Source organism: Strongylocentrotus purpuratus, unplaced genomic scaffold (assembly GCF_000002235.5).
Source record: "Strongylocentrotus purpuratus isolate Spur 01 unplaced genomic scaffold, Spur_5.0 spur5_scaffold_21, whole genome shotgun sequence".
Taxonomy (NCBI): Eukaryota; Metazoa; Echinodermata; class Echinoidea; order Camarodonta; family Strongylocentrotidae; genus Strongylocentrotus; species Strongylocentrotus purpuratus.
Genome location: NW_022145607.1, coordinates 14,204,441 through 14,348,619, shown reverse-complemented (window position 1 = coordinate 14,348,619; position 144,179 = coordinate 14,204,441). Strand labels below are relative to the sequence as shown.

General features: G+C 37.5%; 4 protein-coding genes across 7 annotated transcripts; 2 read left to right on the top strand and 2 right to left on the bottom strand.

Annotated features, from left to right (window-relative positions):
* Window positions 1-8,086: 8,086 nt before the first annotated feature.
* Window positions 8,087-14,202, bottom strand: LOC579097 (ankyrin repeat, PH and SEC7 domain containing protein secG-like). The gene is made up of 9 exons (XM_030994168.1): window positions 14,077-14,202; window positions 13,306-13,515; window positions 12,698-12,791; window positions 11,751-11,982; window positions 10,291-10,492; window positions 9,618-9,709; window positions 9,125-9,274; window positions 8,618-8,738; window positions 8,087-8,230 (listed from the first exon to the last, which is right to left on the bottom strand). The coding sequence occupies exons 1-9, from the start codon at window positions 14,200-14,202 to the stop codon at window positions 8,087-8,089; spliced, it is 1,371 nt and encodes a 456-aa protein (XP_030850028.1).
* Window positions 14,203-27,021: 12,819 nt separating this feature from the next.
* Window positions 27,022-48,684, bottom strand: LOC100892041 (transient receptor potential cation channel subfamily A member 1 homolog). The gene is made up of 23 exons (XM_030995244.1): window positions 48,321-48,684; window positions 43,754-43,925; window positions 42,634-42,707; window positions 42,119-42,301; window positions 40,801-41,010; window positions 40,516-40,609; window positions 39,465-39,726; window positions 38,596-38,797; window positions 37,935-38,026; window positions 37,322-37,471; window positions 36,731-36,851; window positions 36,151-36,290; window positions 35,416-35,537; window positions 34,570-34,710; window positions 33,632-33,972; window positions 32,481-32,801; window positions 32,041-32,178; window positions 31,203-31,311; window positions 30,846-30,937; window positions 29,988-30,215; window positions 29,286-29,354; window positions 28,380-28,568; window positions 27,022-27,777 (listed from the first exon to the last, which is right to left on the bottom strand). Exons 1-23 carry the CDS (start codon window positions 48,555-48,557, stop codon window positions 27,508-27,510), a joined length of 3,957 nt encoding a protein of 1,318 aa, XP_030851104.1. The 5' UTR covers window positions 48,558-48,684; the 3' UTR covers window positions 27,022-27,507.
* An 8,266-nt stretch (window positions 48,685-56,950) lies between these two features.
* On the top strand, window positions 56,951-110,723 carry LOC589923 (afadin). Of its 4 annotated transcripts, XM_011672737.2 has the most exons (28): window positions 56,951-57,277; window positions 66,127-66,322; window positions 72,029-72,138; window positions 76,621-76,737; window positions 77,131-77,266; window positions 77,766-77,923; window positions 78,707-78,824; window positions 79,545-79,691; window positions 80,565-80,671; window positions 81,234-81,437; window positions 82,055-82,141; window positions 84,194-84,280; window positions 85,573-85,627; window positions 86,074-86,279; window positions 86,902-87,047; window positions 87,677-87,774; window positions 90,010-90,090; window positions 94,268-94,536; window positions 95,248-95,406; window positions 95,869-96,052; window positions 96,569-96,726; window positions 97,475-97,585; window positions 97,921-97,986; window positions 98,232-98,305; window positions 98,880-98,998; window positions 99,567-99,761; window positions 102,571-102,679; window positions 103,610-110,723. In XM_011672737.2, the coding sequence occupies exons 1-28, from the start codon at window positions 57,173-57,175 to the stop codon at window positions 106,812-106,814; spliced, it is 6,807 nt and encodes a 2,268-aa protein (XP_011671039.2). In that variant the 5' UTR covers window positions 56,951-57,172; the 3' UTR covers window positions 106,815-110,723. The 4 variants fall into 4 exon arrangements, with proteins under 4 accessions (XP_011671039.2, XP_011671041.2, XP_011671040.2 ...); XM_011672739.2 differs by lacking the exon at window positions 84,194-84,280 and having other exon boundaries at window positions 56,952-57,277; XM_011672738.2 differs by lacking the exon at window positions 90,010-90,090 and having other exon boundaries at window positions 56,952-57,277.
* A 5,008-nt stretch (window positions 110,724-115,731) lies between these two features.
* LOC593583 (aqualysin-1) lies at window positions 115,732-124,563 on the top strand. The gene is made up of 9 exons (XM_793053.5): window positions 115,732-115,918; window positions 116,585-116,687; window positions 117,563-117,697; window positions 118,657-118,783; window positions 119,590-119,702; window positions 120,603-120,753; window positions 121,199-121,410; window positions 122,328-122,514; window positions 123,157-124,563. The coding sequence occupies exons 1-9, from the start codon at window positions 115,869-115,871 to the stop codon at window positions 123,318-123,320; spliced, it is 1,242 nt and encodes a 413-aa protein (XP_798146.3). The 5' UTR covers window positions 115,732-115,868; the 3' UTR covers window positions 123,321-124,563.
* The last annotated feature ends 19,616 nt before the right edge of the window (window positions 124,564-144,179 follow it).

The window sequence follows — 144,179 nt, the reverse complement described above, 5'->3', positions numbered from 1 at the left end:
TGCAAGCACTACTTTAAACAAACAGAACTTTGTCATTCCTTGCTCATTTTTCCTGATTGATGTGTCATATGAAAGGGCAGAAACTCAACTTTCTAGAAATGTGATTTTCTCTTCGAAATTCAGATACCGTCCGCCAAATGACTTTTGGGTTTCCTCTCTTCAAATTCATTTCAATCACTCATGCGTGAAATATGCATCATTATGAGTTGCATCAAATGAAAGAAGAGGATCTAAGCTTTCCAAATATGTGTCATTTATCAATTATAATTGTGGTTAAGTTATGATAAAACATCGATAATTCTCGGTTTCGTTTTTTCTGGGACGCACTGTATACTTCATTTTAACGCAAAGTGTTACAGGCTTTGTAACTCATGGAAAATGCACTATACCAAATACTACATGTATGTGGTTTGGATTGCACGGACCGGATTTGAAAGAATATCTCAAAGCTGCAAACACATTACACGTACGTAGAGCCATAATACATGAACTTTGAATATCGATACCTACACTAACATATGTGCCTAGTTAAGATGTCATGTTAGTTCGGAATTTAAAAAATCAAAACAAAATTGGTGTGTAGGTTCGGACCTGGACCTCAACATTCTAAATCTTGACCATGGTCTTACCAGTCGTATGGTAGTCCCCATGCGGTACTGGACCTCGCTAAGTGGCAAGACAAAGAGAATGGTTAGGATGTACCCCAACCACTCGATTAGGTTCCCGCAGTCGAGGTAAGATCTCCTCTGAAGAAGCAATTGAAATACCTACAAATTGAAAAGAAAGCAATAATTAATTACCTTTAGAACTTAAATAATGTTTTTTGGACGAAGTCATCAAGAGTGTATCGAAAGAGATATATGCAATTCAAGTTTCAGCGGTTATATACCTCTTTTCATAATGTGATCAAACTTGACGTCGGTATCATTAGGAAGCCTATTTATTCTCCTTTACAACGATGTCCCATTTATAATGATTATGTAATCATAGAATGCACAGTACACCTGAATATATGGCCAAGTCAAAAGTGAATCGTTGCAAAATGCAATGTTATTGTCAATATTGAATTCTTCATTTGTTTAGAGGATGGATTGTATTTTATGTGCGCCATCTAATAATATGACTATCCTCGTTTTCAACACACACCAAATTCCATAATCTTTCTCTTTTTTCTTCTTCAAGATGATACGTCTGCCTCTGGCGATCACATGATTAAGCCAAATTCGGCATAAAACAAAGGCGAATATTGAGAAAATGGACTGTACCTCCCGAAGCAGGTTGATCAAGGATAAAACCAGTATAATGCTACCACCGATATGACCGAAGAAGAAGATCGTAGTTTCATGGAACCCTGCAGTCCATCGTTGTTCGCCGTTGACGAACCAATATATTCCCGCACTCTGGTTGGCGTATCGCACATAGTAACTGGGCGGGATTACGATGACGTAACCAGTCAGCATAGCAACATAGAAGAGGTAAAGACCGAAGGAAGGCCAGAAGAAGTACTGTCCGACTCGGCTCCACTTGTGATTGAGCAGGCTGGAGACAAGGGGATGGCCCAAGAGATCTGCGCGCTCCGAGGTCACCTGAAATCCAAAGAGTTCGTTTGATTTGTCATTGATACTTAAGAGATAGAAATGTCATATTTCATCAATTTTATAAGTTTTTATTAAATATTGAACTAAAGATCGGGCACCAAATAGAGATAATCCATCTCAGATTAAGTGCTTGAATACAGTGTACTTGTAGATACGGTTACTTCTAAAGTTATTTTCACTTTAATAATTTTTAAATAATAACAAAAGGACACTTCTTCATCACTCTTTGTCCTCAAAGATTTACAAGGCAAAATGATTTTTTTTTTCTTTCTTCTTCAAACTTCTACCATTCCAATTGCTTAAACGCCAATGTTATTTGGGATTAACGTTCAACTTTTGCACACAAGCTCAAGGGTGATTACTTTATACCCTAGGATCGAGAGAGTCGATCAACGGATGTTGGTGAACACCTGGTTGTTATGATAACATTTCACAAAGTATCGAAAATAATATCGCTAGTGATATTCGTTTGTCTCGATATGTATGGTCAACAAGGGAACTAAATATAAGACGTTTATCACTAGCGATATTATTTTTGATACTACATCCGCAATGAGTAATATAGTTAGCATTATTTCACAAAGCGTGTGATGATTTGAAAGGAGGGACCTACGAAACTGTACCCACATACTTAATGGAGGACAGAAAATAGCCTTGATCATTACTTCAGAACACCTTTAGTTTGCTGTCGAGAATCCTCTGGGTAAATGCTATTCGATCTGAATTCGATCTGTGGGTTGTACTGGCTCATCTGGGTCATGTTTCATACAAATTGTTATCAATAACCAATGCTAAATTTCTATTACAAAGTGTGTGCATTGGGTTTTACAGACGTGTATCAATCGGATATGATTATTAACGTCTGGGGACCGACCTTTAAACGTCACCATCCGAAAGACGTGACTCAGTTTCGAACCTGCGTCCTCGGCTGAATCAGTTTGTCACTTCCATTGTTAGCTGAATTACACTTGACTAATTTACTCTCAGCTAATTGAATGCCACGATTTCGATAGCTTATAACAGTTATTGTAAGTTATTGGTGACAAGTTTTTATGAAACAGGGCCCTGTGTCTTTTTAGCGATCTGTTATTGGTTAAGCTGTAATTGGTGTGGCTCAAACATGCGACGCAATGTCTGCATTGATATGTAACTCCACGAAAATGACGCTATATCAAATGTCAATTTATTCATTTGAGTTCAAGAAGATAATTATGACATTTACCATAATATTAAGAGGGTGGTTAGTAGCAATGTCCTTCAAACTGGTCGTATACGGCCTCGCGCTCGTCATCAAATGCCCATGATCATCGTACTGGTCTCCCGTAGGCGGGGCCGGAGTTTTAGGGATCTTCTTGGACTTGGGTCGACTCATTTTGTCGGCCTTGTCCTTGACTCTGACATGTATCTCGTATCCGTTAGGTTTGGTGGTGAATTTAGTCTCTTTGGTCTTATCCTCGTCATCATCGTCGTCATCTTCATCCAAGGAAGGACAATGATAATCATAATGTCTCTTAGATTAATTCCCAACAAAAAAGTCAAACCTAGTTTGAAATAAAGTCTGATCACATCTCAAAAGAATTTAAAAAAAGGGAACTTGGCAGGCAGGTGGTCTTTAAGAGTAGAAAAAGGCTCTAAATGAGATTTCATCTTTTACACCAGTGCACCTTGAGCTTTTGATTTCAAGTGGATTTGGCGCCTCATAAACATTGTATTATTCATATTATTAATATTATCTTTACCATTACTACAGTATTATAATTATCATTGTTCTGGTGCTACTGCTATAATTTATACTACTACCACCACTAAGACCACCACCACTGCTACTTCTACTGTATTTTTTTTTTTTTTTAAATTTATTACACATCTTTAAAAAGAAGGGTAGCCCAATCAGCAAATAAATACTGGTTTTCGTTGAGGCCCTTCATGACATAGAATGTATTACTACGACTACCAACACTACTACTACTTCTACCACCACCACCACCACTACTACTACTACTACTACTACTACTACTACTACCACTACTACCACTATAGCTACTAATTTGAATACTTATAATACTACAACTATAACTACTGCTATAACTACTACTACCACTAATACTACTACAAATATTAATACTTCTACTATCCCCTCCGCTCCTATTAATACTACTACTACTACTACCACCTACCATCGGAATCCTGCGGCCTATCCCAATGGGAGAAGGAATCCGCGAGGAACTCGTAGTCAAACTCAACCCAAAAGTTACTGTTCTTTGGCCCTGCGTCTGGCGATACTTTGACACACTTATCCATGACTCGCTCAGCAACATCTGAAGAAGGAAGGGGAAGTTTTATCATTTTCATGAAGTGGCAAGAAAGCGTATCAGGACGACCACCCCCGAAGACAATCATCCCGGACAATTAACCCCAAGGACAATACCCCAAAGATATTTCCCCTAACCCCCAAGGGGAGGGGATAATTTTCCATGTGGGATGTCCGGGGGGGGGGATTGTCCTAGCGCCGCAAAAAAGTAATATAAAGCTTTGAAGTGCTGAGAAATTACCAAAGTCGAAACAATGAAATGTGATAAAAATCGATGATCTTTGCTTGCAGCGTGTTCATTAATTGTTCATTTACCTGGCATGTTTTTGATGAGTTTTCTCATGGGTGTAGTCCTCTCATATGTATCGTCATCCAGACTGGATACAGACATCACTTCTCGCCATTTATCATGACTTAAAATCAAATTGGCAATGCTCCTAAAGATGAGAAGTAGGTAAAAAGAGAGTGATTAAGAGGGAGAAAGAAATATTAACAGTGCGAATCATGGATAGATCGATAAAGAAGTTGAAACAAGTCGAAACAAAAGTTTAGAGTGTATAGACTGTGTGCATCTGATACCCCGCTTAGATCTATGTGACTCGGTTTCACACCAGACGACTTGCTAAGGTATACGCGGGGTGACATTCCTTCTCAAACACTAGGTAACGAGCGGGCGCCTTTTAAATAACAATGCACGAGCAAGGGCGCGCGCTTTAGAGCGAGAAGACTTCCGGTTTGCGTCTTATTTGTTCGTACCATAGCGAGCCCATCGGTTTCTACCCCGCGAGCGTTTATACAATTGCTACGTTTACACTATGTTCCCGGCAGCCACGGCAACCACATTTCAGGCCACCGTGGACAAAACGGGATGGACGCGAGACAACGCAGGGGACGGAATGGGCAAACGTGACAGGCCGTGATTGCCGTGGATGCCGGGCCAGAATTTTAAAGTGACAACATTTATCCACGGGACTCACGGTGCGGATGAGAAACCTAGTAGGCCGTAGTAAACGGAGGAAGTAGGACGGGAAGCCTGTGTATTCCCCGGCATCTCACGATTATTTAAAGTGTTGTCACGTTCTGCCGCGTTAAGCGCGCGTTTGTTCACAGTTGCTCCACGGCTGCTGTGCGTTTTTTCTGTTTTGCCAATTTTGTTTTTCTTCATCGTTCTTACGGAAAGAAGGGTTTATGGTAGTCGTTTCGTTGCGTTCAATCACGGCGCGTCCCAGCGAGTGACCGTTTACGGCCCGGCGCGCTACAGCACGTTGCGTTCTATTACGGTCTGACACGGCGCGCCGTGTCTGAGCAATCGACGACACATTAGCGCCTCTACATACGGAGAGAGAAGACCAAGTTTTGCAAAAAGAAGGCCAAGCTACGCCACCGAAGAAGCCAAGACGTATGAAGCCCCCCCCCCCCCGGCCCTGCACCACCATCACCAGTAGAGGGGCAGGAGAGCCTGAAGATCGATCCTCGTCGTTCGCCGCCGCCTGATGAAGAGGAGTCCTACTGCTGCTGCTGATTCGGTCCCTGAACTGGAGTCTGAACCTGAGGCTAAGGAGGAAGGGCGCAGAGCGGAACTTTGTATTTTGTCTCTCGATTGCTGGTGTTATTCTTCTATGATCTCATCGAAGAGGTCTGGAGGCATCCTTAGATAGTTCTGGAAGGCGTTGACATTTCCAGCGGGGAGCTTTCTAGTGAGTAATGATGAGTAGTGGCCCAACTGCTGCCTTCTGTCTTCCGATAACCATTTGACCGCACCCACATTGATCTTGGCCTTCTCGTACGACTTTTTCCTGCCTGCTTCGCTCTGGCCTTGCCTCTCTGCATCTGCTGTTGGTCTTCTTCTTGCTGACGCAAAGACTGGATGTATGCACCCAGCAAACATGCAAACAATAATTCTTCTTCATCTTGGGCATTTATGATGATGTTTCGTCGAAATCTCAGAATAAAACGATTACTGTTGCTTGGGAGGCCTTCTTTTTATAACATAGGCACAAACGTGCTCCAAATCTGCCCGGCGTCGACGTTTCATTCGTAAAAAGCCTTGACAGAACGTGAAAAACGTGAGGGACCCCATCAGAACGCGACGGGGCGAGAGGGAACGCAAGCACAGACCCTAATTTCACACTTTATCAACAAAATCATTGTGCCTTGAGAGAAGCCTAGCCCAGCTACATACTGGTTGTGTCAATACAGGAGCAGCTATAGTACATTTGGCCTACGGTAGTATTATAGTGCAGACTCTCTTTTACGACTGACCAGGGTTTGTGCCTGCAAACAAGGGCCGGACCATAGTGCGCCTTGGAGCCTCCGGGACTCGGATTCCCCTCCCCCTCACGGCCCCTCAAGGATACCGTGATAGACCGTGAGAAAAGTTGGCAAGACCTAACAAAACTTGAACAAAAAGAAAAATTGCCAAAATCACACGGCGCGCTCCGTTTCGGGCAAACTGGGCTAACGTGGCCGCCGGGAACTTAGTGTAAACGTAGCATTACCTCGCGTTTACCTATTTTTCGTGCTTTGTCTTTTGTGCTGCGAGCGTTTAGATCTACATTGGACAAAGGATGACACGAGAACTGATAACCTCCAAGGATCACCTAGCAGTTTTCATGTTTCGTGACAAGGATTGTGAAGGGAGGGAGGGGGAGAAGCGAAAGAAGGTCAGAGAAAACTAGACACTAAATTTCGTTTCGATCGGGTAATAGTATGCTGCCTGTCACTGAATGTTGTTACTTGCCTATATAGCCACCCTCTAGAATTGTGTTCCTCATGTGATCCCAAAGTACAGGGTGATAACTTTCATTGTGTCTTGTATGTCCAGCCTTTGATAACATTCGTAAGCTTTATGTTAAGAAATGTTATTACGATAGACCTAACATTATCAAATTTCGTCAGATACTCGATTATATTCTGTTAAGCAGTAAAAGAACCTTTCTGACTTTGTTTTTTCAATCATTACGTTGAAGTTTTGATAACTGGTTTGTTTTTTCTTCAAAGCTTTAGACCCTTGGAATCTACATGAACATGTATTTATAACATGTTATTACTTAATTGTGTGTAATTTATGATTTGTTTGTTGCCAAAGAACCTTTCTTTGATTAAGGATTGTGTTACCTGACTGATAAAAATACATGTATATGTATATGCTTGTACGTAAAAGTCCAGGGGATCGACGTCTTTCCCCGTGTCCACACACACAAAGTTCACCGTACGATGATATTGTGTGTGTGTATGTGTGTACGCTTACCAACGATACGTCGTATTAAGAAACGTCGTATAACGAAACGCGGGTCTGGGCATCGTTTAGATCTAGAACTCGATAAAGAATCACGGAATGTTTTGTGTGTGGACGTATGGTCGAACTAGAACGGTATAACTTGGCGAGGCTTAACGTGACCGCACGCGAAAGGAGATTTGACCTCTTATTTCCGTTTCCGTTTCTTGACCGCAGTAGCAAACTGCGCACATATACGACGTTTCGCTGTAGAGTTTCGGATATTTGTTCTGGTGTGTGAGGACGCCCGGTCCGCTATACGAATTACGATGATTCTCTATACGACGTTTCTTGTGTGTTGACGCCCTGTTCGCTATACGATGATTCGTTATACGACGTTTCTTTATAGAGTTTCGGGATAATTCTGTTTGTGTGTTGGCACGCTGTTACAGTCATCTCTGAGGGACCTGGTAATGAGAATTAATGCCTTAGCAATGGGCACGAGCGCATTGACTTTGTTTCGAAACCGTGACCCCCTGGTTACGAGACCGCTGCTCTACCACTGAGTTATCGTGCCTCCTCTTTTGAATGATTTTTTTGGTTACTGTCTTGGTTGTAAACTATCTTCGTACCATTTATCTGTATCTCTTCCATTCCAACGCCGTTTAAGAAATAAAAACGAACCTTCCTAACCTTTCAAACCCTTTAAAGTTTCAACATCATCACCTGAATTTATGTAGATGAGTGTAAAGAGGGCGAGGGATAGTTAAAAAGGGAGGAGGTTTCTGAAGAGGTTAAAGAGAAAGTCTAAAAGGTATATTTATATATTGGTGGACAGATAGAGAGAGAGTTAGAGAGAGAGAGAGAGAGATAGAGAGAGAGAGTGAGAGAGAGAGAGAGAGAGAGAGAGGGGAAGGATGAAGGGCAATCGGGTCAGCTGATTGATATAGCTTTGTGTTCTTACTCGTGCCCGTTGTCGATAGCATAGTCGAGGCAGTTGAGTCCCTGCTTGTCACGGAGTACGATGTCGGCTTTCGCCTCGCAGACAAGAAGTTTCACCATATCGATGTGACCATTCTTGCAGGCTAGATGCAAAGGTGTAACCTGGAAAATAAAGCAGAAAATGATATGCCTGCATGTGAGCATTGAATTCGTAATTACCGGCTTTAATTACTGTAGTGATACTGCAATGTTGAGGTAACATGATGAGATTCCCATTATTCAAATTGTTTATACAAAGACATGTCATGTCACAGAAATAAACGTTGACTTCAAGTTGATATTTGATTATAAATGAATCCCAAAGACCTGCTTTGGTTTTCTTGTATCTCCTTCTCTCCTTGCAGCAGGAATTGATCCAGGCTCAGATCAAAGTGTCTGGCATTCGTCTCGATGTTCAGAGGCTCAATAAGGATTTGAATCGATTTGAACGCCCAACATTATTTTCTATAAGTTTTTGATCATTGCAAGAATTGTGGTTGAATTACCTACCTCATACAAGTCTGTTTTATCAACCCGTGCATTAGCTTTGAGTAGCTGCTTGACTGTCCTTATCCAGCCATTGGCTGCTGCAAGGTGCAATGGAGTTTGCTCGTGTGCTTCATAAAAGTTGCTTTAAGAAGAATTAAAATAACCATTGATCAAAAAAAATGATACAATTCTACATTGAAACACTGAATTGTTTTCATTTCGCCGTGCAACAAAATAATAGGGGGATGAAATATTTTCCTCTATGTGATTCTCAGATAATTCCAAAATAATTATATAGGAGAAATATAAGTTCGATGCAGCAAAGCCGGACAGGTTTTCTTTTAAAGATGATGTTCGGTGTAATAGTTTATCTAATTATCTCATAGAACAGAACTCAGTGAATGCGCGAAAGATCTTTGTTGCGCGCAGTTACCGTTCATTTTAATCCACGTTTAAACAAAACGCGGTTTTTTCGCGGTGACAAACCGCGTCTTTTCTGAACGAGACTATAGATTTCAGAGTTCTTACGTATCATTTACGTCAGCCAACGCCTTGATGAGCTCCTGAACGGTCAGGTCATGTCCAGCCTCAGAGGCATAGTGGAGCGGTGCGTTACCCATGTCGTCGCATGTATTGACGACGTCGCTTCGCTTCCATCGAATCAATGCCGCTACCGTTCTGCACAATGAAACATCATGAATATAAATGTTATATACCATCGTATTTTCTGAAAAACACAGAAGTTCTGGACTTTAAACAAAGAAAAAACCTCATCTGTAAAAACTGTCACATCGGCTGTGGCTATTTTTCTTGCGGGCAGGGTGGGAGATCATATAACAGCTCATGTTAAAATGCCGAAAATATGTATGATAAATACCATCTCAATGAAAAAACACCATCTAACAAAGGCCTTGTAGCAAATTATGCATATTTTCATTGATCAAAATGTGTTCAAATAATCATTACTAAGAAATGTTATGACATTAATATTCTTTCAATTTCAAGAAGTGTAATGATTTACTCTGTGTGTCCTTTCTTGGCGGCATCGAGAACGAATTCGGCGATTTCGTCATCACTGAGGCCATGGAGCTTAGTACCGTGATGCAGAAGAAGCTAAATGTAAAGAAGAGACGACGTTATTATCATTATTCTTCTAATCATCCTTGTTGAAACAGTGATCGTTATCCTCATCCTCATCCCAATCCTTGTCATCATCAACATCATCCTTGTCAACAATAACATCATCATAACCACCACAACGATCAAACCTTATCATTGAATCAACTCAACGATAATTTCGTACCCTATGCATATGCCATAGAAATAATTTGTTTGGGCTTATGTCATATTCATGTTCACACGTAAAGGTGATGGCGTGGTTAAGGCTATTGGAACTGCCTCGGGTTTTAATTATCTTCAGTCTATGCATCCGTGCTATCATCGACGTCGTCGTAGTCGTCATTATCAAGAACATCACCATTATTGCCGGTACCACCACTGACGTTATCACAACCAATATCAGCAAAATAAAAAAGAATTATCTCAAAAATCAACACGGTAACCTTCACCTTCTTGTTCTATTTACATGTATTTTTTCTTCTTTCACCTTTTTCTTATTCTTCCTCTTTTTCGTCTCTTATTCGTCATGTCCATTATCATCACTCGTGTGAACGTATCCCTTTTTATTTGCTTACCTGTAGTGTATTTGCTTTGTTCTCCGTAGCCGCCCACTTGAGGAGCTCCGAGGCTGTGTCCTGATTATCACTCGTAGTCAAGCTCGTATTCAAGTTACGATGACGGTCGAGGAGACCGATGATGGTTTCGAAGCTTCCGGAGTTGGTCGCGACCTGGAGCGGCGTGAGCTCTTCATCGTTCTTGGCACGAATGTCAGCACCGCTGTAGGAGTTAAATTTGTCGTTTTAAATCATAATGGAAAAATATGAAAGCTAATAAGAATTACATATGGCAGGGCTTAAACAAAATATCCTGATCATTATAAATGGTTAAAGAAAAACATGCGAAATTGAGTGATTTATTGGAAGGAAAACAATAAGACATGGAGTGGAATGACATTACAAGAGTGTACTAGAATGGCAGAAGGCAGAGATGTGTAGAAAAGTGTTACAATCAACCGTCCCAGCTAGGAGAAGTTACGTTGATAGACTAATCTCTTTTTCTTTCCTTTTTCTCAATTCTTTACCATTAATATGCCCTGAACGTCGATGTCTTATGGTATGTTTTATCCTCCCCATGCACTCATCGTCTTAAATATTTTCATTCTCTCCCTCGACTCTTCATTTGTTTTATTTTCCCCTTTTATTGAATTTTATTTTGTCCCTTTATCCTCCTCCTTTTTCTGTACCTAAAGCAGGGCTCCCACTTAGCCGAGTTGTATTATCGAGTTATGGCGAGTTGTGGTGAGTTGCCTCAAAGATGCACTCGCAATAACTCGCGAATAATTCGGTATGGCTTAGCGTAACTCTTTACAACATTCCACGACTCTCCTCGAAGTCGCGAGCAGTTCCAAAATTTGGAACATGTTAAAAAAAAAATCCCCGATTCGTTGCAATTCGAGGTGAACTCTCCTACACTCGCAATATACACGCATTACTTGTGACAAGCTCACTCTACACTTTTCATAAGGTGGCGAGTTGCTACGAGTATATTACGAGTGTTAAGCAAGTTCACCTCGAGCTACAACGAATCAGCGAAAATTTTGAACATGTTCAAAATTGTCACTGATTCGTTGTTGCTCGAGGTGAATTCGTTGTTACTCGAGGTGAACTCGCGACTTCGAGGAGAGTCGTGGAATGTTGTAAAGAGTTACGCTAAGCCATACCGAATTATTCGCGAGTTATTGCGAGTGCCTCTTTGAGGCAACTCACCACAACTCGTCATAACTCGCTAATACAACTCGGCTAAGTGGGAGCCCTGCTTTAGTCTTTATCTTTTCTGTTTATTCTTTTCAATCAACTGCTTTAATCCTATTGTGATCGTAGTTTTCTATCTGATAATTTTGCTTTCCCCTTGTATCTTAGCATTGAATCGTGTTTCGGCACCACTCATTCAAACCACTTTTTAAATCGATGATACTAAATGCATAGTGGGTGTTTGAGCTACATAAATCGCTTTTAAATGTGAGACTATTTCTCACTTTTCGCTCAAAAACTCCGCCACTATTTGATGGTTCTGTTTGCAGGCATGATGGAGAGCGGTTTCGCTATCCCTATTTGTGACGTTGATTTTGGCGCCCTTTTCCAACAGCATCTTCACCATTTCCAGATGGCCAGCAGAGCAAGCTTCGTGCAGGGGTGTGTCGTCATTCTCTCCTCCCCCGTAGTTAACCACACATTCGTCATCATCGTCGCTGTCGTCGTCCTTTAACACTGTGAAATACATTATTTTTTTCAAAAGGAAAACCCATATGTTATTGTGTGTAATTTTCAGCGAAATTATAGTAATGTAGTGAGATTTATATAAGCACAGCGTACACACAGCTTAATCATGAAAAGATGTATTTACACTTTATATTACTTTATGTAACATGTTTAAATGATCATGTTTCATTGAGAAATATGTAGGTTACAGGAAAATTATAACTAACAATATTTAAGATAAAATAAATACGAAAGAATGCGCCTACTTGCTCCATCAGCTTATACGAAAGAGGAGGGGCAAGTGTAGGCATTCTCAATCCCGCCCCCTCCGACAGAAATATGAGGATTTATATGTTGAATGATTATGTTGAGTTGAAATATATACACAATATTTGGTAAAGCAAAACTCCTCTACCTTTTCTAAATTATGAAATTATGAAGTCGATTAAACTTACCAAAATTTTGCACGATTTCAAATATCAAATTACAAAAAGCTTTCACCACCCCCCTTAGCTTGATCCCTTACTAGCCCCCCCCCCCCCACCACACACACACACACACACACACACACACACACACACACACACAAACACACACACTAAATACCATTTACTGCACTGGCTTGCGCACTCTAAATAAAAACAATAATAAAACAGTGTGTACATGTGTCACTGTCTATTGTATTATTTTATTATATCAGTCTATAATAGAAATCAGTTCATACCGTGTTCAAGGGAAAGTTGGACTAATTCTTTGTGCCCTCCTCTCACGGCTAGATGGATTGGTGCAACGCCGTCTCTGTTTTTCTCGATTAGAATCTAGAGAAAGATAGTAGATGCGTTGAACATGTATGTCACAATGAAATATGGTATGGAAACTTTTGTGTCCATGTTCAGTGGATTTACGAGCTTCGACTTATGCAAAACTGTAACCCAGCTAAAGCACATATCGTGGTGACATTAGCATGATTAGTGTAGCTATGGTCTTACTCTTACCATAGGCGGGGCACATGTGAATAGAAGGGATACTTTCTGGTCCCTCTCTCTCCCTTTCTCTCTCTCTCTCTCAGTCCATTTCTTTCTTTCCCTTTTCCCTTTAACGTTTTCATTGTTTTCACATTTCGATTGGGAGAGATGCATTTGTATTTTGATAGTACTTTTTTACCGTGCAACGATTTCCTATTAACGTGCAGAAATGTCCTACTTAAACTCTAATTTCAATAAAGTAAAAAGGAAGTGAGATGGGTAATAAAGAGAGAAGGAAAGACAAAAAGAAAAAGAAATAGTAATATGATAATCATAATCATGAGAATGTGTAAAAGTTTAAACGTACTTCTTTTAATTTACCGGTCTCCTTTGCTTTTTCGATGATCTTCCTCGCGATCTTTTTGTAGCCCTCGTTGAAGGCGATGTGGAGCGTGGTGTCGTAGTTATCATCGTACACCGTCAGGTCGGCTCCCTTGTTGATGAGAAGGATGGCGATGTCGATCTTCCCGTAAAGGCATGCCAGCAACAGCGGGGTCGTATTGCGTTTATCCGCTTTCTATAAATGAAAAGGACATTGATCCACGGACATTGTTTATATAGGTCTGTCTGAAGTATAATTAATAATAATTATATTTGCTTATATAGCGCCTAATACTTATGTATGTAGGGTTGTGGTCTATTGGACGAGTCTCTGGACTGTGAACAACAGGCTGCGGGGTTCGAATTCCTTCAGTAGCATTCATGTCCTTTGCCAAGAGTCCCGAGCAACCTGTCAATCTACGTTTGCGAGCGTCGGAACTACTACAATGGCAGCCGTGGTAAAGCCGGGAGTAATAATAATAGAGTGTCAGAAGTGACATTTTGCCATACTATAAGTGCTTAACAAGAACCACTGTGAGACCTTTTACTTCATTTGATTTGTGCAGGGCATATCATTATCGTTAATATCCTATAAACAAATATTTCGTCGACTTGAGATTACGACTTAATATTGCAAATATCTTTTTATTTGTCACCTCTACACTTGGAGGCAGATGCCCCGTTTCTCAAACTCCAATTATTTTCACGACATAAAATAGAAGCAAAGCAAGTTCCATAGTCTTAGCTTGTTATTTACGTTTAGTTCAGTATCACTCTTAGAAAGAAGTTGAACCACAGCTTCAGTGTTGCCTTGTAAAGTGGCGATGTGAAGTGGAGTGCGCCCTCTGCTGTCCTCGGCATTCACATCGGCATTTTTCGACATCAAAAATATCACGACGCCTCCATCAGAAAGTCTCGATATCCTTTTGGCCGACTCAACCTCATACAAAAAGTGATAGAAACTTAATTTTCACTACCTTTTAGTATTAACATCACAAATGCTGATATACATTTTTCTTTTCATTTGTCTCCATCAATGAATAATAATATAAATCAAATTCTATTTTCACACAGATCGGCTTTCGTAAAATGGAGTCGTGTAAAATGAACAAAGGCTATATAACTCTTTTTTTAAATTTTGTTTATTGAAAATAAAACTTAACGACATAATTTAATAATGTTTTGATTTGTTAAATTTTCTTTAATTGTAATATATATATTTTTAATTGCCTACATGGTGCAAAAACGCAGTATACCGGGAACAGGTTAGTCCAGAATCTGGCCTGTTTAATTTTGATCTCCACCACACCACCGCTACCTCCTCCTACTTACTTGCTACCAGCCGATGATGGCGTGATCATTAAAAATGAGTTTGTTGATAACGCCATCTTCGACGGCTTGAATCAAGTGTGTAGGGAATTATAAAGGACCGGGCAGATTCTGGACTAGGAACAGGTATACTTATGAAATAACATTAAATAATAATGAATTTATGAATGTCCCTTACTTTTGCTGGGTCTTTCTTTGCACCAGCCGCTAAATGAAGAGGACGACGATCAGCTTCACCCACATCGTCGACGTCTAGATAGCATGTGACGACAGATGATTGGTTGCCAGATATATCACCAGTCAGCAGTGCATGACAGCGACACATAAATAGACGATAGTGGAAGAGAGCATATGTGGAGGGATAAAGAAATAAAGGAGGAGATAGAGCGTGGCGATGGATGGAGCGAGGGAGGAGGGAGGGAGAGAGAGAAAGAGAGAGAGAGAGAGAGAAAGAAAACAACGATGTTTATTTATTTTGTTATTCCTTGAGGTGTCGTCATTAACCTCTAAAACCATTAACCCATCGCCACCTTACCGTAGGACCCTTTACGTACACACCATCTCCAGAGCAATTCACCATCAATACCTCATCTCTAGCACAGCAAATTCCTCATCGACATCTTACTACGACCACCAGTCACCACCAGCCCCATGCTCGCATTTCATCTCTCCACCACTAATTCCAATAAGGACACCGTCCTACCACTATCTGCACCACCCCTCGATGACCAATCGCCATCGACATTCTGCACTCATACATCCGACATCACCAGCCACCTTTGATCCCCAAACAACACGTTTCCTCCATCATCTCCTACACACCTCCACTATAACAGTCGCCATCGTCTCGATCGATATCACCCCTCCACCACCGATGCCCCTAAAGACATATTTCCTCCATTCACCTGCAACACCCCTCGATCAACAATCCCCATCAGCTTCCCTGCATCCATTCCTCCAACGTCAACCCTACCTGCCCCATGTTGAACCAGGAGCTTCACCATGTCTAGGTTGTCAATTCCGGCCGCGTAGTGAAGCGCACTGTAGTTCTTGGTGTCGTGTTCCAACACCGAGTCGGGTCTGTCGGCCGGGTCCATTTCATTCAGAAGCTGCCGAAGTTCCGCAAGTTGGCCCGCCCTGGCAACCTGAGATGTGAAAAATATAAAACTAGCGTCATCTTTAACAAGACCACAAAATATCTTAACCCTCAGATAAAATATTATTTCAAAATCCTGACTAGTTTTGCTTTTTTTATGAACAAGTTTGCGTGAATATTGAGTAAGATAGTATTGAGTTATATAAAACAAACCGGATTCATATTTGAATATAGATATCATGAAGAGAGAAAAATCGATGGTTTCCTGACGTAGGAGCAGAATTGGTGTAGGCCTACTGTAGCAGCAGTACTACGTACTTTGAGAAGTATCAGCGGTAGTAGTTGTCGTGGTGTTCGTAGGAGTAGTAGTAGCAAATGGTGGTGGTACTACTGTAGTAGTAGTAGTAGTGGTGGTGGTACTACCGTAGCAGTAGTAGTAGTAGTAGTGGTGGTGGTGGTGGTGGTGGTAGGGGTATAGGGTTCTAGGACAATTACCCTCTAAACAATCACCCCCTTAACAACCACCCTCCCCTAAAGGACAACCACCCCAATGACGTAGATAACTAACTCCCCTGAAACTAACCCCCTTGGACAATCACCCCCCCCCCCCCCCCGAAAAATCTGCTTTAATTAAAACAGTAACAATACAAGAGGATTTGACCCCACAAAATACAAATCTGTACAGTCATGGACACATGATGGACAAATCATCGCTTTGGTGAAAGCTAGCGGTGGAAAAAAAAGGTAACTAAACTCATCGGAAGTGAACTTGATCTCTGATCTCTATGAATAAACCAATTCTCATCATGAGAGGAGTTAACCCCTCTGCTATATATATGTTATGACTATGAAGAAAAAAATATATTTATATTGTCTCTGGATGCAATTTCCATTGTCCAATTTTGTTCCTCATTGTATTTTTTCTTTCTTTCTAAATTATATTATTTTGTATTATTGATATATTTTGTGTTTAAGTGTAATGATTTGCATGTGTAGTATGTAAAAGACAAAAATCTGATACCAAAAATCTTACATGTCATGTTTGTAAAGATCACTTAGTTTCTTTTCGGGCTCTGGAAGATGATTTTGGTCTAAATACTTATAACTATACAACATCAGACTATAATATGAAAATTCATGATTCAAATTCCAAAGAGAAATTGTTAACCGTTGCTCTGTTTAATTGTTAGAAGTTTAAAGAAGAATATTGACAGTCTTGAATGTGTTTTATCAGGGACTGGCTGGAAATTTAGGAGACGTTCAGATCTTGATATTTGTAATGACTTCATTTTTATTCAAATATATTGTGAATATTAAAATGAAATTCGTGCCATCTTTTATAGACCACCTGCTCAATCAATTCCCTTTTTTCTAAATGCATTAGAATTACCACTGTATCAAGTAACAAAAGAGGAAAAAGAATGTATTTTAATTGGCGAATTTAATTTAGACTTATTAAAGGTTACTTCGTGCAACAATGTAAATAGTTGTATTGATATTTTAAAGTCTTATTCTTTTGTACCTTGATTCTTAAACCTACAAGAATAACTACACAATCTGTCACCCTCATAGACAATACATTTACGAACAGAACTGAAAATAATATAAATGCTGGGATACTCCTCACTATAATGTGAGTGATCATCTCTCTATTTTTTGTCAATTGCAATTTCTCTTTGATGATGATGATCCTGGTGCAATAAAGACTCAAATATTTCTATGTTCTGTGAAAGGCTTCTTATGACAAACCGGGGTGAGATTTTAAAATTTGATTATGTTAACAGTGTTTTTGATGTTTTTATGAAATATTTTCTTGAAACTTACAACAAATGCTTTCAATTTCAAAAAATGAAAATAAAACAGAGATATCAAAAGCCTTGGTTTAATGCTGAACTTAAAAAAATGTGCAAAAAGAATTTATTTCGGAAATACATCAAAAATCCAACTTCTTATCGGGAAAAATGTTTACTCGTGTTATAGAAATGTAGTAAACAGTGAAATACGAAAATGCAAACGAGAATATAATTTTCTAGATTTAAACGTGTCAAAAGTAATATTAAGGCAACTTGGAAAACCATAAATGATATTTTAATGAAAGTTCGGGACAAAATACAATGCGAATTTATTGAACAAAATGGTAAACAGATACAAGATAAAAACAGGCCATTGTCCAAGCATTTAATAACTTGTTAGCACTATCGGTAGGGACACTGTAAATAGTCAACCTCTGTTGATTTTTGCATTTTTTAAACATCAAAGTGACTTCTCAAAGTCTATATTTATGAGACCAGTTGAGATTTCTGAAATATTTGAAATTGGTAAAATAAAACTTGAAACATGTAAAACCCCTGGATATCATGATGTTAATATTGCCGTTTAAAAGAAATTTATTGTTACATTTGTTATACCGCTTTGTAATTTATTCAATATGTCTTTACAAGTTGGTGTCTTTCCTACTACTCTCAAGAAGGCTAAGGTGATTCCTGTGTACAAAAAAGGAGATCAACATATTTTAAATAATTACAGGCCGATATCAATTTTATTTAATTTCTCAAAAAAATCTTTGAAAAACTAGTTTATAGTGGTCTATTTTCCTTCTTGTGTAAAAGAGATATATTATACCATAAACAGTATGGGTTTAGACAAAATTACAGTACGTATATGGCTCTTTTGGATTTTACGAATATTATTGCTAAATCATTTGAAGATAACAAAAAAGTTGTTATTGGTATATTTTTAGATCTTACCAAGGCATTCGATTGTATACTATAAGTCATCAGTTTTCAATATTGTTACAAAAATTTTATGGTATTCGGGGTACTGTACTTAAGTGGTTTTCCAGTTTTTTAAAGATAAAGTTGAGTTATGGTCATGTGATTGCATTGTGAAAGAAACGGTGTGGAATCTATCAGAAAAGGTTGATCATCTAGTATATAAGTATTCATGTGTATTGCAAGGTTTTAGAATCATCAAAATGATGTGAAATGTGGCCAAATCTTGGCAAAGTTACAAGCACTGTACACAGAATGATGTATATGGGACTACACGAGCACATGGCGAAAAAAACCTACCCTCGATTTTTACGATGTTCATGTCATATTTAGAATATGAAGGCATTTGAAGAGCCATGCTTTTCAGGGAACATGTTTAATCTGATGTTCTTCCACCATTGCAAAATAACAATGACAACGCTCACAAATTATTTGTTACCTCTTCCCGGAACTCAACCTTCTCTTTAAGTAATAGGGTGCAATATGTATGTGTAAATAATCTATCTTCTGAAATTGCACAAAACCCATTCGGTGTCTCTCAGGGATCAGTATTGGGTCTGCAATCATACGCTGTCGCTCATAAAGATGGAATATTTTTTTAACCCAAATTTATGGAATTATTTTGACAATGATTGATCCATAGTATACATTCTCAGATATTATTAAATAATAATTTGCCAGTGTTTGTTTTGCGTGACTTCTAAAACATGTGTATGATTATATGCTTATCAACTAGGGAACCTACGCCCTTAAGTCATAAATGACAGTAATGAGGATTAATGCCCCACAAAAGGGCACTAATATAGCACATCGACACGGTTTTGATCCTGGGGTCTCACAGTTACGAGGCCATTGCTTTGCCACTGAACATGACTGTACGCAGCGGGGGCTAGGGTAGGGAGCAGTTCCCACAAATAAAACAAAACAAAGAAAATGCAATAAATTATCAATAATTCATTGAATTTTACCCCGGTCCCCAACATGAAAAAAAATCCTATGTACGGCCATGCATTGTGGCTCAAGGTATGGGCACACAGAAGATTTGTTTCTGTTTTCTTGAATAAAGATTGGTTAAAACATCACAGAAAATCTTTGACACTGTCTGTTAATCTAAGCTGGGAAGTTGCCGGAATGTTATGATCATTCGGGAATCGCACACACACTGAACTTATATGGTATCCGCGCTCGCACAAAGAAACTTTTTTCACGTAAACCAATATGGATTTCAGCAAAATCAAACAATGCCACCCGATTCCCATGACAACGGGCATCTTTCTCATAAACTATTGACCGTAAGGTGGGCATGGCTAAAATCACGACTCCAATTTTGACCAATCAGATGACTAGGTCTATTCAACATACTAAAGAGAGGTATATAATTTATAATAATATACCTATAGTCTTGAGTTGTCACCGGTCAATCAATCAATGTAGGCCTCTTTTTTTCTCTCTTTCTTTTTTTGGAATGTCATGCATGACTCTCGTGTGAATTTATGTAAAGTATGTGACGTATACACCTAAGTGTTTATCAATTATTGTGTAACTACGTTGTATTTTGTATATGTGCTGCCAGTGGAGGCCAATTTTCCATGTTTTAAATAGGGATCAATAAAAGGATCTATCTATCTATCTTATATTGATATTTATTATAATATTATAATCTCGTAGTCTAGGCCTATTTGAAAATTTTAATATAGATTAGAGCTTCACCCGCAAAAGATGGGTGAAAAATGTTCCTCAAAAACAGTCACAACAATGATCTCGTATTGTCCGATGTCATACCTGTACTACAGATTTTTTCTGCTTCTTGAGTGACTTCGCCCTGCTGGGCGTCGAAGTCTCCTCGTCGTTTTCCAGAATACAATCATCATCCCAATCGTTTAGGTCATCCAAGTCACTATCACCCCAGCTGTCATCACGGCTATCTAAGTCCAGGTAGACGACGGCGGCGACCACGGGTGCAGCCTCCTTCTTCGACGGGGATCGCGACTTCGAAAACGATGCCATGGTCTAGGACGATTTAAAGAATCTCTCGATTTTTAATCAAACCAATAACTAAAATATGTTGATGTATAGTTAATACACTTAACGTCCATTTCTGTGAATTTGGGCAACTGAGACTGCCTGTTCTTCTTATATTGTGATTGTAACCCGGAAATCACAAATACAACATCAAAAATATTCTCCCCTTTGTTGACTGTGATATCTACCTATTGTTTATTTGTTCAACGCATCAAAAATTGGACATTAATCGTAATAGGGTTTTAAAGTCCAACATGGTGTTAAAGTGTAACAAGGAAAAAGTAAAAAGCTGCGTACGGACCACAGCGCGTTGGCATTAAATCTAGCTATATACTGTACAATTATGCTGCTCGCTCGAGCTAACTATCTAGCTGAAGCAATGTTTCGCCGAAATTTATATTACTAATCAATATATTCGGGGGGGGGGGGGTGGCTGAGCGTCTTTCACATTGTGGGGGGGCGCCCACAAAGAGAAACCTCAAAGCAAAAATATGCAATTTTTAGCGTTGGAAACTTGGAGAGACACTTGATATAGAATTTTGAATGGGTCACTGAACCTGTCATAAACTGACAGATCACTATTGATGATGATATACCTTACACTGTGATAACATTATCAGGGATGATTTCATGATTTATTTTCATCATTACATGGTCCAAGATACTCTCTCTCTCCCTCTCTGTCTTTCTTCCTCGCTCTCTCTCTCTATGTTTGTTGATACTTTGATGAAGGAGAATAGTATCAAAGAGATTAGTTATATATATTTGTATTCATCTTGATCCTGTTATAAATAGGCTATGTCATTTGATGTACCATTGTCATTTTTGTTAATGTTTATTTGATGTATTTACATAGTTTCACGCGGCCCCAATAAAAATCAGTCTTGTATTAAACTGTTTGGGCTTGTTTAACCTTGTATAATAACAAAAAGATATCAATATTATGTCCACAGTCCTCTGAAGGAGGACTAGAGGAACGAATACAAATTGTGACGCATTAGTGGAGTCATTATGGGAGTTTTTCCGATTTGAACGACGATTTTGGAGAGTCATTGTTTTTCCATTAGCAATGTTGTCAACAATTTGTAAGTAATAGGGGTCGGTCGCAAAGAGCAATACAACATCTTGTTTGTATACGCCTAACGACGGTACGTTATGGTACTACCATATCCCTGGTACTACCCGATGAGCGGGGACAACGCGCTGTGTTTTGGATCAATATGTGCGATAGAGGAATACAAATAATAACGGACAGAATCAGGACTTTCTTGCGCCGTGATTTTCTTAACGAAAACTGAACACAGCTTTAAAACAAGGTACGTTCGTTCGTTGTCCTTGTTGACCTACATATTATAAATAAATTACTTGTTTGTTGTTGAGTGTGTACTATTGATTTTCAGATTTGATTAAAGGGTTAAGGTATTTAATTTTATTTACATTTTTAATGTACGGTCACAAACTGATAATTTCATGTAAGGGGGAGTCGACCAGACATGTCTAAAAAGATAATCACTAAATCAGTCAGACTTTAATAAATGTTGTACAAAGAACAAGTCCGTACAAGCTTTTTTGAGGGGGGGGGTTCTTAGAGTTGCCAACTTTGAGCCAGAGGTGATAGTGATACATTGTGAGCTGGGGCGTCGCTAGACCATTCGATTAACGACAAAACTAGCCACAAGTACCGACGAATGTCCCAAATGTCTACAAATTTAACATTATAAACCTGGGGTCGAAGGCTAAAATATTTGTCCTATGAACTACATGTATCTATAATACTCGCGTATTCGCAGACGGTCATTTCCCCTGGACGACATAAATATACGATTTATTTTGTCAACTTAGTCAGTATCGTAGGGGGGCGGTAGTGAGCACGCGAACCCTGTGTGAGGGGAGGTCTGATACTATATTAGTGACTGATTGACATTTGAAAGAAGAAAAAAAAAAAAACATTTATTGCATAAAATTAATGTCAACATTTGTTTTCTGTTGTGCCGACCAATTTTGAAGATTGTAACATAAACCTTAGTTTTGCTGTTTCTATACCCCCCCCCCCTTTTTTTTTGCCTTGATACACCCTTTGCAAAGGGTAATTGTAGTTTAAATTCACCGAAATATGACCTGAAAGAATCGATCAAGAAAACATTTTGGTTGTATACACCATAGATATGATTAAAAAAGTGTAATGTCTTATTTATTGGACGTTAAGTTGTAAACAAAATCCAACTTTATGAGCAACAACTATATATGTATGTTTTAAATCTAAGATTGCAAAATAATGGGCTGTGGATCAATATGTACTGTTAATTCATGGCATCTGGACTTTCATCCTTAAGGTTGTCCACCTGTCTATCTATTCAAGTCAATATAAAGTTAAGTACTAAAGGTTGACATAATTGATCTTATCAGTATATTATATTTCTGTCATTATTGCGATGCCCATACAGCAATCATTAACTTGCTTAAGTAAACACAGTTTTCATAATTCTTGTAAAAGGTCTTAATACCCATCTTACCGAACCTGTCGTATAAAACATACACAAATTATTATAAAATGATTTTTGTTCTTCTCCAAAACAAACAAATGTAATATTTATCTTTTTTTCTAATTAAAACTGCTTCTGTTTCAATATCTTAAAGCTCCACTGCACTAATTATAGCTACTTGCGCCCTCTTTATAGCAAACAATGGCTTATCGGTGCCTGTTGGTCCCCCATGATCCCCTTTTTCTTATGTTAATTGAGGGCTGATTTGATGAGATAACCACCTGCCAGTGACCTTGTAGGGAGGTCTACCCCCCCCCCGGCCAAAATAGTGCAGACGGGATTTAAAAGAATATTTATATTCTATAATACTTTATTTATTTTTCAATCCGATTTAAATTCTGATTCTAGACCGCGGAGGCTGAATCACTTGCAACATTATGCTTGATAAGGAACATCAGCCAGTGTACAGATACAAATTCCCTTTTACAGCTCCAATCAAGAGGGACCATAATGCTAAACATATATGACGGTATCATGGACTGGTTGCTTCCTTTTCAACTTCCTCTTCTAGTAGAAAACAGATTTTCAAATTAAATCCTCTGAAGCTATTAAAAATGCTCCTGTAAAGGCACTCAAATTTTGCCATCGAGTATGAGACATTTGGTTTGATAAGATATATAATATTTTAATGGGAGTAAAATTGTCAAGGACACTTCCAAAATGTCCTGTCTTTTAAACAGAAGTGTAGAATCTTGCAGAAGAAAAAAAAGAAGAACTAGTTACAGTTGTTATAATTCAAAGTCATAATTCATGATACTTAGCTCTTCAAATTAGTCCTGCAATTCCAAGAAATATTATTTTACGTGTTGTTACTGATCTGAAAAGCTATGATTTTGCAACGAAGGATATTGTTTTCAAAGTTACATTACATAGATAATCATGTTCATGGTAAACCGAAAAAATATATGAAATTGACAATTTCAAAGTAGCAATTCATCTGAGCAGCAGTGAACGAATTTAATGGCGTGTTTGAAACATTCCTAGAGGCACTGCTGGCATGACCATGTGTCAATAAAAAATGTTGATGCCTGAAGCGCTATTGTAGCAATTGCACAATAACAAATACAAAAGAAACAACAGAGCATTATGATGGCAATGAAAACAGATTTGTCCTGCAGGGAAAATATTATCTTTGACTAATGATGTCTTTAGAAAAAAAATCAAAGCTAATAGAAAATAATTAATGATTAATTTCATATAAACACACTATAGTGCCAGAACAACACATTCCCACAAACTGCATGACCTTACATGACAATGTATATCACCTTTAGATTAACGACCATATGAGTAAGAGCAATCCTTGTGACACATATTACTCTTTTAATCTCCACAAAGGTACCTCGACGTTACAGTGGCAGATATCAGCTGCAATAATTTTAAATTGGAATTTATTTTTATGAAGAAGGAAAAAAAAAGGACTAATTTTTCTTTTGTAATGATTGCAGTAGGGGCGTGGCACAGAATATACTGAATATACTGATAAGATCAAATATATGTATATATATATATATATATATATATATATATATATATATATATATATATATTTGTAAATTTATATTGTAGTCTATCGCATTTAAAGCAACATTGTGTAATTTTAAACATTTTAAACAATTTTTTAGAAACTATTATTTCCTTAGTATGGCACATCAAAAATGTTTATACACAAATTCAAATTCAATAATTTCCAAAAATTTCTGTTACCATTCGTTGAAATATGCGCTATAAATAGTTGCGGGTCTGTTTTCATTGAATGGCTAACGTCTTTTGAAGAGAAAAAGAAATCATCGTAATATTACTACAAGAAGGTTCTACATTATATAAGGATCACCGTCTCACCTCGCACAAACACACGAATGCTCAAAGGTATGTGTAATTACGAAAATCAAGCCAACAACTGTGGTGGTTTATTGAATCTCCCAATCACCAATACACCACCAATGCGCATGAGCATACATCAGCATACGTATGAATATTTATATGATTAACCATAGTTAAGATTCGATAACGATATGATCTACAACTTTTGTATTTCAGAATATGTCAATAATTTGATTGCAAAATATATAAGATAGAAGAATAGAAAATATTATTATAAAAACATATTGATACAAAAACAAGTTTAGTTAAAATATTGTAGGAAACTTAGGAAATTTATTTTACCTTTAAATGATTTAGTAATAATCTACACAGGTTATATACGACCAGTATTAGAAAATTGCGCCCCAGTGTTTCATAGTGGTCTCACATCTGAACAAAAATACAGTCTTGAACGAATACACGGAGGGTTTCCAAAATTATTTTAGGCTCTAATTGTATGTCATATTCACATGCATGTCAAGTATGCAATTTAAGTACACTTGAAGAAAGTAGACTTGTACTGTGTAGAAAATTTGCAAAATCTTTAGCAATTCATCAAGCATGCCAGAACTGGCTACCTCCCCCCAAAAAATTCAGGCTTCTACATATCATAATTTCAAATGCAAAACCCACCGCTTCAAAAACAGCCCTTAACCATATTTGATCAATATAATTAACCATAATTAAATGCTTTTTTTAACTACATGTTAAATTTCAAACACAGTACTGGTCTTCACCTAAGTCGTCTCTAGTCTTAAAATCCAATGTATTCATGTTTAAGCATAAAACTTCCTTTTGTCATTTTTAATGTGTAATGTAATTTTAAATGTATTTTTAACAATCTTTAACTCACTGATCAATGTGGCATGATACTAATAATATTAATAATATAGTAGGTTCTTGTATAACGCTGGTGTCTGTCAGACTCGACACTGGTGCTCCACTATTATTCCCCCCACTTTTAGCATGCCTGTCATTATGGCGCTCTAGTATTTCAGGGATTTAGTTCCTGCCACATACCCATTTACCTCACCCGAATGCATCGGATGTGACGTATTTTTATTAATGTTCTGCCAATTGACAATCTATGTATTTATCTATTCAGTCATGATTTCTTTCAACAGGGTAGTTTCATTCAGTTCCACCTAGAGCCAGTGGACCTGTTTTTCAAGAAAGCCCTGCATAATACAATAACAATATAAAAACATAAGTATAGTAAATGCAATAGTGCCGGGGCGAGACTCGAACCGATCCACAGTACGGTGACGTAACCCAGGACGTAACCACTAGACAGTTCATATGTATCACTTGTCTATTCGCCTTATTAACGACCGTGATTGCTGACTGACACGAATGACAAATAAAAGTGTTCAATTTCCTAGTATAGGTAATTGTTTAAGAATTGTATACACATTTTTTTTCTCTCTAAAAGTACATCTAATTGGAATTTATCGGAGTCAAGTTGATATTTTAATGCACTTTAGTTAAGACAATATACTGACAATAATCGTAAAGTTAAATTGAGTATGCACAAGTTGAAATTTGATAATTTGCATAGATATATATTAGAACTTGATGTTATGTGCATCATGTAAAACGTCCTTACCAACGGTGCGATTTTTAAACAACATAAATGTGCAAGTCTATGCCTTATTTCCTCATACATGTATGTCATCAAATATAAAACCTAATGCATCAAATACGCTAACCGATTCTAATATGTGGTATAATAGCATGCATCATACACCATTTAATTAATATGATATGTACATATTTCATACTTAAGCTATTTTCACAAAAGTTTTCATCGAGTAAATAGAAATTATTTATACAACACCTACGTGTATCCTTGTCATTTGATTGGAGGATTGTTGGTCACATGATATTCAATAGATGTTCTATTGCACGGGCGTGCATTTTTGGTTATATTCGCCGTGCATGTTTGGTTATATATGCAGACTGCGACCTCTCTGCAGTGCGCGTATCCCTGCGTGTATCTGACGCGAAGGCAATCTGAATGTAATCGAGAAGGCTTGACTCCCAACTTTAATTTATCTTTAATATAAGGAGTAAAGCATAATTTGTTGATTAACGTTCTATTAGATCTTCTTCGATGTTGTATAAAACAATTAATGAATGTTTTTCATTTGTTCAATATTGCGAATATCGCACTACTGAACTCATAACCATTCATTATTTGTATAATACTTTATGATAACAATTATATGCAATCTCGTGATCATGTTGTGCATGGTTGAATTACAGTAAGTAGTACCTGGTAAAATTCCGATGTAGATTGTCTACTTCCGGGATAATACTAAATGAAATATATTACACTTTTAAACGTAGTGTTAATTCGATATACAATTGTGACTATTATCAAAATCCATGGATCATACAACCTCAAATTCTCAAAATGTAAAAATGACATTTTTCATACAACCCAATCGCTGATCAAGAAAGTCAAACTAAACGGCATTTCACAGACTGAGATCATGAGTATATATATTTCTTGAATGGCCGTTGTCAATAATTAAAGAACAATGGAAATCGCTCATTGTCATTTATTTCGAATCCATCTTTGACTCGTCCCATTTCACTTTGTTGTGGTTCAAGAGAGCATCAATTTTGTTCTCGAGACGGTCAAAGCGATCCTTCATCTGTTTCTGCTCGACGCGGATTTGGGTCATGTCGCCTCCGATTTGGACAATCTTCGGCCCCTCTTCTTCGACCCTCTCGCTCACTGTCTCCACTTTGGTATCAATGCGCTTCAGGCGATACTTGAGGCTGGTGAACAGTTGTTCGGTGGTGACTTCCTCGTGCAAGAATCCACCCTGGTATTATCCAAAATAAAAACAACTGATAAGTAAGTGAGGCGGGTGGGCTAATTGAAAGAGCAGTGGTCTCGTAACCGGGAGGTCCGGGTTCGAAACCAATTCGATTCGCTCGTACCCTTTGGTAAGCAGTCATCCCCATTACCAAGTCCTTCGGGCCTCTGGTTGCTTACTTACAAGCATATACATGCGCAGTCTTAGCAGCCAAATAAAACAAACAACGCAACCAACCAATAAAGAAAGTACTTTTTTGTCCTGCTTTAAAAGTCATGAAACAGTATTTCAGACCTGCATACGCTAAAAACATCCATAGGACAAGTAGCTTTGCTTCCTTTGGACAGGTAACGTCGAACATATCGCAGTTTTCTTTTATTAGACAATAATGGTTTAAAACAATTTTACGAGCGTTTTAAAACAGATCTAAGCACAATCATTCATATTAGCAAACCACTTTAAAAAGATTTTGTCCAATGACTATAATTTACTCTGGAACTATCCCAATATTCCATTAGTTTCTGGGGAGGGTTGTTAACCTTCTTCTTTATATCGTATGAGGAGGTTGCACAATACAACATCGCACTCATATGGATTAGTATTCTTACCTGTGCCGTAGTCTTGTTGCAAACCTGAATGGCCTGTCGTAGGAGGTTCTGGTCTCCAGTCAGCGTACGGTACCACTTCTGCAGTCCCTTGCAGCACGACCGATTAAGATTGAAGCGTTTAAACCTGATGACAGCCGAACGCCAAATGAAGATTGGGAGGGCACGTTGCACCTCCATCACCAGTTCCACCTGTCATTTAGCATATATAGTACGTTGTGTTATTACCTAAAGAAATTATGTTGGGATTTCGAAATATTGAATTTTTTTGTGGCTTTTCAAGTTGCCATTCGTTGATATTTTTTTGTCTTTGCAATGGTGATAGACAAGATATTAAGGTCGGTGATGTATATCCCAAGATTTGCCGTAGGTTACCTTTTCCCCGCTGTCGACATAAAAAGGTACCGACAAGTAAAATGTTAGAGTAACGGTAAATCTGAAGGAACACCTGAGAAGTCTTTGGTGCGCATGGTCTGCAGAAAATGCAAGAGATTAACGTGGTAGGCTTTCACTTCCACGTTCATCTTCATTACCAAGTTCAGGTCAGTTTAGGTGCTTCGTATTCTCGGGCAGATTGCTTACTTACAAAGTGATATCACTAAAACATTAAAGGTAGGGCTTATAGTAGGTTGGCCCATTAGCCTGCTTTCACGCATAGTAATGAACAGCACATTGCCACTTGCTCCTGCACACAGCTGCACAAGGAATTCTTTCAGTCACAAGCACTTACAACAACAACAACAACAACAGTAACAAGCTGCTCTGCACCGTCCACTCTTGGACAGCGTCGTTGTACTTCATTGAGGGAGTACTTACTCAAGGGACGAGATGTAATGCCTGTCATGTTAAAAGAAACTGTACAGTGAAAGACACAATGGCCGATGGCAAGGAAAATAATATCTTACTCACCTGCATTGCTAGACGATGAAGCTTTGCTTTTTCTTGAATTGCATGGATGTCATCAACAGCCAGACCAACCTAGTCAATAAAAGGAAACATTATTAGCTGGCAACGGGTTTAATTCGACGGAATTTATCTTACAATGTAACTTTGAACCCAATGACAGCTGATTTCTTCCTCAGAGTTTCATATTCATCCGTTGTATCATTATATGTGTTCTTCTACTTCTATATGACAGTTGAAATGGTAGTTTCTACTGCCGCAGCTATAAACAAAAAACATTCATGGGGGTATTTCACAAAGACTAAGATCGACTTTACTATGGCAGGCCATTCATGCTAATTTTTGTTCTCACCGTTTACTGGCATCGGTCTCTCAATGGACGTACAAATCATGGTCACAAATCTAAAGATAAAAATGGTGAGAGCAACAAGTGGCCTGCCATAGTAACGTCCATTTAAATTCGATCTTAGTCTTTGTGAAACACCCCCTGTTCCTTTGAAGTCTTGGATTGTCAATAATAAAACTCTATTTGTGATTCCTAGAGTGACTTGAAGTCATACCACAACCGATATTACGTGTACTACACTAGCCATGCTAGCGCAACTCCCTTCTCTCTACTTCTTTTTCCGTGCCTTTTCTCCATTTTCGTCTAGTTTGCTTCTTCTTTCGTACCCTCCACATTTGTTTTCTGATTATCTCTAGACGTACCAGGAGGTTCATGATGAGGATGGACATGATGATGAGGAACAGAAGGAAGATGGTATACGTGACGCCTTCGTAAAAGACAGAAGTGAGGAAGAAGTCTTCTTCACCATCAGCTAAAGTGTTCTCCGTAGCGAGGTAGTTCTGACTGTGGAAGATGTCCCCAAAGTCTAGCTCTCCGATCATCATCACAAAAGTCTTGGCGAAAGAGTACTGCACGCTGTGAAAGGGTTGCTATGTCAGGAAGGAAAGGAAAACGATGAAAGTGTTCATATCTGACAAGGAGTCCGCCGTAAATGTTTGTATTTTAGCACTTATCATGCTGATGTTCATTTCGTATGGATGATAATGATTAATCACATTAAGTACACCGCCTCTACTTCTAATTGTACACCATGCGTAGGGATAAGATGATTCAGCAGTAAAATCATTTTTGTAGACCTATTTGGGACTCTTCCTACGGGTAACGATAGCGTAACCAAATTTAAACACCATGATATGACTTTTATTCGCAATGGCTAAGGCATACCCCCCCCCCTTCCTACTCCTCTTCCTCTCTTCCCACGGTCCAATAAAGAAAGATCGCAAGAAGGATTGACCATGATGTATGCCATCAATGGTGAATTGATAAGCTATGTAGGAAGTCGTAAAAACGATGCAATGTAAAGAACATTTAAGACACTCATTTCATTTAAAAAAAAATGATTTTCGAACAATAAAACTGCCATGAAATTTTCCTTTTCGTTTATTTATTCGAAAGAAGTATTGGATTTGGTTCTAAAGGTGACTTATGAATGCCTTCTCTTTACAATTAAGGCCCAACCTGTAGATGTAAGACGCACCATATAAACGACCTGATATTACCTGGTTCATGAGGAGTGTGTAAAAAGCCAACGCAAAGGCGACGACAAAGAGGATGAGAATGAGGACGAACTTCATGAATGTCCGTAGAATATCTGAAACGTAACGAAATTTGATATTGTTTGTGGGGTCGTAGACAATATTCTGTTTTCAATTTCACACTGATAATTACAGCTCAACTAGCAACATGAGTTTAGTGTATCCACTAAATCACATGATAGTAACAGAGGAGGAAGTATCTATTCCAAAAACCAAGAAATTCTTTCGATTGTTCACACTCATACACATGATACCCCAAGGGGGGATTCAATAATTGGTGGATAAATATCTACACCCCCTCCCCTGATAGATAGATCTTACCGATGAACATGATGACGTAAATCCCCAGCCCCGAGAAGCGACGGATGAAGAGAATGAGATTGATCCATGCCAGGAAGACAGCCACTGCACCGCACTGCCATTGCCAACCCTATCATGAACAGTTAAGAAGTGACGACATTTTATTTCAAATTACATATTTCTTGAGAGCTCTTTCAATTGCTGCGTCGATCTCGGTATAGATATAAATCAATCGTTTCGTTTTAGCTATTTTTCTCTCGCTTGCTCTTAAATGACGCAGCCCCTCTCCAAGAAATATGATGAAGACAATTGTCTTTTCCGTCAATTGCTGCAAGGTTGTGGAACCAGTAACCTCCACTCTGAAGACTGCTTTATCTGTCGACCACCTCAAGAAGATTTTGAACGCCAGAATCTGTTGTTAGAAATCATTGGCTTCTATACGTCTGTATTGTCTCAGCTGTTTCACTTAAAGTCTTCGATTATTGTGTGTACTACTTTTTGATGCGTTTTGTGAAGGTCTTTGTAACTCGGGGAAAAGGCACTATATATCAAGTAATGTGTAGATTGAATTGGGTTGGCCAGATTTGAAAGAATATCTCAAAGCAGAAAAGACCAATCATACACGTAATGCCATAATACATGGACTGTAATAATCATACTTGTATAGCTAATTTCAGATGCGCCTATATGATTTCATAATTATAAGCTCGTAGTCTTTAAACAAAAATCATAAGAGATTCTCCTGTATGCGCGATTGACGCTTAACAGTTTCATTTCCAACCCGGCCTTAGACCAAGTTTTTGAAGTCTCGGACCTGGACCTGAAAAGGTATCATTCTCGGTCTTGACCATGGTCTTACCAGTCGTAGGCTAACCCCCATGAAGTACTGGACCCCGCTAAGTGGCAAGACAAGGAGAATGGCCAGGACGTACAGAGACCACTCGATTAGGTTCCCGAAGCAGAAGTAAGACCTCCTCTGAACAAGCAACTGGGATAACTACAAATTGAAAAGAAAACGATCAGTGATTCTTTTTCAAACTTACAAAATGTTCTTGGACGGAGTCATCAAGAGTGTTAAAAGAAATGTATACCCCTTTTGAAAATTATGCAATTCAAGTTTTAGCGGTAACCTCTCGTTAGTATATTATCGTACTTATCGTTGGTATCATTAAAAGCCTGTTTATTCCAAGCCTGTATTTTATGTATGTCATCTAATAACATGCCTATCCTCGTTATTACCACCCACCAAAATGCGATTCTACACAAAACAAAGGAAAATCTTGAAAAATTGAAATGTACCTCCCGAAGCAGGTTGATCAACGAAAGAACCAGTATGATCCAATCACCGATGCGACCAAAGAAGAAGATCGTAGCTTCATGGAACCCTGCAGTCCATTTTTGTTCGCCGTTGGCGAACCAAGATACCCCCGCACTCTGGTTGGCTTGTCGCACATAGTAACTAGGCGGGACTACGATGACGTAACCAGTCAGCATAGCAACAAAGAGAAGGTACGAACCGAGGGAGGCCAAGAAGAAGTACTGTCCGACTCGGCTCCACTTGTGACTGAGCAGGCTGGAAACAAGGGGATGGCCCAAGAGATCTGCACGCTCTGAGGTCACCTGAAATTCAAAGAGTTATTGATACTTAAGAAATGGGAACGTCATATTTTATCAATTTTATGAGTTTTATTGGATACTGAACTAAAGATCGGGCACCAAACAGAGATACAATAATCCATCTCAGACGAGGTGCTTGAATACAGTGTACTTGTAGATACGGATACTTCTACAGTTATTTTTCTCTCTAGTAAGTAATAATGCTTTCAAAATAATACCAAAAGGACACATCTGCATCACTCTTTTTCCTAACAGATTTACAAGGCAAAATGAAATTGTCATTTGTTTTCTTCACGATTCTACCGTTCCAATTGCTCATAGGCCTTTATGCCACCCATGATCCATGACCAATTTGATTTGGATTAACATTAAACTCTTGCACACTAGTTTATGGGTAATTACTTTCTACCCTTGGATCGAGAGAAACGAATAACAATGTTTATCAACACCTGGCAAAGGAGGAAAAAGGCCTTAGCCACACGAGAACATTTCACAAAGGGTTTGTTCGTTTGAGAGAGAGGGGCCATGCAAATTGTACCCACATACGGAGGACAGGAAATAGCCTTGATCATTACTTCAGAACCTCTTTAGCTTATTCTCGAAAATCCTCGTGGCAAATATATTGGACATTGGATTTTACTGGCTAATATTTCTGGGCCATGTTTCATAAAACTTGTTATCAATGTGTCTTTTTGGAAGTGATATGTTATTGGTTAAGCTATTAAGTGGCCCTAATATGTAGAACAATGTGTGCAGCGCTTTGTAACTGCGCGGAAAAGACGCTATATCAAATAACATTTTATTTATTATAAGAAGATAACTATGGCATTTACCATAATATTAAGAGGATGGTTAGCAGCAATGTCTTTTGAACTGGTCGTATACGGCCTTGCGCTCTTCATCAAATGCCCATGATCGTCGTACTGGTCTCCCGTCGGCGCCGCCGGAGTTTCAGGGATCTTCTTGGACTTCGGGTTAATCATTTTGTCGGCTTTATCTTTGACTGTGATATGTATCTCGCTGTCAGATGCAGATTGCCCGTTGGGTTTAGTGGTGAATGAAGTCTCTTTAGTTTTATCCTCGTCATCGTTGTCGTCATCATCGTCATCGTTTTTCTCTTCTTCCTCTTCCTCCTCGTCATCATCGTCGTCGTCATCATCATCTTCATCTTCATCTAGGGAAGGGCAATGATAATCATAATGTCTCCAATTATTAATAATCAATATTAAGTTGTAAACGTAAAGGGATCAAGAACATTTAGTGATGCACAACCTACTTCAGCACGAAAAGATCTCCTCACATAGGGCATAATTCAAAAGTCTAGCATTGGTGCTTTGTGATCATTACAAAACAATACCATTAGTTCTCTGTGTGTTTTAGTTTAGTATCGTGTTGCTTTCATTGACAATTATTATGCAATGGATGGAATGAAAAGAAGAGTAGCTCTTTTTTGTTTAATTATTATTTTCTAGACATCTGATCCTTCTTGAAGACTCCAGTAAGCGGGACGGCCTTAACAGCTCTCTCGTTCTCCACTGCTCTGTTTGTGGTGGAGCTTGAAAAACAAGAACGCAAAGCTGGATGGCATAAAGGTAGGGCTGGGGTGCTGGCAGATTTCTCTGCACTACTCGGCACACCACCAACTGTAACATTAAAGAGCTACGTTAAACATGTATCATCCTTGTCAGCTTCAATTACTACTTCTAATATCACCACCACCAATACCACCATCACTGTTACTAATACTGAAGCTGCTGATACTTCTACTGACCATCGGAATCCTTTGGCCTATCCCAATGGGAGAAGGAATCCTCGAGGAACTCGTAGTCAAACTCAACCCAAAAGTTACTGTCCTTTGGCCCTGCGTCTGGCGATACTTTGACACACTTATCCATGACTCGTTCAGCAACATCTGAAGAAGAAAGGGGAAGTTGTATCATTTTCACGAAGTGGCAAGAGAGTAATACAGGTGTTCAACGCTTCTCAAGTGCTGTAAAATTACCAATGTATCAAAATATGCTTTGTGAAGTTGCAATGTGGTATTACAGGGACATCTATTAGGGATGGTATACTTTGGTATGACATACAGTAATACAGGTGTTCAACGCTTCTCAAGTGCTGTAAAATTACCAATGTATCAAAATATGCTTTGTGAAGTTGCAATGTGGTATTACAGGGACGTCTATTAGGGATGTTATACTTTGGTATGACATACAGTACGCGCATGAAGCTTCAGGTACTGAAAGTACTCAACTCTAGGGGATATATAATTATGTAGGCCGGAATAGTCTATTCTTACATGTAGTTAGTTGTAACTCTGATTTACGACACACATGGAAGAATGCAATTACTTCAGCCTACATTTATGTAGAACATGGTATATAAGAATAATGTTGTCTAAAATGTTATGTATATTGTGATAAGGAATGTTGAGGAAAGGAACAGCAGACGGATAAAACGGTTTCACTTTATCGATATCTGGGCAAATTTCCAAAGTGATCTATATATTGAAAACAAAATCATCTGAAAGCACAAGCTCAAGGACAAACATAATTTGTTAGTCCATTTACGACTCGAAGATTTTTACTTGCAGTGCGTTCATTTATTGTTCATTTACCTGGCATGTTTTTGATGAGTTTTCTCATGGGTGTAGTCCTCTCATATGTATCATCATCCAGACTGGATACAGACATCACTTCTCGCCATTTGTCGTGACTTAAAATCAAATTGGCAATGTTCCTAAAGATGAGAAGTAGGTAAAACGAGATTGATCAAGGGGAGAGAGAAATTCCAATGGTGCGAATCATGGAAAGATCAATAGAGAAGTCGAAACGAAAGTTTGGAGCGTGTAGGGGGTTTGGGTTTGAGATATCGTGAGAGAGAGGGGGGAGGAGGTTAGAGAAAGCTAGACATTACATTTCGTTTCGATCTGGTAATAGTAAGCTGTCCGTCACTGGATGTCGTTATTTGCTTAGTCAGCCTCTAGAATAGTGTTCATCATGTGATCTTAAAGTAAAGAATGTCATTGTGTTCTCGTTGCCCGGCCTTTGACAACTACCACCTAGGATAGTTGTCAGGGGGAAGTTGTCCGGGGGTAGTTGTCCGGGATTTAGTTGTCCTAGGGGGTAGTTTTTCTAATGGGTAGTTGTCTTGGGTAGTTTTCCGGGGGTAGTTGTCCCGAGGGGTAGTCGTCCTAGAGGGCAGTTGACTGAGGGGGAGGGGGGGTATTCTGGGGTGGATGTCCAGGGGTATGTGTCCGGATACGAAGATATACATGTATTTATGGACATAGAGACATGGGGAGGAGGAAGGGGAACCAGGTAATCTGATTCGTGTCGTTTTGTGATCTTACTCGTGCCCGTTGTCGATGGCATAGTCGAGGCAGTTGAGTCCCTGCTTGTCACGCAGTACGATGTCGGCTTTCTCCTCATAGACGAGGAGCTTCACCATATCGATGTGACCTTTCTTGCAGGCTAGATGCAAAGGTGTTATCTGGAAAATGAAGCAGAATATTATATACCTGTTAGCCATGAACTCGTAATAACCTGCCCTAATTATTGTAGATTGTAGTGATACTGCAATGTTGAGGTAACGTAAGATTCACATTATCTAAATTGTTTATACAATGACACTCGTTGATATCATGCCATAAAAATGAACGTTGACTTCATGTTGTTATTTCTAATTTTCAGTCACACCATGGGAAGCTCTTAAATGAATCCCAGAGACCTGCGTTGGTGTTGTGATATCTCCTCTCATTGCAGCAGAAATTGAACCAGGATCAGATTAAAGTACCTGGCATTCGTCTCGATTATCAGAGGCTCATTGAGGATTTGAATTGTTTCAGAATCGTCTTTTACCGCTCCATAATTATATACAGATGATCTGCACCACGTGCAAGAAGATAACTATATCAGATCTGAGTTACCTACCTCGTACAGGTCTGTTTCATCAACTCGTGCCTTAGCTTTGAGTAGTTGCTTGACTGTCCTTATCCAGCCATTGGCTGCTGCAAGGTGCAAAGGAGTACGCTCTTGTGCATCGTCATAGTTTCTTTTAGAAGAATTGAAAGAACAATTATTGATCAAAACCATATACATGGAGATAGATAATGTAAACCTACATTGAAACAGTAATTTTTCATTTCGCCTTGCAACAACAAGTAGGGGAAATCTTTCCCTCTTTGTGATTCTCAAATAATTTCAAAATAATTATATTAGGGAAAATATTAGTCATTGCCGCCCTCCCCCACCTAAAATCGACACCCCTTTGCTGTTGTGACCAAAATGAGATTACCTGTATATCTACTCGTTCAGTTATGAGGCTATGACGCAACAAAAGCAGGTCGGTTTTCTTTTTATGGTGACGTAAAGTGTAAGTCTCTCATAACACAGAACTTAGTGAATCCACATAAGATGACACACCGTCACCGTAAATTACACGTTAACAAAAACGCGGCGACTTTTTTCGCGGTGGTTTACCGCGTCATTATTTAACAAGACTTTAGATTTCAGTTTTCTTACGTATCATTGACGTTAGCCTTCGCCTTGATGAGCTCCTGAACGGTCAGGTCATGTCCAGCCTCGGAGGCATAGTGGAGCGGTGCGTTACCCACGTCATCGCACTTATCAACGACTTCGCTTCTCTTCCATCGGATCAATGCCGCTACCGTTCTGCACAATGAAACATCATGAATATAAATGTATACAATCGTATTTCCTCAAAAACACAAAAGTTCTGGGCTTTGTTTGAAAAATTGTCACATTTTTGGTGGTGGTTATTTTTCTCGTGGGCAGGGTAGAAGACAGATATGTGAACTTTGAAATAATCATGACTATAACAGCCAATGTAAAAATGCATAAAAAGTATATATGATTAAAAAGAAAAAAACCATCATGAACTTGTTTTAATTGACTTTCTTCATTCATAGGTGCAGCAAAATATAGGGTTTATGTAAACCATTTAAAGATACTGTATGTGATGGTATTGGAGTGCATAAATACCATCTCAATGGGCAAACACATCTTACAAAGGCCTAGTAGCAACGAATGTATATTTTCATTCATGTGTTCAACTAATCATTTCTTAGAAAGATTATGCTATAAATATTCTTTCGATTTCAGTGTTATGAGTTACTCTGTGTGTCCTTTCTTGGCGGCATCGAGAATGAATTCGGCGATTGTGTCATCATTGGCGCCATGGAGCTTAGCCCCGTGGTGAAGAAGAAGCTGAGAGAAAAGAAGAGAGTCGACATCATCATCATTATTCCCCTTAATCATCCTTGTTACCACAGTCATCTTTATCCTCACCCTCATCTTCATCAACATCATCATCACCATCATCATCGCCATCGACAACCTGAATAACATTATTATCATCACCATAACCACCATAAAGATCAATCACTATCGAGAAATTTCATACCCTATGCATATCCCATTGAAATAATTTATTTTCGGATTTATGTTATTGTCTTGTTCATAAAGTGATGGACAAGGCTATTGAAATTACCTCGGGTTTGATTTTGTTTTAGTATTTGCGTTCGTGCTTTCATCATCGTTATTGTCATCATCAAGAACAACATCGTTATCATCGGCACAACCAACGACGTTATCACAACCATCATTAGCAAAATAAACAAATTATCTTAACAATCATCATCGTAACCTTCACCTTCGTGTTCTTCTATATACATGTATTTCTCCTTTCACTTTTTAATATTCTTCCTCTGCTTCGTCTCTGCTACGTCATGTCCTTCACCATCTCTACTGTTAACAAATCTCTTTTATTTGCTTACCTGTAGTGTATTTGCTTTGTTCTCCGTAGCCACCCACTTGAGGAGCTCCGAGGCCGCGTCTTGATTATCACTCGTAGTCGTGCTCGTGTTCAAGTTACGATTACGATCGAGCAGACCGATGATAGTGTCGAAGCTACCGGAGTTGGTCGCGACCTGGAGGGGCGTGAGCTGTTCATCGTTCTTGGCACTCATGTCAGCACCGCTGTAGCAGTTAAAATTGTCGTATTAAACCATAGTGGAAAGATAAGAGCACCTTTAAGAACTATTGCATATGACAGGGGTTAAACAAAATATTTTGATAATTATGAATGGTTAAAGAAAAACATGCGAAATACATTATAAACGCATCAGAGTTTCTTAAAAGATGAAGGTCAAGGAACAACTAGGGAAACTAGAAGGCAGAGATATGTAGAAGAGTGTTACAATAAACCTCCGAGCTGGGAGAAGTTACGTTGATACTAATCTTCTTTGCTTCCCTTTTTCTCAATTCTTTTCCTTTAGTATTCCTTGTTCGTTGATGTCTTATGGTATGTTTTATCATCAGTTCTTCATCCATACATCGCCTTAAACATTTTCATTCTGTCCCTCGACTCTTCGTTAGTTTTATTTTGTCCCTTCATCTTCCTTCCCTTGTTTAAACCTTACTCTCATTCTTTACTGTTCATTCTTGTCAATCTTCTTCGTTAATATTATTTTGATCGTCTCTTCATATTCGTTAATTTTCTTTCCCCTTGATATGAAGCTTCTAAACATCAATTTTCGTCACCTCTCGTTAAATCCATTTTCTTACATCTATATGACTTAATATAACTACACATTGGGGTTTTGAGCTACAGAAATGTATTTTAAGTGTTCAGAATATTTCTCACTTTTCTACCAAAAACTCCGCCACTAGTTGATGGTTCTCTTTGCAAGCATGATGGAGCGCGGTTTCGTTATCCCAATTTGTGACGTTGATGTTGGCGCCCTTTTCCAACAGCATCTTCACGATGTCGAGATGGCCAGCAGAGCAAGCCTCATGCAGGGGTGTGTCGTCGTTCTCTCCTCCCCCGTAGTTGACCACATCTTCATCATAATCATCGCTGTCGTCGTCCGCCTCGTCTTTACTGTCCGTTTGGTTTGCCATTAACACTGTGGCATACATTGTATTTTTACAATAGGAAAACCCACATGTAATGATATTCAGCTAAACGACTATAGCAATGTAGTGAGGGGACAGGAGTCTATATTTGAAATATTTTTCATAAACGGACAGGGAAACACAAATGTAATATTGGAAAACGGGAGATATCCATATTGGTTGTGATTATTTATGTGTCGTTGTTGCTGTTATTGACAGTATTGGTTGTGGTTTTGTTTTACTTGTTTATAAGTTGTTTCTATTTGACTGCCTGGCACCATTATCCCAGGGCAATTATCAGAATCATTATCGGAAATTACAACTAATTTTAAGTGCAGTATTCAATAGCCAATCCGAGGTGCTCTCACTTTATGGTTTTAATTTATTCAAGGCCAGTCAAATATTTCGCAAAAATTAGCCGATGGTTTGTCCTAAAATATGCTACTTTTTCAAATAAGAGATGAGAATTTTACTGTTGAATAATTATATTGAGTTAAAATATCTACATATTATATTTGGTAGAGCAAAACCCCTACCTTTTCTAAATCATGAAGACCTTTGCAAGTCAATAAAACTTACCATAATAGGCCTATGCACAACATTTCACAATTTCAAACATCAACGTGCAAAAGGGCTTTCACCCTCCCCCTTCGCTCGCTTCCTTACTAGCCCCACCCGACAGCGAATGCCATTTACATCACTGGCTTGCTTATTCCAAATTATTATTTTTTTAAAACTGTGTGTACATATGTTGTATTATTTCATTAAATCAGTCGATAATAATAATGATCATTTCTTACCATGTTCGAGGGAGAGCTGTACCAATTCTTTGTGCCCTCCCCTCACCGCTAGATGGATTGGTGCAACGCCGTCACTGTTTGTCTCGATTAGAACCTAGGGAAAGATAGCAGATGAGTTATACATGCATGTCATATTAATGAGATAGCGTGCAGAAATGTCCTCCTCTTTATAAAACTCAAATTAAGATATTGTTTTTTTTTTTTTATAATGAGAGCGAAGAAAGAAAGGGAAATAGTAATATGATAATTATAATCATAAGAAAGTGTCAAAGTTTAGTAACTTACTTCTTTTAATTTATCGGTCTCCTTTGCCTTTTCGATGATCTTCCTCGCGATCTTTTTGTTGCCCTCGTTGAAGGCTATGTGGAGCGGAGTGTCGAGATTGTCATCGTACACCATCAGGTCAGCTCCCTTGTTGATGAGGAGGGTGGCGATGTCGATCTTCCCGTAAAGACATGCCAGCAATAACGGGGTCGTATGGCGATTATCCGCTTTCTATAAATCAAAAAGACATTTATCCATGGACTTTGTTTTTAGAAATCTGTCTGTAATCTGTGGTGTTCTGGTCTATTGGATAGGTTTCTGGACTGTGAACAACAGGGTGCGGGGTTCGAATTCCTTCAGCGGCATTAATGTCCTTTGCCAAGATATGGCCCGGGCAACCTTTAATCTACATTTGCGACGCTCGACTCTGACGAGGTTGATGGGTACCTGACACATTCTACAATGACAGCAGTGGTAAAGCCGGAGTAATAATAATGGAGCGCTAGGAATGGCGTTTTTTATACTATGAGCGCTATACAAGAATGTCAAGAAATACTGTAAAACTTATTATTTAAATCGATTTGTGCAGGGCTTGTTATTATCATTATTGTTGTTATTATTATTCTAGAAATATATCATTCGTCGACTTATGATTACGAGGTAACATTAATTCAACCGGTGTGTTGGCTCAGTCAGTAGAGCGTCCGCCTCACTACCGGGAGGTCGTGGGTTCGAACCCCGGCCGCGTCATACCAAAAGACGTTAAAAGACGGGAGTTGCTGCTACCTTGTTTGGCGTTCAACATTAAAGGGATATAGCAACGTCGATCTGGCGCTGCTCATTGGCTGCCGGGCTCACGATCAATTGGGCAAAAAGAATTTCCATTTTCGGTTTAATAAAATTTGGAGTGGACTTTAAAAAGATTATTTTTATTATTATTATTATTAATAATATATGACAAGTGGAGTAGCGTGAGTCTACCGATTGAAGGTGGGTGGCGTTGGGACGACGGGTGGGACTGTTTTGCATGGGAAATAAAATGCGAATTTACAAGGTTACTGATTCTGAGAACGGTGCGAGAGATAGTCAACAGGCATCTCATTTTTTTCGTTATTTTCACCCTTTACCCCTTCACTTTCTCTTGTTCTCGATTCTTCTTTCTTTTTATATTTTCACCTCTTGACTTGGAGGTAGATGCCCCGTACGTGCCCCCTAAAACTAGGCCACTGGCAATGATCGTTATTTTTGAACTCATTGAATCTATTTCTCAAAACTCCGATTATATTCCGGACATACCATAGGAGCAAAGCATTTTCCAAAGTCTCAACTTGTTATTTACATTTAGTTCGTTATCACTCTTAGAAAGAAGGTGAAACACAGCTTCAGTGTTGCCTTGTAAAGTGGCGATGTGAAGTGGAGTGCGCCCTCTGCTGTCCTCAGCATTCACATCGGCATTTTTCGACAACAAGAATTTCACGACGCCTTCATCGGGAAGTTTCGACATCCTTGTGGCCGCTTCAACCTGATAAATAAAAGTGATAGAAACATAATTTTTACTAAATTTTAGTATTTCATTCACAAGTGATGATATCGGTAAGATTTGTTTTTCTTTCCATTTTTTAATTTAAAAAAATGTTAAACACTGATCGGCTTTCGTAAAATGGAATCGTTTTAAATTGACAAAGGCTATATATCCCTTTTAAAAATGGCCTACTTAATGCAAAAACACAGTGTACTGGAAAATTGAAACATTCGCCATTTTATATCCTGGAAACTCTTGCTCTGGGTGTACCTGTTTATCATTTACTTACGAAAAAAACATTCAATAATAATGAATTTATGAATGTCCCTTACTTTTGCTAGGTCTTTCTTTGCACCAGCCGCTAAATGAAGAGGACGACGATCAGCTTCACCCACATCGTCGACGTCTGGATAGCACGTTACGATAGATGATTGGTTGCCAGATATTTCAGCAGTATGCAGTGCATTGCAGTGACACATACACAGACGATTGGTGGAAGACAGAAAGTGGGGGGGGGGGGAATAAAGAGATAAAGGGGTATAGAGAGAGAGAGAGAGAGAGAGAGAGAGAGAGAGAGAAAGAGAAATTCACTCACTGTTTCAAAACTACGACGGTTATTCATTTCATTATTCCTTGAGGTGTCGTCATTAATCTCTCAAACCATTAACCCATCGTCACCTTACCGCAGCCACCATCACCACCACCTCACCAGACACATCATCTCCAGAGCAATCTAGCGTCGAAATTTCATCTCTAGCACATCATCTCAGATCCCTGCTCGCATTTCATCCCTCCACCACCAATTCCGCAATGACACCTTCCTACCACCATCTACCACCAATCGCCATCGACATTCTACACTGAATACCTCTGATTTCACCCATCCACCATCAATAACCCAAATGACACCTTCCTTCCATCATCAACTAAACACCTCCACCACCAAACACCATCGACTCCCTGCACTCATACCTTCGATATCGCCCCTCCATCATTAATCCACAAATGACAACTTCCTTCCACCATCTGTAACACAACACCCTGGGTCACCAATCGCCATCGACATTCTGCACTCATACCTTCGATATCGCTCCTCCACCATGAACCCACAAATGACAACTCCCTTCCACCATTTGTAACACGTACACCTCCGCCACCAAACACCATCGACTCCCTGCACTCATACTTCCGATATCGATCACCTTCAATTACCAAACGATACGTCCCCTCCATCATCTACTACACACCTCCACCAACATTCGCCATCGTCCCGATCCCTGCACTCATACCTCCGAATTTACCCCCCCCCCCCCCCCCCCCCACCACCACTACCAATGCCCCCAAAAGACACCTTTCCTCCATTTCACCTGCAACACCCCTCGATCAACAATCTCCATCAGCCACCTGCATCCATTCCTCCCACTTCAACCCTCAAGCATCATTCACCCCTACCTGCCCCATGTTGAACCAGGAGCTTCACCATGTCTAGGTTGTCGATGTGGGCCGCGTAGTGGAGCGCGCTGTAGTTCTTGGCGTCGTGCTCCGACACTGAGTCGGCTCTGTCGCTCGGGTCCATACCATTCAGCAGCTCCTGAAGCTCCGCAAGTTGGCCCGCCCTCGCGACCTGAGATGTGAAAAATATATAAAACTAGTGTTATCTTCCTCAGCTAGATAAAAGATTATTATACAACGTTGACTATGCGCTAGTTGATTATTTTATATGAACAAAATGTCGCGAACCTTGAGCAAGATAGTACCAAAATATAGCACACAGGATTAATTTTAGAATTTGAAAATTAAAAAAAGAATAATATAGCGGTTGCCAAAAGTAGCAGAAAAATTGGTGTACTCTAGCAGCGGTAGTACATTAGAGAAGGAGTAGTAGTAGTAGTGGTGATGGTAGTAGTATTTGTGCGGATGGTGGTAGAAGTAGTAGTAGTAGTAGTAGTAGTAGTAGTAGTAGTAGTAGTAGTAGTAGTAGTAGTAGTAGTAGTAGTAGTAGTAGTAGTAGTAGTGGTGGTGGTAGTAGAAGCAAGCGCGGGTGGACGGGGGCCCGGCGCCCCCCCCCCCCCTTAAAAAAAAGGGGGGGGGGGAAGGAAAGGACAAGAGAAGGAAAAGGGAAGGAAAAGGAGAAAAAAAAGGGTCAGAAATATGAGTAAGAAGTAGACCCAGGGCACTCACTGCTCATGCTCCGAGAATTGAGTCATTTTCAGGTCAAGCTAGCCCTAATTCGTGTATTAGGCCCATATGATTTAAAGGGACTTAGTAACATTGTTCAGATGAGAAAAAATGGTGCTAAGGTAGTGACGTCAATGCTAAATGTACAATTAAAGATAATCTGAAAGTTTGAGTGAAAACAGACCACTATTAATGATACAAATTGGGAAAAACTGATCTGATCGGTTCCTTAATTCTTCCAAATAGATTATTACAATTTACATTTTAAATGGATGTAAATTGATATAGTAAACATGTGAATTTTGTAATTGATTTGATAATTGTAATTGCTAAACGGTGAAAGCTCAATATTCTTCATGTCTTTTCTCTCCTCCTCTCTCTCTCTCTCTCTCTCGTATCTAAGCGCATAGAGACAATTTTGTAATATGCGCTATATAAGAATTGAACATTATTTATTATTATTATTATAAAGCAATGAATTGACTCTACACACCGTTCCAGACATTCAAGTATTGAAAGATTTTTAAAGGCCTGTCTAATGACTTATTGTCATGGAAAAACGGTTGGGGAAATTAAAAAATGGTGGGGAGAATTCACTATTAGAGGGTAATGCACATTGACGCCTTCAAAGAAAACTATAAATATCTTTGTGTTTGGAGAATTTTGTCAGGATTGTTGCATGTTAGAGGGTTCGTACGGTAGAAGGAATATAATAAGTCATATTTGATACAAAAATTACGCATTTTGTTCATCAACCTTCAACACTATTACCAGGTCATTTCTCCCAGGAAGCCTTACATTTTATTTTTGTTCATTCAAACAGCATTGTAAAGGCGGTGAAATAATAATAATAATAATAATAATAATATAATAATAATAATAATAATAATAATAATAATACTGCTTCGTCCTTGATGATGAGAAATTTCACTTCCATCTCTCAACCAAGACTCAGTCAAGCGCAATTAACTATTAAACGAATTTGTCATGAGTCCTGAAATTTCACTTTATTACTGCATGTCATAGAAGTATTAATGAGCAGCGATGGCGAACGATTGTCGCTAAAATTCAACAATCGTTGCTTAGTTTTCTTTCCCCTAAACATTACAATGAGACATCAAGCTACACAGATCTATGATAGACAAACATGATATTGTCAGTCTTTAAAAAAAGTCATAAAACAATAAGAGATAATGCGATCATGTAAACAAGTGCATTTTGCCCATGTTAATCATCCAGTGCCCAATACCCAAGCCAAGCTCGAGCCAGATGCAAATAAAGGTGAACTCAAAGACATTACTTTATGACATATTGTCTACTGTCATGATTGTATTCTCTACTTATTTCTGCTTCCTATTTTTGTATTGTTTTAATATATATATTATAGTGTTCCCTTGTATTGATTAGGTTAATTTGTTTTATTTTTTGGAGGGGACGTGGTTAAAAATGAAAACTTCTTTAACATGCCGTTACCATGACAATGATCTTATTCTGTTACTTCAAATGACTCAAAGTTTAATCCTAATCAAACAGATATCTGAAGTTATTAGAAGCTTACTATTTGCTTCATGTTGTTGAAAATCATAATATTCCCTAACAAAATCCAATGTTTCTTGATTCCTTTCCATTATGATAGCCCAGCGATCACGTCCATCACCTACATAATGGCAACCAGACAGGGTCATAGAAAACATAAAAAGTAATCATTTGAAATTATGCAAACATGGGCATGGGACTGCGTAAATCGTCTACGTCATATTAAGACCATGATTCTCTTTACAATACCCTTTCCCTTCCAATTCTATTGCAATTCAGTCGAGCTATTGTAAAAAGGCAAAATCGTGAGACAGCACACGAGATATATTTTTTTATTCTCAATTCATTAGAAAAAGTGATAATTTGAAATTATGCAAACATGGACATGGTCTGCGTATACGTCATATTAAGCCATGGATATAACTGAATTTCTATTGAGCTATTACAAAACCTTTCCCCTTACTGCTATTGTAAAAAGGCAATATCGTGAGACTGCACAAGAGATATGTTTTTATTCTCAATTCATTATATTCGAGTCACTGACTTTCCCACAATAGTTGAGTTGTATCCTCGTTCTTTGTTAAAAGGAAATTCCTCTCTTTGTCATTGTCCACAAGCGAATGCCTCTCTTCGCCATAGTAAACAATGATATTTGGTTTCGTTTTTCTGTTCATAAAACATGGAAAATACGATGTTCAAGTTTTGAATTGTAGAAACTATGCTAGAATTATTATGGTAAAGCTTAAAGGTACTTTGTCCAGTGTGCAGCAAACATGAAATTATGTAGAAGTTTGCAGGAATTATGAATACGTCACGTATGTCCTACCTGTGAAATTTAAACGTTAGCAGTGTCCTGATATTCAAATTATGTAAGGGGACCCGTTTACTTTCTATACTTCACTGTCAGACATTATTACTATACTATTGACTGACTGACTGTTTTTCTTTTTTTGTGTGGCACTAACATACAGAAAATGAGCTGATATAAGGGTGAGCCTTAGTCTACATCAATAATCCATTTTTTGTCATGGCCAAAATTAAACTGATTGAATCTTTGCGCAGTAAAAAACGTACTACCATTCTGTACAAGGGTCAGAAAATCAGACTATTTCGAAATTGATTGCAACCACTTAAGTCTATTCGACATCAAATGGTCGTTATTTTCCCACTTTAAGACATTTGGAATCTTACCTTTTCTTCTTGTTTTTTGGCTTGCAAATGAGACAGAGTACCTTTTAACATAAGACTGCTAGCAAAAAATCCACTCCCCGGTATATCTTTGATATCTTCTTTTTGGTTCTTTATACATTTGAAAGATAAGATATACCATGACCCAATGTACTAGACAAATATCAAAACTGAAATGTTTTCTTTGGAAACGTAAATACTTTAATACCAGACGTGTGTATAGACCAAGTTGCGTATTTGAACATACACAGCAAAATAATCATTATAGGAAAGTGCAACTTCTATACTTTGAATTGAATTTAAATTGCAATTATGTTTTAATTGGGTTATTCTGGGAAATGTTTTGTATAGTGTAGTTACGAAGTTCAAAGTATTCGTCTTTCTGGTGATAGTGTTTCCTTGTTTCGATAGTGTTTCCTTGTTTCTCTTTGAAACAAACACATCTGTAGACCAAGGCCGCTGTAGCTACAGTGTGTAGTTTCCGCCTAAAATGTTCACATTTGATTGAAACTGCACAAATTGGAGCAAGTGGAGATTGATTGAGCCTATTTCACACATTGTAGAATATCACTCCTTTATAAATCGATAAAATGTTTTTGCTACAGTTATAGTACATTTATTTACAATGTCACTTCGAAAGAAACTGTGTTATGATTTCAAGGTTAATAAACATAATTCTGAACTCTTTTTAGTTACTTGGTGCTGATGAGTTTAACAGTTATAATTATATAAATTCCGTCATCGCATGAATTTTAAACCACGGAGTAAAATATTCAGACAAACAGCCCTCCCCCTTTGAGACCCAATTGACACATGGGCTTAGGTATTGAAATTCAAATATAATATTTCAATGAATACCAGTGGATATTTTTTTCTTAGATCAATCGATAAATGAATTTAGATACTTATTATAAACCTGTAATCCCATTGTTTGTAATAATATACCTATATAGTCTTGAGCTGTCATCAGTCGATCAATCAATGTAGCCTTTTATTATTTTGTATAATATCGTAGTCTTTATTATCATTCTTATAGACTTGAGCTTTCACCCACAATAGATGCCTGAAAAATGTTCCCCGGTCAACCATAATGATCTCATACTGCCCAGTGTCATACCTGTACAACAGATTTCTTCTGATTCTGTTTCTTCTTGACTGACTTCGCCCTGCTGAGCGTTGACGTCTCCTCGTCGGCTTCCAGATTAAAAAAATCATCATCCAAACTACTCAGGTCATCCAAGTCACTATCACCCCAACTGTCATCCCAGCTATCCAAGTCGAGGTCGGCGACGACAGTGACCACGGGTGCAGCATGCCTCTTCGACATGGATCGCGACTTCGAAAGTGATGCCATGATCACGGACCGACAGTAGAACGATTTAAAGAGTCTCTTGATTTGTTAATCAAACCAATAACTGAAATCGTTCGATGTATGGTTAATACACTTAACGTCCAGTCCTGTGAATTTGGACAACCGAGGCTGCCTGTTCTTCCTTTTTGTGTGATTGTAACCCGGGAAAGCACAAAATACAACACTAAACTCTTCTCCCTTTTGTTGATCGTGATTTCCGCCTACTGTATACTTGTTCAACGCAGTAAAAAATAAATGACGTGGGTTTCGAAAGTCAAGGTGAAATGAAAACTACAACGGTGTAACTTGTTTTGTTTGTTTTTCGAGAATAAAAAAAAAAGAGATTTCACTTTATAGATTGCTGTTCATTGCCAGCGATGATTGGTTTCAGAGTAGAAATCGAATTCTGAGTCAACGAACCGGGAAACAATAGCAGGTCAATTATCATTTGCAAAATTGCTTGCATCCGCTTTCTCAGTGGAAAGAGACGTCACTCTGCCATGTTTGGTATATACTCATTTTGTTTTAGACTGACCACTGATTTCAATCCAGCTGTAATCTGGAAGCTTAACATAATGTGTATGCCTACCCGTATGTTATTTTGTTTCCAGATTCGAGAGGGAATGGGATCGTAATAAAAGATGATACTATCATCTTTTTGTCACGTTGCCTTACCCCCCCCCCTCACTTTTCCTGTTCTCTTTTCGCCCCACCCACCCCTCCCTCTCTCTATATCTCTTTTGTCTCTCTCTCTCACTCTCTCTCCCCTCTCTCCCTATGTTTGTTGATGATACTTTGATAAAGAAGAATAGTATATTACACAGCGCCCTCTGCTGATCACATTCAGAAAAGAGTGACCAAGTTTCTAGACTATTAAAAGATTCAAGGAGTGTTTCTATTTTTTAATATCTGTCTCTGTCAGCCCCATCCCCGAGGCTAATGTTCTCTCTCTTTCTCTCTCTCTCTCTCTCTCTCTCTCTCTCTCTCTCCATTCTCTCTCTCTCTCTCTCTCTCACACACTCTCTCTCTCTCTCTCTCTCCCTCTCTCTGTCTCTCTCTCTCTATTTATGACACTTTGATGAACGAGAATGCAACATGTTACACAGCGCTTTCTAATCTTTTTGTTTATTAGCTAACTATACACAATATCACAAACATATACGGTATGCAGATGTCGCAGAATCAGAGGACATAAGGCGACTTTTGGATGTTGTCGTCAGAGAAAGTGACAAGAGAGGATTATCATTAAATTACAAGAAAACGGAATGCACGGTATTTTCAAAGAAGGGAGGAATACCATGCTCTCTTAAGATCAACAACAATCAAATAAAGCACGCCACCTCTGTTTTTTTATATTTTTTTAAATTGATGTTTTATTAATCATTTATAATATCTTGGGACTATTACATACGATGCAAGAGGCGAGCAAGAACTCAAGAGAAGGATTGCACTTGCAAAATCAACTTTCTCCAAGTAAGAAAATATCTTAACGGAATTGAGTTACTTTGTCTCAGGTTCTGAAACAAAATCCTGGATTTAGCTCATGCTGCAATGATAATTAAAAACCTTTAGGTCAGTCAGGAACCCCATGACTAGTACAAGCCAATCGCCTATCTGATTATCAAGATATTTATGATTGGAAATCGAAATTCATATTTTGCGTTTTTCAAATGGTTTTCATAACACTACAGTCCATTGGGGGAAACGAGTATGGTAAAACAAAAAAACAGTGATTAAAAGAGTTTAATTTTTTTGAGGCACTTCTTGGTCGCTTTGGGCCGTGCATATTGTTAAACGATGCCTTTGAAGAATAAGAAGCTGAAGATGAAGACAAGCTCCGCGTACTCAATTATTGCTACGTGTATCCAGTTCTGATGTATGGATGTGAAGCTCAGACCAAAGAAAGCGACTGGAAAATTGTGAAGTTTGGTTCCTGAGAAGGATGCTAGGAATTTCATGGACAGAAAGAGTTTCTAATATAAATGAGGTATTTGCCATGGCAGGAACAAGACGAAAGAGGTCGACAGCTGAGCTTCTTGGGTCATGTTATTCAAAAGAATGGTTTGGAAAATCTTGCACTGACTTCAAGAATCGAGAGGAGGAGGAGTAGGGGTATAAGGAGGATTCTGTGGATGAGTAGCTTATGGAGTGGGATTTCTGAGAGTGGAATTGATCTCGAGGAGCATGAATTACTTGAAAAAAATTAATGGCAGCTGACTAGGTAACACGTGCGAGTGAACCTCTCCTCAAGATATATTTTTTTCAACACCCTAGATATCACCATTCTTCGAAAACAAAGTTGATAACTACTCATAATTTGCATCTCTACCAGATTTTGAAAAAAGTTATCATTATGAGTGGCCGCAGCCAGAAGAAAATTGTGAAAAAAACCACAAAGAATACCCGTGGAAGTTACTCCATCTTAAACGACGAGCTTCACGATGCTGCTGCCACCCCTACTGGCACAGATGATCAGGCAGATCCTGCTAACAACTTGGGCTCTCTCCCATCATCTGGTGTGGAGCTGGCAGATTATCTTAAAGCTGCAACCAGCAACTTTGAAAAGGTAATGGATGAAGCTGTACAATCTTTGATTGAAAGTGTACGGAAAGTGGAAAGGGCCCTTGAGTTTGAGGGTCAGCGTATCAACGAACTAGAGAAAAAGAATGCTGAGCTTGAGTACAGATTGGGCAGGATGGAGAAATCTTTTACAGATTTAGCACAGAGGGTTGGAAGCCATGACAGCGATGTCAACAAGGCTGAGCGCTCCTCACGAAGGAACAACTTTCGTGTAATAGGAATACAAGAATCCATGGATGTTGGATTAGAAGACTGTGCTCAGATAGTAGAGGACATTTTAAAAACCAAATTTAAATTGGAAGTCAAGGTGGAACGTGCCCTGCGTGAAGGAAGGAAAGGAGATAACCCCCGTCATATCATTGTGAAGACTTCTTCGTATGATGAGAAAGTCGCCATCATGAAGAGTGCAAGGGAAGCTTTGAAGGAGGATCCTTTTTACTTTGTCAATGACCTAACCAAGCGTGATCTGGAGCAGAAAAGGAAACATAGGAAGGAAGTTCAAGATCTATATTCTAAAGGTACTAAACTTCGCTTCTACGCTGGACAGTGGAGAGGCAATGGAGGAGTGCCATACTTTACTGCGTAGTGCAGCTTTAAACCTTCTTGACTGGGTGGCATTGTCCTCAGCATAGCTGTGGTCAATTTGTTTATCTTAAGTTTGTGATTAGTCACCGTGAATGATTTATTTACATCTTTTTGAGTGCCTTGCTGGCCTTGTTTCTGGCCAAAGATATTCTCTCTCTCTCTCTCTCTCTCTCTCTCTCTTTTTCCCTCTCTCTCTCTCTCTCTCTCTCTTTCTCTTTCTTAGAACTCTTCCATTTTTCTCTTCTTCAAGTTTGGTGAAAGCTGTTATGTAATTATGGTCTATTAAATGTATAGGTCTTTTTTTCTTTTCATTCTAGCTTAGATATTTTTGTTGTAATATTCGTGTTAGCTTTTCTTCTGTAAAGTAATTAAGGAGTGGGTTCTGCAGTCAGTTGTTGTTTTTACATGTATCTATATGTGTTTTTATTACCTTTTAATGTTTGTAGTATATTTCTTATATTTACTCATAATCATGTATTGTGTGTGTGTGTGTGTTTGTGTGTGAATGTTTGTTTGTGTTTTGTTATGTATGCAAGTATGTATGCCATCCTGGGTAGTCATTTCCAAGACTTATATGTGTTTAGAGTTTATTGTGCCATTAATTTTCTTAATTGTAAATAATGGAAACCATTGTTGAAGAAGATGTAAACATAATGCTTAGAGATTGTGCATATGCTGATTGTGGTGCATTTGACCAGAATCTACAAGGAAATTTCGATCTTTTGCATGTAAATGCCAGGAGTTTATGTAAGAATTATGATGAGATGTTACAATTGTTGTCTTGCTTAAAGCATGATTTTTCTGTGATAGGTGTCTCTGAAACTTGGTTTAAAACTTCAACTGATGTCAATATGTTTCAGATACCTGGCTATTCTTTTGTTCACATATGTAGGGCAGACAAAAATGGCGGTGGGGCATGTCTGTACATTAAAGATGATTTGGAATTTAAATTCCGTTTTGATTTATCTGGATCCAATTCAGGGTATGAAATTGTTTTTGTTGAAATAACAAACCTCAGTAAAAAGATTGTTGTTGGATGTGTATATAGGGCTCCAAGCTATGATAGTATATCCTTTGTGGAAAACTTAGAACATCAGCTACAGATATTGAGTAGAGAAAACAAGGAAGTATATTTAATGGGTGACTTCAACATCAATTTAATGAATTATGATACTGATCGTAGTGTTAAAGATTTTGTAGATTTCATGTACTCATTTGGATTATTTTCTCTCATCACTAAACCTACCCGTATTACTGAAATTAGTGCAACATTGATTGACACTATTTTCACAAACTGCATTCAAAATGAGTTTAGCTCGGGTATAATATGTTCAGATATTTCAGATCATATGCCTATATTTTGTGTTAAAAATGGCTCTGTGGTAACTTCTGTCAAGAGAGATGGACAAGTTATGAGGCGGTCAATAAATGATGAAAGAATCTCAAGGTTCAAGCAACACTTAGCTGAAATTAATTGGCAGGCTCTGCCTTCACTGGAAGGCGTCAATGAGTCATATGAACATTTTCTACAAATATTTCTGGAATTATATAATTTATGTTTCCCATTAATTGAAGTATCGATAAAAAGTAAATGTAAAAAGCCATGGGTAACTCGTGGTTTATTGAAAACAATAAATCATAAACATAAGCTTTATGGTAGTTATGTCAAGAGACCAACAGCTGTGAATAAAAAGAAATATATCGATTATAAGAATGTCTTGGTTAATACTCTTCGTATAGCCAAGCAAAAATATTACAATGATTTGTTCCACAGTGTTAAAGGTGATATTAGGAAAACTTGGTCTCATATCAATGAATTGTTAGGTCGGTCAACTAGGCATTCACTCCCTCAAGAGATGGATTTTAATGGAGTACTTCTTTCTTCTGCCAAGGATAAGGCTGAAAGTTTTAATAAATATTTCATTGGATTACCCATGAAAATCAGTGCAGACATTCCTCAAGTACCACAATCTTTTCAAGATTATATGAAACAGTGTGATGATAATGCGTCAATGTTTCTAAAACCAACTTCAAAATCTGAGATCATCGATATTGTGTTGTCTTTGAAACCATCTAAATCTAGTGGTTCTGATGATATTTCACCTAGAATTATAAAGGAGTGCATTCACCTTTTTATTGATCCCTTGTGTAAAATCATGAATATGTCTTTATCTCAGGGAGTTGTTCCTGATAAACTCAAGGTAGCTAAAGTAGTACCAGTGTATAAAAAATCTGACCGTAAAAACGTCATTAATTACAGGCCAATAGCATTGTTACCAATCTTTTCTAAAATTCTTGAGAAAATAATTTATAAACGCTTAAATGAGTTTCTATCCAAAAAGAATATCTTGATTCCTCAGCAGTGTGGTTTCCGTAAGCACTTCTCCACACAAATGGGTGTGTTTAATTTATTAAGTAATATCATAAAAGCTATTGATGGAGACAAGTATTGTTTGGGGATATTCTTAGATCTATCTAAGGCGTTTGATACTATTGACCATGGCATCCTCCTTAGGAAACTTGAGCATTATGGAATACGTGGTGTAGCATTGTCTTGGTTCCAAAGCTATTTGTTTGACAGGACACAATTTGTTGTGGTGAATGGTACTAATTCTCAACTTGCTTCTATTAAATATGGTGTACCTCAGGGTTCTGTTCTTGGTCCCCTGTTGTTTCTGATCTATATAAATGATATAATACACTCATCAACATTATTCTCATACTCACTTTTTGCTGATGATACCAGCTTGCTGTTGGCTGATAAGAAGGCTGAAGATTTATTACTAATTGCGAATCAAGAGATTCAGAAACTGTATGCATGGTATTGTTGTAATAAGTTATTGTTGAATGTTCAAAAGACCAAATGTGTTATTTTTCGCTCCAAGGGTAAAAAGCTTCCAGATGGCATTACTTTTCTTAATGTTGGAGGCCATGATGTTGCGCTTAGTGAAAATGTTCAGTTCTTAGGGCTAACCATGGATGAGCATTTATCTTGGAGAAATCATTTAGATGCTGTATGCACAAAGTTGTCCCGTAGTGTAGGTGTCATTTTTAGATTAAAATTTATTTTACCTGAAAGAGTGCTGATAACATTATATAATAGTATTATTCTTCCTTATTTGACATATTGTAATGTTGCTTGGGGAAACACCTTTAAGTCATATCTTGATAAGTTGAGAGTATGGCAGAAGAAAGCAATACGGCTTATTACTAATTCTTATTATAGACATCCAAGTTCTCCATTGTTCCTTCGACTAAGAACGTTACCACTAAGTGGACTTGTGTCGTTCAATTGCATATTGTTCATGTTTAATCTTAAGTCTATGCCTCATGAATGTACGTTAAAAGATTTATTCCGTCAGAACTCGCAAATTCATAATTATAATACACGTCAAAGGTGTCTTATTCGACAGCCTTTTGCAAGAACAAATGTCACTCTGACCTCTTTCCATATCTCTTGCATTAAAGAATGGAACAGTCTGCCTGATGATATAAAAAATAGTACAACTCTTTCTAGGTTTAGAAGTTCATCTAAAACGTACCTGCTTGAAAGACTGACATAGTTTTTATTCGCATCTTAGTAATTTCTCATTCTGAAATGCTTTTTGACCACTAAGGACCTACTCGTCAGTGTGTTTGCTGTGTATGGTGATGTGCGTGTGTGGTGTCTGTGTGTGTGTGTGTGTGTGTGAGAGTATTTGTATGTTCTATATTCTGTAGCTTAGTATTTTCATCCATTGTATAATCATACGTAACATTCTTTTTACTGTATATGTATGTATTTTGTTATAGGGCCCCGCTCACAAGCTTAGCTTCTAAAGGGGTCCTAAAACCATTCAGTTTATGATGTAATCAAGTTAGAATATGTTGATTGATGTACTATTACCAGTCTCTTTTTTATGTAACAGATTATATCATGCTTTGTATGGTTTTGAATAAAATGAACTGAACTGAACTGAACTGAACTTCATAGAATATGGGAGAGAGAGTTGTGGCATTCTCCGAGGCGCCAACGTCTCAGGACATGGCACGTAAAGAAGAAGAAAAAGAATACATTTAAAAAAAGACCAAATTGAATCAAGACTTGAATCTCAAAACAATCTACTTCAAATATTTAATAACATTCAATCAAATCGGGTATTGCTAATAATAATAAGCCTTCACAGTTGCCCGGTACAAATAACGTTTATTAGTGTTTTTACAGTAAAACCAAAACAAATTTGAGCAATGAAAAGGGGGCCAATTTTCGCCATTCGACGCTAAATAATTGTCTCAATTTTTCCGGATACCAAAATATTTGCTTACTTTTTCTCTTGTACAAAGCGATATTTGATATTTTATTTCATTAATCGTTTTGCTTTATTTACTCTATTATATTATTATGGAAATCATTTAAATTAGTGATCTTCTGAGTTTTCTCTGTTTATTCTTTTATAACGGACATTATTTCCTTTTTGTAATTCTGTAATATTTCGAATTACCTATATTTATTTTATTTCCAGCAAAGCAATATCAATCTCGACTTTAAGGACATCACTTATGTATTTAATAGTTATAAAATGTTATTGTGTTAATCGGTCATGTTCAAAACATATTTTAATGTGTTTAGGCCTATATTTTTAAACGGATATATAATGGTAAGTTAGTACATTTCGTATATGTAAGTAAATAACCATATGGATGTGGGCAAGTAACAACTTGTAAAACGTTAGTGTGATTCGTTATATTTTCTATGTGCATTGTAACTGTAAAATCATTGTACCTCGTAACAAAGCCAATGGAAACAGAATTTCTATGTTTTACTAGAGATCAATAAAGATGAAATGAAATGATATATTGCCCCGCATCTTTCTGATTAATGCGTTGGTGGAATTAGGGTGTGGTCCGTTTTAATAAACGGAATGATTAGTTTTTTAAAAAATTCCCGATATTCAGTCATCACCGGAAACACAAACAACGTGCAGTTATCTACCACTGAGTCAGCAGGTATGTAGCATGCATCTTCCCACAAATAACTGGCCTATGCGTCACCACTAACGAGGGAATTCCTAACAATTATATACATAGATTGTAGTTTTCTGCTCTGCTTCTTGGCATTTTGGTTTGAAGAGCGCCGTCTTTCGATGAGTTACCGGAGAAATTCCATTCAAATAATTGAGGTGCGCATGCGCAATACAAATGTACAGTGAAGACGATCGCATCGACACCGCGTCTACGCTGCCGTTCCGTGTGTATAACGTGTACGTACGTACGACGTACATTGTGTATATGCGAAAAACATAAAGACCGTTTAATAATTGTGTATCGACAATTCGACATCAATATCATCCGCAAAGTGTGAGGCAAAGGCCGAGAATGAATTTTCGTTTTATTGGATTAACCGACCACGACAGCTGATATAAGGATATAAACAGGGATTTTACACCACTGAGAGTTCCACCAACACATCTAAAATGGAACCCCGGAGTAGGGAAGAGGATAGATTGAGGTTACATGGGGCGATTCAAGATTGGAATGCTACTCGGATGGACCTGTTTGAAATTTCGGATCCTGATATGGTACGTGTTATACCAACGGAAGCGACGCAGCGCTGCAGCAGGGCGGCGGTGGTGGGTTGGGCACTGAGCTGGGCCGGGGTCTTACTCTTAATGCTTGCCTTGGCCGAAAAGGCATCACCTAAACTTCGACCCAACGGTTTATTAAACTAGAATTATAGTTACATGTTTAGTATTAAGTTGAATTCGTGAATGTTAAGTTTTACCATGAACGAATGTCACTCAGATTGAACGTGAAATGATTTTTGGATTTGAAATTTCAAGAAAAAATGGAATGGCTTGTTATTTTGTAAAATGTAAGTAAAGTTGCAACTTGCGTGCTGCAAACTTGGCAAAGCGCAAGTGACATTACTTCATCTTGCTTGTCTTTTGCTTCATGATTTAGAGAAGTGTAAGACCTTACAAAAACAATCAATGATATTAATTAAATTTAAGGCAATAAAAAACATAGACCTAGATCTATCCGTGACCTTGTGAGTGACATGTCTAAAACTTTTAGTTTTGGTGAATTCATTAGAATCTAGATCTAGGTATTATTTGCTGTTGAATGAAACTTACTGGATAGGTTTCTTTTTTGTTTTAACAATCTAGATCTACATGTACAGCAGATCTAGACTAGTAAACACATAGACCTAGTCTAGGAGTAGGAGGCTACAGAAAATTCTAGTCTGTGGTACATGTATACACTGTACATGTAGGCCTATATGTTGATCTAGACTAGTCTAGATCTCGTTCTACATTCTGGGGTGTATTTACAAGACATGATTAATGACAGAGTGTAATGGTCCACCTGCATACCCCAACCAGGCTGAGTATATGGCATCTGCAAGAATCTTCAGTATTGAAGGAGGCAGATTATCTTGAAGAAGAAGAAAAAGAAGAGACTTGAACATTGAAGGTCAGAGGGTGGAGATATTAAATGACTTCCTAACAATAACCCACACCTTTGCCTATAATGTAGGTCTATCGGTATATGAATATTTACAAAAATTAAGCCTACAAAAAATACAGGGGGTGGGGTGAAACTCAATTTTATAATTAGATATACAATGTACATGTGATGTGCAGTACAGGTGTAGGCCTACTTACTGAAAAATTATGAAATGTTAGGCCGAATGTCAGATAGAAAGGCTCTAAATTTAGAGATTTGTACCTGTACCTTACTTCTTTGTGTCCATGAAGAATTCTAAAGTCATCTATTGATGTAGTCAAATTTGTAGTACTTTTGAAGATGGGTAATTTGTTTGGTTTTGTTTTTGCAAGATTGCCACTATTCAGCCTAATTTCACACAGGCAGTCACTGCCAGTGTCAATTTGTGATTGGGAACAATTTATTTATGTGTCTGGGTCCATGTTTGGAAATTTGGCGGTCTAAAATTAGAAATATATTTAAGAAAATCAGAAAAATTGGGAAGTCCATTTTTTAAATGGACCATCTGTACATGAACAGCATACCAATTACCAAAGTGTTGGTACAGAACCTTGCATTTAGTAAGAATCAAAACAAATAAAACCAAAACAACAAGAAAACGAACAAAAAATGCTACAAACATGTACATGTACATGTACAGTACATTACATTTCATCTAAAGAAATTGTTTTTAATTTTCCCATACAATTGCAGCATGCAACCACTTTGAATGAATGTAAATTTCACCAAACTGCACATGTATACAGTACGTGTACACATGAACTTTATGCACATGATGTACACCTTTCTGACAAATAAGGAGAGGTCATTGCACTCTTTTACACGTACATGTACATGTATGAACAACATCTGGAACTCTTGATGACTGCTGTTGAACCTGTTCTGATATATTCAATATTTAATGTACAATGATGATGATAAATAAACTACATGTATGACAAATGACAATGCTGACATTTAATGTACATGTACTGTACATGTACATTGTACTGTATGCACACAACCACCTGCACTTAACATACATGTACATGTACGTATATGATAATATCTGAATATCTTGGTCGAATATAACTCATGATTCTAAATATGTTGACTTTTAAAATCTTACTTTTCTCTAGCTGCGTACTGTTGAGCGACTATCTAACGACTAAGTTAAAGATCATTTCTGAAAGTCAGGAAGCAATTCATTTTCAACTACTTCCTGATGGGAAATCAGGGAAAGTGGAAATTCACACCGAATTGCCACTTGGCTTAAGATTTGATGACAGATCGCACAGGGAGGAAATTGAGTTGTCCATCGGCTTGTATGAAGTGTTTTCTACAAGATGACGAAACTTGAAAGGTTTCTCATATTGGATGAAATTAGTTTTTAAAGCTTTTGTATTTTTTATCAGATTGTGTGCGAGTGAAACATATGCATTGCGTCACTGGGCGAGCGTCGTTGTCATCGTCGTGTGACATAAAAATGTAACGAACATCAGTCAGCTTGCCTCGTGAACCCTGCTTAAAAATGACTGCATACATGTACATGTAGTAGTCCACTAGTGAATGTGCAAATCTAAAAGTCCCTAATTATAAATCTGGGGACCACGACCAATGCACAACATTCTGTAAAATAGGCTTAAACTTTTAAAGTGCGGAACCTTTATGTATTTCTCAATCAGTTTTTCTTTTCAGTACGGTGTACATGTATGTCATGTACTGTAAATGATTTGTGCATTGTTGCAGTCGATAGAAAATATTTCTGAGGATTAGTGTTCAGTCCTATTCTAATGAGATTAGCTTAAGAATCTCAGTGTGCATTTCAAGATCCTGGTTGGGCTACGTGTAGGTAAAATTGCATCCCTTTTTCTTGTTCCTGCTCATTTTCAAAAGAATTTGTCTGCCTCCTCTTTGCCATTGATATGTACATGTACAAAAATGTAGGTCCAAAAAGTACCCATCCCTGATGTTAATACCAGATATTTCACTTTAATACAAATAATGCAATCTGGTCCACAGAATGGAGGTCTGTTTTATATTAAAAGTACATTGTACATGCACATAATTGCACAATATAGTATTCAAGGGAACATTTCCATAGCATCTAGCGTACATACCGGTACATGGATTCTGAATTTTAAGCAGCCTTATCAACATGAACAATCTCCTTAACATTCCTGTGTGTAAATCCATAGGAATGCAATAAGCGGAGGAGGAGGAGGAGGAAACTGATTTGAAGTTGGAGTAAATTTGAGGAAATAGAGGCACTGGATTTGTGGGCGATAAACACTTGGAATGCAGGGAGCCTATATGAATAACATGATTTACAATGTATTTCCTCCTCCTTTTGCCTCTGAATAATGCAAAAATTAAAAGTTTTGCATACATGTACATGTAGTTCCACTCTAGGGTCTCAGTATTTTCCTGGTTCCACAGTTTGGGTCACAACAAAGTCATTTGTTATACAAAGTTAGTACCGGTAGATTGCATTAGCTCCTTGGGCTAATAGTGTGCCAGTGTAGGAATGCAGAGTACATATTGTACCTGCACATTTGCAGTTTGCTCACTGATTTTTGGAAGATGCTGAAGTACTTGATGTCTTGAATGTAGTGCAGTTCATGTTCTATTTACAGTACATGGACATGTACAGACATTTACAGTACATTGAAATTGTTCCATAATGGGGATGCAGTCTTTCTATCGTCGTCGGGGGAAGAAGAAGCTTCTTCGCTACTCCTTTCCGCCAGATAACAGGGCTGTTTCCCTGCCTGATTTGTCAGACTCGTCAAGCGAGGCAAGTAAACGATGTGGCATCTGTGCAATCGTCTCTTTCATGTTCATGTCTTGCGCATCATTAAGTCTACAAGGGTAATTACTCTGTATGATGAGCAGCTTCACATGAAAGTTGAATGTGAGCTTGAAAGTGAGGATTTGTTCAGTGGTTGCTATACACATGTACACGTACATGTACAGTACTGACTACTCAGTAGGTCCATCCTACAATTCATCTGACATTCATGTACAGATATACATGTAATGTAGCTAGGCCTATACATGTATGTACTGTACAGTACATTAGAGCTGTAGGCATTTGTGTTGGCTGTACAGCCTACAGTACATGCGACTTTGTAAACTAAGAGAACCTGTGAATTTCTGGTGTTTAGTAAATTCTTTATAGTGGCTTTAAACTTTCTCTCATCAGTATTAAATGCATACATTGTACATGTACACACTGTATATCCCATGCACTGCTTTATCCATTTGTTTGAATAGAGCTGTCAGTTTGTGACAGACATCTGGTTTTGAAACTAGCCATCTCTGCTCACATCATGTTCAGTAATTACTCTACAGAGGACAGATGAGGGAAAGGAATGCAAGCTCCACAATGCCAGATGACAGTATCATTTGATTACTGGTGTTTATATCATTGTCAAAAAAGCCAACCCCAATTACAGTGTACATGTAGCTCTGTCTTATTTCTTTCTAAATGTGCTTGTTGGCTCCTCCTCCCTGTTTGGCTGGAACTCACAGTAAAGTTGATCTGGGCCCTGTTTAATAAAACTTGTTATCAATAAACAGGTTACAAAAGAACAATAACTGTTTAGCTACTGAAATCATGGCATTTGATTGGCTGATAGCTGATTTGTAATGTCATTTTAGAATTTGTTATTGATAACAAGTTTGATGAGACAGGTCATCTCGAGTTGTACAAACTACACTGTACAAATGTACATCTGGCGTTTGAAAGGCCTGTACCTGTATGTCTTTGTTATTTTCATTACAACCAGGAGTACCACCAGCAGAATATTTTTACACCATGTACACCATGTAATACGATCAGAGCACTGATTGAAGTAGCACAGTGTACAGGTGTGACTGTTTGCTATTGTAATCAAAGTTAAATGGCAATATACAGGTAGTGTGGATTAAAGCTCCCACCTCCATGATCAGTGTAGGCTAATGGAATGTACTGGTAGGCATGAGGCATCCATGTATATTTTGTAACAGTAATCCTGCCTTGGCCATGTACAGGATGGGGGTTGCAGGGAATAATTTTCCTCAAATTTTTTGATTAGCAATTTCAGCCGATGGATAAATATTTCAAATGAAATTCTGTACATTTCTATGGAAGAAAACTGCTACACAAAAGATATTTTGTATAGCAGTCATGCAAAAATGCATAGCAAATTGCGATGCGATACCAGGAAAATTATTCCCTGGGGTTGTGTCGGAACGCTTTTAAAACAAAAATTAAGCTTTCGCTTTTGCCTCAGTATTTATAGATTAGTATGCATTAATTAGCACAAAAGGTTATAAATATTTGTCTTTTATAAAATTGTCCATCAGTAGTTTTAAAATATTTATACAATTTTGGCGGCAAACTAATACTAAAATTACTGTTTTAATTACCGGTAAACTGTCAGCATACACAAATTGTACGGACACACAACCTCTGGGTATATGTAGCCTTTATTGTACACATGATCATGATCATGTACAGTACATGTACTGTTTTATTGTTGGGGACAGGGGTACCTGGGATTAGCCTGGAACAAGTGTTTAGAGAAAGTGACACCAGTCCCACCACCCATCCATCTTGTAATGTCAGTGCTTGTCTACACACACATTGCAATGTAGCACCACATGTACATGTACATGTAGGGCTACAGTATTTTATTGCTGGGGATTGGGGTACCCGAGATTGGCCTGGAACAAGTGTTTAGAGAAAGTGACACCACCCATCCATCTTGCTTTCAGTGCTTGTCTACACAGACCTGTTATTGATACTTGACGATGCCTACAGTTGAAGTTGGAACTCTGCCATACAAAGTAGAGTATAAAAACACTTGGAATCATGTACATGTACATGTGCATGTAAAGCCTATTACGAAGGCTACATGTTCGTACAAGTTTTTGCAATACGGTATGTATGATGTACAATTGTACATGTACTGTACATGTAGAAAAAAAAACAATTAACAACCTAATTAAATTCATCCCCTCCCCTCCCAAGTTCTGTAAGTTTGTAAGTGTTTGAAAAACTGATTTATCCCAATTTATGTTTCTTGAGAATGTGACATTAAAGTTTACAGGTACAGTACATCTAACAGTTTACAACATTCAACAAAGCCCATGATGATCCAACCAGTCCAACATTCATTCTTGAATCGGGCGAGCCGCTTCGAGTTCATAAATTCCTTGATTATCACACCTGTTTCACCAAACACTTCATCCTTCCTCCTCCCTCCTCCCTACAAATCAGTCATCCTCCATGTACACAAATATTAAAGAGAGGTGTGTCTCCATATGACCACACATGACTCACACTGACCAGACTTGTATTTTGCCATTTTTGGAGATTAATCAGTGGCCTATTGATTAGAGGTTATTTCTCATACTACATGGGCCAACATGTACAGGTGTACATGTAACACACACACTGTACAGTACTTGTTGAGGGTTGTCAGGCAGTGTGCAGCTTAATAGTGTACAACCTACCAGCCTGTTTTGGGCCAGTGACAGTTGAAAGATGAAGTAATTGTTTGCTACCCAGAGAAAAAAAAATGAAAAAAGATGTTGGGTTCTCAAAATACATTGCAACCCCAAATACGGTATACATTTTCTGTACATGTTTTATTACAGTGTAGTTTTGGATTAAACTTTGAGGATTTGTTTTTATTCCTACAATGTATGTACACAATGTACATGTAAATTATTGGCTGGTGTATGAGTCTATGATTTGTTGTGGTATGGTGGGTGTTCAGGGAAGTTCTTTATGAAGAGGTCATGCATGGTAGAAAGAAAGGTATTTATTGTCAATAACAATGAACATCAGGACGCACAATGGGCAGTTTGTTCTGTCACGTCACGTCAGAAGTGCTGTTCCAGCATACATGTATGGAGAGAGGCGAAGGCGTGTGCAATGCATGGTGGGGGTGGATGAGTACAATATCCATCAAAATAAACTATACAATAGTAACCCAATAGTGCACCTCTACTGCACTACAAAAGTTAGTGCAGTAGGCACCTCTACTGCACTAACTTTTGTAGTGCAGTAGAGGTGCACTATTGGGTTACTATTGTATAGTTTATTTTGATGGATACTGTACATGTACAATGTAGGTCCATAGTACTTTTATCATAAAATATGGCAAAGAGTGACAAATTTTATTCATCACACTGTCATCACTCTATGAACCAGTCGAGTGATTCTGTAAAACTTGAACTGAAATGATCACTGTCACTATTGGAAATGAATGTTGAACAAAAATGAACTTTTTTCCTTACATGCACAATGTACATGTACATGTAGGTTCTGAAATTACTGGTACACATCATTTACATGTTGTACATGCTCACTTGCTCATACTGTAAAAGTGTGCATTAATGCAAAAAATGCAACAACAAAAAACAACTTGTGTCATAATACATACACACTGTGCATGTGTACATTAGTGAACCATGGACTGTACACTGTACTAGTGAATACCTACATGTACATGTACACACCTCCCCTTCATGCAGGTTTCTTTCTGATGGAGATTTTGGACAACTTACATGTACTCAGTGAGCAATATCAGTAGGATTATTTGACCAACAGGTCAATAGAGAGATGTTTTTAAGCCCAACTGTTAGTAATCTCCCTTTGTTTAGGACTACTAATCCCCTCTTAATCCCCTTTCAAATTCATAATCTGTACCCTGAGGGTGTAGTGTCCAGGGGAGCTTCTGAGCTTCACCAGTAGGTGTTGCACTCTGGGCCATTTGTCAGTGCAGGAGGGACAACAACAAATCAATGGTTTACTTGAAGATGCTAAGAAGAAAAAAACCCAGCTCGATACATTTCATCAGACATGATGCAAGCTACATGTACATGTACATGTACATGTACTGTACAAGCGAAAAGAATTGTGTCTATAGATTTAAAGTTGTCTGATATTCTCAAAGATCAATAATGGCCTGTAAAGTCTGTTTATTGATGCTAAAGAATGTGTACATCAACATGTAGGGCCTCCAGTTTATGTTCATTGACATGATTTTAGGTCTAAAGTTGTCAGAAATAATTTTTCACAATTGCTCAAAATTCTAGGTCACAAAGTCAAGTCAAAGGTCATTTTAGGTCAGTAGACTTGGATTATTTTTCGCAACTTAATACGAGAATTAATAAAAACAATTTTTGTTTGTTCATATTATTCCATTAAAGTTATCAATCTTGGTACATTATAGTGAATAATTCTTCTGATGATTCTTAGTCAATATTTACTTCAAAATTATTATATTCAGAGGATTTCATTTGGGGGGGGGGGCCTGCTAATGGGCCACCCTGCCTATAAATATTTTTCATCATATCAAATTGCGTAATGCGGGCGAGAACGCCGGGAGGGTTTCCTTTGTTATCTATTCTGGTTGTAAAAGAATCTGCAATTCGGCCATTTGGCCACAAATGATTTCTTGATCTAGTGTTTACTTTGTTTGATTGTTAGAAAGGCAACACTATGACAATCTGTATTATTAAAGGTAAAGACCAGTATTGGAAACGCCCCACTCTCAAAAAATGAAATGGAAGCTCTTATTACCAATAATGTGAAAGAATATGTTTTGACTAATACGTGATCATACAAATTTTGCCGAGAAACCGCCTAGTAATTGATATATTTGGTAAATATATCTATTTGGACCTGATAGACATAACGCACGTGTGCCTAGTCTCATATACATCTTTCTGTGTACAGTGCGTGTATCTTTACAAAGACTGGACAAAATTTCTTATCATTTTGAGGATTCCAGAACCTTGCAGTACACATCAATAATATGCATGTAGATGATCAACCTTTTCTGATCGATTCCACAACATTTCTTTCACAATGCAATCGCATGACCATAACTGGTCTTTATCTTTAACTATTTCTTTATTCTTTATTTCTTTCTGTCAACTTTAGAATCTGGAATTTCACGGAGTGATGCGATTCTTTTTCCAAGATGGAACCGACAGACAGTCCAACTCCAAGTGCATACGAGTGTCGAGCACGGCTACCAACCGAGATGTCGTCAATACGCTCATTGAGAAGTTTCATCCTGACATGCGTATGCTGTCCATCCCAGACTATTCTTTGTTTGAACTGCAGAGGGACATGGGTTAGTATTTTAAAAAGCAAATGGCCATGTACATGTAGTTGCCAATTCAGTCATCAAAAATTGTAATTGATGTTAGTCTGAGTTTAATAAAGAGCTTTGGAAAGTAGGAAAAAAAAACTTACAGTAGGCGGTGTCACACAGAGGCCAAAAATCCAGATTTTAGTTATCCGGATTTTAGTTATCCTCTTAATTGCTGTCTGTCATCAATTATCCCATTAAAAATCCTCTAATGAAGCAAGAAAATTCTCCCTTGAAAGGATTTTCCAAGGGATTTTTTAAGGGATTTTTCTGTGCGACACCGCTTAATGTCATCGACACAGTACATGTATTTGTAAACCCCACGCCTGCACACACTGGCCTAGTTGTTTTTCGTCACAACAAAAATGACCTGGCAATGACTTCACAATCCATTTAATCCTCTGTCAGATATTCTTCATTTCCATCTTCACACATTGTATTGTGGGTTGAAATTACAATGCCATACGTGTACATGTGTTATCTTTCTTGTAATGATGAATTTTAATATGAAGCAAACAAGCAATAATCATAAATCACATACAGTACATATGTGCTATTGAGGTTCAAGATCAGGGCAGTTGCTGCGCCTGAGAGAACTGAAGAAAAACAAATATTTCTATTGGTGTTTTCCTCCCCTTTTCCTCTTTCTATTGCAATTCTTCCCGCTCCATGTACAAAATGTATACATAGTTGTAGTGTTGTGGGTGAGAAGTATTGTGTAACATGGGCAGTTATAAAATGTTTCAATACTACTGACAGTTACATTATGGTACTCACATACACAGACTATAATTCAAGTGTACAGAAGTATTGGAGTCAGTTTTTTCCTGCACTGTATGTGCTCCTCTAGTACCAATTACCAGCACATAAACACAAATGAAGTTAGCCTAGAGCTAGCTTGGAATGAACACGATCCTTCCCACTGCACCCTAATTGGCCGTAGGATATTGCGGACCAGTATTGCGATCGTTGGTCCTAAACTTTCAAAAGCAGCCAATTATGCATGACTTCATGCATCATGGCCAAGTGCATCATGCTGAGAAGCTATAGGAGGGTGGTCCCCTATGCCTCAGAGTTGAAGGTTAGAGTGGCGTAACCAGTTGTCCTTTTTCCTTTGATGTGTAGTTGATTACTTTCTCAAAGATCTGTTACAAACATCTTCAGCTCTGTACTTGAGACAAACATGCAGTTACTGGACTCACTTGAGAGTTATCTCTGATGATGAGCCCTCAGATACTGTACATGTAAAGTCACTCATGCTCTCTCCATTCTTAGGATAATCCTTGCAAACTTTCTTTGAGTTTTGTGCGTTATTTTAGGTCGATCCTTTAACTAGTGCTGTAACATCACGGATATCTCCAATTCCGTTTAACCGCCTGTCAAAACCAGACGGTTTTCGGTTAAACGATTTATTTAAAAAAAAAAATTTTTTTTTTTTTTTTTTTTTTTTTTTGGCCGTGTGAAAAAGCAGGAAGGTGATTTAACTGAAGGCGCCGATTTGTGCTTGTGAACTAGTCACAAATAATAGTAACAATGTCATTTTAGAATAATGTGTAAGATCATTAAAGTAAATTAAAAACAGTAGAGGACCTAGGATAGAACCTTGTGGTACACCATGTGTTAAACTTGGATGAATATATATTGAGATCTATTACAAAGATTACTTTCAAACCAAGATGACAGACAAATTGGAGTGTTGTTCTAGTTTCACACCGATTACTGAGCTGGGAGACTTTGCCAGGCATAGTGCCAGGTGGAGGGGCATAAATCGAAACTTTAAAAACAAAAAAAACAAAAAGAAAAATATTTAAAAAAACAACAAAAACAAACGGGAAAACAAAACCGTCCAATTGAAAACGGAATCCGCCATGGGCGGTCGGATACCGGACGGTTATACGTTTGACTACAGCACTACCTTTAACCATTGCAAAACTTTTGGTCATGGAAAACATCAGATTTTACTCAATTTTGGGGGCTCTGTTTCTCTTGTTTTTTGGCATCTATCAAAAGCAAATTATTTTTGGAGGAGACTTTGCCTTTAAATGTTTTCAACACCTAGTTTCAATCCAATACCATGATTTAGACTGTTTGGTAGAGGACTAGAGGTCAGCTCTCATGAACTATTTGCAATGCAATTATGGACCTGCTGTTTTCAACACTTTCCATGCTCGCTCTTACTAATACAGTACATGTAGTTTGCATGCATTAAACCCCTGTCAGTCTGTGTGCGTAACATTGTCTGCACTGTGAGACTACACTAGGCTACATGTACGTTCATGTACTTAAGCTGCAATTTGGCACAGCCAGAAACTGACAGATCTGGGCCCTGCTCAAGGCTTTAGGACAGGTATTGTGATAAAGTGTTGAATTAGAGTCTGATCTTGCAGCCTACATTGTACATGTAGCTCATTCCCAATATCAGTTCCACTGCTCAAATAACATTCATTGAATTTGTCTTGGAATGTAAATATACAATTTATGGATGGGTGTGACAAAATTCTAGGTTTTTATAACCTTACATTGTACATGTACAGTAGTTGATTTTGATATACTTCCCTGATCTTGGTAATTGAAACAAAAGGCTTTACAGCATTACTTTGATAATTTTGATTGAACTATGAAACAGTTAACAGCGCCAATTTCTCTTTTACATCTTGACATCCCATAGTCCCATACATGTTTAATCAAGGTCTTCAATCCAAGCATACAATTGTTTGTCTGCACAGTTCTCAATTTCTACCAAAACACATTCTTAGACTGGGGATGGGTTGTCAGGCCAAGGCCCTCATGCAGTACTCAGTCCAGCTCATATTTTTGTTTGGTCACGTGATTATGACATGTGATCCGACAAAGAAATGAGGTCTCGCTGAGAGATGGATGGATCAGGCCTGTAATTTCATACAGCCATCGCTCGGAATGGTGAAGCTGGCAGAATCTGCTCTAGATACAAGGGGACAAACCTCTCCCCTCCCACCCTTCATGGTAGGCATACATTGTACATGTATTGGTACATTTTTTGTATATACATGTACATGTACATTGTTTGTACATGATGTACATGTACTCAATCTCAAGTTCCATACAGTACATGTACACTGTACATGTGTATGTACTGTACATGTATATTAGGTCAACGCATATGTACATGTACAGGTAGTTACTGGGGCCTACAATTACACGGCGGCCTATTAAAGTTTTTGAACAGCAGCCAACTGCATGCATCTGATGTACATGTACAGTACTACTTAAAAGATACATGTACAACCCTGTAGTAGTACTATACCAAATCAAATCCACCTGTTTACATGAGATGAAAATATCCATGCACTATATTATTAAAATGATATGCATGATGTTTACTCATGGTCCACCTCATGACCTCATAATGACCTCAAGGTCAATTCCAGGTCACTGGTAGAGTGGGTGATTGGGCAGGCATACTAGTACCACTGAGTCTAGCGTGGGAAGAAGGTGCTTTTATTCTTGAAGACTGGTCTCCAAGCAACCATAACCTTCAATATGGCCTTTCCTTTCAGAAGAGCAACAAACAACTATTGTATTGCTGCCACCAACATGTAACTTTATTTCTATTCAGTGAAGGAAAACAAATTAAGGTTCTCAAATGTACATATCATTGTATAGAAGTCTTGTTGTACAGTATTATACTACAGTGTACATGATGTAGAGATGTAGTGCCATTTAAAATGTGAATAATTTGAGTTGACTTTGGGAGGTTGGCTTTAATACATTCCATACATATAATATAATACAATATACAAAACTAAATGTGTAGACGGTGTGCATGTACGTCTACATATAAACATCAAAATATTTAGAGTAAAGTAGCATGATGATGAGAATTAAAAACATGATGATGACCCTTGCTGGCGTGAGTTATAAACATGTAGTTTATCCATGGTCAAGCAATGAAGTGTGAACTGGGTCTATGGAGGGTCTGATCATGGACCATGGTTTGATTTAGGATTCTCATATTATCCTAGGGGTTAACAGTGCTCAGGTTGCATTCTGGTATTTGTAAATAGATCAGAGAAAGAGAGCAAGAACTTTCCCACGCTGGGAGTTGTACTAGACCTGTCTTCAGGTTGTAAATCACCAGGCTATGATTTACATTCAATACAAAAATCCAATTAGAGGTTGTATGGTACAACATGTACAGGTACAGTGTACATATCTACATGAACATTTACTGTCCATGGACTACGGTACATACATGTACGATGCTGATATATGATTCATCATTTTTTATTGCAAAGCTCCATTTAAGATCAAACACTTGTGATTCTTGAGCAAATTTAAGAAATGTAAGCTACCAACATCATTGAACAAGGAAGCCTGCTAGTACAACAATGTACAGTAGTACATGGACAGTTATACGTTGTACCTGCTTTAGCAACCACCTAAATGGGCCACATCTTTTGTTTCCTTTGAATATGGTTTCTCATTAAAAAACTGTACGAAAGGAAACTGTACATTGGATGACTACCTGCCTATAAACTGAACGGAACACAACTGAACCATCATCATCGATGACAACAGAATTACTCCTACTTGACTGTAGAATACATGTACATGTCCATGATACATTAAAGCCTACATGTAATATGGACTCTAATCAAGATACAAATCCTGGGTATCAAGAGAATGATTGGTGGGGTGTAGTATTTCAGTCCGATGATGGATGCCTCATGATAATAGATACACCTTTGTGACCACGGCAAAGGTGAAGTATGTGACACGGGTGGTATGTTTCTGATCAGTTTCAGATTCAGTTGGGGCACTAAAGTACTCCTCTAGGGGAACATGCTCTTAAAAATAATACTACCGGTACTGTAGGGCATAAATGTGTGAGTACACTGAACACTGTACACATACTTTTATGTATGGCAAAAGTTACTGCAACAGACAATGTGTCTTTATGTTTTTGTGCCATCTATTTGTGGAAAATTAAAGAAAGATAAGTTATATAGGAAATATTTCATCACAGAATTACAGGTGTACATTTATTTAATTGTATCTATAGAAAGGAAACAGTTTGTAATGTACATAAAAAAGCATACATGCATTACTTTACGTTTTATAGGCTAAATGTATATATCAGCTGCAAGTCCTCTACTCTACTAAACATGCACACAAGGCGGTGTCACACAGAAAAATCCCTAAAAAAAATCCCTTGAAAAATCCTTTCAAGGGAGAATTTTCTTGCTTCGTTAGAGGATTTTTAATGGGATAATTGGTGACAGACAGCAATTAAAGAGGATAAATAAAATCTGGATAACTAACTCACGACCTAATGTACAATGTAATTTTTACATTTATTACATGATCTGCATTTTCCGAAAATAACACTACCGCTTGAGCTGGTGGTCATGTTTGAAGTTTATTTGTTTGTGTCACTTTCATACTTCATACATGTAGGTTTTATTTTTGTCAGCAAAGTCAAGACAATAATGAATGGCAGTTCCTCATCAATGTACAGTGTACATGTGAATAATAATAATACTAGTGGCTACATGACATGTACAAGTTTGTATAGTGCACAGGTCCACCTTTCGGTGCTCATGGCACTTAGAGAAAAATACATGTAACAAATAGAAACAAAAAAACAAAAAAAACAAAAAAGAAATTTGAAAATGAATATCTTTTGTTCTTTTCTTATAATTTGTTTAGATGATCGTCAGCTACAGGAGGAGGAGAGACCACTGTACGTGCAGCTCAACTGGACCAAAGATCTCAAGGAAGGACGCTTTCTGCTCAAACAGCTCAATGACCCCACTAAGGTAAACCTCAACACATTTAATTTAATTAAAACTAAATCTCTTTTTCAATAGAGTCCCTTCTCTGGTCATTATTTGTTTAAAGATTGATTTTACTGATTGAAAATAAAAAATCAAATAATGAAGGCCTTTCTTTTTCCTTTTTGGCCTGTTTGGTTTTTCTCCTTTTTTTCTTCTTTTCTTTAATTTTGTAAGTTTTTCAAAGAGACTTTCTGATATTATGTACCCCTGTACATGATGTACAATAGTTGCAAAGTGGAGCACAGAGACGACAATCATTTGTTGTGCTTGCTTAGAAATTTGGGAAAGAGACTCTATTTTTCTATAGGTCGGTACAAATACTACATGTACATGTACAGGGTGTACATGTACATGTTCATGTACCAACCATGCCCCTGTCTTCGGAGGATCCTTACGGCTTTAATACACTAATAGTAAATCACCTACATGTACATGTACATGTACAACTACATGTACAACTGTACTGTATTCATAAGCCTAACACATGTGCATGTGTATTGTATACATCTACATGTATCACCTAACAGTTTTTGTATCAACATATTTTGTGTATTCTTTGTATTCAGTTTCTGTTCTGTACGCCTGCGTTTTGTATTTTGTATCCGGGTGGCAAACATTGCACATCACGCCCACTGTAAAGTTAACATAATCGCATGGTACCGGTGCATGATACCCAAACAAGTTGTATGAGTATACCCCATCAATCCCATTTACATTTGTAGACTCAGAGTGAATCAATTGTACTGTGTACCAAAATAGACAGGACTGTCCAGTTTTTACAACTTCCTCTGTTTGCATTAGGCAACCGCCAACTCGAGCAAACAAACCAAAATTGTATGACGGAGAAACATAGGATGAGTTTGTTAGTAATTATGCAAACATCATAGTCCTGCACCACTTGGTTTTTACACTGTGATGGTATGTGGGAGAAATACCACAGTTTGTTTATTGTTTGCAAATAAGTATTGGTAATGAGGTATAAATAAGGCCTATTTAAAATTCTTTGTTATTGTTTAAAAAATACAAATCAACAAGTTTGATTCGGATAAATATTATTCTATATCCAGTAAGTACTACACATGTTGGAAACAACATATCTTCACAAAAATGCTAACCTACATGTACTGTACAGTACATGTACATGTACATGTTCATGTAGGACCATGATACTACAGTACTTACATAGTTACATGTACATGTATTTTGTATAAAACTAGAAACGTTTGCAGTCAAACTCTTTTCATTTTTACAATTTTCATCGCAAGTGACTTTTGTGAAATTGCAAAAAAAAAAATCAGTATTGTTTTGGTTTTTATTCATGTACATGTATTCGATGCATGAAACTTTGCAAGTTTGAACCACTCGCGAAATTCACAAACATTTCATCTGCATGCAAAAAACTTTGTGGTTTTACAATTCATGTAGCACCTGGGCAAAGGGCACAAGAGTTCATTGTAACATCTGTCATTCTGAATCATGATTGAATTATGATAATACAATTTTTATAAAGTGTTTGAATAGCATCTGTTTGGCATATTTATAAATTATTCATTAAATGAATAGAGATGCAACTCAACTGTATGCATCCTGCCACCAGCACGTTAAGACCTTAATTAAATGTTCTTACGGACCTGAGCTGGTTCTCAACTGTTGGAATTTAGTCCAAATGATAGAATGATCCCCCTCTTCCTCTCCGTGGCATTCTTAATGAAATAGAGGGTAACTATTTGACAGGTGTGAACTACTATCCGCCCATCATTGAATATACCTCACATCCTCCACCTCCCACTCCCAGTACCGATCCTTGAACTTGCTTGATCATGAGACGAGAACCCTTGCCTTAGTCACTGTGTGAGGAAATAAAACAATGATACTGTACATCAGGGTTCCACAATAACTTTCTCACAAGGGGTTCCAGAATGCACTCTTTAGAGTTTGTACTTTGTATGAGCCCGATGTTTAAAAATATGCAAATTTGGGGGTCTGGAAGTAAGATTTGCGCCCTCATGTGTACCGGTAAGTAAGTGCCGAGCGCTGGCTACTGGCCAAAATCCACTTCAAGATATTGGAGAGATGTTTCTCCTTTTTGGTGTTGTTGTACCTGTAGGGCCTACAACAATGTGTACAGTAGTATCTACTATCTAGGCATTATTAGGTCTATAGCCATTCCAAAAAATATCACAAACAAATTTGTAGCATGACTCAGGACCAGAAAGATGCTATCACTCCCACACAATACCTGCATTTGTTGCTCATACAATTCAGTAGACCCCGCATTTGGGTAAATATTACTCTGCTAGTGCTATTTTGCAACACTCAAAAGATAAATATATACGCATACTGTACATGTACATGTAGCTTGGATTTGTTTTAGATTTGATTTATTGATATTTTTACATGCCTGCATAAATTATAAAGGTGATGAAGATAGGTAGAAATTTTCTAACAAGCTGTACATGTGCATGTTTTTTTCAGATTGTGTAGGCCACAACTGTAAATAATACATCGTACGTACAAGCTGGAAAAGTTTTAATGTTCTTGCACACCTGTGCATACAGTACATTATACCTTGCCATTCTCATTTATTACCATTTGTTCCTCTTCTACGCTACACATTGTACATTAGTCATACTCTGCTTTTCGACTCAGATAGCATGTCATATTGTACACAGTCAGCATTCAAATGAACACATTGTGCACTCAAGCGGTAAATCAGTCTCAGCTTTTTCAAAAAGCTGTTTATGAACTTTGCTCCGATCTGTACATGTACATGTAGCCGGTAGCAGTGTGAAGAAAATTGATTTTCTATGACCAAAGTACAAAGGGTGTAGTATAGTAGTGCATTTATTCTATTCAGCTGATTCCCTACTTCTAAACATCGGTACACAAGGTCTGTTGTTGACATGATATGTACAAATGTAGGTCTGTGAAGGAGAGTGCACAAGGGTCACCATTGAATGACAAGTGGCTTAACAGACTGTCTTTTGTATACAATGTAGATCAAAGTGCCATACAGCCACAGGTGGGTTGGGATGCTGGCTGGTGTGTGTTCTTTTTTTCCCTCCTCTATGAAGTTGAAATATGTGCATTTTATGAAATTTTATTGAATACAACACCATGCACATGTACTAAAGAGCAAACATATAACCCTCGGAGACAACTTCAAGCCAGATCCCTGGTTGTGAATACTTTAATACAAGCATACTACTTTCTCTAATAGCAGTCATGTAAAAAAAAAAAAAAAAAAAAAAATGATGTGCAGTATTAAAGGGATCGTTTAACAATGTTAAACCTGAGATACATGGCCCTACTTGTTATCAGTGTCTGTGATATGGTGTAATATTGAAGCCCTAAAAAAATTGCGATTAAAAATGATCAAGAAGTGCCTCAAAAAAGTAAAAATCTTTGAGTGACCGGTTTTACCATACTCGTTTTCCCCGATAGACTGTAGTGTTATGAAAACCGTCAGGCGAACGGTTTTCAAAATTTGTAATTCCAATCATAAATATCTTGATAATCAGACAGGCCATCGGCTTGTAAAAGTCATGGGGTTCCTGACTGACCTAAAGGTTTATAATTATCATTGCATCATGAGCTAAATCCAGAATTTTGTTTCAGAATCTGAGACAAAGTTACTGGATCCCTTTAACTTTATGTACAGTGTACATGTTCATGTAAACTCTTCATAATATTTATCCTGCATAAGTTGAGTTCTGCTTTTGAAACTGTTGGGCCATTTAAAAAAATATACATGTTTAGCGTCCCCTCCCGCTTCCTTCTTGGGGCCGGCTCCTATTTTTTTTTTTTTGAAATTTTTAATTTTTTTTTTTTTGAAAGAAAAAAAAACATGAAAAACATTGCTAAAATGGCTCTATTTCTGATTTAAAAAAAACCTATTTTTCAAAAAACAGGATGCTAAACATGTTTTTTTTTTTTATTTGGCCTTATTAAAAGTAGGCCCTACATGTGCATGTACATGTACATGCAGCCTACTTCCCCTACATGTCCATGGATATTTTACACTTGTACCACTATAAAGTATTGGTATATTTTTGATAGTCCAGTTTACTAAATTTCACTGAATCCATAGTGTCTTTATAATTGTTGTTTCCCAAGTGTAACTGTACATTGTATGGTTGTACATGTATGCATGTACATGTACATGTATGCATGTAATACATGTTGTTACTTAATGATTACCGGTAGCTTGTATGATTTGCAATGCATACCAAATAATTTTATAAAATTAAAGTACCTGTAGACTTGATTCTAGCAATTTTCCTTGTTTTCTGTATTTTTCTCGCATTTCTTGGATTTTATTTTCATTCCATTATTACAGTACTACCTGTAGTAAACTATAATTCCGTAATTCTATAATTTTATTTCTAATTACAAGCTATTCTTCTTGGATTTTTTTGCATTTCCCCCCTTTTCATGATTTTATTTTTCATTCCCTCATTGCAGCTTGACTACTTCAAAGAAGATGGCAAGGGTCAGAACTTTGAGAAGAATTCATCCAAACGCCTGTCCAAGAGAGAGAAAAAGGAACTGAAGAAAGAGAGAAAAAAAGCCCAACTAAGGGTAAGCATATTGCTAGCTTCCTGACCAAATGACTTTTCAAACAAAACCATTGTGGTAATGTTATCTTGCTTTGAAATAAATTGTACTGCAGTGTATTTAAGGTTTTTTTTATATCATATTATTTATTGTTTTACATACGGGCATGTGTGGAGAAGATTACAATTTTCGTTTTCACCATGACGTTTTATTTTTATGCAACGTAAATAATATTCTTTTTACTTCTACTTCTAGACAAATACATGTAGATATTTAATACCAGTATTGGTATATTTAATTGAAAGGTGAATATACTTGCTTTAAAAAGTACAACTTTGAATTGCGTGGTATTGAACTTCAACACGCTGCATGTACAGGTGTATGTAATTCTATGCTCTTGATTTTTTTTCTTTTCAGGGCGAGGACAGAGCTTACGATAAAGTCAGTTCTTCCAACTTCACCAGGACTATCTCAAACCCAGAGAACGTGCTCAAACGCAAGCGTCAACAGAAACAGGATCAGCTGGAGAAGTTTAAGCACAGACCTGAATCGGGTAAGCGAATCTGTTGGGGTTTTGGGGGAAAAAATAAGAGAAAGAGCAGTGAGATTTTGTGTCTTGTCTAGATGTTGAACTAATTGAGGACAAGGCAAAGATAGGGGGAGATTTCTGTACCCACTGTCTTGGTTGATGGCTTTAATAGTACATCAAAGCCATTCAGCGCAGGTAGAACCATTGTATAAGTGCTGTGAAAGAAATAGTTCTAAAACATCCTGTTTCTTTGTTATTTTTTTCTTTCTGGATTAAATGAGCAGTGGTGCCTTATCCCAAAGTGGCAAGCACTTTCAAAGAAGTTTTTATCAGCTTTGGTTGTTCTCTTCCTACGTGATTGTTCCAGATTGTTACTGTTGTACTTGTAGATTAGTTTTTTTTGCACCCTGTCCATTTGGTCTCCCTAAGTGGAAAGAATGGTGAATCTTTTAAAATCATTGTCTCCAACACAACACATGCCTTGAAGATGTTCTTTACCGTCTTGAACTTTCATATATTGCAGGTGGAGCCTTTAAGGTGTTCGCCCACACAACCTTTCCAGAGGTTCCTTACAAGACTCTGCTCATCTCCATAAACACCAATGCAGCAGAGATCGTCAGGGAGTCCCTGGAAAAGTTTGGAGCCCAGAAGGCCAATCCTGCTGACTACTGTCTTGCAAAGGTAAATTTCATACAGTGAAACCTGTCTAGAATGACCAACCAAGGGGACAAGAAAAGTGGTCTCGATAGGCAGGTGGTCTTTCTAAACAGGTGGTCACTAAAGCAGGTTTGACTGTATAAGAACAATAGGAGGGGAGGGGTTAAGATATGCATGGTTTCAAGTAAACTTTAATAGGAAAATGAATGGGAGGTACATCTAAGGCCTGTGTTTTACTTTTCGAGAGGATAAAGTTTCACAAGATGCTCGATGGAAGCTTGGTCAGGATTAACCTACTGTATACCAGGGAGGAATTACACCTTGGGTTAAATAGCTTTTTCAAACAAGTAACAAATTAGTATATGAAAAGACTGTAAGGTAAAATATTTACATCACTGTTCATGTTTATTATTTGAATAGATAATTGTGAGTAATAAAAACAAATAATTGGCAGCCTGCCCTTATCTTTTTATGCCTCTGCTACAAAGTGATCCCGTTATCTCAAGAACCAATTGATGGATTCCCGCCAAACTTGGGTCATGTATGTATCTTGCAGAGCCAATGAACTGATGAGATATTGGGGTCACTAGGTCAAAAGTCAAAGGTCACAGTGCTCATTATTTCTTCATAGTTTTGTCTATCCAGTTTTCACTGTTTTTTTTTAACCTTTACATACATATTTATATATATCTTATACTGCTTACGACTTTCTCTTAAATATAGCTTGTTGCTTTTATAGTGATGATCATATTCTGCTCTCAAACTTTCCATCGCTCACTTTATCTTTATCTTCTTCTCCTCCATCAGGTTGTCGTACCACCGGGTCGTAGCATTGATGATTACAGCACAGAAAATTTCCAGGAAGCCGTCTTGGATGAGGATGAATACCCAATGGACGCCGTCCTGAGATGGCCTGAGAGTAGAGGTAAGTCCTGGGGAGTGTTTTACAAAGATCCTAAGTTCAATTTATCTTTTAAGTTGGACTTAACAATTATGGAAAGCCGTTGGCATCTATGAAAATATTTTGTAAAAGTTATTTTGAAAGGCATAAAATGTTGATTCAAATCATTCATATTTTCTATTGTCATGGAGATTTCATGTTCTTGATGTGAAATTAATGAAAAATCTAAAATACTTGAATTTTTGCTTTTGAATATATTTTATTTTAATGCTACAAATGGCTCTCCATAATGTTTAAGTCCAACTTAGAGTTAAGTTCGACTTAGGATCTTTGTAAAAACAACCCCCAGGACCTTCATGCTCCATGATATTTGGTGTTGAGATGAGAACAAAACCAGTCCTTCAGAGTATTGATTATTTGCAACATTCTGTTGGCTAGATAAAAATTTCCCGCAAAATACAGTAAGTTACCTGTGTTTGCAGGGCGTGACACTTTAACCAGGGGTGACCAGGACACATGGGCACCCCGAATCTCATTCTGGACCCGCTCCAAAACAGTAGGCGTGGGGCCCTGCATATTGTCCTATCAGGTGTGCAGCTGATATCTACTGATGGCCATGTAGTACTGGACATTTACTGAAAGGCACTACCATTTTGCATACCAGCGATTAGTTTTAGTCCACCTTCAACGTAACCTGTATAAGCCAGGTTGGTATACTATTTGTTCTGTCTTCTATCCTTACAGGTGAGCTTGCGTTTGAGTTGAAAAGAAAGCCTGCAGACCACATTCCTCGTCTCAAGAGACCTGGGAAGAACAGGATGGATGACAGTTTCCAGGATCCCAACAACATCCCCCCAGAAAGACTGCCATACTTCCTAGAACTTAATAACGGTAAGTCACCACTTCAAGGGAAGGGGAGTTACTCGTCAGTTTCCATGTGCAGAAGGCCATAATTCGCTGACACCAGACTTGGTGGATAATAAAAATCATTAACGTGTGTACATGTATTAGGCCTGCACACAGCGAACCGGTTGGCCAATAGAGAAATACCCCCTCGTCTATCGAGAGTCTTTGGGTGTCGGAAAAGTGAGATAATGACTTTACCATGGGGGGAATGGGTGGAAAATGCAGTACGTTACATAAGGCCTGGTGGTCATAAAACTAAAGGCTAACTCTGGTGATTGACAGCACCTCTTATTGGGTAAACACCCGAACGGTGTTGAATTCCCCATGAGAGCTAACTACTGAGTGTCTTTAAAGTAAGGTAAAATAACAGGAGGTGACTAAGTATTAGATACATGTATGACATCATTTGCTCTTGTTTTTATTTTGTCAAATGTATGGGGCTAGGGTAAGGTTACAGTCAGGGTTTGGGACTTATGGTTAGGTTAAGGGTTTGGGTTAGAACATGGTGGAAAAAGGCTTCCAAGATCCCAACGATATACCTCTTCAGTCTTGAGAGACTGCCATACTTCCTAGAGCTCAACAACGGTATTAAGTCACCACTTTCAAGATAAAGGAGAGTATTTCTGAATTAACAGAGGTGACTGAGTATTAGATATGACATAATTTGCTCTTGTCTTTATTTTGTCAATTATCTGTATCTGTATTCTTTTGTATCAAAAATAGCAAAGGGCATTGATTAGAAGTCAAAACAGAGGTTGGGCCAATTTTCTCTAGACTCTGAAATTGTCACACATGTAAATTGCTGTTGGATGTGTCACAGAACCCACTTCTATTTATGACTCGTTGTTTACCTCTTAGATGGTACAGATATCATCGACTACAAGCCCAAACACTACAGGCTCCAGAGTGATGTCACGGAGGTGGGCAGTCAGCGTGATCCCCCAGGCTCTGGACCATACCTACAGGTGAGTCCATACACCCCCCCCCCCTCTCTCCCTCTCTCTCCTCCCCCTCAACAAACAAGGATTTACACCTTTGTTGTAGTATAGTAGAGAAAACAGTGGATTGCCACAGGTAATTTTGCTTGCATGGATGTACGACATCAGACACAACATATAGAGACGTCAGGTTCAGGAGACCATGTTTAAATTTTTGCTATGACATTTTGCTCCCAGAATCTTGTAAAAATAATGTAAATTAACCAGAAAGCCTAATGACTAAATGCATGTATAAACATATGTTACCAGCTTGTGCTGTAACACTATTACTTTTTTAATAATTGTTTTAAAGAGAGCCTGTCTAAAATATTAAACCATCAATGCTCCTTTAAACCTTTTTTCTATTAACTACACTTATGGTATATTTTATAATTAAAAACCCCAGTGCTTGAATATGTAGGAACTTGTAATTGGGAAACTGTTGCTTTATTCACAAGAGCTACATTGAGCAAGCAAGCAAACAAGCTCCTAACTGCTTGAAAGCCCCTTAACCACTCCCTCCCTTTTCTAATTGCATTCCTTGGACCAGTTTGTAGCGCCAGACATCCTGCCCCGCCACTGCGTCATGGCCAAGATGGAAGGCGTGGTCACGGTCACGCCCTCCTGTGCTGAAGCCGAGATCTACGTGGTCGGTGAACCGATCTACGAGACCACCATCCTGCAGCACGGGGCACTAGTGCAGTTCGGACGGCAGTACACCTTCCGATTCTGTGATCCACAAGTGGAAGACCCGGTAAGGATTTAACCTGTTGAATTCTGTTAAAGGGATCCGGTAACTTTGTCTTAGACCCTTTAAAAATAATCCTTGATTTAGCTCATGCTGCAATGATAATTATAAACTTTTAGGTTAGTCAGATTTAACATTGTTAAACGATCCCTTTAAAGCTTGAGACTACTGGAAGCGGGGGTAATTGGAAAATATGTGATATATCAAAATGAAATTGTATCCAGGGTGTTGAAGTTAAACCACTATTCAGGATGGTTGAACAATTGAATCGTGACTTCTTTCATGCACTGGCATACGCATAATAGGCTTGAGCACTTGGTATGCATGGTGATTCAGAAAATGAAGTATCAAATATGTACAAAAGTGAAAATAAACAAGTTCTGATAAAGTTTTGATATGTTTCCTATGCTGTTAGATTGTTTCTCTCTGAATCTTACCCTTTTTTCTTTCATTCTCTATTTAATGTATTTTTATGTTCTCTGTTTCATCTCTCAATCTCCCCTCTCCTTATCATGCTCTCTCTGTCTGTCTCTCTCTCTCTGTCTCTCTTTCATCCCCTTGTCCTCCTACTCTTCTTTTCTCTCATTTTCTCACTTTCTCCCTCCCTCTCTCCACCTCTCCAGGACTGGGAGGATAGAAATAAATCGCACGTTGAGACGACCTTTGATGCTGATGGTAGCATCGAGACATACGGAAGCAAGCAGGAAAAGGTATGTGTTTAACCATTCCGTTTACACATGCCATTACTAATTTATTCACCACTGATGCTATTAATCTAGAGGCTGTGAAGCTAACTTGCTATTAATTTGTCCTTCTATTGATATTAATTCCTGTGCACTTAATATTTGCATGACTGTTAAATATATCTGTATCAAATTCTAAGCAGTGGTATATTAGTAGCTTGCATGCTTTCTGTTATTACCTCAGTCACACTGTGAAACAAACTCCATCTGACTCCAAATCGACCACTTGGCTATTGTGAAATATATGTATACAGGGCTGTCGTTTAAAGCCGGTAACCGGTAAAACTTGCCGCCTATTCACTCGTTTCTTACCGGCTATAATTCCTAGAGGTCTATAATAAACCTTGCAAAAATCACAGAAAGTAGATCTAAATCAATGCTAATCCAAAATTTCCTTAATTTCGTCCAAGATATAATTAGTGCCGCACATACACGGCCGCAGTCGACGAAATCCCTTACGATCACGAACGCGACGTCGTCCGTACTTACCTAGACCTATCTATCTAACGTTACATCGCAGTTCTCCCCCACAGCGCGGCGGCCAAGCCCGCCCGTCCCTACCCCATTGCGATCCCGATGTGCACGCGAGAAGACGATGCACTGCACAAAATATAATACACACTGATCATAACAAAACTGAAGCTAGCTCGCTGTAACCAAACTATCCGTTGCCGATTTGATATTTGAAGATCACGGAAACCGGGGCCTATACACGTGCGTGCAATGTCTAGAGACAACGTACTTTAGATTCTGAGATGCGCAAATCGGCAACAGAGTTTTGAACTCGGCTGAGTTTAGGCCGGCCACGGCCGTCCCCGGCCGCATAAAAAAATAACGCTCCCCGGCATGTATTCAATAATTTCATGTCAAAAAAAAAAAATTAAATGAGAATTCATATGGGGAGCCAAATAAAAGTCACAAGTAAAAAAAAAAATCAAAATCTAGCCTCTGCTGCCCATTATTTAAATACTGTACATGTATTCAACAAATCATGATGTAGAAAGATTGAGTATGGTGCATCATCTCAGTTTAATTAAAATTTACAAAGTATTGGTACAAAGTGATAAATAATTATCAACTTAATAACTTTTCTTATGAGTTATGATTGTTCATGTAATATTAAACATGAACAATATGTGTGTTTATTACAATATATGTGTAATACAAGGTAGGAAAGATAACTACAAATTTTGTTCTTAGGTATGCACCAGATTGCACGATTTCAAGTGGAAAATCTCAAAAGGTCCCTGCCGTGGGAGGGGGGACAAACCCCCTTCCCAACCCCTCCCCCACTCGGTCGCTTCGCTCCCTCGCAGTGATGGTACCTCCAATAAAATTCAAATTACCTCCTTCAAAAATAATTAACAAGACCCCTGTGTATATCTACAATTTTTTTTGTAGGTCAGTAGTCTGTCTGGAGTTGGTCTTGAGTGGTTCCCGTTCGTGTGACTGAGGTTTAAGGTGCACATGTGACTAAGGTTTTGAATATTAAATCCTAAAGCATGACATAACATGTGCACTTCATAATGATAATATTACTGGCTTTAAACCATGGTGCTCATGCTTCTAATTGTTTTCCCTCTTACTTGGTTGAATGTCTAGGGGTTTCATTATAAATTATAATAATATTATACACTACATTTTGTCCAGTAAAATATGCATCCAACTTTTTATTCTGACTTGCAAATTGGGTCTTCATTCCACCTTTTTTGAAAGTTTTTCAGAGAAATGAAAATAAACCTTTTTGGTAACATGCAATGCATATATGGCTTGCTATTTCTGAATCCCTCTCTTCTCAGTATGTTAGACTAAATATGCCCTTTATTGTGAATGGCATGGCACAAAGTCAAGTCACATTGTGTATTGCCACACCCCCTTCCAACCCTCTCCCACCCCCTCCCCTGTCCAGTCCAAATAAGTGCACCTATTTGTTGTATAGTGATCCATCGTGCACCCCTTTTCTAGTCGCTAGACTAACTGCTAACCCTCACATACGCATACTGTATGACCGATCTACAGATCATCACACGCAACCATGCACAGAGTTATGAGACCACATTCGACTCAGCTGGCCACGTAGCCACCCATACAGGGCGGCACCCACAGGTATGTGGTGGCATGTAGTGAGTTCAAGAGCAGAAAGTTATCCATCAGTTATGGTTAATTCATCAATATGTTCATTCATCATTGATCATTGAATTGTTTTCCTTAACTTAAATCAATGGTTTGTAATAGAGATAGAGAGCACACATCAACACACTTTCAATTTTTTTTTTTCATAGCCTTGACATAAAACACTTTTTATTGAACAGTTTTTATTTTTAGTATAGTGCAGAAATGTGTCATTAATTACTAGATGTATATCAAAAACAATTACTGTCAACTGTCCTAATGTAACATTTATTTCATTTGCCAACTCATTAAATTATTAATGATGATAATAATAATGGTATAATTTGCAAATGCTAACTCGCTCATCATTTGTAATTAATTACTCCCATGCTGTGTATGTTTATAATTGATTGATTAGAATTCATTTCATTTCATTTTCGTTTGTAATTCATTGTCCTCATCATTTGCAATCTGTTATGATTCATGAAATTATAATTTGTTACTTGTAACTATCATTTGTTATTTGTCGTATGTAGTCTTGTTTTATATTTCAAGTTACATCTACTTGTCTTGTATGTCAATCTGTTCATCCCAATATTTGTTTGTTTTAATTTAATCTTTCTCTTCATAGTTGTCTTCTTTTTTCATTTTCTTTGTGTGCATCCTTGCAATGAATGTTTTTTTAATGTTTGATTCTTCCTTTCCTTTCCCCTCCCTTCCATATTTGTTATTATCCATATAAAGAAGAAAGCATTTTGTATGTACAAGATCCTGTGTAATGTAACAGTGAACTTTATCACTATTCTTTTATTGATGAAACATGCTTATATATTTATGTTATAATGATCCCATTCACATGCATTTTTACACGTTTAGCCCATAAGGAATACAATATACTCCATTTCCCACATTCCTCTCATATTTTTTTTCATACACTCTTCATCTGCAAAAAAAGAAGCCTTGTAGTGAATACAATCTTATGATAATTTGATTAGAATGGAATTAAATTTCTAAAGAATTGCCTTTTATACATGAAGAATGGATGACAAATATTAATGTATATAAATAATTCAAAGTTTTAAAAATATTTCTAAAGAGACAATTGTAAAGAGCAACAATGTACTTAATTTACACAAAGCTCTGTTTATATTTGTTCCTGTGGGTAAACAAGGGTTCTTCCTTGCTGTCTATAGTTACGTTTATTAATAATGTCCTATTGCTTGTTAAGATTTTTTCGTTTTGATACAACTTTTGTACTCATCAAATGTTTTCTCTCTGTCGTACAGGCTCGTGATCCAAACACTGAAGTGCTGCCGCTGAGCTTGGAGTTCAGAGATACAGGTGGGTGTTCATGAACTCTGACCTTTTGATAACAATTCTAAAAAAGACAATAAAACGAGGTGAAAACAAGACTATTAGTGAGTAGTGAGTGTTTACTCTATTTTGACATTCTTTATTGAGTTATACAGAAAGTGATGGAATTGCGTCTCTGGATAAATTTCACAATATCCAAAGTTGGTTTCACGTTTTGAAACACGCAAGATATGCCTTTATGTAGCTACCACAAGAACTTTCTGTGATATCTTTTTATTATGAGATCCTTAGAAGTATCAGACTCTCATTTTGACTAAAGAGCAGGAATCAATCTTCAAAGTCATGGTTTCAACGGTGCCATATATCTCTTTTTTTTAACTTGTTATCTTATGTAATAGTAACACTTTGAAATTTTAAATATCTCAAGTTGACAATTTTGACCATACATTTGTTTAAAAACTTTTATTGTTCAGGTGAAGACACCTTCTTTGACGTGGTAGTGCGACAGGTGAATGGAGCCCAGATCTACTTCAAGCTTGCCCCGACGTATGCCCTCTATCTTGCATGTCGTTACCGTCTCTCCAAGCTCTACCGGCCAGAGATGGGTCCCACAGAGAGGGCCCAGCGACTCTCGGCCTTCCTCAACAAAATGGCAGACATCATTGACAGGACCGTCGAGGTAGGGAAAGGCAAACAAGTGAACTTGAGTTTAAAGATGACCGCCTGTATAGAAATCCCAATTTTTGCTTCTCATTAAATCATGTATTAAAGGAAGCTGTCCAAAGAGACCCTCTCCATAGTGAAAACACTCTTTCTTGTCTCCTTTGAATGGTCTTTATCTGCAGGTTTTACTCTGCTATCAGTATTATGATTATTTGGTCAAGCAACATTAAAATTTTTTTTTCTGTTGTCATCAAATTCCCAACTAAATGAGACAGAGTTGCCCTATTTAGATGGAATGAGAAGTGATTGCTTTTGTTAAAACACTCATTTCCACAGGCACATAGATACAGAGTAAAAATAAAAGTTAGAGGATATTCATTGCACTTAAAAATGTGGTTAGACTGATTCAATCCATTGTATTGGTGTACTGTATATCTAATCAATTTTTAGGAAGAAGACCTCTTTTTGTCGTAACTAATTATACAAGATATAGCAAATTTGGAAGGTTTGATTTATATCTGGCTCCAAAAATTTTAAAACAGAGTCATCCATGTTCATGTACCTTCAATGCTGTATGGTGTATGTCAGTATGTTAGTGGTCATCTAGTAGCTCTCTCCCTACTCCTATCTTTGTACAGGAGGAATCTCAGGTGGCAGGAGCCTTGACCTTCTGGTTGGCCAATGTCTCTGAGCTCCTTCACTTCATCCAAGCTGACCGGGACATCGGTGGCATCTCACATGACGCTCAGGACATCCTTCATACGTGTGTCCAGAACACCTTCAGGTAAGTGTTATGACCACCCCTCCAAGACCAATCCTTGCATAACAGCTTACAATGATATAATTTCAGCCCCACTGCACTACTTATAGCTACTTGCGCCCTCTATATAGCAAACAATGCCTGATCGATGACTATTTTTCCTCCTTGGTCCCCTTTTTCTTATGTTAATTGAGTGCTGATTTGATGAGATAACCACATACTAGTGACCACGCAGGGAGGTCTAATCCCTCCTGGCCAAACTAGTGTGGATAGGCTTCAAGGATTTCTTGTCACACAGATTTGCTGAATATGTTTAGGGTGAGTCCCAGGACAATTCACCAAGACAGATCTCCATGTTATGAGCCATTTGCACAATATATTCATATCAGCAATCTTCCACGCATTTGTGCAATACACCATCTTAAAAGTTTTGATGCAATGCTTTGATATTACTGTGGATTTTACTTGTAAGGTGTATGGAATCGCATTCAAAGTTCAATTTCACTCATTGAAACTGTAGCACTTCCTATATCTGAAGTATGTCATGAGCATTTGTGATTCGTTACTCAAAGAGGATGGTCAAAGTGACGCAATGAAAAAGGTAATGATAATTTTACCAACCATTTAATATCATCCTCCTCTTCGTTTTCCAGGCATCTTGTGAGAGCCATGCAGCTTGAGCTCAACAAGAACCTCTCTGCATTCCTCGACCCCAGCGACGAAGCCGACGTTGAGAAGGACCTCATTGCTGGTAAGAAGATGCCACTTCTCTTTCATTCCTCTAATCTTTCTATCATCTTACCGTGATGTAAGGGGGGGGGGGGGGAGGGGTCCCTAGCATGTAGAACGGACACTGTACATGGCAGTAATGCCTCAGTCACACCTTTGCATATTGCTGCGTATTTATGGCAAGCCGTTTTAACATTTATTCCTATTTCTTGATATCAAGTGATGAATTCTTGTTATCAAGAAATGATTTTCTGTTGTAAAGCAATGGTAATTCTTGATATCAAAAAATAGGTAAAAATGTTAAAATGGCTTGCCATAAATATGCAGCAATACTTGTAGGGCATGTCAAGAATTCCTGGTTTTAATGTCCACCACTTTATCTGGTTGACCTTACACATTTTTCCTTCAAAATTAATATCTTGTTTAGATCAGCTTTCTTTTAACACACAAACACCTCCCTTTTTTGTCAAAGGACATACACATGTAGCCCCAAACCATGTAGTTCACATTCTGCTTTCAGGTAATTAATTCAGTAGTGTTGAAATATATAATTTTGAAACCAATAGATCATTTTCTGGTCCTTTTATGTCCTCATCACCTTCTGAGAGGCAGTATGAGAGGCATTATTCTTTTGATAAAGATAGGTTTGAAAATTGGAGGTTATTTGCAAATTTTCACTAGAAAGTCTAAAACTTACAGATCGGCTATACTAACAAATGTGGACCTGGCTGCTAACTTCACTTGTATGCTGGTACATGTAGGTCCTATGAAAATAACTAAAAAGACACAAACGATGAGTGTTACGAAAATATTCCCATTTCTCCATGCATTCATATCCATGGCTTGGTTGTGATACTCATACATTTTAACATTTCTGTGCATGGGACTTTGTTTGGAATGTGGAATTTTGAATTTCAGAATGTTTTCTTGCCTGTAGATTAAGTATTTCTTAAATTGTTTCAATGTATTTTGCCTCTTCATATCATGGGAACCATGGTCTTGTTTTCATAACATACATGTAATCTGGAATGTAGGTCAATTGAAGACACTCAGAGCATGGGTTCATCAAGCCTGCTTAGGTGCTGGGGAAATAAAAGGCTGGATCCTATGTGTACTTCACCAGTGCTAAAAAATAAATGGGGATCAGGGGCTCTTTGGTCCTCCCCCCCCCCCCTTTCCAAAGGTTAGGGAGAGTCTCGGACACTGGTCAGTGTCCCAAATACCAGCTGATGGTCCGTTCTCTTGATTCGAAAGTGCTTTGTACTCAATAGTGCAATACTGAACAGTTCTCGCCTAGCAAATTTTCAAGAAAAGATGTATGGCATTATGATAGAGGACAGTTTTGCCTGTTTTCTGTCCTGTATGTCCTGTTTGCAAAACATGAAGAACATACATGTAACCCTACAGCTAATAAATAGTTCTTCTATAAACAAAAAAATTCATGAGGAATAAATTTCTTCAGTATGATTGATATCTTCTTTCCCAAAATTGTTTAGACTGTTTATTTGTCTGGGTCCATTAGAAGTTAATAGTTCTTTAAAAAAAAATAAAAAAAAATAAAAAAGTGCATATGAGTACATGTGAGAATATGTTCGTACTTACAGAACTATAAAGCCCCTTTGGTAGCATTCAGAGTGCAGTGCCTGTAATGCAAAAGGCATTTTTAGGGTGGTCTAGATGCATTTAACCATTTACGGTAATCCTAAATACTTCAATGACATGATTTAGCCTGATTGAGGTACATTTGTAGCAGGGTTATATGATCATCTACCATCAGTAAATTATCTCATTGTTTTGCTTCTGTGCTTTTTAACAAAAACTGTGCCTTTTGCACTATGAGTGCGATTTGTATATTCCTGTACTTGGATCACATATCACGCCCCTAAATGAGTAAGGACGAGAAAATTAGCCTGGATTATAAGCCACCGTTATGCTAAAAATATCATGTCTGGGAAGTGTGGGAAATGTTGGAAGTAACTTTGAGGACAACTAGAACTACTAGTATGGTAAAACTTTAAACTGGTATGTATACACAGGCGAGAAAAAGTTTGCCCTGGAAATTAAACCTATTTGAAAATAACAATAATAATAGTGTGAACTTATAGAGCACACACACCATCCAGGGACGCTCATGGTGCTAGCTCAGCAACAGTTCTCTTTAATACATGTTCAAGTATAAAAGTAAATGTCTATTTGATAATAGAGTTACACTATTAGAAACTCAAAAACAATTTTGTCCTGAATGTTCCTCTCCCAGACGAGGATGGAAAGAGCGTTGAGAACGGGCGCTGGATGAGGCCCCCTTCACGAAGCCCAATGAGTGGCCGCCCAACAATAGGTAGGATGATAACTTAAACTAAATCCTTGCAAAAACAACCAGCAAGAAATAATCACTATTTTCTTCACAAAATTGCAGTTACACATTTTTCCATGACCTTGTGGGGTTTTAATGTGCATGCTATGTTTTTATATGTGATTTGCATGTAGTGCTCAAACTAGTTCCCTGCATGTTTTTATTTTGATTGCTTTAATTTCCTTAAAAGTGAGAGGTTAGATAGAAGATACAGACATTCCTGAGCAAGCTAACTTTGGCATTTAGATTGTCTTCCTATTCTTTTACATTAATCACTTTTCATTTTGAAAAAAGAAAAGAAAAAAATCAGTTTTGTGCATGGGTTACTTTGTATTGAGTTTTGTTGTTGGTTTTTAGCACATTTTCATCAGGAATATTTTCTTCTTTATTACTGTGCATGGGTTTCTTGTCTTTAGTCCTCATGTATGATTGGATTTAATACTAAACCTCAGTAGTACATTGTACATGGAAATCTAGTTTGGCTCATGTAAACTATTCATTTGAAAAATAACTATTCATTTAAGAAGTATGCTAGACTGTAAACCTGAATGTACATGTAGGCCAACATAGAATGTAGTTTCTCCTTGTTCACTTCCCCTTATTCATAATCAGCAGAATTAATATTTCAGTCTTGGTATCGATACATGTCTGCAGTACCCTATCTTTATCATTTCCATCATCTTTGCCATCCAATTATACATGAAGATCATTATTCCTCAGTTTTATCATTACCTTTTTTAGTTGTATTTCTTTTACATATTTTTTTTAATTTTGTATACACATTTTCATAATCAATGCTGTTTTTTCTGTCTCCATGGTTTCCCACAGCCAGTATATGAAGAAAAAAACTCACTAATCAACTTTGTGATCAATTTGATATTTAGTTTTTGTGAACATGATATGCAATATGTCATGTAGAACAAGTGGTATAAACCATCTGTTCACTTACCAGCCTCAAAATATTTTTATCAAGCCCTTTTACTTTTCACCCATATGCTTGTGTCATAAGTTTTATCCTTTCATTGCATGCATGTAGTCGCTTTAAATGTCACCCAATAGTTTCACTGTTCGTCATTTTATGTTTACGTATGTGCCCATGATTGATTTTATTTTCCTAAATTGCCTCTTCATGGATTTCATTTTATTTATCACAGACTGTGAATGTTTGTAGTGCATTGTTGTTTTGAATGAAACATATATTTGTAGCAGTAGAAGAACAGAAAAACAAGTTGTTATAGCATAAAGCTTTGTTTAGGTTTTATTTTTTGAAGTGCAGACTGCCTTAGTGATCACACTTATTTGTTATTGTTGTTGATGATGATGATGATGATACATAAATATTTGACATGAGCATAGAAAATTCATAAAAAACACAAACAAACAATTATAGATATAACAATAGTTAGGATGGCAAGGTACCACTTAGCATCTCTACCATAATAATTGATCATCCATTATCATTTATCCATAGCATGGTAAACCTCAAATGTCTGATGCATTCAAAATTGAAACCATTTTCCATTAGGAAATTTGAATCTTATGATAATGTGTGGTTCAAGCATGTTAATGATGATCAAATATTTTCCTTCATGTATAGCCACTCACTCACAGCAGTCTTAAAACAAATAACAGTCTTTATGTTTCAGATCATAGTTCACATTACAGCACTCAAAATGTTTTCTTTGATTAAGATTTGATGAATCACATCTTTGGGGTTTAGTGTGAGACAGCACATGAATTGTTTGTACTGCTTTTAGGCCTTAACTTTAATAAGAAACAAGATAGAAGAAAGCTTATTGATTGTGACTGTGATAAGTATTAATGGATTGCATGGGCAAAGTCTGTTTGCCAATATTCATTTGAGTAAACATGCAACACAATATTAGGTAAATATACTGTTGCATGATTCATGGGGAGTTAAATTTCAGCTGTTGTTTCACAAATAATAGTCTGGAATGTGTTGGACATGTACAGTGTCAATTACTCACATGTTATTATCTCTATTAGTTTCAGAGCATGTCTAATCTCACTGATAATAATGTTATGCATACCTCTTGACTCTGTTTTCAAAACATCCTGAATGTAGCAAGACTCGTTATGGCAATAGTATAGGTTTTCCCGGCCAATTTCGTCAAAGCAGCGATCAATTTCACTAACGTGCATTCATGTTCGAGCAAATTTTCTCCACTCGTTGCTTCCCTGTTTCATTTTTAAACTTTTTGCATTCAATTTCGTTTCGAGTCACCGAATTTTCGAAACAAGCACATTCAAATTAACGTTTGGTTCAACCAATTTGGAAATGCGTTAGCGTCATTCAATTTCGCCAAAGTTGAGTGGGAGGACAATTCTTTGTCGAATTGCGGTTTCATTTTCGTCTATGGGCAACCTCTTTTGCAATCGGGTCATTCAAATTAAAACTAGACCTTATAATTATTGTACGAGGCTCGATGTTTATTCGGATATTCACTGTTTCATGTTCATTTGTTTATTATTTTTCTCTACGATCTTTTCTGACATGATTTCACATTATACAATCTTCTTATTTGTCTGATATATTTATATTGCATTCAATATTTTCTCTTTCTGTCGATCTTTATTTTTGATGAACATTTCTTTATACAGTCATGTCTTCATATCTTTCATTATAAATGAGGTTATTTTTTAAATGTTTTTTTTTTATCAATCTGGATTGAGTGGGTAATCTTTCTTTCCTTTCATTTCACATATTTTTCTTTATTCATCATTGTATTTTGTTTCCATCATGGCCATGTCTAAAGCTCAACTCTACCGCTGTCCAGGATCTGTGTATAATTATATAGCTTGTTCTTAGAAGAAGAAGAGAAGTCACAAATTGTGCGCCTTCTCTGGGGACAGTTACCTGTGTAATGACATATATCTGCTAACGAATACGCATAATCATTCCTACTAGTAAACTTAGCAGTAAATTATTCAAACAGAAGTATATTAAGTGACAAATTAACATCAAATGAAAAGCAATGCACAAATGTCACATATGGATGCCTAATCACGAAATTGAATGCTCGAATACATACCACCGTCTGTCCGGCGCGAATTTGAATGCTCTTTGCACGCTTTTCTAAATTGAATGCTGGTTTTGCACTTCTCCGTGACAAGAGTATGAAATCGCATGCTACTAAATCAAATTGAACGACGCAATTAGCTTTTTGAATGTTGATCTACATAGTCATTCAATTTCGCACGAACTTGAATGAACGTAACGTTAATTCGGATGCTAAGTTTACGAAGTTGGGCGGGAAAACCTATATTCAGCAGTGCTATTGCCTACTTGTGATTTTTAAGTGTCTTGTAATATCAAACATCTTTTAATATAGATGTTGTGTTAAAACTCCAGGAATGTGTTTTTAAAAAAACGTTGACCTTTTTTTAATTGTATTTGTATTTATATGTACTTTGTAAATCTCAATAATAGTGAAATCTAAAACCAATTAAAATTTTGAGCAAAAAACTGGTAAGCTTTTTAGATTAAGAATATTGCGAAGTTGGCTTGCATTGAATGTTGCGATACTTCATAAAGCTATTTTTCTTCTCACCAAATCCAAACAGAGCATGCAACATTTTCCAGTAATCTGGCAAAGTAAAATGATGTTATAGATTCATTATTATTTAAAAGAAAATTGGTCTCAAGGCAAAGTAGTAAAAATTATATTTAAAAAAGCTTTAAAGAATGTAGAAGAACATAAGCAGTGAAGAGGCGGGCCTTTCTCTTTTTTGTTTTCTTCTCTTTTCCTAAATTCTGCTATTAATTTCTATTTGTTACTATTTCATTCATTAATGCTTTATCTATTTACCTTCCTGTCTGTTTTTCTAATTATCTTTATAACTACTGTACTTCGTTCTCCTTTCCTCTTTTTTTGTTTTTTAGAGCATTCCTTATTTAACCATAACTACTAGTACTATTCATTTATATTTTAAGTATCTTTCTCTCTCTCTCTTTTATTTCTCTTGTATCCCTTTTCCACTTTCCTCCTTCTTTTTCTCTGTCGGCCTCTTTCTATTTACTTTTTATCTTTCTTCTCACACTCTTTCTTCTCAGTTCCTATGTCTTTTTGTTTCAGTATGATTACATTCACATAAAATATTTGTCTTTCTCTGCATCTCCTCATCTTTCTCTCTTTACCAGGCGACGTTCTTCAGATCCTCTCCTCGGCCATGACCCTCCTGCGCGTGTGCCGCGTCAATGCTGCCCTAACCATCCAGCTCTTCTCGCAGCTCTTCCACTTCATTGGGGCGGGGCTCTTCAACCGCCTGGTCTCCTCCCCGCGCCACGCTAACCTCTGCACCCAGGAGTGGGGCCACAGGCTGGTGAGGCGTCTCTCCAGGGTGGTCGCCTGGGCTGAGAAGCAAGGGCTGGAGGTGGCAGCAGAAACCCACTTCCAGAAGCTCAAGCAGGTGAGTGCTACATGGAGTGGGAAAACACTCCGTCCCTCCAATAGGACGTTAAATGAAGGGCCCAGTGTACAGGAGAGTCACCACCCTTGCACGTTAAGAACCCTCTGCAGGGGAAAACTCCGGTGTAGTGGTCCACCTGCACACCCCAATCAGGTCGAGTATACACGGCATCTGCAAGAATCTTCAGTATTGAAGGAGGCAGATTGATTTTAAGAAGAAAAAGAAGTTCATGAAGATTTTTCTAAACTATAGTATATCATCTGAAGATCTTTTCCTGCCAAATGCTGTTCTTGATGTATTTCCATTATTTTCTATCACCTATTTTTGTTATAATTTTTCCAAGCTACAATGAATGAGAGCATTTATTACAGTGACTACCATGTCGGTTAGACTATTCTGTGTCATCACATTTTGTTGTTCAGTAAAATGATAAGTTAGTTTGATTTAAACAATTCATCTTCCTGATTTTCTTTCTTTCCGTCTATGGAACCGAGCGTATCCATATTAAAAAACAGCTGTAAAGCACTTTAACTTTTGCAACGCCTTCGGGCAGATTCATTATGCATTTTTTGTGTACTTTATCCTATAGTTCTTCATGCAAGATTGTTGAATTGAAAGTATCATCTTTATAAATGTACCATTTGTTCAGTTCACTTTGTTCAATTAATTAATTCTTGCATCCAATTAACCGTTTATTTTCTTCTCCACCAGGCCCTAGAGTTGCTGACCTCATCCAAGGAGAATTCTAACCAGCTCAATGCTGCCATTCATAACGGCTGGATGCTCAACTCTCGTCAGATGAAAGCTATCCTGGATAACTACATCCCTCCTAAGGGCTCCATCCAGATTCCGCCTGAAGCCATTGCTAAGGTATCTATTAAAGGGATTGGGTGACTTTGTCTCAGATTCTGAAACGAAATCCTGGATTTAGCTCATGCTGCAATCATAATTATAAACCTTTAGGTCAGTTAGGAACCCCATGACTTTTTCAAGCTGATTCGCCTGTCTAATTATCAAAATATTTATGGTTGGAAATCAAAATTTAAAAATTTGATTTCCTAATGGTTTTCATAACACTACAGTTTTTTGGGGAAAATGAGTATAGTAAAACCGGTCACTCAAAGATTTTTACTTTTTGATGGCACTTCTTGATCATTTTGAAGCGCAATTTGTTTAGGGCTTCAATATTACATCATATCACAGACACTGATAACACGTATGGTCATGCATCTCAGACGTAACATTGTTAAACGATGCCTTTAATACAATCTCTCTCTGTGTCTCTCCATTCTCTCCATCCTTTTCCACCCCTATCCCTTGCCCCTCTTCCAGGCCACCTCCATGGCAGCCTCCGAGGAGGAGCTACAGGCCCAGCGTGAGGGTCATCCCATCCTGATAGAGGAGGAGAGAGAGCTGAGGGTACCGGCCTTCCTACCCGACGACGGCTACTCCAGTGACATCATCAAGGGGGTCCCCAACGGCCTGGGCGAGTTCTTCAACCCACTCATCCAAGCTGGTGAGACATAGTCTTTTCATTATTTTAACTTTCAGATCCTTGATGTACTAAACAGAATACTCATATAAAATTGGAAGGCTTTGAGTGTGAAACAAGGATATATTGCTCGAGCTATGACAATATTGGATTAGTCGAAGACGAGTCTAATATTTATGATTAGTCTGACTAGCGAAATATCAAAATTTCACTTGCCTCTGTAAAGATGGCTTTGTTTTTGTGTGATATCGATATCGATAGTTGAAGTTCCCAAATGACTGAGCAAAGATGACTGAGTCATCCGGGTACTGCGCTAAAGATATTGAATACACTGATTCATTGTACTACTTAAAAGCCTTACGTGTACATTATATAGATAATAATTCATTTCTGAATAGATTTGTGTATAATGTGACTATTTCATATTTAACTTTCATTTGTTCCTTTTTTTGTGTGCTTCAAAATGTTAAATGACACATTCAAATTCTAATATGGGATTTTGTTCTTCTTCATGTGTATGTACTTTTCTTCCTTTCATAGCTCAAGTGCGTCTGACCCCTCACCCGAAGGCCAATGGTACATGGACTGTTCACATGAATGGCAACCAGCCATCCATCCTGGATTCGCCTGCTCCCTCCTCCCCTCAGACTCCGCAGCCCCCTACCTCCCAACAACCAGGGTCCGCGCCACATCTTGAGGTAACCAAAAGCATTTATTTCTATCTAGATGCTTGGTTTTCAATCTTTTTGACCACATTAAGTATTCCTTGAAAGTGCTGTGGCTCCCTTAATGCACTTCTTGGTGTTACTTTATGTCGTGCAATTACATGAAAATTGAAATTTTGTTTCTTTGATTCTGATTATTACCGCCACCCCCTCCTCCCCTATAATTGGATTTCACAAACAGGATAAGAATTACTGTTCTCTCTAACAAAAAATTTAGATAAGAGGTGAAAAATATTGTTCAGCAAATAAGGTTCTAAACAGAATATAAATTTCTTTATTCAAGTGCAAAAGATGTGTGTATTAGAAACAGACAACTGTATTTACACAAATATTTACAAATCTCACTGAGATTGTAGTGCGGTGAAATTTTGTATAAAAAGCTGATTTGTTGGCATTGATTTAGAGTTTCTTTCCGTCATGAGTGGAGCCTCAAAATAAGATAGATAGTTGGCACATACCCTGTAAATGCTGTTTTATGAGTGGCACAATTTAGTGGGTTTCATTCCTATTTCACTTTGTGATACTTGGCCCCATCTTATAAAGGGGTGGGATTGATCCAAATCAATCACAAGTTGACGGTCTCTTATCTCTTATTTACATAGTTGCGATTGATATCAATCGCAAATAACTAGTGATTGATGTAAATTTTTTATAAGACAGGGCCCCCAAACTACATGTAAATGTTATGTTTAACCTCGAGCTTTCCTTTTCTTTTGCACAGCCTCAAGTGAAAGCTGATGCTAAGCCAGCCGGCAATGAGCCGGAGGTCTACACAATACAGCTCAACAAACATGGAAAGCCAGGCATGGGGCTGAGCATCATAGCAGCCACTGTAAGTCTCTCTCTTTCTCTTTCTCTTTCTCTCTCTCTCTCTCTCTCTCTCTCTCCCTCCCTCTCTCTTCATCTATCTCTATCTGACTCTCTATGTTTCTTTTTTTTCCTCTTTGTGTGTGTTTGTTATTACCTGAAAGATATTGCAGATTGTATCCTTTGTGAAACTGAAATCCAATTTCCATTCAACAATTTACCAAAAATTGAATTCATCAGCAAGGAAATACAAACATGATTCATTTATTTATGTATTGAGAGCCAAAATCAGATTCAGAATAAATTCTACCCTTGCCTCGATTCAATTTTACAACTTTGTTTTATTTTGTTTTACGACAGGGAGCTGGTCAGGAAAAGATTGGTATCTATGTGAAGGCTGTTGTGCCCGGATCAGCTGCTGATGTGGTAAGTACAAGTTACTTTGAAAAGGCACAGGTTTATCTTTAAAAAAAAAAATTTTTAAACCCATTATACTGGATAATTATGTATACTTTCTATTTCACAACTTTAAACCATGTAAAATATATTATATTATTGAATGTTGAATTGCATATCTGATTTCTTGTCAAAATTGCTGTTCTGTTGGAAATGAAAAATAAAACTGAAACTGGAACATGGAATACCCTTTAATGTCATTTTTTTCTCCACAGGATGGTAGAGTGAAGGCTGGTGATCAGATCCTCGCTGTAGATGGCAACAGCTTACTGGGGTTGGATCAGGACGCGTAAGATAGTTTACCATTCTTATTTACTGTAACGGATGTATGTGCTTTCTTCCCCCATGTAATTCCATTCATTCAGTACAAAGATAGCTCTTATAAAAAAAAATTGAACCCTTTTCTTTATTGATTCAGTTATTCTGAAATATACATGGTATACTGAACGACATAAACTGCAATATTTCATTTCATTTTGCTCATGAACAAATTAAAGGTTCAGGCATGATTAACAAGAACATAAGATAACCAAAATATTGTTCCATTTGTTGAACAATGAAGTATATGTAACATTAATTTTGGTTTGGTTAATAATGGCTTGTTTCTTTTCCTCCCACTTGAATATATAATTTAGCTGTGTGTATTTGAAGTTTCAAATAAATCGATTCATAAAAATAAAAATTAAACTCTGCCATTTTGTGTAAATACTGTAGTTTGATGACAATTTTTGTCCAGGGTTGAAATGATAATTTGGTTAATGTAGGATGGTGACCAGTGAGCAATTGATTCCGAAGCAGCTGTCATACAAGTGAGAAAAATGTCTCACGTTTTAATTCTCTTTCCTTTCTCTGTTGGTATGCAGGGCTGCCCAGTTTCTGGTCAAGTCTGGTCAGATTGTGGAGATGACCATTGCCAAGCAAGGAGCCATATTCCATGGTTTGGCTCAGATCCTCAGCCAGTCAACACCACCACAACAAAGAGGTAATGAGAGAAAAATAAAATGACAAGGGGAATTAGGGGGGATACAACAAAGAGCAAAAATGATATATTGATAAAAAGAGCGGTACATGCACTTAAAGTTTCCGTTTCAAAAGGAATATGATTTGTGAAAATTTATTCTGGTTTCCCTATACACAAAATCACCTTACATCTGTAATCGGTCACTGTAAATTTGAATAGATGTTCCAATTCAAACTATCACTAGGGAGTTATACACATGTTTTGGGTAAAATCCCAAACAATTGTATCATATTTCTTTGAGGTGTACAATTATTTCAATCTACCATTTTAGTTGAGTTTCGACAGAATGATTTTTATGATTTTACATAAAGAAAATTAATGTATGAGTCAGTATTAGCTCTGGGCATTCTGATTTTTAAAAATCCTAGTTTAGTTCACAGTTTCTTTGTTGATATTTTTTTCCTTCAGTTTGGATATGACTTTGATTCCGATTTTTTTCATCCCCTTATCTACCCCACCCTCGTTCCCTTCTGTGGAATGTGTCCTTGCCCTCCTCCAATTTATACCCCTCCCTCCACCCACCCACCAGCTTACAAAGGAGAACGTCAGCCCCGCCCTGTCAGTGAAGATTTATCAGGGCGTTCCGGTACCCTCCCCCCTGGCATGGGTGCCCCTAGGGAGTCCATGGAACCTAGGGGGACCGCCACCATGCCCAGGGGGATGATTGGCGTGCCCCTTGTTGGCCTGAGAGAAGCCGATAAGGCCCGGTCCTCCCCCAATCTTGGTGAGAAGAATATATGTCCAGAGTTGATCTTTCACCTCGTGGTTTGCTGTCCACTGTGTTCCTCTTGTTTGTTATTGGTATTCCTATTCAATCAAACATTTTCAAAGCACCTCATGCAGTGAATATACCCTTCCTCGTCTACCTATTTCTTACTCACTCTCTCACCCTTTGCATGCCTGACTATTTTGTAAACGTGTCAACTATCATTAGATGTCTTGCTATTTTCAAACCCAACCGTCTTGTCTTCATATCTGTTTGTCTATTTATCTCTTCATTTAAATCCTCTCTTTCTTCTCTTACGTGAAAATGCACATTCCCTTTTCACATCCTTAAAGGGGAAGTCCACCCTGAAATAAAGTTAGCTTTAATAGGAGTAGAAAAATGAGAGAAACAAGTCAGTGAAAGTTTGAGCAAATTCCGATTAAAAATAAGGAAGTTAGGATTTTTGAAGTTGTGATCAATCAAACACAAATTGGCAACTCTATGACGTATCATGCGAGCTCAACTTCCATTTGCTCAGTACTAAAAAAATCTAAAATTTTCATTTTCCCTCAAGAAAAATTTCAACCATACATGCACCCTAAATATAATAATTGCAAATATGTTTCTATACTCCCCCTGCAAGGAACAAATATATATTCCCTCATCAATAACGAAGAAAACATGATTTTATGGAATATTATGCACAAAGCAAATGAAGGAGAGCTCGTATAATAAGTCACAGAGTTGCCAATTTGTATTTGATTGATCACAACTTCAATAATTCATAACTTTCTTATTTTCATTCAGAATTTGCTCAAACTTTCACTCACCTGATTTTCTTATTATTCTGCCTCTATCGAAACAAACTTATTTTGGGGGTGGACTTTCCCTTTAACAGTATGTCTCATTTTTTATTTTGTTTCTCTCTATTTCTATCTCTCTCTCTCTCTCTTTCTCTCTCTCTCTCTCTCTTTTCCTTTCTTTGTGCTTCTGTCTCACTATCACACACGTAATTGCACCAAGTGTTTCAAGTTGCTGATTATTGTCCCTTTTTCTTGCATGAAATCCTTTATATCTCGTTTTGCTGTCTCGAAATGAAGTCTCTGTGTATTGCAAATGCTGCATGATCTGTCATTTTTCTTACTGTTTCATCGCAAGTGATTTCCACTCTGACCTATGTTTGAGCCTCATTTCTGCAATTTGTAAGGACTCTTTGTGCGTAATGCATTTTTCCTACTTGAAATATTGCCTTTCGTTCTGTTGTGAGCGAAGCTCTTTTATCTTCTGTTGTTTAAAGCTTGTTTTATGCATGTACATGTACATCTAACTCCTATGTCTATCCGTATCAGCATACTACATTTACATGTACACTTTGAATCTGAGCATGATAAATATATTTTTTTTAAACATAACTCTTTAGTAATCCATTTCAAGTTTGTGATTTCCTTACTCCTGTGTGCACATTGTTTCACTGTTGTAGTTGTTCTTGCACTTTGTGATTTCTGTTACCTATGTTGAAGTTTCACTATTCTTTGTGATGATATTAGTTTAAGCCCATGTAAAGTGTTGGGAGCCTCAAATTTACCAGAAATTTGTTGACAACATTTCACTTAAATTGTATCATAATGTGTAAGAGAATGTCATTGAAGACACACTTCTGCATAGATTTCCGCCCTAAAAAGTGTTTGAAGACGAATAGTGATAAAAGAATGCATAATTTGGGTTTTTTGTTGTATGCAGAAAACCTAAATTTTGTATTCTTTCATCAATATTTGAGTTCAAACACTTTTGTTTTGAAAAGCCTTGCAGAAATGTGTCTGAAATGACTTCCTCTTTTAATACATTATGATACAACTAACATGAAATTTTGCCATCAAAGTTTTGGGGCTCCCAACACTTTAGAGGGGCTTTAATGTTTATTATTCATCTTCTGTCTCACAATAAACTATATACTCTCAAAGTCCATTATTTTTCACTGAAATTTGTCAATAATACTAATAGCAAGTTATCAAGTATTTTGTTAAAGGTATCCCTTTTGCAGCCAACATCATATTCTGTAGAACTTTGCAGGAATCATGAGTATGTCTCGTACAGTATATCCTATCTGTGAAATTTAAACGTTTAACGGTTAGCAGTGACCTAGTTATGCAGGGGAAACCATCTACTCTCTAGACTTCTCTGTCAGACACTGATGAGTGACTGACTGACTTTTTAAAATTTTGTTAATAACATAGATAAAATTAGCTGTAAAGGGTACATTATCATTTGTACACATCAATGACCCGCTTCTTATAATGAACAAAATAAAACTCATTAAGTCTTTACTCAGCACAATATGTACAACTATGCGATACAAGGGTCTGAAAATCTACTAGGCATAATTTTCTCAACATGTTTTGAAAATTCCTAAAAGTCGATTTCCACATAGAGGCAATTACCAGTTCTAATCTTTTAAGAGGAGTTTTTAGTTGGTATTATCTCTTGTTTACCATCAGATTTACATAATTATACATTTTCAGCCTGCAAAAGGGACAGACTGTAAAGTTGTAAAGTTGTTCTTAATATAATGTTTATCAAGAAAGAAATGAGACTCTGTCCTTTGTTTAACAATGGCCTGTTAAAGTAAGTCTGGTTCAAATAGATACAGGGCAATGGGATACCTTTAATATCGTTCTCCATTTCTTAAGACTCAATTCGATCAATTCAAAATAATTCTTTTTTAATTACCATAAATAAACATGGCAAAAGTCTGAATAGTCAAGAAAAATGATGCGCCGAGAGTTCTCTCTTTTACCATTTTCTGTTTCCTTTTTTCTTCCTTCACCAGCCGAGGAGAGACCTCCAGAACGAGGGAACTACATGCCGATGACGAGCAGCAACGGTAGGGATGACTATCCCCGCCATGGCTCTGTCAGTATGAGGCCAGAACCCAGGAGGTAGGTTGAGTGCAATCAGGGTTGTCTTGCTTAGATGAAATTTTTTACAGTCGTTTGCATAGATGACAATTTTTACGTCTTTTATCCCGTCTATGATATAAGGTTTAAATAAGGTTCGAGTTGCAGTTTAATTTTAGGATAGGTTTAGGAAGAGCGTTAGTGTTTGATTTAGAGTTTGGTCCAGAGTTGAAGTTAGGAATTTGTTTAGGGTACGTGTACATATAGTTTGCTGGCTGGAGCATGTGTCATTGATCCCATGTGCATTCAAACAGGCAGCCCACACAAGAAAAACCTGTAAAGATTGATTTATCTAGTATGATCTTACTTTTTTTGTGTGGAATAAATGTATTTATCACAAAGACTGGACTATGTTCCTTAAACAGTCAAACCTGCATTAGTAACCACCTGTCTACACAGACCACATTTTTTTGTTCCCTTGATAATGGTTTCTCATTGATACATGCACTGAAGGAACCTGTCTACAAAGACCCCTTTATGTGTTTCACTAGGGTGGTGGCTATAGACAGGTTTGACTGTATTAACTCTCTAGCCTGAAACATTTCCAACCAATCAGAAATATGTGTAGGGTAGTGACAGGGCAAATGAACATATGTAAATATTTCAGGAATCACATCCTTAAATGTGAGTCTGCATCCAGATAACTTTATCTAAAATGTATACATTTTCTTCAATTCTTGAAAAGAATACACTCACTTCAGTTTTTGTGATGATGGATTTAATAATGCTTAAGAGTGCCAGGCATCCAATCACATTGAAACAATATTATTTTTGTAAAATAAAGTGCATGTCATCTTGGCATTGCAAATACAAGTATCTCCTTAAGTGCATTTCTCTAAAGTCCTTCATAGTGTATTCTTTATAAATAACATAAACATATTGATGATGTGTATTTTATTTTATTTTTTGCAGTCGCATGGAGGCAACTCCTACTCCACCAATCTCACAAAGGTCCAAGTCGGTTTCCCACCTGGACCCAGAACCCATGGAGCATGAGCAACAGAGACCAGTCAAGTCCACAGTGGACCTGTCTCAAAAGAGAGATGAGCAGCCATACAGAGGCCATGCTCCTAGAGAGGAACCACCCTTCAGGAGGGAGGAAGACCCACGCATGCGCCCTGGAACGCCTGAGAAATCACTAGAGAGTTTTGACCAGGAACCGTACAGGAGGCAGCCAGGATCTAGACCAAGTGATCCTAGGAGGGAGTCTCCAGATCCCCGAGGGCCTATCCCTCAGCAGAGATCTGGTCCCAATCAGATAAAGCCTTCCCCTCAGCCTCGCCAAGTGCAACAGCAGATGCAGCACCTGCAGCAGCGTCACAGAGGACCATCACCCCAGCATCCTGGACAGTTTCCTCAAGGTCCAATGGGTCCTAGAGGTCCTATGCAGAGGATGCCGATGCCTCAGTCACAATATCCTCCAGGTCAACACCCTGGCATGGGGCCTAGAGGACCGCCACCCCAACAGCGCATGCCAGATGGAGCTATGCAACAGCCCCCTCCTAACAGGTATGGTCCTCCACCCGGTGGGTTCAGAGTAGGACCTCAAGGAGAAATACAGAGGCAAGCTCCACCACAAGACTCAAGGGATAATTATGGCATGCCACCACGTCAGAGGAATCACAGCCAAGGTGATATGATTGATGATGTGCCAGAGCCAAGAGCGAGGGTTTACAGTGAAGGAAATGTATTGAGGGGTCCTGAGCATCCAATGGACAAGCGATATGAAAACCAAACAAATGGACCCCAGGCAGCCCCAAGAATGGTGGATCAACAAAGGCAATATGCTCCTAAGGGTCCACAAAGGGCTGACTTACCACTACCGCCTCCACCACCAGATCATTCAGCTTCCCAAGGGCCAGGAAATGATGAACTCCCTCCCCCACCACCTCAGCAAATGGATGACGAGGAGGAATACCGTCGTTGGCAGGAGAGGAGAGCCAATAGGATGGGAGAGGATCCATCAAGACAGTCACCGAATTCCGGTTTTGCTTCTCTACCTCGTCAAGGGCGTATCAACAGATCATCCTCCCTCACCCGTGATACGCTTCCAGTGGGAAGTGAAAGCCAGCCAATTCCTCCCCAGCAGAAGCCACCCCTAGGACCCAAACCTGTTCCTCCACCTATGCCTCCAGAAAGGACCAATGCCTCAGCAGAAGCTGCCCGAGGATCCTTAGACAGGAGAGCTCCTAACCCTTCAAATGAGAGATATGAACCTCCAAGAGCAAATCTTGATCAGTCGACCCGCTCCATTCCAGGCATTAATTCTGCTGGATCAGCATCTCTCTCATCAAAGAGCTCTCCTTGGGATAGAGAGGAGAAAGAACGTCAAGAGAAGCGACTTGAGGAACAGGTTAGGCAGATGAGAGATGATGAAGTTGATTATATGTCTTCTTTGCCTTCTCTTAATCCTGCTCAACAAGAGAGATTGAACAAGATGAAACTTGACCAGCAATTCCAGCAGCGCCTTGAAGAGTCCATGAGGGACAACGAAGATGATGATGATGAAGATGAAGATATATCCAAGAACCCAGAATTTCAGAATCAAATGGCGATGGCAAATCGAAGTGCAGAGATCGCAGCACAAAAGACAAGGGAGCAGCAGCTTGAAAGAGAGAGACAGGAAGAAATAGATAATGACATGAGGAAAAAGCAGGAGATGAGAGTTCAGGAACTTCAAATGCAGAGGCAACAGGAACGTCAGAGAGAAATGGAGTCGCAGAGGCAACAGGAGCTTCGTACACAACAAGAATTTCAAAGAAAGCAAGAGATGCAGCGTCAGCAAGAAGTGCAAAGGCAGCAAGAATTGAGGCAACAAGAAATGAACAGACAGAAGGAAGCTCAAAGACAACAAGAATTACAAAGACAACAGGAAATGCAGAGGCAAGAGGACATGCGAAGACAAGAGGAAATGCGAAGACAAGAGGAAATGCGAAGAAAGGAGGAAATGCGAAGAAAAGAGGAAATGCGAAAACAGGAGGAAATGCGAAGGCAGGATGAAATGCAGAGACAACAAGAAGAGCAAAGGCAGCAAGAGTTGCAGCGACAGGAGGAAGAGAGACAAAGACAGCAAGAGGTTGAAAGGAGGTCACAGCAGCAGGTAGAAATGAGCGCTCAGATGGAGTTGAAGAAACTACAAGAGGAACGAGCAAAGTGGATGAAAGAACAGGAAGAACTAAGGCGTCAAGCAGATGAGGAACGTAGAAAATATGAAGAAATGAAGAGATTACGTGAGCAAGAGGAAGAGATGCAGAGAAGGCATCATCAGCAGCGATTGGAGTTTGAGAAACGGGAAGCTGAATTGGAGCAGGAGAGAAGGCGCTTAGAGCAGATATCGTTTAGTGGCCAACAAGGCCAGATGAATGATATGAATTCCTCCATGACACGACCAGGTCAGACCAACATGGTCCATGCGACTGTAAGTGCAGGTTATGTCCCAGGACCGAACAGACCTTACGTGCAAGCAGCACCACCAGAAAGGCCACCAACGGATGGATACAGTAATGTGGATGCAGCATCTATTAACAAACCAAAACCATTCAGGAAGGGTCCTCCTCCTGTGGCTCCAAAGCGTGTGACCTTCCGACCAGGCCAGCGCTCAAGCACATCTGTAGATCCCCTTAACAACCTAGGATCAGCAGGTGACAGAGGATCCATCAGTTCTCAACAGAGCGTCGGTTCCAATAATTCAGGTGGTGCACCAGCGCCACAGCCCCAACCATCCAGCTTTGGTAATGGCTACACCAATAACTTCCACACAGCTCCTGTGGGCAACTACATGCATAACCATAATCCAACACCTCCTCCACCACCACCACCTGCTACTGATAGCAATGACCTAGGATACAGTACCCCACCACAGAATGGTCCGCCACCTGTCTATCGCACCGGAAACACCCCAGGGGTGATTGGCGCTCAAGAGGTTTACAATGACCCAAGAGACAAGAGATTAGCCAAGCAGCAACTGCAGCCTAAGGCCACCACACCAGACATGAGGAACATGTCCTTCAGGGATAAGATGAAACTCTTCTCTGAATCCACTCCAGACTCAAAACCAAGAACCTCCAAGTGGGAACGGGAGTTCATCGCAATGAACCCTAACCTTCACACCCCATAATAATGCGGAACAGACTGGAATCATTGAACATGACCCAATTCATTCGGCTATGCTGAACTTTCCAAGAGAATGGGCACTGTTGCATGATCATCAATGACATTAAACCTATGCAAAAGCAGCAGTTGTCTAAACCTGAGAGCATGTGTGTCTCATGTGATTATTAAAAAAAATACTCTGCTGTAAATACCCAACCACAGGAGGAGTGCTGAAAAGTGGAAACAAATTTCAAGCCCAACTTTTAGGAATGCTAAATAATTGAACCTGTTATTAAATATTTTAGTGCTACTCCCTTTTTTTGAAGTTTTATTAAAACTAAGACCTTTTGATTGCTAATCATACGTGTGATGTTTATATAGAAAGTAATGCATATTTTATAATCTCTCCTGTTTCCTCCTATAGATACAGGTGTAAATATATAACAATAAGTTTGTCAGGAGTTATGTTGGTCTTTTAAACATTTTCAAAAAGGAAAAATTGAATTTTTAATTTCATAGTTAAATATATCTTTTTAGAAATAACAGAAATTGCATTATACGTATTACAGGCACCTTTTCTACATAGTTAGCATACTTGTAGTTTTAAAAAAAAACCCATTTTTATTTCTTGTTTTCTTTTGTTGCAGCCATTGTACTATCGTAAATTACGTTGCAGAAATTCTTGTGGTTTTGTTTTGTTGTGTATTGTTTTTGCTATTGGCAGACTGCCTGATACCCTTAAATTAATGATTGTTGTGAGTTTATGCCAACGGCATTGCTGATGAAGTCTACACCAAGTTTTTAAAATGGAGGCATCAATTTGGGCCAAGTATTTTCCTTTTGTTTTTAAATAATTCATAATTCATATTTCTTTCATTAGAAACTCTGTCTCATCTAGTCTCATCTAGTTGTTACATGAACATATGTTCCCCCAACATTATTTAATGAACACTGGTATAACAAGCTGATATTGCAGGTCCTATCTCTCTGTAGTCTATTGGTTTTTAGCCCTGACATAACAAGATTGCATTGTCACTGGTAGTTTCTGACGTCTCGGTAATGAAGTTCTACTGTATTTTAGCTGTCAGGCCTCCAGTTCCCACATTTTGTTCCAATAAACATTTGTTGCTGTTCTTATTCATAGGTTTGTACGCCTGTCTCTGCACTTTACACAATGTCTTAAAACAAGCTATGTTATCCAGTAATTGATGTACAATGTAGGAAAATAGGAACCTGTACATGTCTTTTTGTTTTATGCTTACAGATGTTTCTTTTCTCTTTTTCTTCTCCTTTACTTTTCTCTTTTTCTTCTCTTTTTCTTTTCTCTTTTTCTTCTCCTTTTCTTTTCTCTTTTTCTTCTCCTTTCTTTCTTTCTTTCTTTTCCCTTTTCCTTTCCTTTTGTTTCTTCTTTCTTCTTTGTTTTAAAGAATATACATGTACATCGTGCATTGTATGATTTTCAAGGGTGCTGTACAAAGTTTAACTATCTTATCAATTGTTAATATTATTTTGCTTTTGTTGTTGTCCATACATCAACGCTGTAACTGCAATAGTAACACATTTCTTAACATGGCTTATAGGAATCAAAACCTCTCTGCCACTATCTGATTCTATTTATACTGGTACTGTGTATACATTAAATCTCTCTAGAACGGTGGTAAGTTTAATTCTTATTTAACTATTTTCTGTTATTCCTGCAGAAAAAAAATTGAATGAAATAATGTTTCCTCAAATGGGCATTTCAAATATATATACATTTATTGAGGTAAAAGTTGGAAATCGTATATATCAATATCTTTATTTTTCAATGGGTATAAATGTATGTGGTGCTGGTAATCATTGCATTGAGTACATGTATACAGTGCTGTGTTTTAACCATTAGAGTGTGGTACACTTTTTTCTTCTTCATAATCATTTTGGGTGGGAGGATACATTAAGTTCAGTGTGCATTTTTTTTTATTTCAATGGAAATGTTACTAACACCAATGTCTAGAGAAATATTGTGTTTACTATTCATTGTATTTCATTTATCCTCAAGCTGATCATTACCGTTTGTTGATTCAAACTCACATCGTCTAGAGGTATTAATTTGAATGATAAAAAGGGGAACCTTGTAGTTTTTATGTTTACAAAACAGTAGAAAATTAGGTATTCCTACCTTTCCACGAGCCATTGTATTATGTCTCTTGTACATTTTTGGAGGGGAAATGTTTATTTTTATTATGTTTATTACTATTATTTATCTTTTATTATTTGAGTTTAGTTGTGAATATACATGTACTTGTAACATTTATGCTTCCAAACAAGGATTTCTACCTTGAAATATGATAATAATGAATTCTTGTGTAGATTTCAATAATTATGATTAACTATTTTTTTGTTTTTTAACTCTCCTAGGAAATTAAGTTATATCAATTTGTGAAAATTCTTGCTAGTATGGAAGTACAATAAATTTCCATGTAAATACATGTTTGATTTTTGTAATATATGAAGAAAAAAAAACATAGTTCTATTTTCATTTAACACTGATATGTGTCTGTTCAAGCTGATTTAAGCAAAGGGATGAAAGAAAGTGTAAAGTAGTAAGGTTCTTTAAAGTAGTAAATTTCTTCAAACTTTTAATTCTGTTCAGCAGTGTTCTAAAACGCATGTACATACGGTTTGCATTTGTTTTGCGTGTACATATTCAAATATTAGCCATCCAAATAAACTGCTTTTTTGTCTTCTTTTCTTTTTCTTTTGGTACCTTGTGACATTTTGTTCACCTGATGCCTTCAGATGCTCTGCTCACTTCTATCATCTTCTCAAAGTGATGAATATATATATTTAGAATTTATTTATCTACTATTTGTTTCCCTTCTTTTCCTCACTCGCACCCTTATCAAGTCTGCAGTTTAATATACATGTCTGTAAATAATATCCACTTAAATTTACTCATTTATTTTGATGTTGATGCCATTGATCTTGGCTGGTATATGAAAAACAATGCAAGTCTGTTTGACAAGCTACAGTTTTTTAATGTCTTATCTGTTTGGAGCCAAAAGGTCGTTTACACTCGTATCATTTTGAGAAAGAGTCGACGCCCTTCTGACATCTAACAGACAAAATGCCTTGCTTGATCGCTTTATATAAATATTGCACTTTTAATACATGTACGTTGATTGTCATTACCCATCATTCATGAATTTATTTTCAGATTTTTATCATAATCTTGTATAACATCTCCTCTTAGCAGTGATCAAAACATGAAATCTTAACCGTATTCAATTTGATGTATTCCCCTGGTACTAAACGTATTCTCGAAATGAATTGAATGGTCCAGTATTCAGAATTATATGATATATATCTACATTTACTTCAGATTCAAGTTAGATTGTATTCCGGTTATGCCTTTTTATATGAAGTTCTGATTTGTATTTGATAATGTTATGCATCATTGTGGCTAAATAGCACAATTTTTTAGAGGCTATCGAGAATTCAGTAATTACAAATAATTAGCAGTAAAGGCCAAAATGAAATGAAATTGAGGGGGAAATGCATTTTCCTACCATTTTTCCAGATCGTGAGGTAATCAATTCAATAATCACATTGTCAGTTTTACCATAGGTGTTGATTCTGATTCATAGAGTGTTACATAGAGTTGCTTGCCAGCTTAAAAGAATCAGAAATATTTTGATGAGTTTGAATGCTAGCACCACATTTTTAATCGTTTTTAAATCAAATTTGTTGAATGTGGTGCAGCAAAAGTTTTGAAGAATGTTAACAGTTTCTCATTTTTTAAGGAATCTTACATTGTAAATTAGAGTTGCATATTATGTTGTATATAATGGAAGTTAGAAGACATGTTTACATCTGTTGATCTTGTTTTGTTGTACTCCATTTCAGAACATTTCATAATTAAGCAAGTAAATGCCGTTGAGGCGTGAAACCAAAAGTATGCATCCATCGAAATATTATTTTGTTTGGTGTGTGATATTCATGATAATAGGGAATATTATTAGAGAAAAGTATGAACAAGAGTGTTTTGAAGAATGAATAGGCCTGTTTTCATCAGCTCGAGATTGCCAAATAACTCGCTATTTTAGTTATCCCGATCGCAAATTATCCAGCTAATTTGCGTCCTCATCAGCCCGCAGTTGCAATTAGCGGGAAATTTGATCTAGATAATCATCCCAAGATATCTTGGGCTAGTTTGCAAAATATCCCACTGTTTGTCTATGGTGCCTCTTCGCCAACCCGAAGACTCGCACTATGCGCGAACAATGAGCAAAATATCTCGAGCTCGAGTTTCGAGCAGATGAGGTCGCGATTTAAAACTTCGGGCTTATTTCCCAAATCGGAAATAAAGCGGGCTATTTGGCAATCTCGAGCTGATGAAGACATACCTAATGAGTTTTCAGTTGCGGTATAAGTGGTATGTTTCTGAATATTTTATACATAATCGAGTAATTATATTGTTGTTGTTTTTTCCCATTTTTTAAAATTAATAGCTACCCCAAAGAAGAAAAAAAAACACGAGTTGTTCACTACACTACAAACCTGCCAAATGAAATATTATCTCGGCATTATATTGGTAACAAATTGAAAAGAGATGAGGATGGCGACATGAAATGCAATGCAATGCATCATGCATGACATACCATCAACATCTATTCAATGAGCCATGGTATGAACACCTCCATTAGTATATTGTTGACAACCAAATTCAATTATAATATGATTAGGATAAGTAGGTGATCATGAACGGATCAACGAGAGCGCAGGCAAATAATAATGAAATCCTTTTGATGTGTATTAATTATTTAAAAACAATTTAGGATGTTGGAGGCCAATATTTGCCATGTTAGATTAAATTGCTAACATGACAATGATGAGGCTCGATTCATCACAAAGCTAATTCTGATATTTTTTCTCTCTTTTCCTATTTCCATAATTGCAATACTGTATGTCTAAATTAATTCTTCAATGATTTCATGTAAAATAACATTGGCTAGAAACGAAAGTTTACCAACAATTCTGATATTTTTTCTCTCTTTTCCTATTTCCATAATTGCAATACTGTATGTCTAAATTAATTCTTCAATGATTTCATGAAAAATAACATTGGCTAAAAACGAAAGTTTATCAACAATTCTTCCAGCTTAGTATTATTTTTTTGCTAACACATTTATCACAATCTTAACAACGACTTGAATTTTTTTTAAGCATGCGGGTAAATAACAACCAATAGGATCATTTGATATTTGAATTGAAGTACAAAAAAAGTGGCAAACCCTCTACTTCATCTGATCAGTATCTAAACATATTTTTCTAATTATAACCATTATTATTAAATAAACGAGATATCCATGCCAAACGAAGTGAAGATATTTTACTAGCAATATCAATCATTTGATCATGATTGTTTGTGTGATGATGGACAAGAATGGAATTCGTGTTTATGTTTGTAGCATGATGCAGGTGATACAGTGGTTGTATAATAATAATAATAATAATAATAAACACGTTACTTATAAAGCGCTTACCACCGAAGTCTCTAAGCGCTATAACACACACAATAGACTGATATACAATTACATCTTAAACAAAACTAAAAATGAAAATAAACCTACAAATTACAATACATATGGAATACACATCAAAGTGAACAGAGTTAATTAATCATTGAACACAATATAGGTGAAGACGAGTACGTGAATACCGGTAATGAAAATATCGGATAAGAGCAGAATTACGGCGTTTTTATACTCGCCATCAAAATGTGCACCCGATGTCTTTCGAAATTCAATTCAGTTAAAAAGGGGGAACATTAGACAACATTATTAAATTAACATTAAAGTTCAAATTACAAAGCAATATATACGTATTTGTAATAAATGTGGTCTAACAGCAATTATCAATGTAATGATACAGATGAAATTTATCAAAAAAACATCTGAAAAAAACAAACATTGAATACCTATTAGAATTGATTAATCAGACAAATTACTCAATAAAATAAAATGGTAAAACTGGTACCTGTTATTTGAAGTAAAAACCAGTCCATGAAATTAATGCATTTGGATATTATATAAAAGAGGGAAAAGGAAAAGATATAAAGCATAAGTTTTCCATTATGTACATGAGATAAAACTGTTTCTTTACAAATCGAAACGCCAACAACAATAAAAGTGATTGGCTAAAGAAATGCAAAAGATACATGTATTTCTGTAATATTGAATGTGCTGAGCTGGGGGAGTTCCATACCACTGTGTTGGTTCTAGGACACCTACCCATTGGACAACCACCCTCCGAATAACCTCCCCTAGGATAACCACCCGCTAGGACAACTACCCCCGGGACAATTACCCTCTAGGATGATTGCCCCCGAGCTAACTACCCACTAGGACAACTACCCCGGATAACTACTCTCAGACAACTACCCCCTAGGACAACCACCCTCTAGGACAACTACCCCCGATGGATAATTTCCATAATTATGTGGTTATTGTCCGGGGATAGTTTGGTGGTAGTTACCTTAGTTGGTAGATATCAAGGAGGTACATGTCCTATAGGGCGGTTGCCCTAGGGGTACTTGTCTGGGGGTACTTGTCCTAGTCCTAGAGGGTAGTTGTTCTGAGGGTTAGTTGTCATAGGGGGTAGTTGTCCTAGGGGAGTTTATCCGGGGATTGGTTGCCCAGGGGGTAGGTGTCCGGATATATACTGTGTTGGCTCACTAATGATTGACAGATGATGTCATTACGAGAATGAGATCTGGAGCATTTCTTAGGGTGGAGCTTAACAGGTCTGAGAAAAATATAATAACAAATATTTAAAATATATGAAATATATTTAGGTGTTTGAATAAAAAAATATGAGTTGTATGCAGCCCTCCACATTAATAGGAATCAACTGAAATTTGGATTTCACCCGACCTTTAATCATGATGGCAAATCCACATTTAGATTTACGTTCTCATCCTCTCCAAACATGCGATAACTTCTTTCTTTGAAATATCGGAAATTCAAAACCTTAAACAAAGTTGTCAATACTTAGAATATAAAAGAATGCATACTACACCGACAACCTCAAGAAGAAAAGCTTGTTGACTTTAAGCTAGATTTGGAACAACAAGCATACAGACTGGGATAAAAGCATTATTCTTTCTTTTAACCTTGGCACCCAAGCTAGCTGATACTCAAGTATTTGTTTTCGAGTTATTAGACAAAAAAGACAGTTATTATATTACAATAGGCCAATATTGACTTCTTTAAATCATTTTCATTTTGGAGTGTCGTTTCTTTATTTTTACTGCCGGAGACATGAGAATCGCAAGGTAAAACAACATTATCAGATTCGTATCGTTTACACGAGGGACGTGCGTTATCTCCATTACCTTTCGGCATACAATTGCAAAAATACGTGTTAAATGATTTATTTCAAAATGGAAAGTTTGTTATTAAGATTTCATTTTATTTATAAATCTAAAAACAAGCAGGTAGTAGTCATCTTTATTTATCATATGCTGCGTCACAGTGGTGACATTATACAGTGAACACCCCACCCCCACCACCATCCTTGCTAGCTTGCTGAAGGCAGTGGAAAACAAGATACAAACATATAATACTGTACTTAACCCTATCTTAAAATGATACTTATAACGACTTTTCAGAAGAAATAAATAAGTTGGCCTAGAAATGGTGAAAACAGGCTGCAAGCGGTAAATTTGTCAAGCAGTGACTTTCCATTAGTTGATAATGAAAGACGAAACAACCTAATCGACTGCCTGGATTCACTTTTTCAGATGGAGAAATAGACTGGGGAGCATGGAGACAGGGGACGGATTGTCTTCCGCAGTGAGGGGGGGGGGGGGGACCAACAAAAAGGGCACCTTAAAAGGGAAACATTAAAGAGAGATATACAATTTGTAGACATCGGGTTGTACACTTAACCCTACATTTTGTTTACATAGATATTGAAATCTGGGATCATTTCAATATCTATTGCTTTCTTTTCATGGTGAAAATAGGGCTAATGAGAAATAAAAAAGGGGCATTTGACGAATGAAAAGGGGCACCTATCATATTTAGAAGAGGCATTCATCAGAGGTGAAAAGGGGCAGTTATCAGAAGGGGAAAAGGATACTTATTTGAAAGGGTAAAGGGGCACGTGCAAAATATAAGGGGCACTGGTCAGAGTTGGTAAAGGGCGTTTATGAGAATGGGGGAAGGGGCTGTTACTACAAGGGAAAAGGGGAATGTGTAAAAGTAAAACGAACATCACTCAGATTTGATTAGGGGCACTCATCAGAGGTGGTAAGGGGCACTTGTAAGAGTTTGGACGGAAAAGGGGGCACTTTTATGTGAAACGGGGCATTTCGGGGGTACTTGAACATGTGGGGGGGGGGCGCCGCCTGTGCATGGAAAAAGGAAACGTATGAGAAGTTTTTATTCATTTTATGTGGATCATGACATTAAACTTCGGTCTACTGCCGTGCCATCCCTGCCCTTTGTAGATGATGAAACTGACACTCGCACAACTCCTTTTTAATTAAACACTCCAGAGCAATAATATGGTACATTATGATTGTTTAAAGAGAATTTGAAAATTAAATCGTTTCCTCAAATACACCTTACAACAGTTTCGGCAAAAACGTGTATCGAAATGTCATTAACGACATATTCCAAGACAAATACCAGTTAAACGGTTGAACTTGGACTGTTTAAACAAACGGTGCGTGACAGTCGTACAGGCAGATAAAAAGGAATACTTTGCAGATGAAATGTATCTCTAAAATGCAACCGAACTTTCTCCATTGTTCTTGTCACGTGCAAAACTGTCATTAGAGAAAGTAAGAACAGATGGAGAAGATGAAATTCTCCACATCAAGGAACCGATTCGGCAAAAAGTATAAATACTGGATATTTTATCATGATTGAAATATTGGTCATCCTGCTCTTAGAGTACCGAAGATTACAGGAGCGGAAGCTGGAAAGAGCTGTTCAAAATTCCACAGATACTATTTACAAGCTGCAACTTTCATAGTGTAGATCTTTATACATTTTAAGTCACTTAGTTACTTCGGATACATTTTTCCGAGATGAAGCTCCTTCTTCTTTTTGTGTGCCTGGTTGCAGCATTATCTACCAGGTAAGTCTTTAATCTCAATCATATTCAGTTATTGCTGTCGTTGGTAATGAATATAGTTTTATTATAATAATTATCTTTAATTTGGAGGTTGTGTTTGCTGATCTTCCTTTTCTAAGCCTTCCTTTCATCTTCCTGCATGTGAGTAGTGATATGTTATATTTGATTCCTTAATCGGATTTCACCGTCCCTCAAATGTGGTTTGAAAGAGAGAGAATATATTTTTGTTATAAAAATATTAATCTTGCAGTTAGAAATTCAAGGACTTCGATCATTTAGGGATCCATTTCATTCGCATCATATTCTTGTATTAATTTGTTTTTTACAGTTGTTTACTTGGAAGAGAAATAATAAACCCACCAACATTCTTTTTGGTAACGTTGTGCTTGTATATGGATTTAATTAAGAAATCATTATCCCCCCCCCCCCACCCCTCCGTTTTTTTTTAATAAAAGATACTTCTAGTTGAAAAATGCCTGAATATGATGATGATAATTTATTTTAAAAAGTGTGGGCTCTCGAAACTGTTCAGAAATATGTTTCTTTTGAAAATGTACTTATGCTTCGACCTGTTCCTTATACAGACACTAATTCATCAAAATTTGATGCAGTTTCACATAAATTCTTTCCATATTTCACCACCCTCCTTCCCTTCCATTCCGTCTGCAGTCATGCCGGTTCCAAGTCTAGTTCTGATTCTGGTTCTGGTTCCTGTAGCTGTGAAGATGAAATAGAGGATCAAATAACCAATGTCTACATCATCACTGCAAAGGTAAACCAATCAAGTGTTGTGATGAGAATAAAAACATCGAAATAATAAAGCTTTGCGTTCATGCTGTTCTATCGACGGAGTCTCCACCTAATACAGAGGTGTGCCGATCGTACGTTATAGGTGTAGGGTACTTGTCTGCTCCCCTCGATCATATTAAATAAACAGTGAGATTCAAGAAAGGGGACTCATATTAAACTTCGAGAATCGTTATAATCAGTATATGATATATTTAGTATAAAGTAATCACCTTTCAATTTATTAGGTTTCTTTATCAAATGAATGCACTAGTTGCTGTATTCAATAATACTAAACATACGCATCTGTTTTAGTGAACCATGTTCTAATGATTACAGTAATGTCCACCGAAAGGCTAACCACAGTGAACTTCTTATTAAGTGTTGTTAAATCATTAAAACGACTCGCTTCTTCTTTATTTTGATATGACTGTACTCCATGCAGAGCATCGAAACAATATGCTGTGATTTCACGTGAATATTCATTTGAGTTTTTGCATGAGTTTTTATGCAAGGCACTGGCAGTTGTATCAAACGATCCTAACTTTATTTTATTTATATATGTGATGTTTTATTTTCACGGGGTATCATTGTCAGTAATGCACAGCTGGTTTCCACGTAGGCCATTTCGGTTTAGATTAAGTACATAATTATAATATAATCAAAAATAAAGCTAATACCAAAATCACACCAATGAGACCAATATCAACCCGACTACAGACGAAACAAAAAATCATATTGCTACAGTACTCCAAATGGCCAGAAACCGGTTCGTTTGTAGTTTATGTGAATGCGGTTTTTGCGGTGTGACTGTGATAAAAGAATGTTTTAATTTTCTTGTGTTTTGCCTTTTGATTCCAGGACGAGAAGGACTTGAAAAAACTTATCAAAAAGATTGGGAAGAAGAAGGACTGTGAAGATGCTACGATTAAGTCCGAAATAAGCAGTCTGATGTTCGCTGCCACAGTTCGGATGAGCCCTGATTGTGCCGAGGAGGTAAAGGGGAAGAGTAAAAAAAATGATAGAATGAGTGTTGGATTGTTATATACTTGGATTGTTTTTGTTTTAAGTCAGTGATCAATTGATTGAGTGAGTGATTCATTGATAGATTGATTGATTGATGAAATAATTGCATCTTTGGTTCAATGAGTTTACTGTCTGGTTATTGGTTGAATCGTATAGTTAACCATATGCGTACGGGGAAGGGGGGGGGCTCGTCAAGCCTTATAAGACTGATACAATGAAACCTGTCTATAAAGACCATCAAAGGTAAACGAAAAAGTGGTCTTTGTAGTCAGGTGGTCTTTGAAGACAGGTGATCACTAAAGCAAGTTTGACTGTTACTATTATGATCAATAATTTAGTCCATGAAGTACTGCCCCACCGGCCAAGGTTCGTCTCAAGAGACTTACGTCTTTTGCCCGAATACTAACTATTATATTGGTAATTCATCAAATACATCAATAACATAACATAACAAATAAAAAAGATATCATCTCTCTTCTCATATATTGGCAATACAAACAAAAATGGGGGAGGGGTGCAGCCCCATCAGCTCGCCCCAATTCGTGCATTCATGTTGTTTTCTGATGTAAATGTTGCTAATGAATGATGTATTTTAGTTTAATTTTGACATATTAAGCTCTCTATAACGAAATTAATAACATTTGGCAATAAAAGAGAGTCTCTCGGTGTGTGACCATTCATAGGGTTGCTAATAAGCATTAATATTGTCAATTTAGTCCTATAACTGCAATTTTTTTATAAACGGTAATGACTACAACATCTCATGGAATTTTAAAATAACCTAATCATAATCTGCCATGCGTAATTGACAGAAAATTATCAAACACCACACATGAAAAGTGATAAATGATTCAATTGGGCCATCAAACACCTTGACCGACAAAAAAAAATTCTTTCATGCTTATCTTGATTTTTACTTTTGATTCGAGGTGAATGACTGGGGCTATGTCATCGAGCCGAACGCTGTCCAGTTCACCGACGAGTTTGACGAGCCCTGGAATCGTGATCGAATTGACCAAGTAGATCTTCCCCTCGACATGCAACATTTTGAAACCAGTAAGGACAGTGGCGTATCCGGGGGGGGGGGGGGGTGGAAGGGGGAAGGGGGAAGGGGGCATTTGGGACATTTGAAGTTTGGTCTGTGGGTCTATATTGCAGGATATGTCTTCCTTCTTCTTGCCCCTTCCCACATCCCCACAACCTCTCCCCGAAATGATAATTATAATAATCAATAAATGAAAAGGGGAGAAAGAAGAAGCATAATGGGCTAACGGTCTACCCCCCCCCCCCCCTACTTGTCGGAGGGCTTATACACATTTTGCAACGAAAACGGCACATTAAGAGCCTGGTGATTTATTTTTTTTTTTTTTTTTTGGCTTGTCACCAAATTTTCTGACTTGTTCCCCGTTCTCCTCCTTTTTTCAGATAACGTGTTTGTATAATTAAAACTATTTTAAAAATATGATACACCCCGTATTATAAAGCAATGTCATATACAACTTAAGTGAAACTGTGAAATTTCTCCTTCTTTACAGATATCACACACTACAAATCTAATAATGAGGAATCATATATACTATTTATGGGATGTATAGGCTCTAAAACTAAATCTAAGAAATAAAGCCTACATTGCTAAATATATTACTCATTGTGGATATAGTATCGAAAATAATATCGCTAGTTACATTCGTTTGTCTCGCAATGTATGGTCAACAAGGGATCTAAAAGATCACGACGTTTCGTGTGCCGCTGCTACACTTCGTCAGGTGATATTGCATGTAAGCAAGCGTCTTTTATATTCATTACAGTCTAGCATCTTCCTCTCCATCTCCCTCTGTCTGTCTCTCTCCCTCTAAATATAGGTGGTGGAGAAGGAACTACCATTTTCATAATGGACACCGGCGTTCGCGTTGACCACACAGAATTCAATGGACGAGCTGAATATTACAGAGATATGCTTGCTTCTGACCCGACTGTGCGTATATGGAGAAATTCATTTCTCAATGTGTAACCTATTTTTTAATCACGTTTTATGATTGCTTCTTTTATATTAATATTTCTATTTTTCTTTTGATAATCAACAAATATGTTACTTTCCAGATTATTTGTAGGAAAAAATAAAACCGTAAAGGTGTCATTTCACCAATGGTGAATACAAAAAAGGGGTGGGCGTTTCTTACCTCAATTATTTTCTTTCCAGTTTATATGAGCATGCAAGAGAGTAAGACGTATTTTTTACACTTGATCATAGTGTCCACATTCCCTTTGAGTTTGTGCATTGTCATCCTGTTTTGTAATTTGGTTTCTAAAATATACTGTGTAAGATATAAACATTAAAAAGAGACCATCTAGCTGCCCGAATACTGAATATGAATAACAATTGTTCGAATATCGCATGTTTGGTTTGTTTCCAATTCCTGTGGTTTGCTGTTTCATGTTATAATTGTCGTTATTCCATCTCTGACCTATATACGTCTATTGTTACAAATTTTAGAAAAGCATTCCGCTTGCTTTGAATCATTAAATCATGCCTCCACGAGGGCATTAAGTTATTATTTTATTGATTTATTCAATTACTAATTTCATTTATTTCAACAATATTTTATCATGGTGCCCTTTCAACAAAGAAAGTATTTTGCTGGTATGTCAACATGATTGAGGGGCCATGCATGTATATAAAACGAGATGAAATATGAAAGCACTTTATTTTAGTGCTCTGGTTATTCGCTCGAAACTGCACTTTGTGATTATTATTTAATTGTCTAACCTTTGTCGTTGTTTTTTGTTTTTTATTATATGTATGTGTGTTATTTTTTTTTAAATAGTTTTTTGTCTTGTTTTGTTTTCCATCCCTTTATCTTTACGCCGAAAATAGAACCCTGAGACGGGCGACCCGAACGGCCACGGCACACGTTGCGCTGGCGCTGCCATCGGCGCAACCATCGGCGTTGCTACCAAAGCAAATGTGAAAAGCATCCGAGTTGCCGGACCGACCGGATCAGGATCGATTGAGCAGTCTCTCTTAGGTAAGGACATGAAAGGGGAGCTCAAGTTGTAAATCTGATATAGAAAGATAGTCACGTGTTTCCCTACATTTTAAACCAGACTAGAGAAGTTAGTCCGAGGTTTAAGGTGTTCATTCTTAAACGCGAATCTATATCGAGGGACAGGTTTAACGAATACGGACCAACTAATATCAATTATTCAATGAACCATTGTTTTCCTTATACTTAAGTTTGACCATTATTTTGTATCATTAAAACTTTAAAATAAAAACACCATTATTAACGATTTTTGGAATATCAACATATATATTTACAAAGCAAGTTAGATATAAAGCAATATAGACCCAATAATATCATTATCAATTATCATTAAATATTACTATCTCAAATGTGGTGACATTTTTTTTTATCCCTCCAACCTTGCCATTTCTTCAAATACGCTGTTGTTTATCCTGCGACCCTTTAGGTTTCGAGGAGGTCGAGAAGTGGACGATTGCCAACCCGGGTGCCAAGTGCGTGGTATCATATTCCCTGTCGTCGCACGGTATCTCTACGAGTCTCGACACCGCCGTCGCGAAACTCTCCCAGAAGTGCGTCGTGGTCATCAGCGCTGGCAACTACGGGCAGGACCCCGAGACTGCTGATGCCTGTAAATACTCGCCCGGGAGAGCTCCAGAGGTGAATAAACATTATTGTGTGCCTGTGTCATGGGCAAGAATCTCCAACCGCGTCAATTCTCCAGACAAAAACATGCAGAAATGCAAATCGCACAATATTATTCTTGCTACCGCATATTGCAATATACATTCCAACAATACATTATGCCGCCGATTCCTCGGCGATTTTGCAAACAAGCTAACCCCCGGTGATTCAAAAACAAGTATTCGAATTCTGCTATTATACTACGAAATGCTTATAATTCATTATTGCAATTCTTAATCTTGCTCGACAATTTTTGTTTTAAGTACTCAAGCAGTTAGCACATTTGTTAATTAAAAATAATATAGGGCCTACCTCAGGCTGCAATTGCAAATGCCAGCGCTTGGAGCCTTGGAGGAATTTTGTCAGAAAAACTTGGCACGCTGCAACGCAAATGGTTTCTTTTCCCAAGCCATGATTGTGCGCTATTGTCAGTAATTTTTAAAAAATTCCGTAATATACAGCAGGATCACATATTTTAAGATACCGGATACCTACATTTGTAATAAATTTACACCATTAGAGATCCAGGGAGAGCTATATTTTCTCATTCTTAGTCCTATTGACAGTGAAGTCCAATACTGTGTGGCCCGTTTTCTATAACATTGTTGGGGACCTAGGTCAAAGTTGAAATTAGAGGTAGCCCTGTTCAGAGCATAATTATATCATACCCAGTATTTGAACATAATGATGAGGATGATGTTCCTGATGATGTTGTTTGTTCTTGATAATGATAACAACAATGCTAAGAACAATCATAATAATGAAGATGATGATGATAATAATGATAATGATAATGATTATAATAATACAAAGAAGAAGAAAACGAAGAAGGAGAAGATAGTGATCAACAAGTAAGAATGGTAAAAATACGGATCATTATCATATCCTAACAGGCGATCACCGTTGGAGCTGCTCGTCTTCGACAGGGCGCCACAGTCGACGACAAAGCAGGCTTCTCCTGTTCTGGGTCGTGTCTCACTCTGTACGCTCCTGGCCACAAGGTCACGGTAGCTTCGAGTGTGAGCGTTGATGGCGTCGTCACCAGCAGTGGCACATCCTTTTCTGCTCCAGCTGTGGCAGGTTTGTTCCCAAGGGCATTTCTTGTTGTTTCGTTTGTTCGTTGGCGTCTAGCATTATCACTATGACATTATCAATAACAAATGGTCATCATCATCATCATAATCATCAACGTCAACAAGATAACCCTTTTGATCCTCATCATCACCCCCACGACCATAGCCTCATGATCACTATCATTACTACCACATAGTCACCATCATCTTCATTTTCTTCATGATCCTCCTTTCCCTGCTCCTCCTACTTCTTCTGTTTCTTCTCCTATACCTCCTGTTCATTTTCCCTCTGCACATCCCTCTCCTGACCATCCTCATTATCATAACCTTCGTCAGAATCACAACCTTCCTCTCCTCTTCCACTCCATCATCAACCTCCTCATCATTATCATCATCTTCGCCATCCTCCTCATTATCGTAGCAAAACTTGGAGACGTACATGTTGTTGTTGTTGTTGGTAATAGTTTAATGGCGTTCATTCAGTATTGGAGACGTTCATGTATATGCAATAGTTATTGGTTTTGATATGTATTTTGGTTATAGCGCATCATACAATAAAACATTGCCAAATGCACTTTACATGATAAATTAATAGTAAACAGCAAAACAAGCAATATAATGTTAATATTATTTCCATCGCAACCCACAGGTGCAGCAGCTGTGTTGCTAAGCAACGGTTATGATATCTACGAAGTCAAGGATGTGATCCGTAACACGGCTATCAAGAACAAACTGAGCGGTTTGCCGGCCGGTGATGAGACCAACCTCCTGCTGAATGTTCAGAACTCAGCTTTTCATCAACCCAAACCCTAGGATGCTTCATCTCTAGTTATACCAATGACAACATTTATCGCGCGCGTATAGATTTAGACTGGAACATTATGTTCAAATTTTCGAATTGAATTCCATTTAGAGAAACTGTAATCATGAGCAATGGTAATTCTCAGTGAATTAAACATGATTTGCTCTGAGTATTTATTATTATGAACAATGAGAGATCCAAGATTACAATAGCTGAGTTTGGATCAATTAATTAAGATTTAATTCTATCTGCATGTTTTTGTTTCTATCTATAATTATAAACTCATGCAGATTTCTATATGTTCCATCTTCCCAATCACCTAATTACTGCCATTTAATTTTTTCGATGAATTAGCTACTTCATTATCTACAATTCGTGTGTAGTATATTGTCAAGATCACAAATAGGTTTTACTTATACAGCACCATGTCCTCAAATTATCTAAAACTTACAGATTAAGGAAAAATATTTTTCACCCCAACCCCGAGAGGGGGGGGGGGATTTCTTAAACTGATTAAGGCGTCCACAATTTAGATAGAACCCGGAAATAATCATTGATTAATGAAAACATGATATTAACACCATTTCATGTATCCGCTGGCCCTTGAATGCAGATATATTTATTGTAAAATTTTAGAGCGATTATATTAAGTTATGGCTACTTCCCCATGCTACATGAAATATTGACGTTTTACTACAAGGGAAAAGTGTTTATGATGAAGGACAAACTATCTTTCTGAAAAATATATGCCCTCTTCCTCTCTACAAGCTATCCATCACCTATTTTTTTAGGAAGCTGCATCACTGTTACTAGTCAGCACAAACAATTGCCCCTGATCCCCCTTCCTCCCTCAGTACTGTTTTGGAGAAGTATTCGAAATCTGTTCAAGGCATAAAACTGTCCTTTGGGCAATGATTTTATTAATTACTTGGATTATTATTATTCTCAAGAAGATATTTCCAATGTTATGAGAATACTTCCTTCCGCCTTATCTAGATGAATGACGCAAACTCTTAATAGGCCAATCAATTTATCTTACAACAGTATTCATTTCTGAAGTACCTTGTATTTCCTGACATTTAGTTCAGAAAAAACACCAAGGCTTGTCTCTCTGACCTTTCCTCATTATTTCCCAACTCTATACGATAATGATAACGTCTATTAACTATATGAATCGGTGTCTAACAATGTAATTGATATTGGTTCCAGTACATTCTAGACAAATTATGAATTATTTATGCATGTAGACTACTACAAATAAAATGAATAGTAATAAAGCTACTCTGCATCATATCTCAATGACCAATCTGGCTCTTTTGTGTCCCCATCCGGTCATAATTATGTGAGCTGATTTATGTGTTCAAGAGGTACCAGAGATGTATTTTGTTAATTCTTGAAACAAAAGTGAGTTCAGCCAATTTTAGTAGGTCCATGGTTCAGGTACGGCTGTCGTAAATTGAATCCTGCTACACTCACACATACTCACATAAACCCACATGTTGTACGCACACGCGTCCCACCAACATACCCACACACACACAAACCCTCACGCATCAGCCACACGTGCTCACAGAGAGAGACTGATAGAGGGACAGAGAGAGAGAGAGAGAGAGGGGGGCAGAGAGAGAGAGAGAGACAGATAGACAGAGATATGGGAGGAACCTATAGGAAGTAAAACGAGAGAGTGGAGAAGAAATTATAGTTGTGAACAATAACAGATGAGAACAAGCGAGGTAAGGCAAGAAAATTAATGAATAACGCATTGATATTTGCAAGGACATGAATTGAAATCAAATTGACAGTGGTGAAGAAAAATTCAATTAGTGTGTGAGTGTGGCTTTTTGTTGAATATCTATTTATCATTGGCTGCCCTTGCAGTAATATTCAAAGGATTGAAAAGATCAAATTCAGTCACCAAAAATTTCAATGATGATACTTCATAAAACAAGAAGTTCCCTGGCAAATTTCCAGTCCGACAGTGTCTCGACCAGTCTTAAAGCAACATTAGGCAAGTCAAATGAAAGATGATCCAATTCATAATTATATATTCATAATAATAATATTGGCTTCCTTTCGTGGTATAGAAGACACATTTAATTCGGCTAGCATGAATATTGCAATCGTTTTCGACTCGTGTAATATTCAGACGAGTGTATTATTAGCGAGCTGAAAGCAATATATCTGATATACTACTCAAGAGATCCAATATTACATAAATATGTAAAAATTTAAAATGCTTTGTTAGTATTGTATTGCTTTTAAGTACCAATTTATATTCAAAATTTGGATCATCCTTCGTTTTGACCCGTAAGATTGGAAAATTGCCTTGAACCTTATTTGTTTTATGTAGTGCATCGTCATTGTATTTTGATAAGTATATTGATCTTTTCAGTCATTTAAAATTCACTGTAGTTCGATGTTTTATGTATGATAATAATAATAATAATGGCTTTATTCCGTAATATATCATGCTAGCATGAATATTGCATTCGTTTTTGACTCGTGCAATATTAGCGAGTTGAATGCAATATATCCGATACACCGATTAAGGGCATCCAATATTATATGAATATTCTATTTGAAAGAGATTCAACCTGTTGCGCATAGTCTGCTGATACGAAGGAAATGGGTATTCTGATTTAGTTGTACATACATTTAGGGATGCCATATTTTTTTCTGTATATCATTCGTTTGAAAGCGTCTCCGTCTAACAAAGCATGAACTATAGATCAAAGTGTCGACCACTGAGTAATACAAATGGCACATGTAAATTGTATGGGTTTAGACTTTTTAATCACTCCTCCTCCCTCTCCTTTCCAAATTTTGTGTCGACAAAATGACACGAACCCACAAGCTCAACAACATCTCTTTTCAAGCAGTAAGTCAAGCAAAATTAAGCAGGTAAGTGACAGTATTGTGAATATCAAATGAAAATGCAAATTTTGAATATAAAGGTCTAAACTTGAATTTCAGGGGAGAAGGGACCAGTGTCACCGAACTTTAGTCGAATCTTCTTCATGCTCAGCAACGTCACTGTCTTGTTTTATCATGGTTATGTCGGGATAGTCGCAATTTAGATTCTGAGAATTGCAAACCAAATTAGCCTTCATCTCCTTCTCTTCATGCTTGCGTACATCCTTGATGTTGCATGTACGAAAGGAGCATGTCAGAGGAGTATCATTGCGGAGAATTGATTACTTTTAAAGCCTTGTGGATAGATTATAAGATCGATGGGCTTGTCAAAGAAAAATGGCAGCTTGAACTTTCGTTTCTCCATGCTGATTGAAAAAAGGAATCATACACCCTTGTATCTGTTGCCCTTAACTAGTCAAGCGCATTGATTCGCGTTTTCTTTTTTTTTCGTAGTCTAGAAAACGGCTAACGGTCCAGTTGTTTTTAAAATCGATATCTGAACGTTTAGGTATGGCATGAAGTAGATGTCTTGGCATCACTCTTTGCACATCTCACACTTCTGAGTTATACAGAATAGTGACTTTAAATGTCTGTTTTCGAGCCAGTGGACTTGTCAGCAAATAACCACAATTGTTCCAGTTAAATTCATTCATTGTGCATACATGCACGTTACAGAGCATGACACTAAATAACAAAGTGCAGCTGAGTCTCCACAAAAATATGTATAATATGTCAAAAACAAATGTAAAAAGAAAAAATAAATCTTGCCTTCGATGTAATTGATACAATCTTCTATATATTTCAAATATGGATGCTTTACAGAACAGATACAGTATTGATTACTTTCGAAAAATCAGCACAGGGTAATTTCAACTATAGCCTTGTGCAACACGTATTACGTAACTCGAACAAGATATTTTGCTACTGGTAATAAAATGGGAAATTAGATTTGCCTTTGAGATTATTTCTTGTTTTGCAATCTTATTTCTAGTGCTTTAAAGTAGACGTTTAGACGGATACTTATTTTCTGTAGTACGCACTTTTATCAGGGGATCAGTCTACGGAACAGAGGTTTCTAGAATTTTTCAGAAATTAGTTACTACACTTCTTTACTAACAATTAACTAATTATTAACACTTGCTAATTATAGTTATTCATCTCTTTATAGCCATGGAAATATTCTCCCTCTGCCACATTGCGTTTGATTTAATAGGGGATATTTCCAACGGATTCAAGATTATATAAATTCAAATGTTTCCAGTGTAATATTAAAATATAAAGTGTGTCGGTTGTGTAGCTAGTTAAGACCAGAAAAGGGCATTTTACAACGGTTTTGTGTTGCAGAAAGCCTTCCTGCTAATAGATGCCTATAGGCACGCGTGTATAACGAGTGACTGTGACTAAGGGAAGGTTATATTATAATGGTTTACAAAAGACAGCTAGTGGTTCGCAGAAGACACCGTGTTCAATGTGAACATGATCGAATTAAAGGAAGTGATTATCGTTATTAACATTGAGGATAGATTTGTTACATGCATGTGTTTCTCATGGGATGCTTAAATATCGCTTCATGAAAGATAATTTAAGTGATGTACAAGAATAATTACAATGCTCGACATGATACATTCATTGCTTCACAGAAGACAACTGTGTCTGTTCTCTGAAGGTGAAAGCTGCTCGTGGTGTATTTACACATGCTTTAAGTACATGAGACAGGTGTTTACAGTTCTTTACGTGCATGATAAATGTTCTACCTGTACGTGCTTTACAGGAGATAATTACATTATTTTATAAGGTATACATTTAATGCTGTACATTTAATAGTAATGATAATAATAACTTAATTGTTTTACAAAGATACTTACAATGCTCAAGATGATATACCTAGTGCTTCTCATGAGAGAACTATATCTGTACTTTGAAGGTTAAAAGCAGATCATCGTGTACTTACACAATCATGCTTTTAGTATAGGATACGGCGGCTCACAATTCTTTAGTACAGGATATATTTGCTACTTAACACACTTAATGTACCTTTTAGGTGATACTTACAGTACTGTCTAAAAAATACATTTAATGTTTAACACAAAAAGACTTAAAATGCTCTACTGGGAAAAGTTATATTTGCACATGCATGAAAGGCCACGAGAGGAGAGCATTTCTTTACCATTTCAAAGCTGCCCATCATGAAAGCAATGCCCATGGTGCTATACAAAAGACACAGGTTACAAATAGATAGCTGATGCTTTTCATTCAGGAAATAAGTTGCTTATGTTTGTTTACAGGGTATCTATATTTAGTTACTTACGTGCTCCTTAGGGAAATTTTATTATGTCCAGAGCTTGTACAAAAATTATATTTAGTACTTTAAATGGACTCTAATAATGCTTTATATGGATTATACTGCCTTAAAAGAGAGAAAGAGCAACTTAGAATCCTTCACAGCTTGAATGTTGCTCGTAGTGCTTTACAATAACCTCCAATATTCCGTTGAAGGAAAAATCCACCCTCACTTTCAAAATTGGAGAAGCAGGTCATTGAAGTTTGAGGGAAATTCGATCAAGGATAGGGAAGTCATGCATGCTTGTAAAACTTGCATTCGATGGAGCGCAATTCGGCAACAAATTAGGCGTGCCTTAAGCAGGGGGGGGGGGGGTGTACTCACAAAGTAAGACATTCACTTTTTCACAAAAATCCCTGAATGTGGGTTCCATTTTTAACAACAATACTATCAAAAATGTTTTTTTTTTTTATTCATTTTTTATTTTCTTCGGGCAATTTTGACAAATGGGCCTTCGAGAGAAATCCCCCAAATGGCCCTTTAAAATGTTAAGGGGTTTCGAGACTTGAGCAGCACACCCTCGTCCAAACCAAATCTAAGTAACCCCCCCCCCCCCCCTTTCACGGGCTTTGTAGCCCCTCTCCATTATATTTTTTCCCGTAATATCATACTTTTTGGTTTCAAACATTTAATTTTTAATTTCAGAACAAAATATTTTATTGAGCCTGTGTCCAAATAGTCATTGAACACTTATTTCTAGATCTTTCCTTTGTAAAGAAAATCAATTTCTCCGTCGTCAACAATGAAAATGGAAATTTATGACATTTTCACTACAATTCAAATTGGAGAGGTGCTCCAAAAGGACGTCACAACACTGCAATGTTGTGTTTAATCGATTTCAACGTAATATTTGAGAATTAATAACTTTTTTTAAATTCTTTGTCAGATTTTTCTCAAACGTTCACCGATTCGTTTCACTCATTTTCTCGCTTTTCATATAATAACCTACAGGTACTTTGTATAGGCCTATGCTTTGCGCGAGATGTAAGAATCTGATAAGGATTTATCCAAGAGGTCAGCTTCATGAAAATTAGTGAATACTTACATCTAGTTAATGGTGAATTTGGTGAAGTTATATTTACAGCACGTGCGAGATTGTAATACAAAGTGAAAAATCAACAAGATCTGATAACATGAGTGGTATCATTGTATTATTTTGTCCTTGGCTAGAAACTGTATCGTATTAAAGTAAAGCACGTGCGATAGGTTATTGTTTCAGTAACCATATGCAAAAAAGCAACGTGGAACCTTGCAAGACAATAATGAATAAGAAAGCCATCACAATCCATTTCAAGTATCACTCTTTGTGTATATTCTCAGGTCTATTTGGAGTGCATCGAAGTACCGTGTATTCCTTTATTATTCCACGCGAAACTACGGATCGATGCAAAATGATGTGACACAATAATTTGTTTACATTTCCACATTATGCACTTGACTCTGTCCTCTGCATTTCAAGCGGCATATCATTTTCAGCAGTTTCAGGCGCATGTCACTTTGCATTGTTGCGTACACGATAGGATTCATACAGCTGCCCATCCAGTAGATGATTGTACAACAGGTGTATGCGTCAGGTGGAAACGCTGTACTTGCGAAGGCGATAGTCAGCAAGCAAATAGGACCGTAGCATACAAAGAAGAGCACAAACATTATGGCGCAGATCTTCGTTAAGAGGATCTCCTGATGCGAGATCGTCCCGCGTTTCTTACGACCGCGGTGTTTACGACCGTTTCGAGGAACGTGTGCCGTCCCCGGTGCTGTCGAACAGGACGGCTCGGTAACAGGATATTCAGTCTTATTGTCGTTATACATGGACGTTGGATCGGCAACCGACAACCCTTCGGTGCATGTCGCGTCAACATTCGGATCAATGTTTCGTTTGTGCTCGGAAACTCCCCACTCAGATCGGACCTTGCGCGCACTTGATTTCACCGTGAAGATAATGCGCCCGTAACTGAACAGCGCAATGCAAAATGGCGTCAGTAACCCGCTTAGCAGTAGAGCATCGTAAGCTCTTCCAGATTTCAAGGAATTTTTCGCGAGAATGCATCTGCCGTAGGATGGAATGAACAACGACTTGGTCCATCCTGTATAGGTGATGAGTAATTGTAGTCCAAACGGCACCACCCAGGACACGAAAATTAAGATAAAAACACATTGTTTACTTCGCAGACATGCTTTTGAACGTTGAACTACACAGAAGTAGCGATACAGTCCTAACAATGCAATATTATTCACCGTCACTCCGACAAGCATGAACGACAGTCTAGCCGTGAGATGACAGTACCATAGTGCGTATCGCCATGTATGCGTCAGAAACGAGTCGATGATGAAGGGCACAACGAAAAATAGGAATAGAAAACTGGAGACGGCTAAACTGACGACGATGGCGTTTGTTCGGGTTCGTAAACTTGGTGTCAGCAGAATGCACAAGAAAACCATCGCGTTGCAAATGATACCGATTAAAACACAAGGTACAGCGATACCGATCAAAATTGTGACGAGAAGTGAAGCCATCTTTCATGCAATTCTTGGAGTTCACATCGATTTCTATAACACAGTAATTAAAAGGAATGCTAGCGTATTTCGAATGTATCGTGAACTTGTTGACGGTGTGTTCTCACCAATTTTGGTTGAATAAAATGTTGATTAGGCGGGTAGGATGAGTTCTTCTGCATTTAAATAGGCAAATGATCCAATATAGGGGAAGGGCCCACCGCACTGTGTAACTTCGGTTTTATCGCCAGTACCTGATCTAAAGTAGATGTAGAACTATCGATTCAATATGGTCTGATTTAAAACCTTGATCTAACCTTGAAATCTCTCTTGATTACTTCAATTTCATTGAGTGACCACTGTTTGGTATATCATTGTTGTCTGTCATCGCTGTTGTCCCGTATACAATGCAATCCACAAGATATTTGATATCTAGCGCCTTTTCCTTGCGGTTACAAAGCGCATCAATCAAGAAATGTAACTCGATGCATGGGATAGAGTCACTTCAGATCTGTTGGTCAGCGCACACCAGTTGCTTGATTTAATTACCTGACGTGGTCGCGTCTACCTGAAGAAGAAAAGAAAAGGTATTGATGTTAGGCGTGTTCTAGACGCTAGATAAACAGTATGTAGTTTGGAGATGAAGCATGAAATGCAAGAAAATTCTCTTTACTTTCACGTAAATTGATTTCTAGGAGCACCCTTTTGTAAATAATGCATCATGTGGAGTTTCTCACATCAAATTACGATCGCCCATTGTGTACAGGATCAACATCGGGGACTGAACAAAATTATAATCGTTGGTAGTAATATTTGTCAAACACGCGTAGTGTAAAGAAATCGCATGTTTAAGCAAATAATCTGTTGAAGCATGTGTCTTTTCGTTCTAGGACTAATTGCACGTAATCGTTTAATTAGATATTCCTTGACGGCATCGAATAGTTTGGTAGCCACAAGAAAAGGCGATCAGATATCTTTTTCACTGGCAGCTAAACCCCGAAGCTAAACATGACTTGATCAAAAGAGTGTGAATTGGTATAGCCATTGATATGGTCATGATCGGATTTGCCAATGGCTTACCTCTATTTACAGTTACGAAAGGTTCATGATATATCTGTTTATAATGATCCAGACATTACATTCTACTTAGGAAATCAGTTTCATTCCACAGATGCAACTGAAAAATGACTGAGTACCCATTTTAAAGCGATTAACATGAAGGCTGCCTTGCATTTGACATTATGTCTTTCGCAACAATTGTTCGCTCCTTGAAAAGGCTTCTAAAATATTATTTTGTGCTTCTAATGACAGCTAAGAAAAACCGGTTAAGTAGCGATACATTCAACAGAAAAGGTAAAAAGGTCAAAGATATTTTAAGTGGCTTTGTTCATGAAAGTGAAAATTAGACCAAACATTATTCATTCTCTTAATTGCTTTTTGATCGACAGCTTCGATGCTCACAATGACGCCTAATTTGAAGCTATATTGACAATGCCCCTTTTACGTGACAAAATGGCAAAAGTCAAACAGTATTCTGTTTCTTGATCAGCGCTAAAAATACTAGTTAATGACACAATTCTCAGGAAAGGTAAAAACCTCTCTCTCGATTAAATTAATTGACATTTAAAAAGTGATATCATACCTACATCGCATATTATTATCTCGTTTTTGTTGTTCACTTCAGAAGAGCGCAGCAGTCGGTAAATTAACTTATAGAAGATACAAAAAAAATTCCAGATTATCTCTGCTTGAGTTTTGGCGGCGCATGTGTAATCCGATTTTCACGTTGCATCGAGTTAAGTGAGACGCTGGAGATTGTTATATGATACAGTACTTCAACACTCCAACACGTTAAAGGATCTTTTTCAAACGTTCAGTATAAATTATTCTTAGAAAATCTTCTTGTCACAGGCTCCGTTGATGGTCCACTTGTTGATCCACTAAGATGCAAACTTATGCTCAGGTATTTCGCAGACGAATCGTATATAATACGTCAATAGGACAATAATTTTTAAAAGGTTTGAAAGTCAAAGTCAAAGTTTAAAGTCAAACATTATCGTATCAATATGCTTATAGAAGAAAATTAGCCTGAAATGTCTTCGGGAGTTTGTTAATAGTTTACTGTGAAGAAGACTTGACACAAATTCATTAACTTTGAAACGTTCCGACTTTGAGGAATTTTAGAAACGTCGATGATTCCACAGGTTGAAAATTAGTAAAGTTCCCATTTTAAACAACACATCGTCATAATAACGATAGAGCGTTTAAAATTGAATCCTCTTCGGTGATATATTTTGTCCAAAGTGTTCCTCCAGCAGATCAAGATCTTTTGCGTGTAATACGACCAAATTATTTTGAATAACGCAAACGAAAGTCAGGTTGAAATAGTAGGGAAAAGTTTAATCCTGGTCTTAGCAGCAGACAAACGCCCGGTGTGAATTCATTCAAAACATAAGATGTCAGTGTCAGGTGGTCTGTCTGAATTCGCCTTATGTGGCGAAGCGATGAATAGAAATTATCAGACCAGGCGCACGCAACGCACACGCTTAGCCAACGAAGCTCGATTTTCTTCGTGCCATGTACAAAGACGTGCGGACTTGCCGATCTATGAAACAAAGTGGTCAGATTAAGAGAGAGATAGAAAGAGATACAGAGAGAAAGAGAGATAGTGTGAGAGAGAGAAAGAGAGACAGAGAGAAAGAGAGAGAGAGAAACAGAGAGAGAGCATCATCATAATGAAATCATGTAATGAATTATTCAGTACTTTTTTCTGAGTGCATGAGGCAATTGTTATCAAGTTATCATTGTGCAATGAGCGGATTTCAATAATATAGCCGACAATCATGACAAAACAACATTATTATCAACGCAGTAGGCCTAACTGGCGGACCCCCGTTCAAAACAGGGAGGCGAATGCCTACCTCCTCCCAACCCTCCCCTCCTCAGCTCAATGAAATTCAAAAAATGATTCTGTATACATGGCATAGAGTTGATTGCTTCGTTGCCCCCCCCCCCCCTCCACAAAAAAGAGTGAAATGTTCATGGAATGTTAATAAATGCTATTAGTTGTTATATGTTTATTATTATAATTAAACATTCATATTACAGTAATTTAGAAAACAAATTCGTTTCCAATTAGTAATTTCTAAATATCGTTATCAAGGCTGATATAAGAAAGACATTAACGTAAAACGTTGGACTTTTTCATTAATGAGCAAAATGAAGGTGAAAAAAAGGATTATAACAAACTGGTAGCTTTGGCATTTGTTTTATTATCAATAATAGATAATAAAATGAATACTGAAAGGACAATATTGGACAACAAATAATACACATTAACTAGAAAGAGAACAATAAAGGGAGGAAGGGAAGAGAGATATGAAGAGAGGACAGGGTGGATGAATGAGCAGACTGGCATACATAACAAGGGAGCTTAATTGAAAGGGCAAATTGATATTGAGATATCACAGTTGATTTGCCTTAAGAACGTATTATATTCGTAAGAACAAATAGATTCACAGGAGAAAATAGTGTCCAAGTAAGATTAACTATCTGGAAAAGTAAACGATGATGGATGTGAATTAAACTAGCACAGATTGATCTGATGAAACATAGATAAAGACTGTTTACAAATATAGATCAGTGGTGATGTTTCCAATTAGATATTACTCGCAATTTATTTCGAGAGCCATGTGGAATCTACTGTAGAATCAAAAACACAAAAAGAGAAGAAGAGATCTTTCATCTCACGAACGTAATTATGCCTTCCAAATTATCTGACAAGTATAACTAAAAACAAAAAGAAAGAAGATATAAATAGACATAACAAATAAAATAATAATAGTTCGTCATTTAACAGAATGTTTAGTAAATAATTGACAGGCAATCTTCCGTGGTTACCCCCTGCGCACCCCATAACATATTAAAAATAATAATTTGAATTGTTAATTGCATTAATTAAGTCCAAATGTACTTTAATATTACATTAGTACTTTAGTACTTACATTATTATACAGAGACACCGTTGTATTACCGTCGCATTTCTGTTTTTAACCAGAGAGTTAGATCATTATAAGGCCTATATTGCAATTGATAGAAGAAACAAATTAAACACAAAATCTACATGCAGGAAAACAGTGTTTTTGATAACAAACACAAACTATCAGCTGACCATGCTAACACGATCACCAATTGAATGTACGCATAATACCCGATGACGTAAGGATTCAGCGAATGCAATTATAACGTTCCAGTTCATTAACGTCAGTTTTATTAGCACCCCAATTAACTCCTAACGATCGGTCTGACCATTGTCGGCTGAAAGATTGACAACTATTGGGTATAATATAGATTAATTTTGTTGGTGTTCTATCCATACCTCACCAAGAGTGTGTTAACACTTTGTCAATAGCAATTTCCGGTTTAGTTCAAGTTTTAGTGGATATAAGAAGAAATTCATGCAAGGTGAATCTATAGGCCTACGATTTTAACTGTATCGACTGCAACAATTACTATTAGATTAGTTCTAGAATGAAAATGTGCTTTTTGCTTGCTCTTCGATGAAGAAAATACGAAGCTTCTATAATGCATTTCGACGATCATTAAAGCCTTCTCGCATGTGAGGAGGTCTGACGACTGTGTATTGTGAGAGTCGTATTTTGCAAGGTTGCAATAAAATTAAATCCCACACAGTTATACCAAATCGTTTAATTTTAGTTGGTAAAAGAAAGAGAGAGTGACAGAGAAAGAGGCAAACACAAACAAGCAGATATTGGAAAAGAGGGAGATACAGAGAGAGAAAGAAAGAGGGAGAAAATAAGAAAGAGATCAGAGTGAGGGGAGAACGGGAGAGAGATACATAGGGGGAGAGAGAGAGAGAGAGAGAGATAGGGTACAGCATTAATGAAGGGAGAAAAGAATAGATGAGAAAGAGGGGAAAGAATAGAGGGAGAGAGAGCAGAGACTGATAAAGGAAAACGTGGGACAATGTCACATAAAGGGGAAGAGAGAGAGAGGGGGGTTAGAGAGAGAGAGAGAGAGAGAGAGAGAGAGAGAGAAAAAGAGACAGAGAAAGAGAGAGAGAGAGAGAGAGAGAGAGAAAGAGGGAGAGAGTAGCGAAAGACATTGCAGTTTTTCTAAGGACAATATTATGCCATGGTTTTATCGCTCAATAATAGAGCAAGGAAAGTTGAGATAGAAACGGGGAAGAAAAAGAGGGGGAGTAGCGAAATACAATGCAGCTTTTTCAGACTGTGCTATCATTTTAGTGCTCAATTATGAAGCAAGGACAGAAGGTCTTGATATTTATTGAGAAATGCATGCCATGTTAAAGATGAAGCATGTTTGCGTGAATCATAAATTGTAGTCATTGGAGAGCTTGGCAAACCCAATGCAGTCTGTATACACATTCAAATGTCATTAAGGCATACCATTTTTCATACGGAGTGACTTAAAGGTGAAATCATTCTGTCATTTTACGGGAATGTTGAAATATGACATATTACCGGAAAAACCAGTAAACAAAGTCGAAGGTTGAAAGCTAATAATTATGCATTACATCATGTAAATAATAATGATTTGAAATGCAAAATACAAAAAATGCAAAGATATCACAACGTTTGTTGAAATTCAAGCAAATGCACAAATTAATGCATTACGTCTTTGTGAAGTGCCTCGAAACAAATTATTGTATTCACATGTTACAAATAATATCATCTCCATAGTCAGAATGTGAATTGCATACATTATTTGTTGCTAGGTAGGACAAATAAAACAGCTTGCCCTACCTAACGACACATAATATATGAAGTTTGTATTCTGCCTTTCGAAATAAAATTATTCTCGACAAGTGAATTATATAATTTGATTTGAGGCACTCGACACTAGTCTTGAAGACGTATGCCTTAAATTTGGTTACAATACGAAAGTAGTTTATGATGTCATCGTTGGAGCGTCGGTGATTTTAATTTACCAGAAAAACAAATTAATTAGCTCCTCTTTGAGATTGGTTCGTTGACGAGTGGTAGGCTACATGCTAACATAGTATGATTAACAACATGTGAAAACAAACATCAATATCCTCAAGACTACCAACCAAATATTAATTTGAAGGCCGATCCAATCCTTTTAATAAGTTCCGTTGACATGTATGAAAGCAGAAAAAAAGAGGAACAGAATGTCAAAATTTTGAAATAAATCTGACCAATAACAAATGAGTTATGACTGTTCGAGTTATGAAAGGACTCGAGTTTAATATGCGAATCTCTAATTGGCAATCCTTAGAAAAGGACAACTCTTCCGTTTGTCGTGTACAAAAATATCATCAATTTCTGTTTTTCTCCCAAGTGCCTTCTCCTTAGGGGCACGACTCAGAATACTTTATGGATAGAATATTACAGTAGGTTCTCTAAAAAGAAACCCCCCCCCCCCCCCCGAGTCATATATTTTGAAGAAAGAAGAAAGAAATTGTATTTATCTTATATGTTGGAACAATTGGGAAAGTTGCCCGGCACTTTATCACAGTGACATTACCGATTCAGCCAATTTGAAGTTTCCGTAAGTATAGTGATTACAACTTTTCAAAAACTTGTAGATTTCTTATTTATTGTCCACTTTTATTTAAATTTTCTTCAGTCTGATTCTCGGATTTCTCGAATTTCTTGTAGAGTTGCTTGCTATTAAGGTAGGATTTCCCTTTAAAATCAACGATAGCGTGGGATATTTTTACAACGCTTCGCAAGGTGCTCAAGGCATTTCGTCTTTGCTATGACTCTGGCTAGGCTACCGATGTAAACATGATCAGTGAGCTCACATAACGTCTACGTATATGCAGCTTGTGAAACAACGTGATATTTTAACCGATTTTCAGGAGGACGCCTAAGCATTTTAATTGCTTAAAATCGATCAGTTTTCATGTGGTACTAACTGAACATAGATCATCATTTTGAAGGACTAACATAAAGAGTTGTACATGCTTTGGGATATATCATTCGGTAATTCATTCCCCATAAATTTCAACATGGAACATTTTTTTTTCTTTATTCATTCTTAATGGTTTATTAGATATAAACTTCAACGGCAGCCGTACAGGGCTGAATTGATGAAGTATACAGTATAACGAATTGTTAAAATTGGCAACTTTCAATACATTTTTACAAGCAATGCAATTTCACAATCAAATATGGTGAAACATCTGGATTATATGTTTAATACTGCGATAATTACAGACAAAAGAACATAACAAACATGTAGTAACAAGAATAAGAGAGAGAGGAAAAGAGAGAGTGAAAGATGAGAGTTAGTGATGTAGATAGGATGATAATCATGATCAGAGGAATCGACTAGTGTTCAGAAGAGTGGTGAGAAAGGATCGATTAATTATAGAGATCCTAATCAGAGAAATAATTATTGAAGAAATGTGCAAGAGAGTATGTGAGAGGGAGAGAGAGAGAGAGGGGGGGATGAGAAGAAGGAGGGGAGGAGGAGGAAATAGAGAGTGGCCATTTTCTACTTCATGCATTCCTGTCAAAGGTAATTTTTAAAAAATAAAAAACTTATCCAAATTGTCCCGAATATTCAATCAAATATTTTGGGTGTCAGTTATCGCTACTTTAGTCGTCCAATAACACACGCTTATGCAACAGCGATAACAAAATTTGGATAATGTATTTAATATCATTGGGAGCGAGCGGGAGATTTTGAATCCTCTCCCCCTATATATAACTTTGTTATCGCTGTTGCATAAGCTTCTTTTTCTGGAAAGTGAGATCCTAATGAACTCAAGATGAAATCTCATTTTCGGCGTCAGCTGTCGCCACTTTAGTCGTCCAATAACACACACTATATATAAAAATTATGCTTATGCAACAGCGATACCCCCCCCCCACCCTATATATATATATATATATATATATATATATATTAATATAACTTTGTTATCGCTGTTGCATAAGCTTTTTTCCTGAAAAGTGAGATCCTAATGAACTGAAGATGAAATCTCATTTTGGGCGTCAGCTGTCGACACTTTAGTCGTCCAACAACACACATATAATAGAGGGGGTGCCAAAATCGTTCGCTCGCACTAATTGGGAACCGGATAGTATATTTTCGGGCACGACTCTAATGCAAAATGTACATGAACGTTTATGTGTAGGCTTATACTAGGGATGGAAAACAAATCCTCTGTTGAATTTTAGATTCGGGTGACGCGAAACTTTGTGTTAATGGTTGAAAAACGCTGATCTATAGACTAAATACTGGTGCCCCTCTAATGACCGAACCCACAATACGCCACTGATTTACTTCTGTCTCGCTCACAATCTCCTAATTAGAGGCAGACCTTGCAGGAGCGTTCTAATTGATACCGATAAATCGATTCCCAAGAGTGATTGAGGCTTGAGGTCTTTTAGGTTAATAGCTATTTACATTCCCTCACGTCCTGTTTCGAGGAAATATACTTTCTATAATTTTCAACCATTTTGATCGTTACCTTTCCCTCTAGTATTTTGTATAATGTCTCAAATAATGTTTAATGAAAGCATTTCGCAGTATTACACTAGTGAAAGAACTAAGAATGATACGAAGAACATCAATGAGATAAATATAGCCGGTGACAGTCGGAAAGATTAAAATAAAGAAGGTCGTAATTAAAATAATAAATATATCTATAACAATAAAATGTGAAAAGAAAAAATTGATGTTTCATCAGAGGCAGAATCAACAAAAGAAAGGTTATAAATACAATATCTCAAGTCACGTAGCATATTGGCGACCTCGATAAACCAGGCTCATTACATAACTACCATCTTCATGTTGATAACAACTAGAACACAGTATATCCAGTATTATGAAGCAATTAAACGAGAAGACCCTTTAAAAAAAAAGTAAAAAATAGTCAGTCAATTGCTTCACTAAGTGTAGACATGTTATTAAATAATGTTTGACTAACCTGCATGGCTAGTATACAGCTATCCATGACCGACTAACATTGATAAGGAATTATTCCAATTCAACATGCTGGACTGGACTGGCAATTAAACACTTGGTATGAATGTGATATTTGCCAAGTGGGATGAGTAGACTGCAATAATCACCTCATCGACAAAAAAATAAAATTAAAGAACAGAAATAATGTAGACTTTTTTCATTTCTGCATGCACAAAGGAATGAGACATGGCTGCATTATTACTGAATGAAAATTATTAAACAAAAAGGCTTTCAAATGTGTGTTGCTAATCACCCCACTGTACATCATTCAAACAAGCAAATGTATGTTTGTACTTATATATATATATATATATATATATATGATAAATTATGATTGCAAATGGACAATTCTTGTTATGAGTGAGATATTGTCCCAGGTGTGTCAAATACGAACAAAAATGGCAACCCCCCCCCCCCAACAAAGAAAATACAGAATACTTTCAGTTTTAAATGGCCTGCATACTTCCCGTGAAAAAAATTATGTCAACAAAAGTTTTGTATTTGTGTTCTTAAACACTCCATTTTTGGATACAGCATTCAAACAAGCTCGGACAAAAATAGGAGGAAGTTAACATTTTGACCTATCTGATTGCCCACGTCTTAAAATAGGAAGTTGTCGTTCTTTGGGGAACTTTGTAGATATTTAATTCCTTGTCAATAATAGGGACTTTTAGATTTACACGACGGAGAACGTGGAATGCCCTTTTAAGGCAATGTGACGTCACTGCCAGTGCCTTAAAAGGACGTCACACTGCCTTAAAAGGGCAGTCCACGTTCTCCGTTGTACAAATCTAAAAGTCCCTATTTTCTCAATACAGGAACGGAGTCACGGATGCATAAATTGTTTCTCACATTCGTGGGAAAATATTTAGCGACGACTGAGCCGGCCGGCCGAATAAGCAAGGGGGGGGGGGGGTATGGAGCTCTATTATTTTTTACTCAACACCCCCACCCCCCCCCCCCCCCCTTTGACCAAAACAAAATACTTTTTTGCCAGGGGAGGGGGCCCGTCTTTTTTTAGAGGTAAAATTAACGTTACCATCTTTGTTTAAAACCTATTTTTTAGCAAGGGGAACCGCCCCTGGATCCGCCACTGCGGTAGGGGTAGAGGTAGGTTAGAAGTAGGGGTAGAGGTATAGAGGTAGGGTGCATGGTAGAGGTAGGGTGGTATAGTAGAGGTAGGTGGTGGTAGAGATAGGACAGTAGAGGTAGGGTGGTAGAGGTAAATGAAGGGTGGTGGTAGAGGTAGGTTGGTGGTAAAGGTATGGTGGTGGTAGAGGTAGGGTGGTTGTAGAGGTAGGATGGTGGTAGAGGTAGTTTGGTGGTAGAGGCAGGGTGGTGGTAGCGGCAGGGTGATGGTAGAGGTAGGGCGGTGGTAGAGATTTAAATTGTTAGGCCTATTATGATATTTATATGTACTTTATTCAAGATTCAAGTCTTTATTCGAGAAACGCCTATCAACATCTCTCACCGCATCCATATCTTATTTCTACGGTTTTCTCTCACCTCTCTCTTGCTCTCTCTGTCTCATCGTCTCTGTCTATCTGTCCCTCGTTCTCCCTGCCTTCTTTCTTTCTGTCTGCCTCCCTCTCTATCTCTATTATACATCTGTCTCTGTGTCTCTCTAGCTCTTCCAACCACGAATCCCTTCATCCCTCCTTTGCATTCCCTCTTGTCATCTCCCTCCCATCTTCATGCTCTCGAACCTAACCCTTGGTATTTTATTCTTCATCTACATGTACATAATTATCATTCATTATCTTGTCTCATTTTATTCAGCCTTTCTCTTTTTAATACTCGTTGTATTCTTCTTTTTCTTCCTCTTCTTCTCTTTGTTTGATTGCATGTCTATTCGTGATATATACTTGCTTGCACTTGAACCGAGCTTCATCATTGTCATGTTGTAATTTTTTTTTAAATGACAAAGTCACGAAGTCAACCATGTAGGCCATTTTCTTTCTACTCTGTCCTCTTTTTTCTCAGTATAGTTGCATGTTTATTGGTGAATGAAAAATGTGATATTTAATATATAAGCTTGCACTTGAATCGAGCTTCAAAATTTGTTGTGTTATTATTATTTCAGATGATAAAGTCACGTTGTCAACCATGTAGGCCATTTTCTTTCTACTCTGTCCTCTTTTTTCTCAGTATAGTTGCATGTTTATTGATGAATGAAAAATGTGATATTTAATATATAAGCTTGCACTTGAATCTAGCTTCAAAATTTGTTGTGTTTTTATTATTTTAGATGATAAAGTGACGTCGTTAACTATGTAGGCCATTTTCTTCTACTTTTTCCTCTTTTATTGTTTTTTTAAATTTTAGTACTGCATATTGGCTTTGAATGGCGGAAATTGTTTTTGAATTGATACACATCACTATGCCTACATGATTGTTTGCTTGCACATTTCCAACACTGCATTCAATTAAATTCAATTTAGCTATGTTTCCAAAAAAACATTACAAATCAATTATCACCATTGACAACAAAAGAAGAAAGACATATTGGAAACAGAGGGGCCCACTAAAAAGCAATGCTTGTACTAGTGTGAACACCTCAAATGACACTTAAGAATAATGAGTAATTATTCAGGTAAAGCATTCCAAATATCTGGACCATGGTGTCTTATCGATTTATAGGCCATAATAATTTTGGGGTTGGTTAAGTGGAAATCGGATGAGTGTCGTGTATGTCGTGTAGGATAAGAATATATATCACTATTGTAAACATAAAATATTTCGAAATGCCAAAAGTATAGTATTTATCCAAAATGTAAACATAAAGATTGCAGTTTGAAAACTGTGAATGTCAGCGATTTTTAATGTTTTTAGTTTACAAAATATTGGGTCAGTATGGGCTAAATAATGTGAATGTGTACATAGACGAAGTGCTTTCTTTTGGAGACGATATCACATAATTTTCATCTTACTACTATTACCCCACACTATAAGATATGTATGACAAAATGAAGGAATTGTAAAGCATAAATAGTAACTTTTGTGATAGATAATATTTTAATTGATATTAAATGCCTAGGCTTCTCGAGACTAGCATGCAAATGTTGTTAATATGAATATTCCAAGTTAGATTTGAATCAATCATTAAACCTAAGAATTGTGTAACTTTTTTTTCAATTATGGGCATGTCATCTATAAAAAATATACTAATGAAGTACATGTTTAGAGTGTATGTTTTTGAAATAAATACAATTAGTCTTATTAATATTTAAAGAGAGTTTATTGGATTTGAACTAATATGATAATTTATTTAATTCTAAAATGAGGGTTGTAATAAGAATGCTTAAGTCTTTATACGAATAAAATACGTTGGTATCGTCTGCGCACAGAACATATGTTAGGAGTGTTGATGCATTAACAATATCATTCATATTATACTAAAACAGTAGGGGACCTAAGATGGAGCCTTGTGGTACTCCGCATTCTACGGTGGAAATATTAGATGTTGTAGATTTAAAAATAACATATTGATGTCTATTACGCAAATAGTCTTCAAACCAAGAAAGTACAATCCCTCTAACTCCATATGCTTTTAATTTATGTATTAATATACAATGGTCCATGTTATCGAATGTTTTCGATAAGTCCATAAAAACACCAGTGTGTTCTTTTTTAGAAAGGGTATCAGTTATTTTGTCACATAATTGTAGAATAGCATAATCAGTAGAGTGGTTCTTTTTAAATCCATATTGATTAGGAATTAATAAGTTATTGATATCTAAGAAAGAATATAATCGTTTATATACTATTTTCTCTAATATCTTTGGAATGCTTGGTAGTAAAGAAATTGGTCGATAGTTTGACATTTTAGAGTGATAATCCATTTTATATATCGGAATTATTTTTGCAAGTTTTAGTGGATCGGGAAAAATCCCTTGGGAAAGAGATAAATTAAAAACATGTGATAACGGGGAAGCTATGAAGTGAATTATTTGTTTTTAATAATGAAGATACATTTAGTTCATCGTAGCCACTAGATTTACTGCATTTTAATGAACGTACAATTTCTAAAATCTCTTGAATATTTGTTGGATTAAAAAATAAGGATTGATTAACGTTATTATTTAAGTATTTCAAAAAAATAATTCTTTTCATTGATTATTTTGGACCTTCATAT

What these genes read in the sequence shown, in the direction of transcription:
- LOC579097 (XM_030994168.1), bottom strand. Translation starts at nt 14,202, where the DNA reads ATGTCGAAAAATGCCGATGTGAATGCCGAGGACAGCAGAGGGCGCACT. An exon ending in GCCAAGAAAGGACACACAGA is followed by an intron (nt 9,275 to 9,617) that starts GTAAATCATTAC and finishes TTCATTGTGCAG; the next exon opens with AACGGTAGCGGCATTGATTC. An exon ending in ATAAAACAGACTTGTATGAG is followed by an intron (nt 8,231 to 8,617) that starts GTAGGTAATTCA and finishes TTTATTTTCCAG; the next exon opens with GTTACACCTTTGCATCTAGC.
- LOC100892041 (XM_030995244.1), bottom strand. Translation starts at nt 48,557, where the DNA reads ATGGCATCACTTTCGAAGTCGCGATCCATGTCGAAGAGGCATGCTGCA. An exon ending in AGAAGAAATCTGTTGTACAG is followed by an intron (nt 43,926 to 48,320) that starts GTATGACACTGG and finishes TTCACATCTCAG; the next exon opens with GTCGCGAGGGCGGGCCAACT. An exon ending in TGGGGGTTAGCCTACGACTG is followed by an intron (nt 31,312 to 32,040) that starts GTAAGACCATGG and finishes TGTTCATGATAG; the next exon opens with GGTTGGCAATGGCAGTGCGG.
- LOC589923 (XM_011672737.2), top strand. Translation starts at nt 57,173, where the DNA reads ATGGAACCCCGGAGTAGGGAAGAGGATAGATTGAGGTTACATGGGGCG. An exon ending in GAAAAAAAGCCCAACTAAGG is followed by an intron (nt 76,738 to 77,130) that starts GTAAGCATATTG and finishes TTTTCTTTTCAG; the next exon opens with GGCGAGGACAGAGCTTACGA. An exon ending in CAACCCACTCATCCAAGCTG is followed by an intron (nt 96,053 to 96,568) that starts GTGAGACATAGT and finishes TTCCTTTCATAG; the next exon opens with CTCAAGTGCGTCTGACCCCT.
- LOC593583 (XM_793053.5), top strand. Translation starts at nt 115,869, where the DNA reads ATGAAGCTCCTTCTTCTTTTTGTGTGCCTGGTTGCAGCATTATCTACC. An exon ending in CATGCAACATTTTGAAACCA is followed by an intron (nt 118,784 to 119,589) that starts GTAAGGACAGTG and finishes CTCTAAATATAG; the next exon opens with GTGGTGGAGAAGGAACTACC. An exon ending in GATTGAGCAGTCTCTCTTAG is followed by an intron (nt 120,754 to 121,198) that starts GTAAGGACATGA and finishes GCGACCCTTTAG; the next exon opens with GTTTCGAGGAGGTCGAGAAG.